Genomic DNA, 144179 nt, shown 5'->3' with positions numbered 1-144179 from the left:
AATAGTGCTAAAGGGACCTGTGTGGTGAGGTTCTCAGAGAAACAGAACCTTTAGGGCATCAAGGGACAGACACATGGAGCTTTATTATGAGGCACCGACTGTGTGCCAGCTCTCCGAAGCTGGAGACCCAGGAGAACCAATGATGTAGTTATCGTCAAAACCCAAAGACCTGAGATCCAGCAGCAGCAGAGGACAGGAGAGGATGGAGGTTGCTGGTCAGGCTCGCCCCTCCTCACTCTTCATTGTGCTCCAGCCCCGGTGTACCCGGTGATGGCCACCCACATTGGCAAGGGTGACCTTTACTTAGTTACCATGTCAAATGCTGGTCTCTTCCAGATACATGCTCACAGACACCAGGAGTGAAGCCGCTCCAGCCCGCAGGGTGTCCCTTGCTCAGTCAAGTGGACACACAACATTGACCATCGCAGGGCCCTCACCGCCCACGCCTGTTCCACATTTCAGCATGAAGGCCAGCGGCTGCAGTCTCAGAGTGGTACATCCTCCAGCCTGACCCCTTGTGAATCTCCCTTCTCACTCCGTGCTGCTGTCCCCTTCCCTATCTGCTGTTCAAAACCAATTTTTATGCTTATTTGTGAAGCGTTTTCCTGCGGACAGGACTGGAGTCTTCCTTTCTGAGCCATATTGACTACAGGCCTCTGCCTTGTGTGGAAAGAGCAGTCCCTGTGTGCCAGCGCCGGTCACGCTGAGCAGAGCAGGCTGGATGGATGCCACCCCAGGACCCAGGCAGGAGCGCCTCGGGCTCCAGGCTGCACACCTTTATACACTCAGCACAGACAGCGCCTCACAAAGGTCTCCAACCCCCATGCAGCCCGCACCACCCATCGCCTGCAGAGGCTGATGGGGGCACGTATGGGAGCTCTGCCTATATTCTTAGAGAAACGTGCCAGGCTGCCAGGGTCCGGAACAAACCGCGCCTGGGCCTGTGGGAATGTGGCACCATCAGTGCGTCTCTCCCCACAGCCACCATTTCATTAGCGGGGATTTCTGTGGAATGGAGCAGCCTCCAGTCCACAGGCAGATACAGACCCTAAAGTACGGTGTCTGCAGAGCAAAAGGCCAGGGGAGTCCACAAAAGCCTTTTCGCCTATCTGCTGGGCCAAGTCAAGCTGCATGAGGCCGAATTATTCTTAATCATAAATGTACACAGATGGTCATGTGCTGCTGGACTTCGAGGGAGTGTTCTGAGAAATGTTCTGTGAGGAGATTTTGTCACTGAGCAAAGGTCATAGAGTGTTCTTATATGAACTAGGGTGGCTCTAACTTCACCAGGGTGGCCACCATCACATCTGTGACCCTTCACGTGTGAACCATCATTGACCCCCACGTCACATGCAGCCGCGACTGCAGACTGGGACCTGCTGTGGAAGTATGCGTGCTAGATCCTTCAGGGCCCAGGAGCATGAGCAGAAGTCACTGGCTCCACCCAGGTTGCCCAGGAACTGGCTGCCATCCCTCAGTGTCCTTGCAAAAATATTTTTAAATAATTTAAATAACCTCTTACTTCTGCATGAATGAATATGAGACTCTTTCAGTCTGCAATGACCTTCTTATGCTTTATTGGCAGCATAAAATTTTATGGGGCCCCCCATAAAAACTACAAGGGGTTTCCAAAAATGCATCACCAGAGTCGATCAAAACAAGAAGCACCATTCCAGAGGCGGGGAGCCTGCATCTGCAGATTTCCAGGAAGCTCTCCTGCAGTGTGGAGCAATGGTGGGGGAATGGGACACATGTCACCTAGACCCACTTAGTTCTGAAAACCTCTGACCTTAATTTAAAAATAGACTTGACAGTTTTGTCAAGGACTAAAACTTTAATAAAATAAATTATGGGAATGAATGTGTCTATGCTTTAATTATTAATTCAACTTTTAGCAAACATGCTTTAAGGACAAGCTCTTGGCCAGACAGTGTGTCAGTCACAGAATATAATGACAGTTTAAAATCTTACCTGCTTCTCCATTGTGAGAGACAAGCATGCACATGAGTAAGGACATTGAAGCATCATGGTATTATAGCAAGTTGTGCAGAGGCACCAACAAGGGGGAGGAGAAATGGTGATTTTTATTTTTCTTCCTTATTATTCAAGGTTCCCTAAACAGCTTTCCCTTAGGGGGAAAAAAATCTTGTGGTGGGAGCTGCTGGGAGTGAGAAGTTGTTGAGGACACTAATGATTAAAGAATTGCAGCAAGTGTAGCCTGGCAATATTTCAGTTAAATACCACTGTGTTTCTTTTCCCCAAGTTTCTGATTACCTTCATCTTCCTGGCTCTCTATGCACAAGTTAAAATAACCCAGCTTCTAAGTGGTTGAACATGTAGTCGTTTTGCTGAGTCCCCCTTTTTGGACAGGCCATATTTAATACTGTCTGAGGATGTGAACAGCCATCTGATTGTGTTCTCTGTGTATGTTTAGGACCCAATCAAAGGAGACTTTTTCTTTAAGCTCACTATGTTTGCACTTTCAATTTAACATTAGTGGGACATCTGCAAGCTAATAGAGGCACTTCTCTATGCATGGAAAACCCAATTAGGACTTGTTCTGAGTCTGATTATCAGTCAAAAACATGCATGCAGAAATATTCATTAGAGAGTTACTGAGAGCTGTGATAAAACAGCAGACGGCTGAATTAGAGTTGCTGTCAGTCCCCTCAACACGCTTTACATTTGCTTGATAAAAGACAAGCAACCAAATACCCACCATGTGATAGTCCCCGCAGGAAGTGCTCCCTTAGCCTGAGCATTGTTCTGCCTCTCTTTAGGGTGCTGTATTTCACCACCCTGCTGCGACCTTGACTTCAGCCCAGGATAGACAGGCCTTGCTGGTGCCTGGCTCCCTCTGGGGCATGCTGCAAGCTTTAATCACTCACACTGGAGACTGCCTATTCCCTGTATGTCACCTGGAGGCAGGTGGGGTTCCCTGTGTGGGGTGTGCTATGGCAAACCTCAGGGTGGGGTCTTACCACCCGCCATATCCGTGGATTAAGCCACTGATCAGGCCACTCCTCATAATCTAATCACTTCACTTCTGAAAATTCTTGCATTGTCTCACACAGGGGCTTTCGTGGGATGCCTCATATCGGAACCACGCAGAGGGCTTTTCTATATTGCCATCATTTACCTTTCTTTGCAGTGGACTGTTTGGCAATAATGAATCGAATTTGGCTAACCAGAAATCTAAAGTGCTCATCCTGAATGGGAGAAGGGCTGTCCCTGCTCCTTCCCACTGCTGTGAAACAGCCTGGCTTTCCTCCTGTCTTTGCTCTAACCAGCCCCCGGGCAGCTGTGCAGGTGACCCACACAGACTCCCCAGCGCCGTCCCGGAGGCTGTGCTCCCTGGCTGTCCCTGTGGTTCAGCTAGCAAGATCAGTCTCCCGAGAAGTTTATTTGAAAAGCATTTGGGCAATTTAGGTCCTAATGGTTTCCGTATGCTTGCTATTTCAAACATGAAAGGTATTACGTTTTAAAAATAAAAGACAGGGAAATATGTTTGCATATTGGTTATTCCATTAAAACAATGGCTGTTTCCTGCATAAACTAAAAAACCAAACCAAAGAACACAATCTTCAATACAGTACAATAGTGTGATTAGCTTTATTTGGGGGAAAAATGAAGAAAATGGAGAATTTTTATTTTCTAAAGGAAGTGGGTCAGTCTCTGACCGTCTCTATCAGCATAATATTTTCCACATGGTAAGCAGAAATGATTTTTTTAGGACTTGGGACTTCAAGATGACTGAATTCAGGTAAGATTGTATTGCTAAGCTTTGGGTGTCTTAGGGGACTTAGGATATTTGATGGTAATTTAGGAGCTACACCATGTTGCTGGGCGCATATTAACCGCAGGACCTTTTCTCTGGACAGTAAGTGAAACCCTGAATTGAACAGGAGGCATTTGAAAGTGAGGCATGTGCTGGTCTGCAGGGCAGTCAGGCTCCTTCTAACCTGAAGGGCCTCCATCTCTGTAGAAAGGCCAGGACTGCAGCCCAGCGCATCAGACAGGGTTAGAGGACGTCTGCGGAAGGAAGCCTCCTCTTCGCCATGGTTCAGGGGTCAAGGTGCGCCTCCGGAAGGACGGTCGGCCTGTCCCAGTGGGCCAGCAAGTGTGTGGCTCACTAAGAAATGAAATGAAAGGTGAAGAGAATGGCATTTCTGCGAAGACAGAAGTCTCTGGCATTGCCTGCCCAACGTTACGCGGTATCTTCAACGACAAGATGAAAACTTGAAAGTGACCTGAAGCAGGATGGGAAACACTGTTTTATTAGGTTCTTGATCAAGAACTTGGGGAGTGCTTTAGACACCTCCTAAATGATTCTGTGCGTTGGGAACGTGTGGCCTCTGCTCCAAAGGGCAGGTGGGTGTTGTACACGAGCCTTCTCCCTGGGTGTGCAGGGGAGACTTGAGAGGCAGGTGAATAAATTGGACACATTTTAAAATATATTAACTCAATTCCATGTTGCTCTTCTTAGCTCACTTCATTTTGTTTTCTTTAAACTGCAGTAAAATGTCAATATTCCACCCCAGTGTTGGATAGGAATTAAGGGAAAAGATGTGAGTTCCTGCTGACCCAGAGCACCAGAAGGAACACTGGTGTTAGCTGGAGACACTCCTGTGCCACCAGGAGCCAGCAGCCTCATCTTTGAGAGAGAGGCAGCCAGCCGCTGGTTGCCAAGGCAGAGGTACTGCTGAACGCTCCCCGGGACCCAGACAGCCTCTTCCAGGAGGAACCGCCAGCCCCACTGTCATGGCACCATGGTCTAGAGGCTGTGGTCTGGCATTTCTAACGGAGGGGCAGCATTTGCTAAAGCTAGCTTTGTTTTGCACTTCACAGAAGTAATTGCGAAGGACTCTCAAGGAGAAAGTGGAATTCAACAGATAACAAAGATGTGACCCTTTCCTTGTGAATATTTCCCCAAAACATCTTACTGTGAAACAGGGACATTTAAAGCAATTTTTTGCAAGATGATAAATTCATTTCAAAGACGGCCTGGACATCAAGGCATTTTGAACCTGGTTGTTATCAGCAGTCTTACTCGCTTTCAAAGAGCGGCTTCCATTGTTGGACTGCAGGAAGTAAATGTCCAAAGTTCTCCGTGAGTTGCAGAGACAACATGTGGGCATTGCTGTGTTGGCACCGCTCCATGCTCTGTTGGCGCGTTTCTCACGCCAAACGCGGCTTTTCCATGCCATCTTACCCAGGGAGAGGGCGGCCTCCGGCTGTATTTCACTTCCTCCAGATTATTTGGCTATGGAAGGTCCATTGCAGTTCCATACGAGTTTGATAACATTTTTTATTTCTTTGACAAATGCCATTGGGATTTTGATAAGGATTGCATGCAATCTGTAGGTCACTTTGGGTGACATGGCCACTTCAACACTGTTAGTTCTTTCAGTTCACAGAGTCAGGGTATCTGTCTATCTATCTATCCATCTATCAGACATTTATTCGTGTCTTCCTCAATTTCTTTCACCCATGTTTTATAGCTTTCAGTGTACAGACCTCCAGTTCCTTGATCATATTCCTGCATGTTTTATTCTTTACAGCCCTCTCCCTCATACGTGGAATTGTTTTCTTGATTTCATTTTCAGACAGAACATTGTTGGTGTAAAGAAAAACAACTAATTGATTTTGAATTCTGCTGATTTACTCATTAGTAAAACTTTTTTTTTTTTTTTGGTGAATTCTTTAGGGTTTTCTACATAAAAGATCAAGACATCTGTAAATGGGATATGAATAAAAATAGATTTAGATGTAGATATGGGATGGATAAATAGGTGGGTAAATAGACAATAGATGGATAGGAGGATGGATAGATAGATAGATATCCAAACTGGCTTTCAAGCTAAGGGAAAGCTCTCATCAAGCAGAGAAGGACCTGGGAAGTTCTGCTTCCTCTGTGCTTGGGTGCAGTGATAGGCACAGGCTGTATGAACCTTCAGTCAGGTACTGTTTGTTATTGCATAGTGTCATTTCTTTATTTTTAAACATTATTTGGTTTCAATCTTCTTATTGGTTCCTCTTGGATCAGAGTCTTGTCTCATTACTTTCAGCCCTTCTTCTTTTAGAATCAGAGCATCCATGACTATAAATTTTCTACGTTCAATTTCTTCAGGTGCATTTTGCAGGTTTAACACATAATATTGTCATTATTATTTTTATTATATAAAAATTTTTACTATTTTTCCTTGAAAATATTTGACTCATGAATTACTTTGAAATGTGTTTTTAGATTTGGTACTGTATATTTTTTAAGTTCATTCTATATTATTGATTTTCAATTTATTTCAGTTAATTTATTCAGTATGTTATTGGTTTGTCTCTGTTCTTCTTGTACCCCAGTATTTTAAGTCAATTGTGTTTTTTAACAACAAAATTAATAACTTCTATTTTAATACTGGAAAGTCAATGTTTGCTTACATTTGCCCTCACATTTGCCAATTTTTTTTTCTCCCACTTAGTTCTGTCTTTGTAGTTTATTCTTTCGGTATCAATTTTTTATTTTTCTTGATATATGTCCTTTTGATGTTGATATGCCAAGAGTTAATTTGTGGTAAATGCTTTCAGGCATTCAAATATCCAGAAAGCCTATTTATTTTGGCATTTATGAATTGCATGTATGAGATGACTTCCTTGTATTCTTTATCGAGTCAGTATGTCTGTCTCTATTGTTAGGTATACACAGGTGTACGTAGGGTGTAGGCATTTATATTTGTTCTTAAATTGCATTATCTGTGTTAAGTCAATACCGTGAATCAAATGCTAATCCAAGAGGCACTTACTGAAGAGATGCTATGGGCTGAACTACTCCCTGTTCTAAAGATTCAAAGAATAAATGTGGTCTCGACCCCTAAGATTTTCACTCTGTCCCCACCAGCCCTGTTTCATGGGCCCAGCTCCTGCCCTCAGCCTCCTTCTCACCCTCATTCACTCTCAGGAACTGAACTTGTCTTGAGTTCTTCAGTTACCTGGGGCACCTTCTCTATATCCTCAATCTCCTGGCTTTGGGATTGGAGCGAGTCTAAGTCCTGGGGGCTGCTCTGGCTCTTCCCAGGGCCTGTGCTCACGAATCCATGCTGAGTGGATCTTGGTCCAACATCTAAAATGAGCAGCTCAATCCATATTTCCCGTCAGGGATTTTGTGGTCAAGATTGCCTCACCAAGGGGCATGTGCAGTGCCACTCAGCCCTCTCCTCTCCGTGGTGTCTGGTCACCACACAGTGCCTAGTTTGTCTTGAGGTCTTTAACCCTGCAATGATAATGGGCTATAACCTAGCATTCACCCTCAAGACCACTCTCTTGCTCCGGCTCGGAACCTGCTCCTTCTTCCCTATGACGGTGCAGGTCCCTCCGAATCCTGGACTAGTCCCCTGATGTCTCCAGTCCATCCAGCCTTGCGTGGCCGTGCCCCTGCCTGGTTTCTGGGCTTTCTCCCCATGTGCGTCTAGACTGGACTCCTCCTTAGGCTGCAGGCACGCCGTGGAAGTCGGCTGAGTGCTGCCCCGGCATTCTTCATGGACACTTCAAATACTGCTCGTCACAAGGGTCACACAATCATCTTCTACACCATGTTTTTCCCCCATACCTTTATCTCGGTGGGTTAATTTTTATCTAGTCACCAACTGAATTCAGAGTCAATGTTGACCCTGCTCCACTTATTTCCCCACATTCCACCAAACTGTGTCACAAGGACTGTGTCGTTCCAATATACACCTTTTTTCAAATTCTTCCCTTTTTCCCACCTAATACTCTATGAATAGTAGCTTCTATGTATTAATGACATAATAGAAGTCAATCACTATGTATTTTCTGTTAATTATAATCTCAGGGATTTGAATGATGAGAAAAATTAGACTCCAAGAAATAAACTAATTTTCCTTGGGGGCATTGATGGATACAGTAAGGGAGCTCCCCATCCTGACTCCACGCTGCTTGTCGACAGAGAGCTGCTGTTGGGTTTCAGCCTGCCACAACCCCTCAGCCCCTGTGGCCCTGTGAGGTTGGTGGAGCCAGCCTTGGTTGAAAGTTCGTCATATTCCAGGATTTTTTCCAGGTGTGAGCATCGGAAACATGATCCAGGCAGAGCTTCTGCCCACAGATGGACAGGGGCTGACCAACAGGCAAAGAGAAAGTCCCAAATGGAAACTGCTCACTAGCAGCATTGTTCTGTCCGCTCTGGCGGCCTGACAGGTGACTTGTGCTGTGGACCCCACACATAGGCGGGAGCTTTGCACAGATCATCCAGAGGGTTCAGGTCGAGAACTTTGCTCACCCCAAACAGATAATAAGTCGTGGTGTTCTCATTGTAGTCAGCAGGGTGATTTATATTTGTTGGTTCAGAACTAGTTAATTCACAATTTTGAAAAAATCTGATAAGTTTCTGAGCTGAAATCAAACCATTAAGGATGAAGAGAAGTATCCCACCACCTCGTGGTCCTCCGAGGAGCCCAGGTCAGTGTGCTCTGAGGGACTCACTGTTCGACACGCTCCCTGTCTCCCAACTCTAGAGATGGATCTGTGGCTGTAGTTTTAAGTGGCAATCAGCAATAACGTATTGCTTGTTCCTTAATGTCGGTATTGGTGATTTAGTGATTAATTATCTGACTGCAGTGTAGTGCTTAAAATAATCCAGACGCACCAAGTAAATTGGTTGATGGGTAGGAGATTCTGTCATGCAAATCCGTGCGGTACAGACCCTCACTGTCACACTGACTGCTGACAACCTAAGTGGGTCACCAGAGTGGCTGGCCCCTGTTAATTTATTTTCTCAGATGAACATACATATTCATGATATCCTGCTGTTTGTCTGTCACCTCAGAGAAGCCTTCCTTATCTTCAGAATAACAATTAACAGAAAATATGCACATTTAGCTAACAAATAGGAGTAGATTTGGAATGTTATGGGTCTGATTTTATTTTTTTCACCCTTTTATTACAGATTGGAAGCAGCAATTATTTGTCCATATGGTGTTCTCTCAAAATGTTATTTTGTGGGCAGTCATGCATGAGGCTTCCAGGACAAAGCTATTGTGAAGAGGAAATACCGGTTCATTCATTTTAAGGTTTTGAGGCTGGCTGAACTGCTAAATGCCTTCTTCTAATAAGTAGTGAATAAATGTATATTTTGCCCGATGAAGAAATGGGCACTGAGCACAAGTCACCATGCAGCGTGTGAGTGTCCACACCTTGTCTTTCAGGTGGTCAGCCCTGACAAGACCATGACACCACCGATGCCCAGCAGGGCGGGGGCAGGGCCTCTGCTCAGCCGGCTGTTGTTGCCGAGGGTACTTTTCTTCTAGGAGCACAATATGTATTACTAGCAAGGAGGTGGCCGATGACATGATCGAGTCCACCTTGCTCAGGTGCACGGCACACCAAGGGTGGTGCGCAGACAGCTGCAGAGGCCAGGAAGTGGAGCGGCTTTACGTAGAATCCGTTATTTTCAAAGACTGCGTTGGTCACACACACACACACACACACACACACACACACTTTTTGCAAGAATGGGGCATTCCCTGAATGTGGACTCTTGTTTCGTGTTAAGATTGTAGCTCTCATTAGCATCTCCTTCTGTGAAGAAAAATGATTTTTTAAATGTCAATTATTTTTTAGCAAAGAAGTAGAGTAAATGATTAAAGCAGGCATATTATCTTGCTTCTAAAAAGACACGGAATATAAAGTGGTGAAAAATACATTACAAGTTTCCCCCCAGCCTTCATGTATCCTTTCTGACATATACAAAGCAAAGGATTAGCTCCATTGGCAATATTTGTGTCAGGGCCACACTGATTAATTTAATATTCTGATTGGATGAGTGGGGGAGCTTTAACGGCTGTTAACTTTTTGGCAAGTAGCTCTGAGAGGGCGATAATGAGATTAACATTCAGAGGACCTGATTTGCTTTTTCGCTGTATTTAATTACTACTTTGACACCAAATAGTACTCACTTTGAGTTTCCTAGACAGGACATTATTAATCCACATTGGTGTCACATGGTGGGGCCTCCCTTGAAAAACCTGTGGAAAGACAGGGTCTTAATAAACTGCCCTCCACCAGATCAAGGACGTCCTTGATGAAGGGCAAGTCATCAGGAAGTGCTTGGCACAGCGTGGAGCCACCTGCAGGCAGGCCTCGTGGTGCGTTAAGTACAGTACTGAATCCCTTCACAATTTCTGGGTTTGCAAAGCATTTTTAAGTCATCACATGGGATGATTATTCCTCAGAGTACTTTGAGCTTTGTCATATTATTCCTGACTCGTAAATGAGGGAGATCAAGGTGGGAGGCAGGGACTGGCTCGTCTCATGATGGTTCCTGAGCCTGAACTCCAGGTGCTCATGATCCCACCACAGAGCACGTTGGGCAACACAGAGTCACAGGCCATTTGATCCTACTGAGTTATTCTTCATCTCTTTAAATTCTTTTGCACTACCTTATTTATGTGGCATTTTTTTTTGTTAGTAAAGTATTCTAATGGCAGTGTGGTTTCCAATGAATAGATCTAAACAAGGAAGATTAAATGTGTATAAAACCTTTATCACCAGTCCAAACACAGCTCTTTCCAAGTTTTCCTTCCAGACATCCATCCATCCATGCATCCATTCATCCATGCATCCATCAGTCCATTCATTCATCCATCCATCCATCTATCCATGCCTCTCTATATCCATCCATCCATCCATCCATCCATCCATCCATGCATGCATATCTCAATCATCCATTCATTCATCCACCTATCCATCCATCTAGCTGCCATCTATTCCATCCATGCATGAATACATCCAACACTATTTACTAATATTATCATGTTAATTATTGAGAGCACAAAATTTAAAATGTATGGCCCCTTTTTAGGAAGCTGACATTTTGAATGTGTAATCTATTGCTAGGTACCGTTTCTTTAAATAAATAACAGTAATAAGTAAAACAAACATTTATAAAAATATTGGAATGCCATTTATTTATTTACTATATATCTTATTTGACAAGGATCATATATTAGTTCTAATCTTTGAGAGGGACATAATTTGATCAGATGAGCAGGTGCTTTAACAAAACTATATAAAACATTGTGTCTATAAGATGACACTGGTTTACTTCACTAGTTGTGTTTGCTTTCCAAGGAATAATAATTTTATATTTTTTCATTGCATGAGCAGAGAGAAAAAAACATTACAAATGATTATGAGACTATTAATAATTGAAAAATTATTTAGATGGTGTTTTCATAAGCATATTTATATTTAAAAGGCATATTCTTTTTTCCCATCTACTACCCCTTTCACATATTAAAGTATTTAATGTTGCTTACAGTAAGTTAATTCTGTCACTGGTGAGTTGCCACGGCAACAACAGCATGACATCTGGCCATATACCTGTTTGGGTGGGATGGTGTAATGGTGCACGTCATGCTCCCCTGTCTGGGTCCTGTTTGTAGTGTTCCCATGGGGCAGGTAGTCTGCCAGCAGCTGCCCAGAGCACCAGCTCTCTTGATGTCTGTGACTGGCTCTTGCCTGGGGAATGTGGTGGTCAGCAAGGCTCATTTGGCTTCAGGTATTATTCCTTTAGATAATTACTAGGTGGGGTCTTCAGATTGGCATTTCAAAGACAAAGCAATTATCAGAGAATAATTAAATCACAGCATGAATGAAGCAAATTCACATTTCACTAAGTAGTTTACTTTAGGCATTTTAAATAATTGCAGATATCTCTGTAGACACAGGTGTCCAAATCACAGATGTCCTTCTTGCTCCTGATCCAGCATAAGGTGGAGCTCTCTCTTCTCCTTCCTGGTGCCACAGAATCAGTGAGGAGTGGGGTAAGGGCACAGCATGCTTTAGGAGGGACAGCTAATGTGTCTGGGTAACCTACTCTGGAGGAGAGCTAGGGGCTCAGGAGAGTGGGCTTCAAGGCTATAAAGGATGTCAGGACCCTAAAAGTTACCACCCAGCCAATGGGAGACAGATTTTGTCCCAAAAAGTCAGAGCTTCCCAAAAGGGACCAGACTGTCTCAGAAGGAAATGATTTCCTGTCACTTTAGATGCTCAGAATAAGCTAGCTCATGGCTGCTACAGGAATATGGGGAGCCTATGAAACGCTATGTATTTGCAAATGTGACTGTGTGTGTACTTGTATGACACAGGTGGACATGTAAATGTACATGTACAGAAAAACAGGGAGGGGGACGGATGGCCTGTTGGGTCCTTGCAACCCCAGGTTGCTGCAAAGATTTTCATAGGCAGAGGTTATTCTCCACTTTCTGCTTGCTGCATTCAATAAAATTCAGTGCATTTATGAACTATGAGTGCAAATGGGATGAAGGAGGCTAGTCGGGAAGTTAGGAGAGGTGGATCTAATCTAAGTGCTTCCACTTACTAGTGGTGTGATTTGGAGCAACTGAAATTTCTCGAGGACATAATTTTCCGCATTTATAAAATGGAATCTTAGGATAACCCTAATCAAATTTATTTCCTTGTTTAAAATGCTATGATTACACAGGCAACTCATAAATGAGTTTACACATTTTATACATGTATTAGTTTTTGCCAATGCAAAAAAAAAGTGAAAAATATCTGCACTTAGAATCATAACGAAGCCTTCAGATCTGAAGTGCTGTCATGTGTGGGCACAGAGCTTTTGTTGTATTTTTTTTTTCAAATTCCTGAGACTAGTCTATTATCTATGTAGCATCTTATACTTATGGGAAGAGCCCTGGGTGAGTCCTCAAGGATGAAATGATGCTTTTGCTTGCTTAAAGGAAAGGTTTTATTATCACCCAATACTGCATATAAACTGTTCATGTTGATGCTTGATTTGTGACATTTATTTGTGGTGCGCTGTCCTGGGCTGCAGATTCCCACTGCTAACAGTTCTCCTGGCCCTGTCTGGTCATTCTACATCTGCCTGCCAAGACTCCTCCCAGTTTCTTCCTGCAATTTGCCTTCAATTGGAGTTCCAAGGCTTTCTGAATATTAAACTGCAGAGAGTTCAAATTTCCTATTAGACAATTGGAACTAATTGTCTGAGACAATTCACATCCATCAGTGCAAGGTTTTATGGCTCCCAGACTCAGTGCAAGATGAATAAATAAAGGCGCATGAGTCGCTCCTCTTATTTTATGACTTAGGATGTGCTGGGGACTCTGATGATAATCTGGGCACTGTTTCTCCTCCAAATAGTGGACATCTGTCAAGTTACACATTCAGCTGGTGTTGTTTTGCAATCTGTCTGCTCACAGCCTCTACAATTGCTAGTCTAAAACTGAGAATTGTGGATTTTGTTGTGTTGTTGTTTTCTTTTGTAAGTAAAGGATTTTGTTGCAGACACGAGAGCAACTTTCACTTCCGGCAGTTCAGGTTAGTGTTGTCCTTCCCTCTAGACTGAGTCTTGCCCTGGTCTCATGCTGCCCATCTGCTTGCCCAGGGAAGCCAGTGTCACACTGGGCATCTCCCTGCCCTGACTTGGGGTGGTGTAGCAAATGCTGAGCAATCCACCAGGTGTCAGGACGTCCAGCAGGGAGCCCTGCCACATGTCCCAGTGGATGGATCACTGAGACCATTCAACAGCTCTTGTTTGATAAACATATTCCAAGCCATTTTAAAATATTTTCAAAAATAAATTTTTCATGCTTTCCAGGAAAGTGCTTTCATAGTTAAATAGTTTGTGTTTGTCTGAATTTTCCCCTGATTTAGGCTTGTTTGTAAAATTCACTCCTACGAAGACACTCTCTCCTTCTCTCTCCATGTTACACACAAGTCTCAGGGACAGACGTTGGGTCCTCTTACTGAAAGCGGTCTGTGGAGGCTGTCTTGTCAATTCACAGTTTCCTTCTGAGAAATTCCTAGAGGGGTGCTACAATGTTAAGGACAAGATCCACTTTGAACTTCCACTTAGTTTTAAGGAAAGAGAGGACATGCCTAGGTTCATCAGAGACAAAAGTGTCCATGTGTCAATTATGTGACAATTTTGTGTCCATCTGCCTTTTATAAAGAGAACTTGGGAAGTTATGGAGCTTAGACTTCAGGGACAAAGGATGGACCATGTGAGGGAGATGAAATCTGGCTGTGAACTCTAATAATTTTTAAATCCATATGGATTCATTGCACATTCAGCCTAGTGACTGGGCACATGGGAATGAACGAGACCCTGACGGCTTTGAGGAACTCGGTAGACAGACTGAGTGGACGCAAGGCACACACAGAAGCAAGCCCACGAGGAGGCAGTCCTCGCCTCCGTGGACGCTCGTGGGGAATGGAATACACGCACAGAGGAGGGAGAACTTCTCACAGTCCGTGTGGGGACCTGACCTTCTCTCCCAAGTGACTGGGAGCTGCCCTGAAGGATATGCTCAAGTAAGTCCAACACACCAGGGCCAGGCCAGCCCAGGCTGCTCCTGGCTGACCTGAGGGGCAGAGTTCAGTTTGCTCTCCTCCTGGGTCCTGGCCGCTCTTCACTGCCACCTTTGCCCACGTCTTCTATGCTCGACCTTGAGGTTGGAAGTGCCCGAGACACCAGAAACAAACCACTCCCTTGCCTGTAGGGCCACCCTGGCCATCCCCCCGACCAGGCTCCCAGCAGGATTAAGTGTTGAGGATGACAGATTGCTCCTGGCCCCCTCTGCAGGAGGATCAGCCCCCAGCCAGCTGGGCCCAGGAAAGCCCCATGGCCTCTCAACTCCCTGGTCTTCAGCCCACCTCTGCCTCCTCGGTCACTCCTTCTTCAAGCCCCAAGGGCGTAAGTTCAAGTCTAGTCACATCACTCTGCTGACCTCAGGTTCAGGGGTTTCCGTCTCCTTAGGAGAGATCCAAAGCCTGACAGTGTCTAGCCTGCCCGGCCTTCCTCCAGGTGCCCTGCAGCTGCCTCTGCACTCTGCCCCCGCCTGTCTGCCCTCAGCCGTCTGCTGCAGGGACCACGGTCCTCCTCGGGCTCCCCACACCTGGCTCTTCCCATCAGCTCAGGGAGTCTTCCCACATGTCAGCCAGCCCTGCCCACCACTTTCCAGGGACACTTGACGAGGCTTCCAACTCCCTTCTGTCTCCACACAGTGACAGTAAGATGGGGTGGAGAGTCAACCAATTGGGAACAAGCTGACATCAAGATGGACGTGAGGGACACAGGTCCCGGTCATCAGCCCTTGACCAGAAGAAAGCGACTCTGTGCCCATTGCCACAGAGGGCCTCTGTGCCACGCTGAGCAAGTGGAGCCCCAGCTCTGCTTTCCCTTCACAGCAAGAATGAGGCGCCTCATGGTCAGAGCCTACAGCCCTCCCAATTCTGAGTCTGTGTCAGGTGGCAAGGCCAGTGTTGGTCCGGAAGGGAGAAAGAGTAGAGTGAGGAAAGAGAAGGCCAACGGGACAGGGAACCGGGCCCCAAGGAGAGAGCTACTAGGCAGGGAGAAGTGTGGGGTGTGCCTGGGCTCTGGCCGCCGCTCGGGTGGCCAGGAGAGCACAGCAGGAGGAAGCAGCCTCGCTGTGGAGCAGGGGAAAGCACCCCAGTCAGACTGGATGTGGTGGGAGACAGGACGCTGACTACGGTGCAGAAGGCCCATCTCTGGAACCCAGCGACCAGTTAGGTATGACATGTAGCCTTTGTGGCTTAGAGCAACCAGTCCTGCAGCCCCGGGACTCTCCATTACCAAACCACCATGATAGTATCCATCCATGGTTTTCAAGAATCAGACCAAGTAAAATAAATAAAAGCTGTTGGAGCACGTTATGCTCCAAAATATTTCTCAAACAAGCAAAGACAGAGTTCAGAACAGTGACCTGGAAGCAGAGCAGGCAGGGACATTTAGGAGGAGCATCACTCGGGAGGAAGAAGCACATGCTTATGCTACACATCAGAAGGAGAGACCGGTGGGATTCAGCAAACCATCAGGGAGTTGATGAGTGGAGAGAAATTTCAAAGTGACTTCCACATCTTAAGTGTGGATAATAGAAAAATTTAGTGTCTTTGAAGCCCCGGATGTCAGGACCTGGAATTGGTACTATGTAAAAGACAAACATGATTTTGAATTAAAATATTAATAATTACATATTCTAGAAAATAAGAATGAAGCCCACATTTTTGGACACTGTCGTACTAGAGGTTTTTCTAGAAACAAGGCTTGAAGAAAAATAAAGTTTACAGGCAGGTGTTTGACTTAGAAAATGGCTCAGGAAGGACTGGTGGATGGAAGGAGGGAAAATACAGGGTGCCTTCCCATTCTCGCACATGGTCCCAAGTTCTGGGGGCTGTTCTGAGAAGGAATGTGAAATAAACCTCAGGATTCTTCAGGGAGAAAGGGGAAGCCCATGCTCAGAGTCCCCTGTCCCCTGGTCAAGGTGGGTGGTGCAAGGCCTGGCCCCTGGGTCAGGACCTGGATGCGTTAATATCAAACAGGCTCTGCAGATTTCCTCTTGAGGCATCTGAAGCCCTGCAGCAAGGGCAGAGGACCAGGATGGGCCTGAGGTTGGCAGAGACCACCCCACAGACATCTGTGCAGATGGGGTTGAGATAGGCCCCCACTGAGCAGGGACCAGGGCACTGAAGGGCACATAGGGAAGGGTGGGGGAGGACAGCAGAAGGTGTGTGGAGTTTGCTGTCCCCATAGCACTTGGGGCTCCACCTACAGAACTTTTTTAGACTCAGTGAAATATCTCAGAAGCATCTAACAAGGACAGGGGAGGAGCACTATCTAAGTGGCTCTTGTTCCTCTGGGCCAAGGGTGACCTCCATTTCTCCCTTTCTGAGTCAGGCAAGGAAAACCCAGGAAGACACCTACCACCATTCACCATGTTCCCCACCTTGGGCATTTTGTGGTTAAGTTCCATGCAAAGATGGCTATAGTCTGCATCAGGCATGTGGTCAAAGACGGATCTAAGAGCAGGGTCAGTCAGGCTGGCCGTGGGGTGCAGGACACATCCAGAACAGGCACACACTCTCTCAAAGTCTCCAGATCCTTTGCACTGTTCCTTGTTTGCCGCAGTCCAGCTGCAGCAAAATAGCTGGTGGGGGGGGGGGGTGACGATCAACTTGTGTACATTGATACAGCAGGACTGGGAGCCGTTTATTGCAGGACAGGAGGGGTATATCTAAGTTACCCACAGCTTATCTAATTAACATAAACTAGATACAGCAGTCAACCAATAAGGAATCTCCACACTTAATGGCTCGCTGGCGCCACCTCACAAACCACTCCCCCTGGCAAAATGCCAGGCGCCATCCTGACTCGTTTACAGACTCTAACACTTGTTCAGAGTTCAGTTTTCCTGCTCATGATGGACACCTAAGATAACATTGGTGCTCAGTAGGTAGGAGTCCAGGTACCTTTGATCCAGGGTGTCCTTGGTGTCACCATGCTGGAGGGCCCCAGGGACCAGACCCGGTGGGTTTGGTCAGCATCCACACCGCGCCCCTGGGTCATGGTCAGGTGAGGAGGTGGGTGAGGAGGGTCTTGAGGAAGCTGTGTGTCCCCTGCCTTTGGTAATTAGTATCACTCTTTTAACCACGTGCCTGAGCTTTCCGCGGCCGGCCCTTCTGCTGTAGGAGCTGGTTGTTGAAACACCGGAGTGGAGGCAGCTGGCAGCGAGCTCTTAAGAAGAGCTCTCAGAGCTGTGACTGAAAATTACTTAAAACCAACTTGCAGGAAAGTAGCTTCACAGCCACACTTGACTTGGCAAGAGGCTGAGGAGGAACTTTATTCCAGATGCCAAGTAACCGGCAAAATCCTTTTTTCCTCGGGAAGAAGAACTTTGTGGGATCCAGCCATTTCCACAACGCATGGCCACTGTCATGGAATCCTGCGACGTTCTGAGGCAGTGCCTAGCCTTCCATGTAGCTTGATGGAGGGCATTCTCTACTTTTTGCAAGTTAGAAATTCATTTAATTCTCAACATGAGGATTTTATGCTGTTTTATTCATGTTTGGAGTTAGTTGATGGTTCTTATTCTCTTGCCTAACAAGACAGAAGGTTTGAGATTCTTTAAAATTTCTTCAAACTCCCTAACATCTTGGTTTGATTTATGATTCTTAATATTCAATTTAAAATTAATTTGAAAATATTTAGCACACATAGCAACAGTATGTATATATATATATATATATATATATATATATATATATATATAAAGATGTAAAACAAACCTATGATCATGAAGCCCTGGCTCACCCACCTGTGGTTTTACATGATACAACATTGCCAGCAGCCCAGAGGCCCCGCTCAGCGCCCTTCCACCCTCCCCTCCACACTGCAGAGAGCCTGCTGAGGGCAATTTTTCCCTTTCCTTAGAGCCAATGGCCTGAGCCACCCTAGATTCCGCTCTTTATTTTTGTGTCTTTCCTTAATGCTATCATCACCTACATCCCAGGTATTCCTGCTAGGTGTGCTAATAGCTACCACCTTGTTGCAGAAACAAGAGGGCCTTGCATGGGGTCGCTTCCTTCTCTATTTTCTCCTTCTAACAGCCGACTTCTTTAGATTCTTCTTTCACTCTTCCTAAGTTCTTATACCTCTACATTCTCAATTCCTACCTCATAAACATTATACCCTACACGGCTTCTGTAATCTCTTTGCCCACCATTAGAGACTGCAGTCCTCTTACAAACCTATTGTTTATATTAAAGATAATAATCAAACACATTTCTGATTATTGAGACTAAATGGCAATTGTCTAAATAGTAGATATTTGGTTTAAGGCTGCATATTGTTTGTAATATTTGCTGTAAATATTGGTCTTCTGCTTAAAGGTTAGGTACTGGAAACCTGCAGGGACAATTTAAGCTTATAGGATCAAACTGTATTCCTTGGATCTGCACTGCTAGAGGAGAAGACACACAGACAGCACGAAGAAACAAGGTGTGTGGCAGGGGAAGTGTCCCAAACAGACCCAAATACTACAGTAATAGCATACATTGGCAGCACTGTAGAAGAAATGTCAAAGGAGGAGCTAAGGATACACATAACTAAAACGACCTGTGAAATAAAGAATGATATAAGAGAGCAAAGACAGACAACAAATGATCACCCCAATAAAGAGAAAAGAGAGCAAATACAGATACCAACAGATTACTTCAAAAAAGAGAGATTCTGAAACAACAGAAAAGAAAAGAAATCCTTGAAATGAAGGAAACAGTAAACCAAATAACCAGACAAATTTTCAGCTAAGTTCTGCAAGAGCTTCAAGGAATAATTAATACCAATATTCTTCAAATTATTCCATGAAATGGAATATGAGGGAACCCTTCTATGAGGGTTCTAACTCATTCTATGAGGCTAGTATCATAGTGATTCCAAAACCAGACAAGATACATCAAGGAAAGAAAACTTCAGTCCAATATGTCTGATGAACATAGATGCAAAAGTTCTTGATTAACTTCTTGCAAATCACATATTAAAAAAGTATTTTCCCCATGACTAAGTGGAGTTCATTCCAGGGATGCAGAGTTGGTTCAACATACCGAAATCAATAAATGTATTTCATCAGATCAATAGACTTAAAGACAAGAATCATAGGATCATCTCAATAGATGCAGAAAAAGTATTTGACAAAATACTGTACCCCTTCATGTTCAAAACACTAGAGAAACTAGGGACAGTAGGAACATACCTCAACATTGTAAAAGTTGTAAAAGTTATCTATGCTAAGAACAAGGTGAACATCTTTCTAAGTGGAGAAAAATTGAAAGTTTTCCCTCTAAGAACTGGAACAAGACACGCATGCCCTCCTTCACCACTTCTATTCAACATAGTCCTTGAAATTCTAGCCAGAGCAATTAGACAGATGAAAGACATTAAAGGGATATGGATAGGAAAAGAAAAACTCAAACTATCACTATCTGTCGATGACATGATTCTATATTTAGAGGATCCAAAAAATTCTACCAGAAAACTTCTAGAATTAATAAATTAATAAAGTAAGATAGCAGGATATAAAATCAATACACATAAATCAAATTTCTATGCATCAGTGAGGAACCCTCTGAAAGAAAATTTAGGAAACTATCCCATTCATAGTAGCCTCAAAAAAAATTCTTAGGAATTAATCTAACAAAAGAGGTGAAAGACCTCTACAGTGAGAACTACAGAACACTAAAGAAAGAAATTGAAGAAGACCTCAAAAGTTGGAAAGAGCTCCAATGCTCCTGGATAGGCAGAATTAATCTAGTCAAAATGGCCATACTACCAAAGGTGTTATACAGATCTAATATAATTCTAATTAAAATCCAAACAACATTCCTCATAGAAATAGAAAAAGCAATCATGAAATTCATTTGGAAAAATGAGAGACCAAAAATAGCCAAAACAACCTTTAGCAAGAAGAGTGAAGCAGAAGGCATCACAATACCAGAGCTTAAACTATACTACAGAGCAAGAGTTACAAAAATGGTGTGGTATTGGCACCAAAATAGACATGTGGACCCATGGTACAGAAGAAAAACTACAGAGACAAACTCACATAAATATAATAATTTCATTCTAGATAAAAGTGCTGAAAACATATAATGGAGAAAATATAGCCTCTTCAACAAATGGTGCTGGAAAAACTGGAAATTCATATGTAACAAAATGAAATTAAACTTCTATCTCTCACCATACAAAAAATTCAACTCAATGTGAATCTAGGACCTAGGAATTAAGCCAGAGACCCTGTGCCTAATAGAAGAGAAATTAGGCCCAAATAATCATGTCAGATTAGATCCTGATTTCTTTAACATGACACCTAAAGTGCAAGAAATAAAATCAAGTATCAATAAATGGGATGGATTCAAGCTAAAAAGCTTCTTTCCAGCAAAGGAAACAATCAATAATGTGAAGAAAGGGTCTACAGAGTGTGAAAAAATCTCACTACTCACACATCAGATACAGCACTAATCTCCAGGATATATAAAAAATACTAAAAAAAGAAAAACTCAACACAAATAAAACAAATACCCCAATCAATAAATGGGCTGAAGAACTGAAGAGACACTTCTCAGAAGATATACAATTGATTAACAAATATACAAAAAATGTTCAACTTCTCTAGTTTTAAGAGAAATGCAAATCAAAACTATTCAAAGATTTTATCTCACTCCAGTCAGTTGGCAGTTATCAAGAATACAGATAACAATAAATGTTGGCAAGGATACAGGGGAAAAGGCACACTCGTATATTGCTAGGGGGACTGCAAATTGGTACAGCCAATATGGAAAGCTGTATGGAGATTCCTCAGAAAACTTGGAATGGATCCACCATTTGACCCAGCTATCTCACTCCTCAGTTTATACCCAAAGGACTTAAAAATCAGCATACTACAGTGATGCAGCCACATCAATGTTCACAGCAGCTCAATTCACAATAAACTGTGGAACCAACCTTGGTGCCCTTCACCAGATGAATGGATAAAGAAACTGTGGGATATATACACAATGGAATATTACTCAGCATTAAAAGACAATAAAATTATGGCATTTGCAGGTAAATGAATGAAGTTGGAGAATATTATGCTAAGTGAAGTAAGCCAATCCCAAAAAAACAAAGGCCAATATTTTCTCTGATAAGTGGATGCTGATCTACAATGGGAGACGCATGGGAAGAATGTCAGAACTTTGAATTGGACAGAGAGGAGGGAGGGCAGGATAGGGGGTAGGAAAGATGGATGCAATGAGATGGGCATCATTACCCTAGATACATGTGTGATTACAACAAATGGTGTGAGTCTATCTTGTACAACCACAGAAATGAAAAGTTGTGCTTCATTTGTGCACTATGAATCAAAATGCATTCTGCTGTCATATATAACTTATTTGAGCAAATAAAAAAAAGAAAATAAGTTTCTTACCCATAAGTATATTATTAGGTTTTATAACCATTTATGATCCATTTGCTACTCTTTTCTCCTCCCAATTATCTGATTTTCACTATGAACAGGTTTAGGACTTACAAATGCTCCATTTGCAGTTTTTGATATGACCAGATAATTTTTTCTTTAGCCTGTTTACGTGATGAACTACATTAATTTATCTTGGGTTTTGAACAAGTTTAGGAAATCTAGAGTAAATTGCACTAAATCATGATATGCAATTCCTTTCACTCATTGTTGCTTTTGATTTGCTAATATAAATTGAGGGTTTTGGTATCTATGTTCATGATATATATTCATTTTACTCTCACTGTCTTATAATATTTTTTGTGTGTGTTTGTGTAATTAGGGAAAGGCTGGTCTCATAGAAAGAGTGGGGAAGTGTTTCCTCTGTGATTATTTCCTGGAAGAGATTGTATAGACTGAGATCATTTCTTTCTCACCAGAAAAATCATCAGGGGCTTGTACTTTCCTTTTAGAAAGGTCATTGATTATTAATTCAATTTCATTAATAAATTTAAGGATCTTCAGATTATCTCTTTCCCCTTGTGTGAGTCTTGTGGCTCCCATCTTTTATTTATGCTATCAATTTGTGCTCCTAAGACTGTTCATGGTATTCCATTATGCCTCCTGCAATGTTCAAGGGATATTTGTGAGATGAACTAATAATGTCCCTTTCATTACTTTTTAAAATTTATTTTTATTAGTCCCTGTACTTACATGTTAACAGTGGGATTAAATGTGACTAAATTTGTGTCTGCAAAATACCTAATTTGGTAAATTTCATCAAACAAATTTTTGTTTCCTACTCCCTGACCCTGATTTCCTTACTCTATCTACTATCTCCTTCAATTCTCATGAAATTTCCTTTTACCCCCCCCCCCACCCCACACAGTGTCCACATATGAGAGAATATAACCAACCATTGACGTTCAGAGTCTGGTTTAACTCACTTAACGTCGTGTTCTTTCTTCAGTTCCACTCATTCTCCTACAAGTGGATAACACTCATGTGATTACCCTTGTAATCCCAATTACTTCAAAGGCTGAGGCAGGAGGATCTCAAGTTCCAGGTCAGCCTTTGTGTCTTAGAGAGACCCTGTCTCAACAAAATAAAAAGGGCTGAAGGGCTGGGGTGTAGCTGTGGTAGAGCATTTCCTAGCACGCACAAGGTTCTGGGTCCAAACCCAGTCCCAAAGAAGGGAGGGAGGGAGGAAAGGAAGATTGTTTCCATTTTAGGTGGTAGCATTTAGGCACTGAGAGTATAATCAACTTGTGCAGGGACTCACAGCTCATTAGCAGTAGAGATGGCTCTAAACTTTAGCTCTCTGCCCAAACTGTGCTCAAAATCATCTGACTCTGGATATTAATTTTGATTTCTCTTTATTATAAAAAGTGAAAATGTGGGAAACAATATACTAAATGCGTAAGTAGAGAATGTCCACTTTTTATGGCTTGGACATTGAATTGAACTACAATATCTAAATCAAAGAAAATAATATTTTAATTGCATTAAAGATAATAATGTTTGAATAGTATGATTGCCCAAAACAGGATTCAGTTTAGTATTTGGCACAGAGATTGAGGTGGCAAGGTTAAAATAGGCAGAAAACTAGCCAGGGTGTCCAATATAATAATATATAATTCCAATATAATAATATATATTTTGACCTTTTGATTAGGATGCCTTCTAAATCTCAATTTACATGCAGTACAGTATCTGAACTTTCCATCTTAGTTTATTGCTTAGGTAGCGAATGACTAGTAAAACACTGTGTCCATAAGGTACTTTTATATGTGGTAGAGGTTGTCCCTACTCCTGACCACCCTGATCATAAAATACAGAGCATATTTTTGTTTTTGTTATAAATTTTCATGAGCAGTTTTGATATTTTTAAGACCCAGCTACCAATAGATCATGATGCAGCATCTTTAACAGATTCAAACTTAGAGATCTCTGTTTTGTTCATGAGACAAGAAACCATTCATCTTATCCCATGTTGTTTTCACATGTCCCAGGAGTTTCTGGTAAGGCACTTAATGAATGTATTTGCAGAAAGCATAAGAAACCTCTCTCCCAGTGACCCCGCACTTGGAGGCAGACCCAACGCGAAGCCCCACTCTTCAGGAACACTGTCCAGATCCCGCGGAGAGGCCTGGGTGAGAAAGTGCTGTTTGGAATCTGGCAGGTCCAAGGAAGCTGGTACCTGATGTCTCGACTTGCTACCTCTGGTTTAGGGAATTCTTAGGAACACTTTCCTGACTCTGGAAACACATCACTTTTAATAGAAATTGTAGCAATTTAGGGACATCCATCCACTTTCCTTAGATACTCTTTCAGTTGGCTAATTCGTCAATTTTGAGGGCAAAATAAGTTGAGCCCAAAGGAGAGCCCGGGCAGTCTGCACTTCCCTGCCGTCTCCACGTGTACTCTGACTCCTGGGACCTTGTCCGCTGTCTGGGCAATGGCTGGATATTCTGCATCTAATTACTGAGAGACCAGGCAGCTCTGTGTGGGCCATGTGCACTTTCCTCTGGCGGAGTTCAAGCACACTTGGGAGACTCCAGCCACCATTCCACTGCTGCTTGAGACATAAGCCAGGGCTCCTTTTGACAGCACTAATTGAAAATTCACTGAAATGACTTCTAGTCTAAAGAGAAAAATTTTTCATTTGTGTTGGAGAATGACTCATAGTGCAGAGAACTGCCTTTTGGAATAAGAGCCACTCGTATTTATAACATCCTTAGGATTTTCAATAGTCGAGTGAACTTTCTAGAATATGAGAATATTTCTTTTAATCTGAGATGAAATATCTCCTCCCTTCCCTGCTTCCCAAGAGATGCTCAGCCTCCCTGGAGAGCGGCATGTTCTGTGCCAGGAGCACTTGTGCTGTTCAAACACTTGTCCAAGAACATTGCCTCCCCAGGGAAAGGGAAGCCTGTCCATCTGAGCATAGTGGTGGACCTGGGCTCAAGTGGAACCCTGGCACTGATTTCCACTTTGCAGATGAGCAAAGGTAACAGGAGATGGTTCTTCCTGGCCAGGGCCCTGAATTGCCAAGCTGGGCTTAAATGAGCCGCTCAATTGTCTTTGTGACACAGCCATTTACTGCCAAGGCAGGGGGGGAGTCAATATTCAAATGAGGCCAGGAATGGGAGGGCTGCCCCTCCCACACGCAGGTGGACACGGCTTGAGCACAGGTCTGGCAGCACTGAGGAGCTGCCTCCCCAGCAACTGCGCTGCACCTGGCGTCCAAATCCAAGGATGGCTTTGGCCCCAAGCACTCTCTCTCTAGTTAGCCCAGCACTGAATGCTTGTGCTGAAATTCATAGACTGTGACATCCAAAGCTTCCGGATGCCGGTATGTGCTCATACACACCTGCACTTGTGTGTGTGGGGGTGCACAACAGGATAGGATGCTGAACACCTGCTCCCGTCGGGCTGAGCTGCTCCCTCCATTTGGTGTTTTGTGATTCTTACGGGAGACATTCAGCCTCAGCTTCTACCAGAAAGTACTATTTCTGCTTTGGTGCCACAATTACTAGCAGCTCCTGAGGCCCAACAGGAACATTGCATTATTCTCCACCCACCCCCTCTATCATTGGACGATGTCAGAAAATAATATTTTGTTGAATGCTGATCTGTGCCCCTGCTAATGAGCTGATCTTCTGTCTCCCTGCTTCATCAGATGCCCTCTTGTGCATCTTCAGTAATTAAAAAATGATAGAGGAGAAATAGGAAAAATGATGCATTGGCCACCCAACGGGGCGGCACGGTGTGCAGACTCTGTCCGTTGAGGACTGTGAGTGGGTTGTGGTGTTGTTCTGGATTTAAGAGGTGGGTGTTGAGAACCAGAAGCTCACCGTCCGTGCACCTCCTTCTGTGATTTAGAAGCTGCGCACCCCAGACTGTTTGACCTGTGATTCTGCTTGGCTTTCCTGGACCCCAGTGAGCTTCGTGACACACACCAGAAGACCCCCCTCAGAATGTTGCACCCAGGGACGTCTGCAGAAGCCTGGAGAAGACCCTCAGAGGGTAACGCCAGGAGCCCGGGGGAGCCAGGACCTCCATCTCTCCTCAGGAAGGGTGGGGCCCCGGCTGCAGCCAGGAGCCTTCCGGTCCCTGAGTTCCCAGGAAAACAGCTTTCGTTCTGGGAGTCCTTCCTGCACCCTCCTGTGCTAGCCCAGCTCCTCTCTATGGACTCATCCAAAAGCACCTGGAGAGTTTTTCCATGCAGGCGCTGCCTTTCCCATACCCACGATGTGGAGGTCACAGATGAAAGTGGGAGCACTGAAATAAATACTACGTGAACCCAGAGATGCAGGAGGTCCCTGGCGTCCACAAACAACCTGGAAGTGCCCGTCAGTCCTGTGATTGGCAGCTTCAGGCCTCATCCTCCTGGATCAGATGGATGGAGTTGGCCCGGGCAAGCTGGCCTCAGGGAGAGGAGAGTGCTGGGTGCTGGGGCGAGGCACTCCTGCTCTGGCCCTGCAGAGGGGGCTGGGTAGAGGAGAGGTTGCTGATTAATCAGAAACAGGGGGAGATGGGAGGTGGGAGGTCTGTGACCGACTGTGCTGGATTCCATAATAAGAATTCCCTTCCTCTTTCAGGGAATGATCTTTTGTTTTGTAGTGGTGTTCACTCTGTGTATGTTTTAATTGCAATTATTTTTGTCAGGCTGGTTAAAATTCACAGCATAACAGTAAGCAGGTTCTTCTAAGGAAGGAAGAAATGAGGAGCGGAGTGGCCTACTGCTGCTGGCTGGACTCTTGAGAACGGCTTCCTGTTTATGGAATGGTCAGAAGATGAAGCTGCTGAAACTGTGCAGAAACCAGGAAAAGCCGTCCATCAACTGGCCTCTCTAATGACTAGGACCTTTCTAACCAGAGAAACAGCCCTGAGGGGCCATGTCCGGATTCAGGTACAAACGAGAGCTTATGCCATACTGGGAGCATCCAGGATCCAGGGAAATTGGGAACTGTGATATTATAAATTGAAATTTGGAATCATTGAGGAAAATGTTGATGCATTTTGTTTGATAAAAACATCGAATACTTGTAAACCAAAAGGGAATGTTTACAGTCCTTCAATCCCTTAAGCCTCCCTTGAGAAGAGGAGAAACATTTCCACATATAAAAATAAACATAGTTCAAGGTTAGTTCTATTCACAATAAAAACACCTTCTTAGGGAGCATGCAAAGCATTTAGAAACATTTAAGATGAGATTTTGTAGTAACTAGTACTAAGGAAGTACTAGTATTCTGGTGATTGTTACAATTTTTCCCATAGAACGTGCACTGGATGTCATTTATGTTTGTGAGACAAGGTTGGGGCAGGCCTAAAGCACAATTTTTTTTTTCTCATGAAAATGTCTTTATTATTTTTTTAAATGGTTTTATTTTTTAAATACATAACAGCGGAATGCACCACAATTCTTATTAGACATATAGAACGATTTTTCACATCTCTGTTTGTATATAAAGTATGATCACACCAACTCATGTCTTCGTACATGCACTTGGATATTGATGTCCATCACATTCCACCGTCCTTGCTAACCCCCTGCCCCTCCCTTCCCCTCCCTCCCTCGGCCCTGTCTAGAGTTCGTCTAATTTGTGTGGTAAACTGAAGACATTCAGGATGCCCCACAACAGCAGGAAGGGGCAACACCAGCCTTCCTAGCTCCCTTTGCCCAAGTTCGACACCGTGTCACTGGGAATGTGCTGCTAGTGTTGAGCGCTGTTAGCTCTGCTCTTCATTTCTTTCCTCCTTAGAAGAACCTGCTTATTGTTAGGATGTGTGCCCGCTTGTGGTTAAGGTCTGTATGGGGGATTATTTTGACATAAACTTAGAAATGCTATTCCTAGTGAGGATTGCACAACTATAAAACAGAAAGGGTAAAGAAATATTTCCACTTTTGTTTATTCTTAGTGTATAGTTTCTTCACAAAACACTAATTTGTTTATGCTTGCCTCAAATGACATGTTTTTAGAATTTTCTAAAAAGCGGATTATTATAACATTCTTTAAAGTCTGAGTTCAATGACTTACATACTTTCTCTGTGAGGAGTGGAGAAATGAATGGCTTGGACCCCCTTTCTGGGGATTCCAATCTTGGCATTAGGAATTTAAGGGGAGCGTCTGCCCTGGGAGGGAAGTGGGGTATCTAGCAGGAGCCGATGATTTACTAAGAATTCCCTTGGCCTCGTGATCCTCCCTCACAGAATAAAGGACAGAGGGAATCCACAATGACCCCCTTTCTCTAACTTTTCAAATTCCCTTCAAATCCATCAAACTTTATCAACGCCAACTCAGAGTAAAAATGTCAACATTTAATGATTTCCTTGAGGGTTCTCTTGACTTTTATTCTAGATGTCATGGTGATTAAAAAAGAACCAAAGAAAAACAGAAGAAAACAAGATTAAAAACAATAAAAAGGAGGAAGAACAGAAGAAGAAGGGCCGTCGTGTGCACTGAAGGGAAGCTTCCTCACCTGACCCTTCATGGACGCCGCCTGGCGACCTTGACTCTGCCTCCCAGCAGGTCACCAGGGCTCTGTCCACTCTTGTCACCTACTGCATAGAGACAAAGGACCCTGGGGCTGCCACCCACTCCCACTCCTCCCCCAGAGTGAGAGACGTAGGGGCAGGGAGTCAGGAGAAAAGGAAGTCAAGAGCAGGCTGGTGATGGCCCCGCAGGCCACCAGGGAAGAAGGCTGAGAGCCCCACAGAGCCTGGGCCGGGACAGCTTGTCCCCTGACATGGGAAGAGGGTCCTACAGGGTGCACATGGAATGAGGGTTAGATTTCTCCACCCTGAAAAGGTAAACCATTTGATCAGGAATCTCATTGGCTGCAGTATACTGATGCTGTTTCAACATGTCTGTGGCCACCTTTCCGGCGCTCCTTAGCCCCTTATGCCCCAAGGGACAGACGGAGGGCACAGATTGTTTTCTTGCTTGAGACCTACTACTTTTTATGTCAAAGTTGTCACTCTGAAAGGAAGTTCACAGATCACTATACAAACTATAAGTTTGAAGTGACAGATAACTACTGGAACGGTATAGTATTTGCCGCAGTCTGGGCACAATCAGGAGCCACTTGTCAAAAGAAACTAACTTTATTTTTAGAACCACACACGCCAAACAAAACAGCCTCTCAGGAAAAACCCTCAGAGCCTCAACTGCCACCACCGGCTTTCCACAAACCTCTCTCTCCCACCCAAGCTTCTCTCCACCTCCCACAATCCTCCTGCTCTTGAGGCCGATTGGCTGGGTCACGTGGGCGGAGCCAAAAAAGTCCCCCAATGAGCAGCTCCGTGGTCTGAAAGGGCAGGGAAACAGCCCAATGAGCATCACCGCAGAGGAGCCAATCAGCTAGATGTTGCTGGGGCCGCTGTGAGCCAATCATCAGCCGGCAGCTGGAAGTTTGCTGGCAGCTGGAAGTTTGCTGGGGCCCCTTCGGCTGTGGCTCTCAACAGTATTGGTATCCCTTAACTCACTCTGTTCATCTGCTCCTTAGAACCCTCTTGCCTGACATCAGTGATATAAATACAAGATAAGTAAAAAGTCTGGAGAAACTAATTAAAGATGAATCTCGGGAGCTCTATTGTATTTCAACAAGACTTTCCCCTCAAATTCCTTAAAAACAATGTTTAAAATGCCATGATTTCCATAATGGATTCTGAAAAATAAGAGTGAAATTTTATTCTAAAAGAATAATAGTTATAATCAATCTAATCTGAAACTATTGATAATTAATTTCAATATGGCTTTGTGAAAATTCGTGATACATTAATTTTCATGAAAATTAAAGGACAAATGGAATAAAATGTATTTCAAACACGTAAGTAGTTTTTTCCCTGACTTTTCTTCAAAAAATGTTTCAGCTACTTTTATTACAATAGCACCAACTAGAGACATTCAACACGATACAATTTTTCAGTTGCTCTCTATAAAACATCAACAACAAACTCTGAAGGTCAGTTGTCTACCATTGTGACAACATACCTGAGATAATCAACTTATAAAGAGAAAAGGTTTATTTTGGCTCATGGTTTCAGAGTTTTCAGCCCATGATTGTGTGACCTTGTGTCTGGGGCCAGTGGCGGCACCGTGTGTCCTGACAGAAGTACCTGGTGGGGAGGCCTGAGCACTTCATTGAGTCTGGAAGGCAGAAACAGACAGGAAGAGGTTGGAAAAATAATGTCCTCTTTGAGGGCTAATCCCCAATGCCTACCTTCCTCTGCGGGGCCCCATCTCTTATAGTTCCACTGTCTCCCCATAGTGAGACAGACTAGGGACCAAGCCTTCAATCCACCAGCCTTTGGGGACATTCTAGGTCCAAATTACAGCAAATCATACAAATATAGTTCTCCTTCAACCTGAAAAATCACACAATATAGATTCTCTGTCATTAATAATCCATTAATGTCTATTTCTCTTAAGCAAAATAAATGTTTCTTTAATTTTCTTATGATTTGTACCTTATCTCATTAAAATATACAGATTATTTCTGACTTAAAATAATTTTGTTTATGATTTTTCAACTGTGAAATAGTGAGATGCATTCTACGGAAACAGTACTTCAAATTGTGAATATCGATCTCTTCCCAAGCTAGTGAGATGTGGTACAATCCCTGTGCAGGACGCGGGGCAGTGAGCCACAGCACCTGTTGGCCCTGGGATCCTGAGCCACAGTGTTCTAGCTTCTGAGTTGTGGGATTCTAGGTCATGGAGAGTGAATGTGGTTTCTTCCCACTGAATGTTAAACTTACTACAGCAATTGTTAGGGCGTAACCCCGTTATAAACGGATATTTTATTCCCATTGTTGTGTTACCATTTGAGAATTGATACCTTCACTATGCCGTGTCAATTCAAAAGAACCAACTGATTTTGGCCTCATAAAAATGACCAACCACCTGGGTCAAGCAAGGTGGATGCTCTTCTTCCCTGTATAGAAAGCCTCAGGTCCACCCTGAGCTTTGGAGGATCCCTCGTGAGCAGAATCCTGCCCCTCTTGTTCTTCTAGGTGTCCTGGGGCAGGAAGTGTCCCCCACTCTCCCCAGTCAGGACCAGGGATGCGGTGTCCCCCACTCTCCCCAGTCAGGACCAGGGATGCGGTGTCCCCCACTCTCCCCAGTCAGGACCAGGGATGCGGTGTCCCCCACTCTCCCCAGTCAGGACCAGGGATGCGGTGTCCCCCACTCTCCCCAGTCAGGACCAGGGATGCGGTGTCCCCCACTCTCCCCAGTCAGGACCAGGGATGCGGTGTCCCCCACTCTCCCCAGTCAGGACCAGGGATGCGGTGTCCCCCACTCTCCTCAGTCAGGACCAGGGATGTGATGTCCCCCACTCTCCCCAGTCAGGACCAGGGATGTGATGTCTCCCATCTCTGACTGGAGGAAAGATCTTCCCCTGATGTGAATTTGCCTTCCTTCTATTTTTTGTCTTCAGGTTTGTGTCTGATCTTTTCCAATAGACTTATACACACAGTCCATGCCAGTCTGTCCTTCAAGATCCCACTCCAAGGGCAGATTACATGGAGACTGGGAAACTGGTTCAGAATCCTAACAAGGGGCTGAGCAGGGGCAGTGGAAGAAACCAGAAGCCAAAGTGTGCAGAAGGGACCCCACTCTATGGAAGTCTGGTCAGCAGTCTCTCAACAGGATCTGCAAGTTCTAAACTCAAACTTGTGGATAATTTTCATCATACAGCTTCCTTCCAGCTTCCAAAGTACATTTACTATTTAAAAACAAAACAAATAAAACAGCAACAGCAATAAAGATCTTTGATTATTAAATAAATTAAATGGCTTAAGCTCATGAATGCAGAGTATGATTTAAAATACATTCATTACCTTTGCAAGTTTCCATAGAAGTAGCTTTTTGCTTTTAAGTAACATTTGAACAACTAGAGAAAGCATTTGTGTTTCATTTTCCATTTACTTGGTACCTCAGGTTAAGCAAATAGTTGATGAGGTGAAGTGTGTCTTTATGGAAAAAGTGCAGCTAATAAATAACCAGAATTAAAATATTATCATTTGTAATTTATAAATTAATGGGTCTTGGAAATGGTTATCAAATGGCTGAAGAGATTAAAAAAGACCAGTAGACTTGTAATGTTCTTTGATGTTAATTTTTGAAGATGTTACTTTTAAAAAAACATTTTATTTCTATTTTATTGCTGGTTTACAGCAATGATTTTCTGTGTTTTAAAATTATAAGCTACATTGATATTAAATCCACGTATAGTATTCGTTTTTACTTATTTCTTTTAGTTTTCTAAAAACAAAACATTGCCTTCTGTAACAATATTAATTCTAGTTTTTCTGTTATGAAAAAGCATCAATGAAGATATTCATAATGATGTGTATAGCCAAATCAGGAAAAATACAAGAAAATCATATTTATTATATCACAGATTGCTGAGAACAAAAAAATTATCACCAAACTTAAATGTAGCCATAGTGGGAAGACACATCCCCTCCAGGGCAGTTTCAGGTGATCGACAGCAGATTTATTTTAAGAAAGTATATGGGACAGAGGATCATGGAAAGGTGTCTTTCAGAAGGGTGGGCTCTTTGATAGCATGTTCAGGATAAGTGACACCGTGTTATGGAGACTGGTGAGAAAAACCCATGGTATGGAAATATTTCCTCTTCCCTGGTTACAGAAATGTTAGGACATTGTGTGAGAGCCAGGGAGCTGCTCCCAGGAGCAGTAATGGACGGAACAGAACTTCTTCTAAGGTGTGATTTGTGCTACTGCTGTTAGAAACCCACCTCATGCTTAGACTTTCTCTGCCACCTACCATAGTGGCCTGCAGATACATTAGCATAAAATCATTCCATAAACTTTGGGCTTGGGTTTTAGAAAATAATAGGATGGCATTGAGTTGGACAGGAAGTGAGAATAAGTGGGCCATTTTATATACTTATTAATCCATTGACTAAGTGGTGTTGACTACAAGCCTATGCACTTGATACACTCTAAAGTAATAGTTTAAATGCTCCATTTTGTTGACAGATGTTCTTTAAATTATTTTTTTCTTTTTTGTTTTATTTTTCATATATTTTCCCTTTGCACATATATTTTTTGACATTTGCATTAATATTCCAGGATCTGCTGCAACTACTGGATGTACCTGTCCTGTGGGACGCATGCTAACGACTCCATGTCAGGGTGATGTCTTTGGGTAGCATGTAGGTTCTGGGGAAGGCAGTCACACATTTGAATTGCTTTTATTTATTTACTTTAAATTAAGTTTTTTTTTTTTTACTGATAAATGTAAATCCCCAAATTCAGCATATTAATTGGGTTCCATATGATGTTTTAATACATGTATACATCAAATAATCAGTTTAAAATACATCTATCTCCTGAACATTTTCACTTTCATGGTAAAAACATACCACAACCTTTCTTGTAGCTTTCTGGGATAACCCAGCTCAGGCTGGCTCTGTAGACTCCCTACTGGGCAATAGCACATTAGAAGGTCTTACTCCTATCCAACTGCAAGTTAGTATCAGTTGATGCATTTCTAACCCTCTTTTTATGTAAGTATACTTAGCAGAGAATCATTCCATGAACTTTAGGTATTGACCTTCTTTTAAGAGCAAATAGTGCATGAGGTTCATTATAATTTAGTTTGTTTAATTGGATTTTTAGATGTACCTAGGATATTAAGTTGACATTTTGACGAAGGATGTTTTCATTCATTCTAATAACTTATTAAATTGGAATGAAGATTGTATATATTGAAAGTTAATATGTTAACTAGTGAGAGAATGCTTCACCCTTCTCTTCATACCTGGTGCAGTACACAGCAGTAGGGAGGGTCAAATCTGTGCTCTGTGCTGGGAAGCCCACCCTTTACTCCCGCAGGCACACAGGGAAGAAGCCTGTGACCCTAGAGCCCAGCCAGCAGTCACCTCTGTCCCTCGCACACAGTCCTGGGATGCCACTTAGCCTTTCTAGGCCTGTTCCAAAACTGCATTAGGGCCTGTGGAGCTGAGTTTTCTCTGAGGCTTCTCCACACTTAGAGAGTCTTGCTCTGTGATTAGTGATGATTATAGAAAATGAAACATCATGGACTTGGCTCCTGGGCTTCCCCTGAACTGCTCTGGGAGCCCAGCGTGAAGTGGTGATGGGACAACTGTGCTGCAGCTGAGCTGCTTCCAGGAGGAGGAGAGGCGTGCAGTGGGCCAGCCCTGGGGGAGAGGCGTGCAGTGGGCCAGCCCTAGGGGAGAGGCGTGCAGTGGGTCAGCCCTGGGGGAGAGGCGTGCAGTGGGCCAGCCCTGGGGGAGAGGCGTGCAGTGGGTCAGCCCTGGGGGAGAGGCGTGCAGTGGGTCAGCCCTGGTACAGCAGACTCTGTCCTGGGGGGAGGACTGCAGGGGTCCTGCCTCAGATGTGCCCTGGGGGGAAGTGTGCAATGACCCCGCCCTGGGGGACAGGCCTGCAGCAGGCTCCGCCCTGGGGGCTGGTGGTTCTGGGGCATGGCAGCACACTGTTTCTGGAACCCTGCTCCTCCAGAGTATTTAGCCATTCACTCCTCAGGATTCAGGACCATTGGAAGAAGGGCTGGACACCAAGGGTCAGGGCTGACTGGACAGGGAGTCCTCAACACTGCTTTACACTGAACCTGCCAGTATTCTTACCACTCTTTCACACTGTGTCCTTGCCAAAGGCTGACTTTTGTTTATCATAAAACATCTACTCCATTTTCTCTCTTCTTTTGTTTTTTTTTTTTAATAAAAAGTTGTTGATGCACAATCTAGTTGACCATCTTCTCCATGACAGTGCCAGGATTGGTTACTCCCTTTCTTTTCCTTTCTGTTCTTTCAAAATCACTTTGTTCTAGTGATTTTTCTCTGAAACAAAACAACAACAACAACAAAATCCCAGAAGCTTTAGAGAGAGTTTCTCTAGAAATACAGCCCTCCGTGACCTGGGAGCTAGAGAAAGCAGCCCTCCCTCCCCATGAGCACATCACCTGGGCACCGCTGTGACTCCTGCTGTCCACGTCAGCAGGTATGGAGAAAACGGCTTTGTTTCTGGATTGGGGAACAAATTAACTCTTCCAAGAAGGAGCAACAGAAGTCTTTCCTCCACCTGCTTCTCTAGAACTTTCTGAACAGCCATCACTTGCTGGCCTCAGAGAGGCAGGACCCCAGACAGGCAGCAGGGTAGGTCATGTGTTGAGGCCCCAGCAGAGTCTACCCCAGGCTCTCTGTTCACTCAGGAGGCCTCGCTGCAGCCTCCAGAGCCAGACGGGGAGCATGCCCAGGGTGCAGCGCATGGATCGTGGTCCATCCTTTGGCTCTGAATTAATGGAAGTTAAAATCATGCCATCAACTTCTGCAGATGTGGAAGTCTTTGCCCCAGAACCCTGAGTCTTCTCTCCTTGACTCTGAATTCCATTTTATTTTCTTCTGTACCTATAAAGCTTCCCTTCCTGCAGATATAATGTTTTGAAAACTGCAAGAATCCAAAGAAAAGCAAATTATTAAGGTATGGATTAAATGTCTTTGGCCTTTCTATCATCCCAGCAGAGCATCTCCTTAAGTATAATTTGCAAAATGCAGAAGTGTGTTTTAGAAAAGAGTTTAGGAGGCTAAATGCTCATCTGTGGTGAAATGTGTCACTCCACAGCCCTCAGAGAGTACGTCCCCGCTGCACAGGGAGGGTACTGCATGTCAGAACCTGAGAAGGTGAGGCCAGACGGTGCGTCTCAGGGTCCACCGTTACCAGTGCCAACATGGTGGTCCTCAGCACTGCTGAGACGTCAGGAGCATCCTGACGTGAGTGTGCATAGGTACTCATGAAATCAGTTCCTTTTCTCTACCATTTTCACTTAGAAGTGATAAATATCTCACGGTACAGAACACCTCAGAGATTTGCCCAGTTTGGGTATGGGCCAGAGCTGCTTCCATGGGTGGTGTCCCCTCCCCTAGGAGGTGGGAGGGCCAAGGCACACCTGCTGTGCTCTTGCGGCGTTCCCAGAGGTAGCTTGGTCCAGAGGAAATAGTGCTGTCCCATGTACTAACCACTGTTTCCGGGTTAACACCTGCAAAGTCCAGGGAAGTAGCGTTTGTTCTGACTGGGAACCATCCACAGTGGTGTCCTGGCCACTCTGGGTTGGCTCCTGGCTCATCTCCTACCCTGCATCCTTTATCCTCCTGTATCTTGAAGACCAGGCTCTACCTGATCATCTTCCTGGTTTAGACCCTGGTTGCTCCTGACACCAAGGCTTCCCAATGTAGATTCTCATCCACACTGTGAAATGGCTATTTGGTCTCTTCCTAACCTAGGCCATTTTCTTTTGTAATTACCAAATTACTGGTGTGTGTGTGTGGGGGGGGGAGTTATACCAGCTATGCATGCTAACACGATGAAGTAGGGTGCTAGTTTTCTAGACATGTTTGCATTTAAACAGGAAACACTGGAATATCGAGAATGCATTGAGCTTTGAATGGAATTTGGATTTTTGGGTAGAATACCACCTTGGTATTATTTGACCTGACAGATGTGGTCTATTTCTATAGGATTTTGCTGTCAGACAGACCTTTGTTGTTATCTGTTCACTGTTTTGCAAACTGTAAAGCCCTGCATGAGTATGCTGAGATTTAATTTTATACATGAGTCACTCTTTTGAGACATTTCATGGATTTATGTCACTCAAGCCACATGGAACAATGGTAGTGTGATCCTTAGTGTCAGAAGCCAAGCTTCCTGATCCTCAGATGTGGCCTCTCAGCCCTTAAGGCAGAGCAGGAAGTGCTGGGAATGATCGGGCCAGGAAGTGCCCTCCTGAACCCAGCAGTGGCCTGCAGTATGTGGGGTTTCTGTCCACAGCAAGTCACCTTGGCCAAGGTGTGTGACAGAACATTGCTGTGGCTTCCCAAGCTGCCTGCTTGAATTTCCCCCAGTGCTTATGCATGTCTCAGGCTGTTCAGTGCAGGCTGTCCCAAGGCCTTGGGTATTGTCTTTTAAGTTAGGAAACAACTTATTTTAAGATGTGTTCTCAGACACAGAAATAGTAAAAATTTGGTCAGATATTTTTGTTGTTGTTGTTGTTTTGTTTTCTGTTTTTTGTCTTGTGCTCATGAAATGTCTCAGAATGGGAAGTGCCGCAGTCTGGCTGGGCACAATCAGGAGCCACTTGTCAAAAGAAACTAACTTTATTTTTAGAACCACACATGCCAAACAAAACAGCCTCTCAGGAAAAACCCTCAGAGCCTCAACTGCCACCACCGGCTTTCCACAAGCTTCTCTCTCCCCCACCCTCAATCCTCCTGCTCTTGAGGCCGATTGGCTGGGTCACGTGGGCGGAGACAAAAAAGTCCCCCAATGAGCAGCTCCGTGGTCTGAAAGGGCAGGGAAACAGCCCAATGAGCATCACCGCAGAGGAGCCAATCAGCTAGATGTTGCTGGGGCCGCTGTGAGCCAATCATCAGCTGGCAGCTGGAAGTTTGCTGGCAGCTGGAAGTTTGCTGGGGCCCCTTCGGCTGTGGCTCTCAAAAAATGTATGTAAAAATGTATGTAAAAAATGTATGTAAAAATTCTGGGAAACTGACAGAGCAGGCATCCTGGGCATTCTGGGTTCTGGGGCTCAGGTGGCAGCACCCAGAATGTTAGTCTCCCCCAATGTTCCTTTCTTTGCTCCTTCAGATTCCATAGAGTCCTCAAGCACTGTTAGTTCCTACAGAGGACAAGAAGCTTTAGGATCAGTATGCTGGTGACACTGCTCAGCTCTGATTTTCTCTAGGCTACCTTAAAACTATTTTAAAAAGCCAGATTTCTGCTTCCATTAATGCCTCTACTATCTCTGATTTAGATTTTCTGAAACTTAGTTTATTCCCATATTGAACCTGAGAAACAGGACATGATTTTTCCCACCTTCACAGGTAACGCAGGCTGTGTCCTCTGGAGCTGACCTCACACCCAAGTTGGCATTTAGACTCCTGTTTGGAGAGAATCATTGGGGTTGGGCAGAGAGAGAAGCTGAACTTCCATGCCAGCAGACAGTGGCTTGTCTGACCCCTCAGGGAGGTCTTTGCAGTGGAAATTACATGTCCCAGTTGTCCCTACAGTGTTTGGGTCTTTATGCACCCTTGCAACCAACCACCAGATGCAGGTGGCCCTGAGGACACCATGCCCTTGGGAGAGCCAGCTCTGGGCAGCAGGCAAGCCCTGCAGGCTAGATGGCTGGGAAGAAAGAGTGCACCTTTTTCTGGGGCTGGGAAGGCCTCTCTGGGTCAGCACAAGAGGAATGAGGTCATGCTGTGGAAGGGCCCGCTCTTGGACTGTGAGACAATTCTCTCAGTAAAACATTTGTGTTTTCCTGACATTGTGTTAAAGCACACCTGACTGAGAAGTTATGCACAGTGGAGCATGAGGAGCTCCGAGCACTTAGACTGCTCTGCAGGAACGATGATGGTAGATTCACGTCATTATGTGTTTGGCAAAACCCATAGAATGTACAGAACTAAAAGTGAACCCCAGCGAAAATTGTGGGCTTTTATTAACAAAAAAAAAATATCAAAAATGTTGATACTGTCTCTTCAATGATAACCAATGTGCCTCTGGCTCAGGCATAGACAGTGGGGGAGGCTCTGCACATGCTTGTGGGGAGAGCACAGGGTAGCTCGGTTCTTTTTGGTCGATTTTACTATGAACTATCATTAAAAACAATAATAAAATACTTTAATAAAAATAACAATAAAACAATTTTGCTCTAAAAATTGTCAGTAAAAATAATACTAAAAAAAGGACAAATGTCTCTCGATCCCACAGACTGCACACACTCCTGCAATGTTAGATTTTAGTTGAGGAGGTGAGACACACAGTTCTATGACTCTAGGGACACACATTATTTATTCTGTACATAATTTCTTTTGAGATTCCGTGCACAAGGAACTGTATAAAACTAAAACATGATCAAAGAAATGCAGCTAACCTGTGCATGACCTCTGTGCAAATTAGAAAAGGCTGCTGTGGGGCGAGATGGCGCCGAGGGCCCTTCCTGAGAGCTAAAGCTCCTTGGTGAGTGCAGGCTGGGTGAGGGGCAGGCCAGTCTGCAGGTAGCTGCACCCCGCACAGCCAGTGGTTTGGGTCCAACTTGCATTCATGAAAGACTGCGACCCGGCACAAGGAATCACCCAGGGACAGAGCATCTGTGACTCAACCTTCTCTGCCTCAGTCATCCTCCCACTCTCGGGTCACATGGTCCTGGAAGTTACCAGCAGATGGGCCATTTCTTTATGTTCACTTGAAGAATTCACACTCTCACCTCGGACCCTGCTCTCCCAGTGGGGTTATGCGAACCGCTAATGGATCCCCGTCCATCCACCATCCCCTTACCTCTGGACTTCCCTCCTGCCCAATTGCAAGTCCATGGGTTGGATCTGAGCCCCTCCCTTGAATACGTTCACATGCCATGTAGAACCTGACCCTCTGTTTTCTGTAGGCCACAGGTGGACACTGCTGGAGAAAACTCTGACAGCCATTTTGATCGTTTTTGCTTAAAATTAATAATTGCAAACTTCAAATAAGTATTTGCTTTGTGCTATATATACCAACAACAATAGAGAAAAGATAGAAAGGGAGGGAGGGAGGAAAGGACTGAGAGAGATAAAGAGGAAACAAAAGAGGAGCACAGAAGAGAAGAGGAAAGAGGAGGAGGAGGAGAAGAGGAGAGAGGAGGAGGAGGAGCAGGAGCATGAGGAGGACACGGGGTGCTCTGCCGTCCCCCATTCCTGTAGGTCCTGCTCTCTACTAACTAGACCCCAGGGCCCTGGGTTGTTCCCATAGAATAAGGAGTAGATATGCACCAGGAGGAGTTCCAGGAGTGCTGGGCTGGAAGAGATCATAGATCCGGACTGACTGGACTGGGCGTCAAGCTGAGTGGCCGCGGGACCTGCCCCAAGCCCCGTGGTTATCTCCAGATGACTTCCTGGACCACCATCGGCGTTGCGCTTGCCTGCCTGGCCTTTCTCTGCCTTCTTGGTTTCTCTCGTTTCCACATGGGACCCCCGTGTCTTTTCCTGTCACCTGTCAGAGCCCCCGGGTGGGTTAACTAGTCATAAAACTGAGACTCAGGCCAAGGATTACGAGTTCAGAAAGCGTTGGTTGACCGTGTGGTTTACGGTATTTTTCTGTGTTTGGAAAATTAGTGGATTTCTAACCTACCTAAGAAGAGAGGGGCAGTGTGTCCTGGTAGTCCCTGCAGGAAGGGTCTCCACCATCGGGGAATTTACTGTGGACATTGGGAAGGGCTCGCTCAGGTGCGGTGGGTCTAGTTGGAGTAGTGGAGAGCGTTCCTCCATAACGTTGCCTACAAGGAGCGCAGGGTGCACGCTGCAGATGTGGAAATCACACTGATGTATGATGGTTTCACCAAGAGAACGGCCAGAAAAAGTCCCTTTGTGTGGTAATTAATTTAACAATCTGTGTGATACTTCGTTACAGGTACGTTTTGTTAAGTTAAACAGCAGAAGTTGCTAAGACTGCTGAACAGACTCCTCCTCACAACTGAAGGAAACGGTGCTGGTAAAAGCAGCGGGACATGTCACCACGCCTCGCTAAATAGGACAAACGAGAACATCTCTTAACAATAAAAAAGAAGATAAAGCAAAATTAAGATGGAAAAACAATCTCAAATGTTAAAAAAGAAATTTAAGGAATTTATTACTGGAAAGTTAGGTCAATCAACACTTTGAGCATCACTTGGGATTATAATAATTTTCCTTAGTCTTTTAAAGGATCCCCAATTTTCTATAGTCTGATTGTTACATCTTTCATAATCTGTTCTTCTGAGATTTAATAAGGTTGTTAAGATACACTTGCAGCATTGCAGCTCGAACCTGCAAGGACAGCTCAGGAGTTATTTCCTAGGGGACAGCTCCTGAGCTGACTTTGGGGGAGGGTTATCTTCCTAACTGGAAGGCACTTCTTTTGCTTTTGAAGGAGCTCACGTCTTTATGTCGGTTATTAAGGGTGCACCAATTTCTGAAAATAGCAGAAGTCGCGAAGACTGCTGAACAGAGTCCTGCTCACAGTGAAGGAAATGGTGCTGAAAAGCAGCGGGACATGGTCACTACACATAGTAAATAGTAAGACTGCTCAGGAACACGTGGAAAGCGGCAGGGTGGCCGTCAGCCACTTGTATACAACACTTTCATACAAAGAGTGCCTCCCTGAGGCCAGGGTGGGTTTTTCTGAGGTGGTGATTTTGAAGGGGAAAGACCTAGGTAAACACACACACTCCATGTGCCTGAAAGGTGTCTCTGCAAGGAGGACTGAAAGAAAGAAGTGGCCCAGGAATCACCCTGACCCTGGCCGAGAGGACGCGTGGAAAAGGATGTGTCAGGAAAAAGCATACGTGTACGTGTGTGTGTGCGTGTGTGTAAGTGCATGGAGAGAGACAGAGACAGAGAGAAAGGAAGGAAATGATGAATACATAGGAGAAAGTAGCAAAAATTGGTGGACGTACATAAAGTTTAGTGGTTCCTTGTTCTAGTCTTGACATTTTTCTGTAATCTCTAAATTATATCCCAATAAATGATTAAAACTCCCAGTGAGGAAGGAAGCAGTCTGAGTGTGGGTGAGTGTTTGTGTGCCTGTTCACGCACCAGCCATGTGTGTGAAGCCTGATAACACAAGTTGTACCTGCTTATACATAAACTTTGGAAACTGCCAAAATCTATAACATCAATATTTTAAAGCTAGCAAGCCACTGTCAGTGTTTTGAATACTTTATTCTAGAATTTTCATAATGTACACATTGTTTCATAATTTAGATCATATTTTGTTATAATTCTGTGACCATCATTTTCTTTGACCAACTTCCTTTTCTCAGTATTGTTTTAATTTCCACAAGGCTGCACAGCACCGCGTGTCGGGGCTGACCCTCTCAGCAGGAGCCTTGCTGCGGGTGCTTTGGGAGGCAGGGATGGGGCAGCTAGCCACGGCCTCCAGGCAGCTAGCTCACACGACAGCAGCACTTCTGTGGCCACAGTTACTGTGTCCACTCAGCAGCTCTGCAGCTGTTTGGACAAACACTAGACAACGTGGCAGTGAAGGAATTTTCTAGATGTAGTTGACATTAAGAGTCAGTGGACCTGTTATAATGTGGGTGGTCTCACCCCAGGAGTTGAAGGCTTTAAAGTAGAAGACTGAGATCCCCCAAAGAACAAGGGCACCTGTCCCTGGGCTCCGGCCTCCTGGCCTGCCCTGTGATGTCTGGGCTTTCCTGGACCTGGAGGCTCACAGGCATGTGAGCCAGTTGCTCACTGAGGACAGCCTCTGTGTGTGTGTGTGTGTGTGTGTGTGCGCACAGAGACAAGGACGGAGAGAGAGAAATACCTGTCCTGTGTCTATGGAGAAGACTAACACAGCTATGCACCTGGCCATGTTTGCCTCGCTTTGCCTCAGTTTTCTTTTCTATGAATAGAGAACAACAGTTCTTACCTCAGAGGATGGGGGAGAAGAGAATACGTCGTACCTTTAATGTCTGGAAAATGTCCACTGACCACAGGTGGCGGCGCCTGCTGTTGTCATTACAGATGTTTTGGTTCTTTATTTCCAGTCTAGTGATCGACCTACGGCCTGAGGAGATGGTTGTTGGGCATCCGTTTCCATATGTATCTTTGCATCATCTGTTTCCTCCCTCCCTCCTCCTTCTTTCCTTCCTTTCTCCCCCCACCCCTTCCATCTCTCTCCCATGCTGGGGCTTGACCCGAGGGCCTGGCGTATGTATGCTAAACACACTCCACCAGTGAGCCCCTCCTCCAGCCTTGGAGGATCTCTTTGGTAGACTCCAGTGCCTATCCGTGGAAGCTTCCAGACCCCATAGAGCCTGGCCTGTAGCTGGGCCCCACGCCGTCCTCCTGCTGACAGTGCCTGCCCTGGGTGGGTTTCCTTGAAGTTCTCTAGTCCTGTCTCTCCTCTGGGAGGCACTAGACAGGTAGCTCTATGTGGGTTACGTTAATGGGCTTGTCTTCTAAGATCCCTCAAAATAACTAGATCATATGTGGAACCCACCATTTCCTCTTTCTGGGACTTTATTTTTCATAATTATTTTGAGCATTCATTTTGGGTTGCATTACCTGGGTTGGAAATGCAAAGACAACTCAAGTCATCACAGAGGGGTTGGGATGTGAGGAAGCCAGCAGGCCACCTGTGGCCTTGGGGGAGGTGCCTTGAGGGTCTGTGTGGCCTTCAGGTCCAGCCTTTGATTCTGTGGCTGGTGCCGCCCAGGTTGTCATGAACAAGCAGGTGATGAGGGGTTCCTATGTTGTGCTGCCCTGCTCTCTCAGCGTGGCATGGAGTATCGCCCATCTGCTGCCCCTCTTCTACTCAGGGCTTCTTGACCCCATCCCCTGGGTGTCTCAGGCAGAAGCCAGATGTCTCCTGGGACCTTCCCTCTGTCTAGGAGACTCAGAGTCAAGGCTGGTGGAGGGACAGTCCTGTGTACACTGCAGCCTGCTGGGCTTGGCTGTCAGACCCAGGAGTCTCAGGGCCAGGTAGCTAAGGTCTGGACTCAGGCTCTTCTGAGGCAGGAGGCAGCTGGCAGCTTCCAGAGGATCTGCCTAGAGATGGCACTGGAGTCTGGGGTCACAGCCTACAACGTCCCTGCACTGGGGAGACGGCGATGTGTAATTTTATGAAACGTGACTTGTATTATATCTTGGGGCCTCACTTCCTACATTATAGACATGATTGTGAATTTTAGGATGTCAGTGAGACAATGCCCAATAAAAATAAGTTGTATTCCATGTTAAATTTTCAGAATTTTATGCATTTTTAAGGTGGAGTTCACATAAATGTTGCTGCATTTCCTTTTTAATGCTTCCTCCTAAAAGTAATGTAGGTCTCATTAACCTGTAGAGCATGTTATTCCAGCATCTTTCCTTTGAGAAGAAAAGATTACCATATGGTTTAAAAACTCCTCTTATAACAAATTTGTTCCATCTTTTGTCTCAGTGTGTCAAGTTATTCTGAAGAGCAACTTCAGCAGAAGATTAGGGGGCTCAGGAAAACACAGTGGGCCCTCCCTGGGCAGGTGGCATGGCCCTCTGCCTTGACTGTGGGGGCTGGGCAGCATCCAGACGGTGTTTTCCCTCTTCGGTGGCCCTGTGGCTCATCCTCACGGCCCCACCACACACATCCCATCAGCATCACCAGAAGGAGACCCTCTAAACCCCCATGTGACCCAGCAGGGCTGTCCTGCCCGTCCCCCTATCTGCCAGTTCCCAGGAGCCAGGCTCACCTTGCTTTCTACCCACAAGCCCAGAGCACCTTCACTTCCTGGGGAGCACCCTGGTCCTCCTCAGGCAGGACTTCCTGTCAGTGGGTCCCCTCTGGAGGACCATCTCCCTCCTATGTGAGTCCTGTGCAGCCTTCACTGTGGGCCTGTTCCCTCCCCAGGTGAGCTGTCTCCTTGCAGCCCTTCCGTCTGCATCTCAGTGTTGTAATCTATGAAAACAGAGCTTAGGGTTTGTAATGGGATCGTCTCAGGACTCAGCTGAGGGCCGCCTGGGCCTCCCTTCACTTAGAGACATGCTAAGGCTTGGATAAGTGACCCTCAGAGCCTGAGTGCACAAGGCTTGGCCTCCAGCCTGTGGCACTGCTGTGAGAAGTTGGAACTCAGGAGGAGGTGCCTGGGGGAGGAGGGTAGCCCCTGAAGGTGTGTCCTTCAAGGGGACACTGGGACCCTGTCCCTCCTCTTCTCTCCTCCACTTTCTGGCCACCATGCGGTCAGCAGCTCTGCTCTAGCATATGCTCCCTGCCATGATGTTCTGCCCCCCACGGGCCCAGCTGCTACTGTACCAGGTGAGCATGCACAGAAACTTCTGAAATCCTGAGCCAAAATAAACCTTTCCTGCTTTTAAGCTGATTATTTTGAGTATTTTCTTTTTTTTAAAACATCAGAAATGCATTAGTTGCTCAAAACATTACATTGATCTTGACATATCACATATATTTTGAGTATTTTCTTACAGTGAGAGAAAACTGACAAACACAAAACTTGGTTCTTTTCACCAGTGAAAGTGGAAATTCCTTTGGTGAATGAATTTTTGCAAAGGACACTTTAAGTGAGAAGTGCCATGGGAAAATCCAGCAATTAGTTGGTCAAGTCTTTGTCAACACTTGGTATTGTTAGTCCTCCAGATTCAGCCTGTATGGATTCCTAATATCTTCCTCTACTCTGCGACTGTCTCGTCCCTCTCTGCATGACGAGTTTTGTTAAAAGTTGTCAACCTGCCGCTTGGGCACCCTCAGTCTTTTCCTTTATGAGTCTTCCTTCTGTATCCTGTTTGAGCAATCCTCCCCACAGGTTATTAAATGCTTTTTTACATTATTTTTTTGGAAGCTGAATTGTTTTATTTTTTTTTATTTAGATCAACTATTTCACTGAAATACATTTATTTAGACTGTAAAATTCAAAATGATGATTTTTTTTTTTTTCCGGAGCCAAGAACTGAACTATTTTGTGCTAGGCAAGCGCCCTGCACTGAGCTAAATCCCCACCCCCAAAGTGACTTTGTTTACTCTGGAATATGCAGGTAAACACAGCACCATTCATTCCCATCAGACCCTTCCCCTATGCTCAGAGACATGTGGGGAGGGTGGCCAGACACCTGTGGACCTCTCTATAGCTGTGCCCTCCATTTCTGTGTCATTAGATCTCATAGATTTGGTTGGTTTATTTACAATTGTCTTTTGTGTGTGTGTGTGTGTGTGGTCAACTTTTTATTTTAGAACAGTATTAGATTTATAGAAAAATTGGAAGGCAATACAAAGCTTCCCCTTTAACCTGCTCCAGTCTGATAATGCTGGATAACACGTGTCCAGTATTATCAGCTTCGTGCAGTGGCCGGGCGCTTTAGAAACAGAGGGGGAACCTGCAGACACACTAAAGACCAAACTAGACCAGGCTCCCCTAGCTGCCTCTCAAGGGCACCTCCCCAGCACTAAGGTCCCATCCAGCATGCACTACACAGAGTGATCACGTATGTCTACCTTCTCCTCAGTCGATGAACTTTCAAAACTTCCATCGTTTTTGATGATTTTGATAGTTGTTAGAGTCTGTAAACAAGTCAGGATGGCGCCTGGCAAATGTTAGAGTCTGTAAACAAGTCAGGATGGCGCCTGGCATTTTGCCAGGGGCAGTGGTTTATGAGGTGGCGCCAGTGAGCCATTAAGTGTGGAGATTCCTTATTGGTTGACTGCTGTATCTATTTTATGTTAATTAGATAAGCTGTGTGGAATGTATAAATACCCCTCCTGTCCTACAATAAACGGCTCCCACTCCTGCTGTATCAATCTACACAAGTTGTTCGTCACCCCCCGGTTATTTTGCTGCAGCCGGACTGCGGCAGATAGTTTTGAAGAATATTAGGTAGTTTGTAAAATTGGCTTCTTGGGATTTGTCTTGTATCTCCCTATGCTTGGCCCAGGATACGGGAAAGACCCCAGAATTGACCAGATGATAGCAAGAGTTCTGAGGTCGCAGAGCTTTCCTGGGGACCGTCCTGGAGCTACTGGCTGAGGTAGCATTGCTCAGGTTCCTCCCCTCCTTTCCCTACTGTGGTCTTTATCTGCCCTTTAACATGCACCAGATGCCTGGCACCAGCCTTCCTCCTTTCTGATACCGGCCATTGGTCTTTTCTCTTACTTCTTTTCTTGGCAGACCTAGCTAGCAGTTTATCCATACACTGAATTAAAAACAATCAGCTTTGGGATACGTTGATTCTTTTTCTCTTGCATAAAATTTATTGATTTCTGATGATCGTTTCATATCATTTTTTTCCTCTGAATACTTGTGTTGCTTTTTTTATTTTTTGAAAATAGTTTCTTAAATAATTGATTTTAGATTTTCCATTTATAATTATGTGTAGACTGTTATTGTGTTTTGAGCACTACTTCCTTTCCATCCCTAAATTTTTGAGGTTGTATTTTAAAATTTAAACTCTTCCAAAATTCACTTTGTAACTTCCTTGACCCATGTGCTGTTTGATTGACACACATTTGGGAATATTCTGGCTATTTTTCCATTATTGATTTCTGGTTTAATTCCAGTTGGGCCTTAGACCACACTTGGTGTGAGTTCTCTTTTTAAAGTTGTTAAGGTATGTTATGTGGCCAACCTTTGGCCTGATTCCATATGAACTTGAGAATATCCTGCTGCTATTGGATACAGATCCATAAATACCAATCAGGTCATGTTTTCTGTTAGTGCTGTTCACTTCAAATACAGACTTAGTTACTCTTCTCCTACCTGAGGTATTAATTACTAACTGAAGGTGTTAATGTTCACATCTGTTTGTTGAAATCCTATCCATTTTGCCACGTAGATTTTGCCACACAAAATCAGCCCTTTTCTGTGAGCTCACACCTCCCTTCCACATGATGCCCCTTGTTCTGAGCTGTGTCATCTGAGACAGGTGCACTACACAGCTCTCTTCTGACTGGTGTGACTGCGCTGTGTGCTGTGACTGTTTTCTGTCCCTCTAACCTTTCTGAGCACATGTATTTAAAATGCTTTTCTTATAAAGAACATAAAGCTGTGTTCTGAGGCTGTTTTTTCCCCCCTCATTTTTTTTTACCCATCTGAAGTTCTCTGCTATTTGTGGTGGATCTGGACCATTCATAGTGAAGGCGATCAGTTAGATGAGTAGCTATCATGTGGTGTCTGTTTTCTCTTTGTTCTTTGCTTCTTCTCCACTCCACATTTTCAGCCTTCTTTAGCTTTATTTGAGCACTTTATATCATCCTACTTTATCTTCCTCTTAACATATCAATTATACCACTTTTAACATCCTCCATGGTTTTCCTGGAATTTGCAACACGTATTTTTCACTAATCTGGGTCCCCTTTCTACCTACCTTCATATGTCATGTGTTTATAACAGTGTGCCTGCCTCTACCCTCCCGTGACTTGTAACATTGTAGCTTTTCATTTTTCTTATTCAGATACTATAGTTACCCAATACACTATTATTATGATTTTAAGTTATCTTTTAGATGAAAATAAAGGCATTGTTTTCCTCTGGTTTCCTACAGTGTTTCTCATTTTTTCCTTTGAAAGTGTGATGGTAGGTTAGCCTTAGAGAAGAACTTCAGAACTTAACTCAGTTCTGCAGAAGTCTGAGGCCCTGGAAGCGTGGTCTCCTGTGGTCTCCCCAACAGTCCAGTCTTAAATGGGGACAGCAGGCCACGTGTGGCTTAGGAGGAAAAGGTGCAGCAAGCTCCCAGTCGCAGACACCTGGCACATGCCCAGGGAGATGTCTGTGCAGTGAGCAGTGGGGTGCAGGTGGGGGCTGCGCAGCCCTCCTTCCCTCAGTGCGTGGACAAGTGTGGGGTTTTCTGAATTTCTAGTTTCATGCCCATAAGGAGGCCACAATTCAGGAAAGAAATAATGGTGATCTTGGATTAGGGATGGGAGTGAAATTCAGAAAACTGTGAGAGAAGAGAAAGGAGCATCCCACAGACCCTTGTGCAATCTGCAGAGATAGGAAGGAGTCGTGAGTCACCAGGACAACACTCTGTGACACAGCACTAGCAGGAGGATGAGGCACATTTCCCCAGGAGGGAGTTTTTAACAGTGCCCAAGTGAAGACAAGAGAGGTCAAGGCCACTGGAGGACAGCAGGACTGTTGAGAGCCACAGCCAGGTCAAGACGGTGCCTGGCATTTTGCCAGAAGGAGCAGTTCTTGCTGCATCAGGTGCCCGCTATTTTTGAGCTCTTGCAGAGTTCCTAGAGAGTTCACGTGGGTTGAGTTCCGGTTGAGTGCTGGAGAGGTTCCCGAAGTTACGGTGGAGCTCTCGGGAGTTCCTGGAGAGTTCCTGTGGGCGGCATGAGGCGTGAGTTCAAAAAATAAAGTTCCTTCCTGCTTGAATCTTCAAGTGGCTGGTGATTTGTGCCCAGCCAGACTGCGGCACAGGACCTGTCCAGTCTGCCCTTGTGTTGGAGCAAAGCCAGCAGCCCTCAAATCTGGTGCCAGGAGCCAAAGTGTCGGTGACAGGAGCCCATAGGGTGAGTGGCAGGAGCCCATGGTGTAGGTGGCAGGAGCCCATGGTATGGGTGGCAGGAGCCCATGGGGTGGGTGGCAGGAGTCCATGGTGTAGGTGACAGGAACCCATGGGGTGGGTGACAGGAGTCCATGGTGTGGGTGGCAGGAGCCCTTGTATGTGGGTGGTCTCCACAGCCAGACAATAACCCGAGAAAGGGTCCCGGTGGGGTGTATCCAGCGGAGTAAAAGCCACGTAATGTTAGTAGTGGACAGAGCTTGGGCACATTGAAGACCACTTTTGAAAATATCCTCATGCACACGCTCAGCAGGGCTGAAGGCGGTGGACTAAGCACTCAGAGTCCGCGTGGCTGCTTCTCCATTTAACCCTTTCAGGTTGCACAAGTTAGACTCAGTCAACTGTTTTTTGTTGGTTTGTTTTTACAGCGCTCTTACATAGAATTGTGGTTACTTAGAATTGTAGTTAAGAATTAAAATAATTTTAAGATTCATAGGTCAAAATGAAAGACATTGTGGTGTTATACTGTTAACGATTATCCTTCCATAGAGTGCATTTTAAATTTTCTCTCTGTGGTTTAACCAGATTCTTACAGCTACTTGCTGTGCAGGGTAGTTGAACCTGTCAGCGCTCCGGCGAGCTTGCCCTGAGGTCTCGCAGTGGCTCGTCCCGCCCATGGCCTGCCCTTCCCGTTTCCAACATCCCACCACTTAACTAACATTAGAAGCATCTGATCTGCTGGAGTTGGATATGCCACAGAGGGTTACAGTTAATCCCGAGTCCCCTGTCATGTTTATTCCTCTGTGCTAATGTTGAAGGTGTTTTCATTAGGCATGTGTGAAAGTACAGCTTATAGCTTCATGAGGAAAGCAGAGAAAACCTTAATGAACTCTCAGAATCTGGCACGGGTGAAGATTCCCTAAGAGTAAAATTGCATGAAGTCTCTCCTTGTGTTCTTTAGCCAATAAGCAAAGGGACCCCTTTGTGCGAGTGAACTCCAGGACCACCCTTGAGCCCCAACACATTGTGCTTCTGTGGTGTGTGTGTGTGGCTCTTCTCACTGTTTGGGAAAATGGAAATTAATTATTTTGGCCTATTGTGCTTGGGGATTGTGAGCAAGTGAAAATATTTTTGAGATGACAGTCTCTGTTTTCAACTGACAAAATGCTTTGCAAGTGTGTGCAGTTGAGCTGTGAAGAATGACGTTCTTAGTCAAAGACCAAGTATCTCATTTCACACAGCTATTTGACAGTCTTGATTTAAGATTTTTCTAAGAGTCCACAGAAGTGCATTTTAGAGTTGAAACAAACATCTGAGATTGAGCAATCTAACACTCTGCTTTCTCAACATCTTTCCTGTAACACTTGCCCTCCCTGTATCTGGAAGAGGAGACTGCTTCCTGCTCTGATCTGCCCCAGCACGCTGTTGCTCCTGTCCAAGGCGTCACGACCACCACTCTGTGTCCTCCCTGTGTGCAGCTGGCTGGGTGGCTGCTCGTACCTGGCAGGGAACAGGCCCACCTCACTAAACACAGACCACAGCAGCAAGACAGTCATGCTGATATGGCAGGTAAAATTCACATGGGTAACAAGGTCTCACGCAGATCTCAGAGTTATGGGAAGAAGTGGCCCAAGAATCTACATTGCTTGACTTCCATCCTGCAATGAATATTTTCTCTAATATACCTCGCTTCCTCTTTAAAGTCATAAAAAGGAATTATGGATTTTTGACTAAGAATTCTTTGGTTTTTAAATGCTTAATGATGGAAACAGCAACCTCTGCTTTTCTCATGTTACAAAGTTGAAATATCTTGTTCTCAGTGACATGTGCAATCACATTTTCTTATTTGAGTTATGTCAACAGATGTCATATTTTTTAAAAAAAATTCTACCATGATGTGTACCTGTGAATATCTGGAAAAGGTTCAGATATATCTCCATGTTCTTCCTGAATGCAGGGAAAGCAGATGGAGGCATGATTAGGTTCAGATGTGTCTGGAAGATGAAAGGCAGGAGTGGACTTGGTTTGAATCTGCCTCCCTGCTTCTCTGCCTTCTTAAATCATCTGATTGCCAACACACCTAGTGCTGCAGGCATCCAGGAGCCAGTGTTGTAAACTGGGTACGGATCTTAAATAAGCCTCCCTGTCTCTGGAAACCCAACGCAGGAGTGCCGGAAGTGGCTGAGAAGGAAGCAAAAGCAAGATGGTAAGACTCTCCTTCTCCCGGGACGGCAATCTTGCTTATTCAGCAAGTTCTAATGCCAGGGTTTGGGAACAGGGAAACAGTTTCAGGTCAACCTGGCAGATTAGGAGGAATTTGCCAAAATTGCCTCGGGAGTTGGCCGACCAGGAAAGTGAAGGCAAGGAGCAGATCCCGGGGCCCGGAGGCCTTGTGAGGGTCCTTCTCTGTGGTCTAGCCTGAGTTCAGGAGTGACTTCCCTCCCTATGCCAGGGAGGGCCACGTTAATCCTTTTGCTGAATTCCAAAGACTCACATGGCAATGTGGTCCCAGTGCATCTCAGTGGCTTAAGTTGCCACTGCCTTATTCCTGCCATGGGTCAAAGTGAACTTTGGACCAAACATGAGCAATAGGTCTCACTGTACCCACCTCACTTTCCCCACAAGAGGTAAGACCTGGTTTGGGGAGAGGAAGGTCATGACACATGTAAAACTAGAATATTCTTAAATAGTTCTAAGCATCCATTTGAATGAATGCTCAATTAGGAAACAACATTAGAGAAAAGCATATACTTAAAAAATGTCAAAGCATTGCATACACAAGCATTAGTGGGAAGGTTGTGATATTATGCAAGACCTGAGACTCATTAAGGTATCTTAGCCAATTACTTCTTCTAATGAAATTCCAAGTCATATTATTATTTTGTGTGTAGTATTGGGCCTCACACCCAAATTATATTGTTTTAAAAAATTGATTAAAATTGTAATTTCATAAAATTCTATAAATATACTATTGTATTTACAGCATGCAGGGCCAGGCACATAGCTTCCACCAGTTTCTAGCTACCTGTGAAGGAACTGCAGACATGCACCAAGGAAGGACACCCACGAAGCAGCAGTGGGCAGCTGTGTCAAGTGAAGCTCAGGGCAGGGTTCAGGCCAGGTTAGGAAACATACTGGTGGAGATATTAGGGACAGAGATAGTAATAGCAATGGAATTAACAAATGAACTAGTGTTAAATGAGAAATTAATGAGGCACAGGGATTTATTTCACAAGTTTACATAATTAAATTACAGACAGATTTTTTACAAGAAAAAAAAAAGAAATCTAATTACAAAAAAGCAAAACAAAAGTTAGCTTGTCCTCTTTTTCTTTTGAATAACAGTGTGAAGCCCTGAAACGGCAGCAAGGTGAATTTGGGGCACAGCAGATGGAATCCCCTGGTACTTAAACACATGACAGTAGTCATCGATGGGTACAGCAGTCTCATTGTTTAGAAATTATATATACATTCCAATTATTCCATAGATCCCTTTCGGAACCATGATACATTATGTGAACAGTTAGTATTTGCATAAGTATAAGCTCCACTGTCAGCTCCTCAGTCCAAAGAGCATTTACCAAATTCAGCTCATGCACAGACAGAAAAGTGGGTGGTTGTGTTGCTTCCTTGTCTCCCAATGTTGAACCCATGTGACATTCTGCAAAAATGGATCATCAAATGAGGCAACTGGCCAACAAAGATGAGAGTTCAGCAACAAATGGAAGGCACTTAACTAAGGTTTGATGTTTATGTCCCCCTGTGGCTGATAATGTGAAGCCTCTCTGCTATGTATGTACTTTAATCCTTACACCTTCTTTAATTAAATGACTTTTAGAATTTCTCCACTTCTTGGCAACTCAGATAGACATTCTCAGATAGAAATCATAACATTTTTAAAAAGATAAATTAGACTTTACCAAAAGGTTAGACAGAAGTGTGAGCAGAAACTTAGGAATTCAATTTTTAAAATACCACTGTTAAGAAATCAAAAAGACAAGCTACACATTGGGAGAATATATTTGCAAATCACTGATCTAATAGAAAATTTTATCCTGTATTTTCCCTATATTAATTGAATTAAAAGTTACAGAGAAATTTGGGTAAAATTGACACTTAACTGTTTGGAACTTTCATTCATGAACATGGTATCTCTTTCCACATATTTAGAGCTTCTTTGATCCCTTCAAGCTGCTGTTAGCATATATATATCCTCACATTTAATTAAATTTGTGCCTAAGTGTTTAATTGTTTAAAGACTCCATACATGAAACCATTGCTTCAAAATTTTGGTTTCTATGTTTTTCCTTCAAAAAAGTATCACTCCAAGTGTTGGGGAGTAAGGAGTCCACTGGAGACCAGTCCCCCACCCTGCCTCAGGAGTCTTCCCCAAAGCAGCAAGTTGGAGCTCAATACCATGCTTGGTGATGGCCGAAATTCCTTACCCTGTTGCGAATCACGAGAACAGTTGCAGGGGCCCTGTAAGCAGACAATATTTTGAAGAATACATCTTTAGTATCAGATATTTCTACTTTAGTTGCATTTAATGTTCATAATTATCATATAAAATATATTCATTTTTCAACTTTGAAAAATTTGTGGCACAGGGAGTTAAAACATTTCCAATTCCCATCCATAAGGGAAGTCTTGGAGGACCACAGTGGGAGATGACCCTGGAGAGAACACAAACTAGGATTGGCATTGCTTTCCTTTTTTTTTGGTGAAAGGAGAGCATCCGGTTGTAATTCTTCATTATGGGAAATGTTGAATATTAGAAAAGCTTTATATAAAAAATACTGTCTCTACAGTTGAAATCAACAAATGAATGAAAATGAAATCAAACCTATATGTACATTTATTGAGCAGTCAAGAGCAATTTGTGTTGATAAGATTCACGGAGCTCCTTAACCCTTGGAGACTGTTAATTTCTAGGAAAAGACGACAGAAGTGTGAACAGAAATGATGTTGTCTTGCTAACCTGATTCCACCTTCTAATTGAAGAGTGCTGGAATGATAAAGCAAAATGACTGACTTGAGATACGAAATTCTTGGGGTGACCTTTAAAACTAAAATCTCTTAGCAAGAAAGCATGTTGAGGATTAAGTAAAAGCAAGATTTTACATTAAACAAAATATTTCTAAAATCACTTACCATAAATCCTTTTGGTTATTGGTCAATTGTTTGACTCTGAAGTCAGCAAGAGTCATCCATTGTGATCTTAAAAATAAATCTCTACACTTGACCCTATGGATTCACCTACATCTTTCAGTGGAATTTAAGGAATGCATGCTGGTCTTTAGCCTATAGGATTCACCATTCTTTTCACAAACATTACACTTGATTGTGTGTCACATGTGGTGTCTAGAGTATGAGGTAAGAAATAGATTACAGGGGGTACATATCCTGAAGAATGCCTATATTTTAATATAATAAACAATCCAGATTCTTCATTACCTAAAACTTGGGTGATGGATCCCAGCTACAATTTATCATTCAGTAAGATATGAAGACTATGCCAAAATACCACCAGCAAATATCCAGAAGGGTCTGTTGATTAATTTTAAATATGCATATATAAATATCTACAAGAATAATACATTTTATCAGGGACTTTCTAAGTGCAAAATAGTTTAGTTTTTGTGTGACGTGTGAAACTGTACTCCAGACAGAGGGGGAGTACGAAGAATTGTGCAGACGCTTGACCTGCAGACTGGGGGTGAGCATGCCTTGCTAAATGATGTGCACTCCATGCTCCAGGCAAGTGATCAGCGCATGTGTTTCTCACACCAGCAGCAGCCCTGGACATCTGATCTCAGATGCTTGGGCTCCCCAGGCCTACTGAAGCAGAGACTCAGGAGTCAGGCCACTCCTCCTTTATTTTATTCATTTATTTCTATGTGATGCTGAGGATCAAACCAGTTCCTCACACATGCTAGGCAAGCACTCTACCACTGAGCCACACCCCAGCCCAGCCACTCATCCTTGTAACAAGCTCTCTGTGTAATTCCGATTTATGTTCAGGGTGAGAATCCCTTCAAAAAAGGGTTTTTCCCATAATTTATTTTTATTTATTCTTTTTAGTTATATGTACAGTAGAATGCATTTTGACATATCACTCACACCCAGAGTATAACTTCCCATTCTGTGGAGTTGCACTGGTGCTGTATTCACATATGAACAGAGGAAAATTATGTACAGTTCATTCTACTGTCTTTCCCAATCCCAGGCCCCCTTTCCCCTACTCCCAGGTGGACGATGTGACAGAATCTAACTCAGTGATTCAGTGCACAGGGCCGGGGTCTCAGTGGCGGTGGCAATGGTTAGAGACTTACCAGTTAACATATGCTGCAATGCCCTCTGCCACCGAGGAGTTCCACCAAAATACAAAATAAATTAATACAACAAACCCCCAAGACGTTCTTCTAGGTGTCTGGCACAATATCTGACACGGTTGGTGCTTCATTCATGTTTGTGAAGTGAACACTGAGTAACATACATGATAGAAGAACATGCATTAACCAAGGCAGAAACCAGAAAGGACTTTGAAAGATAGAATATTGGCATAATTCCAAATAGAGTTTCATTCCAGAATGGGTGGACTCACAGCGCAATACACGACTGTGTCCTACTGTCCTGGTGTCTGGCTTTGCATTTGACCCATCATCGGGACAAGATGGTGGTGGCCATTCCTGGAACTAGTCCTCAAAGCAGGGCCAAGCCCAGAGGAGGCAACTTCTTCCCAACACTTCCTTCAGTCCCGGAACCACTGCTTCCCCTCTTCTTTCGGAAAACCCTCTTTGCTGTCATCAGAACTGTGTCATGATCTCATGTCCCTAGCAACCAAAGGCGAGAGAGGGATCAGCACCATCTGAAGCTAATCAGGATCCACCCTGGGGGCTGGATCTGCCCCAGCCTCCCAGGAAGTACCTTGCCTCAGTAGACAGATGTTTGGGAATGGAGACTCACGGGCCACTGGACAGGAAACCAAGGGCATCAGAAACCCAGGGCATCTAGACAGGAATCCATAGCAGCTATGCCTGTTTAGGGAGTCCTTTGAGGATGATGCATGTGGATTCCATGTTCTTATAAGGAAGCTCTATGCAAACCTTGGTTGTTAATAACCAATCTTTTGGCGTACCTACCTTATCCCTTATACGATATTAAATGCTCTTAATGTCAATGGTACAAAAGGTAGTGTATCATAGAGAAGGAGTCCTGGCATACTGTCGGCCTAGACAGGAAGCTAGAGATGAGCAGGAGTGGGAGAGGGAAAAGACGAGAGTGGAGAAGCTATAAGAGCCCTTAACTCAGGACCCAGCACCACCATCTTCTTCCACATTCCAACAGAGGCCCGACACTCCTATAGTGGGGTGTTAAGACTGGGGCAAAAGGAAAGTCAGCGTGGGTAAGGAATACTTGGGCCAGGAAGATGGGGGCTGATTCAAAAGGAAAGACAATGCTGATATCCTGAGGACAGTTTCCCTCCTCCTCACCTGTTGCCAAGGTTACCTGCCTCCAGGGAATTGTTCCTCCCACAAGGAGTTGTTAAAGAGGTACCACCTGGATGGCTCCCTTCCTGCCTGTACCCCCATACCCCAGGAGGGCTCCTTTCCTGCTCTGGTTACTCCACCTTTTGGTTATATAGGCAAGATAAGAGGGGAGGGGGCCACTCCCTCAGGTACCTGCTTTGGACCCACTCCTGTGTGGGGGAGTCTCTCTCTCTCTCTCTCTCTCTCTCTCTCTCTCTCTCTCTCTCTCCCTCCCTCCCTCCCTCTCCCTCTCCCTTTCCCCTCTCTCTTTCTCTCTTTCTCTCTCCCCCTCCCTCCCTCCCTTCCTCCCTCTCTCACACTCTCCTTCCCTCCCTCTCACACTCTCCCTCCCTCTCTCTTCCCACCCCCCATCCTTTAAGTAAAACTTCCTGCACTTGCTATGTGTTTCTTGGGTGCTCAATCTTCAACTCTGGGGGAAGGGGACTCGGACAAGATTTTCAACACCCACATCATTTCTGGTCTCAGATTCACAGGCAGACATCATTTTCCCAAGGTCATGCACGGGACCTTGAGCGTCTCCAAAGGTTGGTTAAATATTACATGCCCTTCACTAACCATACACAGGAGAGCCACCCAAGTAGGCAGGTACAGGCCCTGGGCTTCACAGGGCACAGGTGTGACCTCCCCCATGGCAGCAGCTACACGGAGGCATGGCCAAGGTCCAAGCAGCTGCAGGCACCCACCCTAGGAAGCGCAAAGCTCCGTCCTTCCAGCGCGAGCTCTGGTTCCCAGCTGAATGCACACTCCTCTTTGCAAGGAGTGTTGTCTCCTTTACTCTGGCCTTCAGATAAATGTCCCCAAACACTACCTGACTCTGCCTCAGTGCTACTCTGAGTTTGTGCCTTGTGACCACCTGATCTCAGAAAATCATACCCAAGGAAGAAGGACGACAATGCTCCACATCATGTCCCACGCTCCAGTGACAGGGTGTCTTCTGACTTCTGTCACTTAGGAAAACCGAGTTTCTTCTGACTGATGATAGATCAGCCCTACTCCTTCTTGGTCATTGTGTAAATAAAATTCCCTGATACACAGGAAACTTCACTGCCAGAATGCAGTCTACCAGGGCCATGAGCAGGTGGAGCAGGAGGCTCTGACCCCTGGCCCACCCAGACCCGTCAGATGCAGCCACACACACTCTTGTTTAGTTCTTACCTGTGCCCCCCCTCCCCTGAGGCACAGTTATTGTCCCACTTCACAATTAGAATCTTCACAAAAAAAATCTGTGACTCAGAGCCTCTGAAAACATTGACCTCTGGTCACACAGCTTAGGAGTGGGGACAGGGATTGTACTCATGGCCTCTGCACCCCAAGCAACTGCTCTCTCCTGGACTGCTGTTGACCAGGTAGACCCATGGGGGTAACCTGGCCAAGCCCTGCGGAGAGGCAGAGAAGGGGTGTCCGGGTCAGATGCAGGTCACTCTCCATTTATAGCCACCATGTCCAGGCCACTCGAGAGCCAACTCTCTAAACCTATCGTCAATAACCTACAAATGCTTCTAAGAGAGAAGTAGGTGGAGCTTTCTAAATTGGCTTTTAAATGGGCTCTCAAATGCAGGCTTTTTTTTTTTTCAGTTGAAATGAATGAGTTGGTCTCCTAGGCTCAGATGTGGGGAAATATGGGATTGTAGACTATTTTTTTTTTGTACTGGGATTGAACTCAGGGGCACTGGACCACTGAGCCACATCCCTGCCTTATTTTGGATTTTATTTACAGACAGGGTCTCACTGAGTTTCTTAGCTCCTCACCTTTGCTGAGGCTATCTTTGAACTCATGATCCTCCTGCTTCACCCTCCAGAGCTGCTGGGATTACAGGATACACCACTGGCCCGGCTGGGATTGTAGAATCTTGCTGGAATTTGTGGAGTTAGTGACGGCTGCAGGTCTTGCCTGGACTGTGGAGCCTGTCCAGTGGGGCATCTGTGGATAAAGAAAGGGAGACAAGCTGTTTTGTAAATAAAATTCTTTGTCTTATCCTCACAGGCCTGTGAGTGGGGAAGAGTATGAGATCTTACTTTAAAAAGGCTCTGGGTCACTACGGGCGGCAGGAGGGTGGCTCCACCACGCACCTATTCAAAGACTCCCCGCAGGAGGACCTCAGCCTCCAGCCACTGCCTGCTTGGGCTTTGTGTGTGCTCTGAAGCTCAGGCCTCGGCTGCCCTGGGGAAGTGGAGAAGATTGGGTTGTGTGGGTGGATGGAGCCCCAGTCCCTGACTTCCAGCAGGAAGATCTCTGCCTGAACTCATTTGTCAAAACACCACTTTTTCCACTCTTTTAGCTTAAATATAAAGTCATATTAATGTTCTCCAGAGAAATAGAACCAAGGTTGTTAGAAACTGTCTCCAGTGACCTTGGAAGTTGGTAAGTCTGAGATCTTCAAGGGTAGGCAACCAGGCTGAGACCCAGGGAAGGGCGGGTATTTCAGTTGGAATCCAAGGCCGACTGGCTGAGAGTTTCTCCTCCTGTGGGAGATGGCCCTTAATTCTAACCAGGCCTTCGACTGGTTGAACGAGGTCCATTTACATTATGGGAAGCCAGTTGATTTAAATGTACTGATTTAAATATTAGTCTCATTAAAAAGCACCATTAAGAAACATATAGAACAATATTTGAGCAAATATCTGGGTCCCATGACCTAAGTTTCTTCTTATCAATGATAAATTAGTCCTAAATCCTCCTCAGGTCAGCAGACCCATTAAGTCAACCATCACATGTGGTTTAATCTGCATTTAAGTGACAATTTCCATCATCCTTCAAGTCACAGGATCCATTGAACACAGCAGACCTCTTGGTCCATCTCCTTCCCATCACAAAGGCCGGTGAAAATTCTTTCCTTGAGCCACACTGAGCCTAGCACAGCTTCAGAGGGCCGTGTGCATAGAGTCCCATATTATGTGGAATGTGAGTCAAATTCAGAAAAAGCCAGGTGGTTCTCAGGGAAAATAGTTTTGATTTTAATACATCTGCTCGTTGAAGTGTTTTCATCTTGGTAAAAATATAAATTCATTCACCACCTAATTTTTAAAAATTATTTTTAGGCAAGCAAAGAGGCTGTACAACATAAAATATTAACTTCAAATTGGGTATAAAAATGCAGAAAATATAAGGGTGCAAATGCCACTAAAGCAATGTTTGAAGTCCCAAGACCATCAACCCCCATGGCTGCCGGGCTGCGAGGCCTTGGGAGCAGAGCTGCTATTTCAACACGGCTGTTTTAAAGAAGTCCTGTCGTTGCTGCAGCTGACTCTATGTGGGAACCTGATGGAGCTGATACAAGAGCATTGGTGAGACGTGTCTGGAGCTGTCGGGTGTCTCCAGTTGCTGTGAATGTCCCCTGGCTTCACCTTCCACTTTGCTTCACGGGGAGACTTTCTTATTGTTAGGATGTTCCAGGAAATGAAGAGGTGACTGAACTCATGGCCTTGGAGGACAAAAGGAATGGCAAGCCAACGTCCCCTGCGACAGGTCTACTCACCTGGAAAGCCGTCTCTGCCTTTCATTTTAACTGTTTCGAGCCACGACAGAGCAGTGCTCTTTTGAGAAGTCCCTGGCCGACAACTCGTAACCTCACCGCTCACTGTACCCATCACCACGTGGCCGTCTGCCTGCAGCACAGGCTGCTGCCCATTGCTGTGGCCAGGGGTGCAGGATGAGTGGCTCTCCGTGTCTATGGCCTTCTATGCTGGGAGATGGAGTGAGATTCATGGCATCCGCTACTACATATCTGTGTATCCAGGACGATAGACAAACAGGAGCCGTGAAAAGAGGCTTCCAGCTTCCTGATGGGAGGGCGGGGCCCACGTGTGGCAGGAACAGTACTCCTGATGAAAATTATAGTCCCTGGAAATGTACCAAGCCAGTCCAATGTTTTAGGTGTGCCATTGTTGACGTGCGTATCACTTTCACTGTCTCATGGCCTGGGAGCTCCAGCCACTTGCAGCAAATCCCCATGTGATTTCAGGACACATCTTAACTCCTCACCTGCAGCACCGCAGCACTTCAGTACTCCACTGCTCGGCTTCTCTACATACACAGCCATCCTTGCCGTCCACGGGAGGTGGTCCCTAGGTCACCTCAATACGCCAAACTCCGCAGGTGCTCAAACCCCAGGTGCAGAAGTATTTGGGTGTAACCTAGGCACTTTCCCTCACACCCGACTCGTCTCCAGGTAGTTAGAACACCTGGAGCAACGTACTTAGCTGCACCAGGTGTCCTATTGAGGAGGAAGAGCGAGGAAGGCCTGTGAGTGCTCAGTACTGGCACTCTGTGCAGCTGGTGAGGCCTGCAGGAGCAGAAGTGCAGTACCAGCCTTCCACGCTGGCTCAGGTGCCTCCTCCAGCGCCTCTCCCTCCAGAGCCTTTCCTGGCCCCACCCTTACTTTCTTCTTCTTTTCTCTTCCTTTCTTGTCTTCCCTCCCTCCCTCCCTCCCTCTCTTTCTTTCTTTTCTACTTGTCTGTGGTGCTGGGATTGAACCCAAGGGCTCGAGTGTGCTAGGCAAGGCTTGGCCACTGGGCTACACCCCAACCCCAGGTGAATCGCCTTCTCCCTTCTGTCCCACTGACCTGACGTTGCTGTGGTCACTGAACTACAGACACCTCACAGGAAGTGTCATGGTGGTGGGAGAGGGATCAGTCTTCCTCGTGCCATCTGGCTATCAGCCTGTGCATGCACGGTGCCCTGTGAGCTTCAGTCAACTCCACGACCAGAGGGACCCGCTCTTCCTATGGGCTTCTGCGTGTTCAGGTGCAGGTACGTCTGAGGGCACATCAAGAAATTAAGGCACACAAATGGCACCCATCTTAAAACCTATCGGGGAAGACTTGGAGGAGTGGCTTCGTTGTGTGAAGGACACAGGAGGAGAGGAAGAAGGGCAGTAGCAGATGTGACTGAGAACAGAAAGGCTGGTGGAGGGTCCATGGAGTCCACTGCTAGAAGCTGGAGGTGCCCGTCCCCTCATGTGGACCAGGGTTTCAGAGGGACTGCCATTAGTTGCTAGACACGTGAACAGTGGCCCAGGTTTTAAGTTCTTGTTCTGGTTTAGACGTGAGGTGAGCCCTAAGCTCCTGTTGATTCAGGGGTTTTTAGAGGTGAAGTGAGTGGATTGTGGGCTGCAGCCTGTCCAGTTCATCGCAGCTTGATGCTAACTGCAGGCAGGTGGGGTGTGGCTGGGGGAGGGGCCCCTGGGGTGTGCTCTGGAAGGGGGCACCTGCCCTGCTGCCCCTGCCCTCCCCTCCCTCCCTCCTCTTCCCCTCTCCCTTCCCTCCTCTCTCCCCCTGGGCTTCCTTGCTCCCATAAACTCAGCAGCCCTCCTCCCCCACACCTTTCTATCTCTGCCCAGAGCAATGGAATCGGCTGACCATGGAGTGAACCTCTGAAACCATGAGCTCAAAATAGACTTTTCCTCCTCCGAGTTGTTCTGGTCAGTGACGAAAAGCTGACAGTTCTGTTCCAAGCTTTTCTTGCATGGAAAGAGATGCCAGCTTCATTCTGACTCAGAACTAAATAGACAAAGGATTGCAGAAATCTAGCTGGGGTTAAAATCAAGTTGTCTTTTTCCCTTTTTATACAACCTCATTTACAGGGTTTTTGTTTTGAATTATTTTGAAATGCTGAAAGAGAAAAAAGTGAGGCAGACTCCCAGACAAGTCTTTCTACATTAGTCATGGTGATTTCTGAACCTGAGGTCAAATACTGGTGGTTCCCTAGGGCAGAGGTCAGGCAGGACAGTGAGGAGAGGGCTCCTGTGGACTTTCTCTTCCCCAAGAATTACATTCCAGAAAACTAGCTATGAAAAAAGGAAAGGCTCCCTCCCCAGTGTTGGGGAGTTTGTTTCCTGCTCATAGCATAAATCTATTGCACAGGCATTAGAGATTTTAGTGTTTGTTTTTATCTCAATATTTTATTGAAGGTTTTCAAAGGGAAATAAAGAGGAAAGATTATAATGAACTCAAAGTTATAGACTACTTAGATTCAATTTTGTTAACATTTTGCCATATTTGTTTTCTTTGGATCTGTGTACATAACATTTTTTCTACTCAGTTTACTGAGCAAATTATATACATGATGATCATCCATGCCCCAAACAAGAGGGTCTTCTGCAGTAAACATGTACCATCCTTCAGCTCTGGAATGCTAACAGCAATTCTATTATAACATGGCAGCCAGACCAAATTCAGATTTACCAACTATCTAACTACGTTAAAGCATCTGCATAGAATCAAGGCTCCTAGGTTGGGCAAGAGCATTGCATAGGTCTTAGAGGTGAGCTGTGTCTCTCCAAACTGGGCGTTAGAGTCCTGCTCCCATCAAATGTGCCAATGTTTGCATTATATGGAAATAGAGTCGTCATAGATATAATGCCTAACATAAGTTCATGCAAAGCAGGTGGGGGCCCACCTGATACGAATGGTGTCCCTATGATAAATGTCCTTGTAAAGACAGCAGTGAAAGACGGCTAGGGGACCCCAATCCTGCAGGAGACAGGACACGTTGCCATTCTGGTATTGGTGGAAGCCTGGCCTGTTCACACCTTGCTTCCTGACACATTCCAAGCCACATAGATTGGCGTGCCCTGTCAGGAGCCTGACAGGCAATGCTATGTGTTGGAAATCATGTCCCATTATGTATCCTGCCGCGTTTCACCTCCTGGTAAACATCACATTGCTCCAGTGGAATGGTGTGTGTGTATGTGTATGTGTGTGTGTGTGTGTTCCTCCCAGTTCTAGGAATTTGCACATTCCAGGCAATCGCTCTACCACTGAGCTACATCTCCAGATATTTCTCTTTTGAGACATGGCCTTGGTACATGGCCCAGGCTGGCCTTGAACTGGCCATTCCTGCTTCGCCTCTTGAGGACTGGGTCTACACACGTGGGCCACCATGCTAAACTGTTGGTGCTGTCTTTGTTTGCTTTCCCCTCTAGTAAATTAGTGACCACTGGAAATGTGGACTACCCTGCCAGGTCAACTTCGAGGAACATGTCAGTGCCCATTCATGATAGGTAATCCTCCACTTGGCCAGTTCGCCTCTGTGGGTTTGAAACGTGGCATTTTCTAACTCTTTCTGCATGTATTGACTAGTTCTTCTCTGAAAAGGGAAATTTTTCCTGTTAATACAGGAATTAAATACTATGGTTCTACCTGAAGCCCAGGAAACACAGTCTCTTGTCGCCAATAATGATGCCATAGGCGGGCTCTCTCCTCACCCTCCCGCGCTCGTCTCTCCCCCAGGAGCACAGGGCTTTCAGGGCCCACTGGGCTTCAGTAAAACACAGGGCACATTCCTTTCGATGAGGTCATCATCCCATCTGTGGTCACGGGTGGCCTGCTCAATCCAGCTTCCCTGTCCTTGGCACACGTCCTCCTTGGCCTTGGGGACCTTCTTTCCTGCTTTAGCTCTTTGAGGCTAACTTGTCCTTTTCTCCAAGAGTTTCTTGTGTCTTTATTAGAAAATGGTGTTTAGAGACAAATGTAGACACAACTGGCTGTCACAGCATCTGGGGTTCTTTTTTGTTTCCTCCTCCACTTCTTCCACCTTTAAGGAGACAGGACAAGGAAAGTTTCATTTTATAAAAGACCTTGAGCTCACTTAGACATTTCACAACTGCCAGAGTTTGGATCTTACATATCCCCCGGAGGCGCACAGGTCAGTTTCAGTCACTGGCTTGGTGCTATTGGGAGGTGGTGGGACCATTTAGAGGGAGGATCTAGTGTGGGGTGTAGGCCACCAGGAGTCATGGGTGTGGACCTAGGGCCACGGGCATCTTCCTGCTTTGCTTTTCCATCTGGCCATCAAGTGAGCTGCTTGGCTCCCCCAGGTCCACCTGCCTGATGTTCTGCCTCACCCCAGGCCCAGAAGCAAGAGTGCAGGGACCGGGTCTGCAGCCTCCCAGACCTCTCCTCGTCCTGTTTGACCACCGCAGCCACATGCTACAGTGAGGGAAAGCTGACATCTTTGACTTTGTACCTGCATTTGTTTTCCTCTCTGACATTGGAACCTCAATTACTGATCACTTTAACATACATGCCTACTTGTTGTATGAGATAGCTTGCCTTTGTCTTAGCTTATTTTTGTATCTTTTCCCAGGGGCATATTAATGCTTTCATCACAAGAATTCTGCAGTTTTTTTTTCTGTTTTTTTTTTTTTGTATTTTTATTATTGTTTTATTGCTATTCTAAATTATCTTTTTATTCCGTTTATTTTATGTGCTGTGATAAGGTGGGTGCATACGAGCTGATGACTGCTCTATCTCTAGTTACATTGTTTTATCTTTAGTTCGTAACTGAAACTTTTAGCATTAGGAAACACTTTTTCCTTATCCTGATTTAGTTTTTGTGCTATAGAGAGCCCATGGGTGGGGCAGGGGCTTGCCCTTGTGCCTCCCCTTCCTCTCTTTCTTGCCCACCAGATCCTTCTCCTATTGGAGGACTCTGTCCACTTGCATCATCTGTAATTAGTGAGTAGATCTTTGTTTTTCATGTCCTTAGGTTTGCTTTTGCCCTGATTCTCCTCTGGTTTCTGTCTTACCTTCTTTGGGTCCCTATGATAGATGTCCACCCTGATGTGGTTTCCATTGTTGGTTTCTGTGGTCTCTGCCAAAATTCTATCATTTTTTTTGCCTATTAAACTAATTTGAAAATTCCTACTTAACTCATATTCATATGAGTCTAAATTAAATCAATAGTTTGATGTTTTCATTACATATTATAAGGACCTTTTAACCATGGAATTATACTACAAAATTCACTTGAAAAAGCCTCAACTTTACTGCATTAACATTTAAAAAGTAACTCCAAGTTTCTTCCAATTGATTATATTTTTCCTGATTAGAGGGAAAATAGATTAGCATATACATCTCCTAATTTGCAAAGTTAATTATTTTTAAGTAATCCTACTTTACAGTCATCAATTCAGATCTTCCTGACTGATGTGAAAATGCCCCTATTACAACAGAAAGCTTTTGTCTTTGAGACCACAGTTTTATGGTTCTCAGAACGCATTTTCAAGTGTTCTGATGTTGACCTTGTTTGTTAGAGCACAGAAGAGGCTGCAGTTAAATCAAGTAGAGCTGAAATCTTCATCATTTTTAAACTAATAGGCATCTAGGTTCAAGACCTCAGCATTGGGGAGGTACTAGCTCCACGGTTCCTCGGTCAGATGCATTTGCAGGAGCCCAGCACATTTAAATTTCCTTTTTCTGTCATAAACTGTGTAGTAAATAATTCATCCCAGTGTGCCCCCGCGGTGATGCAGTGACAGCTCAGAGGCCATGCCCCAGTTCCAATGCTCCCAGCACACAGTGCAAGAGGCAGAGCATTCCCACCCTCGGGCAGAACGTGCTGCAGACCTGCTGCTGCCTGCGCCCCGTTATCCTGCTGAGGATGTCTAATGCAGCATCGAAGATGCAGTGAACATGGTCGCTTTCTACAGAAGGAAACACGGTCTTTCTGTCTTGTTGGTGAAGTAGGAGAGGGAGGAGCAATGATATTTGAATGTAATAAACTGTGCAAAGAAAATGAGTTCGTTCCCCGAGGTGCATTCCGTGAATCTGATAGTAAACTTTCATTTGAAAAAAGTATATTACCTTTTATACCATGTGTCAGAAGCTCAAGTGGGAGTTGTGAGACATTTTTTATAGGGTTTTCGCTTTGACATCTATTGGTTTCAGCTTAGAGGACTAGTTTATCAGTGACACATGATGGCAAATTAATATGTATAGATAAAGCTTTCCATAAATATTCATTACATCTCATTACTGCAAATTAATGGGATACTTTAAAATTCAGTCTAGTCACATTCCTTGCTGGTGATCTTGTTTTAATGTATGATGCTCGGAGATAAATCACAGCTGTGACCATGATCCAGCTCCTCCTGAGAAACTTAAATAGCCTGCTTTCCTGACTGTCAGAGTAAGGACTGAATACTCTCACACCTGATTTTAGAAATAATGAGAAATTCTAACAACTTTATACTTCTAAATTGCTTTAATAATAACTTAGCCATTCCCACATTTGTTGTATAGCAATAAACTTTATGTATCAGACTTCTTATAAAGAATTTCAACAGCCTGGAAGATCTCTCTGTTTAGAAGTGTGTGTCATAATAAATCAACATTTAAACTAATCATGACTCTTTTTCTCTGCACAAATATAGCTTCTATACGTGCACTGAGAACCTGAGAAAATGTTTAAGATTTTTCAAAGAAATAAATGCACATCATCTAGGAAAAAGCCTATAACACCAGTGAGAACTGCTTTTGTCCCCTTGGTGAGGGCTGTGACTCTGAACAGCTCTGCAGCCGAAGCTGTGTGTCCCCACGTGGCTCAGGCTGTCCTCTGCGGAAGGCTGCCCCTGGCCTGCACAAACTCTGAGGGCCTTCTCATGTACCCTGCTCTCACGCTCTCTTCAGAGATGCGCCTGTCTGAAAACCTTCACTGTATTAGTCAGCTGGTTAGCTGCTGTGACTCAAGGATCTGACCAGAACAAGGGTAAGGAGGACAGGATTATTTGAGGGCTCATGGTTTCAGAGGTCTTAGTCCTTAGAAGGCTGGCTCCATTCCTCACCAGATGAGGCTGAAGATCATGGTAGGAGAGATGGCAGAGGGAAGCATCTCCCATGATGATCAGGAGGCAGAGAGGGACTCCACTCTCCAGGTACAAATACACACCCCAAAGCCACGCCCAGTGCCCCTCCTCCAGCCACACCCACCTGCCTCCTGTTACCACTCAGTGAATGCCATCAGGGGATTAAGTCACTGATTGGGTCAAGGCTCCCACAACCAGTCAGTTCTCCTCTGAACCTTCTTGCACTTCTCCTTCGTGAGCTTTTGGGGGACACCTCACCTCTAAACCACAGCGTTCACTTCTGCTGTTTCTTCATTTATTTCAAAGGGGCTACAGAACCTTTGCTTTTCTGAAATTACTGCCAAAGCTGCTTCTTTGCTAGGTTCTCCTTAAACATGCAGTGACAGTTGTTCTCTCAGTGTAGATCCCTGAAAATAGGGCCACCATCCTATGTGCAGCGAAGCGGCATTCAGCCCTCAGCCACACTGTGAAAAGCTCATTCACGGGACTGAATCGGTCATTCAAGACATCCCACTCAAACCCAGTGTGACCAGCGGCAAATGCTCTAAAACTGCACAGATCCTCATGACCTTCTGGGGACGATGTCCTCGGCTAGAAGTTGAAGGTGTCTTACTAGATAATATCTCAACTAATTTCTAGCTACAATCCTATAATCCTCCGTAAGATCTTCTAGGAACTCTACTTCTCGTACATTTTATTGACTCACTGACCGGATGGATGCCTCTTGGAGCAGAATCATGTCACTCCTTACTTTCAGGCACCTGTCCCCCCCAGCTGTCTTCTCTGTGAGCAGAGGGGAGACAGGGCAGCTTGAAACCTTCTGTTTCTACAGAGGAGCTGGACAGCTCTTCCATGTCGAGTCTTTTTATGAATGAACATGTTTTATCATTCGATTTGTATGTGCCTTTTTAATGCTTTTTCGTATAATGGAAACGTGAAACATTGCTTTCTGCCCTCCCTTGTTGTGGGTCAGAATTCACATATCAGGGAGAACATTTGACCTTTAGTTTCTTGGGACCGACTTGTTTCACTTAGCATATTCTCCAGTTCCATTCATTTACCAGTAGTTGGCATGATTTAGTTCTTCTTTATGTCTGAATGATATTTCATTGTGTATATATCGCACGTTTTTTTATCCATTCATCTGTTGTAGGACAACCAGTTTGGTTCATACCTTAGCTATTGTGAATCTGAACATCTATGTGGCCACATTGCTGTAGTCTGCTAACTTCAAGTTCTTTGGATATAAACTAAGGAGTGGGAAAACTGTGTCAAATGATGGTTCGTTGGGCTGGAGTAGTGGATCAGTGGTAGAGCACTTGCCTGGCATGTGTGATGCCAGGGTTCGATCCTTAGCACCACATATAAGTAAATAAATAAAGTAAAAAAAATCTATTGACAACTAAGAAATATTTTTTTAAAAAAAATGATGGTTCCATTCCATCATTTGGATGGAATCTCTGCTTTCCATAATGGTTGCGCCAATTTGCAGTCCCACCAGTAATGTATTAAGTGAACATTTCCCCACATCCTTGTCAATATTTATTGTTTATTCTTGATCATTGCCATTATGACTGGAGTGAGAGGGAGTCTTGGTGTAGTTTTAATTTGCTTTTCTCTATTTGCTAGAGATGTTGAAATTTTTTTAATATATTTTTTACCATTTGTATTTCTTCTTATGTGAAGTGTCTGTTCAGTTCCTTTGCCCATTAATTGATTTGGTGATGAGTTGTTTGAGACCTTTATATATCCTGGATAATGCTCTATAATAAAAATAATGCTCTAGCTGAGGTGCAGGTGGTAAAGATTTTCCCCCATTCTGTAGACTTTCTGTTTGGCATGATGAATTTTGCAACTATTCCTTCATTTTGTTGGTCTGTTGCTGTTTTACATATTTTGAAGGAACGTTTTTGAAGGAAAAAAAAAACATTTAAATGGTTCTTCAAAATATTGAGATAGTTTACCTATCACAAACTTTGCATATTTAGAATTTGACTTTAGCATACAGATTTATGTAACTTTCACTTAATAGAATTTAAACATTATTTCAGAAACCCTAATACTTTTAGCAGTCACTTCCCACTTCCACTCTAATACTCCAAAGTAAAAAGATAATCTACAGCTTGACCCTAGAGGTGTGCCTATTCTGGATCCTTTAAATGAATGGAATCGTGTGAATCATGCGTTTTGAGTCTGTCTTCCTGCAATTAGCACTTGAGGTTAGTCCGTGTTGTAGGATCTATTTGCACCTCATTCCTGTTATCAGATAATTTAATTGCACAGATGTATTATTTCGTACTCATTTTATTAACTGGTAGATATTTAGGTTGTGTCACTTTGGGCTTAATGCATGAAAATGCTATGACCACCTGACCTGCTTCCATGGGGACAGAGTTTACACTTCTGTTGATCTAGCAGTCACATGGCAACTCTGTTTCCATTCTGAGAGTCACCACACTCATTTCCAAATTGTCTGTCCCTTCAGCAGGTGTGAGGATCCTAGTTTCTCTACATTCTCAGCAACAGGCCTGTTTTATTATAGAATTTCCAGATTATGTGAAGTAGACTGTAGATTTGATTTTCATTGTCTTCATGATTAATTATATTGACATCTTCTCTAATGTGTATCAGCCATTCGTGTCTTTGAAGAGCTATTAAAATACTTTGCCCATTTTGAAGGGGACTACCTTTATTATTAAGTTGCATGTGTTTTTTTCTGGCTTCTGGGTATAATTCCATTATTATATATATGACTTGCAAATATTTTCTCCCATTCTTTGATGTGTCTTTAATTTCTTGATAGTATCAATTGATCACAAATTTCTTTTAACTCTTATGAAGTCCAGTTTATTTATATTCCCTTTTGTTGTTCATACCTTGGTGTCAAATTTTATAATCAATTGCAAAATCTGAAGTCATGAATACTTGTTCCTACATTTTCTAATAGTTTTAGAAGTATTAAATTATTAAAAGTAGTTAATAGCATAAATACTAATAAGATTTTTCTGTATATTGTTCTCTACATGCTAATTGGATAAATTTGTTAATCATATTATTTAATTTTTCCCATTATTAATATTATTTTAAATTTTGCTGTACAAGGGACTGAGCCCAGAGGAGCTTTACCACAGGGCTACACCCCAGTCTTTTAAACTTTTAAAAGTTTTCTAAATTTCCCAGGCTGGCCTTGAGCTGTCAGTCTTCCTGTCTCTGCCTCCAAGTTTCCGGAAATAATGGTAGGTACCACTGCAAACTGATAAATTTTCCAGATTATTAAAGATTATTCTAAGTCTTTACTAAATTTGTGGGTTTGTCTACATGAATTATAATTATTTATATCATTGCTTTACATGTTTTGCAACTATATTATTAGTTACCTATAAATTTATTTTTATTATATATTCCTTGTGGATTACTCTTTCATGATTTCAAACTGCTTCTTGTCTTGAAGTCTCTTTGTCTCTTACTTCAGCTGTAAATCTTTCTTTTGGTTTGTAACTGCAAGGTGTTGCCTTTCCACCTTCTTATCTTCAATAATTATCTGCCATTGTCCGTTGTGTATTAAAAAATAGTGAAGAGTTTTATTCAAGTCTACCAATCCCTGCCTTTTGAAGTTATTTAGTACATTTACATTTAATATAATTGTGACCCCCATTTTTGTCATGCTTTTTTAAGCTTCCATTAGAGAACAGGTATCTTGTGCAGAAAGACTTCCTGACCCACTGACTGTAGCATGGGTTTGTTGGTAAAGGCAGGTCTCACTTCCCATTTTCATCTTGCATTCAGCTCTGAAGACTGTCTCCACCAGGTTCTGAATTCCAGGTCACCAGCGACTTTCCCCAGAACTTTGTAGTTCCTCCCATTCTCATTAAGTTCCCCTCCGCCTGTGGGGTTGCACCACTGTTCCTAGGGCTGCTACATCAGAGGAACAGGCATGTATTTCATTCCCCTTTCACCAACTTTTAAAATTTACTCATTTTCATAGTTTGCAGCAGTTTTTCAGAATCTGCCAAATTTTGGAAATATCTATCTGTCCATATACACACATATAATTTATGTATATATATAATTTACGTATAATTTATCTCTTTGAGTGTTTTAATCAGGACTATTTTTAAATTCCTGGTAATTCTTTGACATTTATGGAGTGTCTCTTCTCCTGTCTCTTAGGCATTCACATTAGTTTTGATAGAGTCCCCATTAGAGATGGCAGAGGCCTGGACATCATTTTTAGAAAATGTTTTCTTTAGTAAGTGCAGATGATCTTAATTCAGTCAGAATTAAGCTCTTTGGAGGTGATGTTTTGTTTTCTGTAATATATTTCCCTCTTACTCTTCGTGCTGTTTTTTATTAACCATACTTCCTACCTACCTTCAGTAGTAGAGACTGTCCTCTTAACATTCCATAGGAAAAAATGTCTTGGAAAAGGCATAAACAGAGTTTGCATCAAATAAAAATGATAACTTGGTCTATGCAAAAATTTAAAATGCACGTCAAATGCAGAAGTCTTTGATTTTATAAAACAGTAAGTGTGGCTGTATATGTGGAAAATAATTCTTCTTTAATTATTCCATGAGAGAATTTTCTTTCTCCTGAGCCTCTTTCTAGGTCCACTGAATCCCTCCTCTCTTGTTTACAGCAAACCTATGCTGTTCGTTATCATCAGTCACTCTGCTTTCCATCATCTTCATTGTCTCATTCCTAGGCTTTTCCCAGGTCCTGAAGAAGGATGTCCCTCTTAGGAGCCCTTCTTTGATTTCCCAATATTCTCTTTTATAACCATATGTCTACAGGAATATTCTGTAAAAAGAAAATTGTACATATTCTTACAGCCCTTTTATTCCCATATGCCTTTGCAGGGGTCTAAATGTTCGTTTCCTTCTCAAGTTCATATGTGGACACCTGATCCCTAACGTCATGGCACTGAGAGGGAGAGCCTGGGAGGTGCATAGGTCATGAGGGCGACAGTTATGGATGGGGTTAGTGCCCCTAACAAGGAGGCCTCATGGAGCTTGCTTGCTTCTTTCCCAGGGACATAGTGAGGAGACAGCATCCCTGAGCTAAAGAGGCCACCCACCTGCTGGCCCACGAGCACACCCCTTGCCCAGGGCAGTGGAGACACAGGGCTCTCTGAACCTGCCTTCAACGCACACACCACACTCGGCTTCAGACCATGGACCCACAGTGAGACTGTGCTGTGCTGCCCACCTGGAGCAGAACCAGCATTGCTGACGGTTTTACTCAGCTTTTTTTGCTGCTGCAACCAATATACCTCAAGAACAGTTAGAGGAGAAAAAGTATATTGTTGCTCATGATTTCAGAGGTCTCAGTGGACAGCAGCCTTAATTCCTCCTGGTCATGGTGAGGCAGAACGTGGTGGAGGAAGGGTGTAGTGGAGGAAAGCAGGTCAGGACCTAGCCACCAAGAAGCAAAGAGAGAGCTTCATTCAACCAGGAGGAAATAAAATTCCCAAAGGCACGCCCCCAGGCACCCACCTCCTCCAGCCACACCCCACCTGCCTACAGTTGCCACCCTGTTTGTCCCTCTCAGGGGATTGAAGCACTGATTGGGTTAAGGTTCTCCTAATCCAATCATTCCACCTCTGAACCTCCTGCATTGCCTGGCCCATGAGTTTTGGGAGGACGAAGGGCATCTAAACCCTGACACTGACCAAGCTGACACACAAGGCCATCTGCTGGAGAAGACATTCCCTGCCTGACACCCCATAAAAGCAGCGAGATCCACCAGGTGAGTGAAACTCAGAGTCACTAGAGATGAGGAGACACGAGGTGACATGGTGCTTCCAGAGGACCCAGTAACTAGCAATGGGCCACACAGAACAGAACACTGATGAAAGCCGCCAAGAAGTCAGGAGAGTGGCCACAAGGGACAGAAAAAGTCAAGAGAACCCAGAGGGAGAGTCCACTGAAATCAGGTTGAAAGTCATGATGTGAATGGGAATCCAGCAAAGAGATGGAGAGCTTATAAAATAAGCAAACAGAAGCCTTGGAGATGAAGAACTCAAATTTAAAAAAGCTCAGCAGGAAGCCTCAAAAACAGGTTGATCAATGAGAAGGCAAGCCAGACAGGTATCTTGAATTCCCCAGACAGAAGAGAAAAGAAAAGAAAAGAAGAAGAAAGGCTTGGGAACCTTTGGGACACTATTAAACCATCAAACAACCACAGTTCTGAATTAGCTGAAAGGGAAGGGAAGGAAAGTAAAAAGGCATAAGAAACATAGTAAACAAAATCGTAGCTACAAAGTAGCCTCATCTTGGGGAAGATGGACATCCAGGTACAGGGGGCTCGTGGGACTCCAAGTAGACATGGCCAGGACGACAGGGAAGCACGCTACACATGACACAGTTTCAAAAACGCAAAGGAGAAAGGCCAAGGCACAGGTCAGACGCTCAGACAGAGCAGCAGGCTTCTCAGAAGAACCCTCCCAGCCAGAGAGGGATGGAAAGCTGTGTGTCCAACTGAGAGTCTGTGGAGAAAAGAAAATCCAGTATTAGTGGAGGGAAAGAAACACATGTCAGAACAGGCATAGAAAGCAGAGACTAGAACACGACACATCAAATAAATGAAAAGTGGCTTCTTCTGGAGATGATCCAAAAGTCTCAGAGCCTTGACCTAGACAGGCCAAGAAAAAAGACCCAAACAGCTAAAGTTGGAGATGGAAGGAAACACCACAACCAGCCCCCAGACGCACGGAGGGCCGTTAGGGACTGTTTAGAACCAGCAAGCTGGAGGATGTGGGAAGACCTGGGAGAGATGGACACGTGGGACCTCCAAAGGCTGACCCTGAGGACACACCAGCCGAGCAGAGGAGAGCGAGCAGGGAGCCGCGTCCCACAGACACCAGTCTCTTCCCTCATGTCTTCACGACCGTCTGCACCAGGCGATACGGTCACTTTTAATGATGACAAAGACACAAGGAAACGGAATGGTTTTCAAAATCAGTGTCAAACTGATTCAAATATGAAATTTACAATTGCCTTTTAAAACAACCAATTGTACACAATAATTTAGAAAAAATATTTTTTTTTCCCTTTTAAAAATTTTACAAACTCAGTAGCCAGGATCAGTCTTTGAACATTTTCAGAATTCAATGCATTTATGTGTTATAAAGCAGAGGATGGGAATACTCATCAAGATAGCCCCAAATAATTTTCCCTGAATTGAAATAAGTTTCCAGAATAACAGAAAAATTCTCCCAGATCAGGAAATTTATATAAATAATATCATGGAAATGATAAAACTTGTATCTATATACAATTTTGTGGTGAGCACTGCTTCTATATTATTTAGGAAGAGAGAATAGAGGAAAGTCTAAATGATGTCTGTTCTGATCTGAATTGTGTCCCCCACGTTTACATTCCTAAGTCCCAATGTTCACTTAGTAGTCCTATTTGGAGATAAGGTGTTTAAGGAAGCTACTCAGTGACAAGGAGGCTGTTAGGGGAAGCCCTCATCCAGGACAACTGACGTCCTCCTAGGTAGAGGCAGAGACACCAGGAAACGCAGCTCAGAGCAAAGGCCGTGTGAGGACACAGCAATGGGACAGGCTCCAGCCAAAGAGAGGAGCTCGGGAGACCACCCCCATCTCGGACTTCCAGCTTCCAGGGTGGTGGGAGCATAGACTCTGGGTGTTAAAGCCACCCACCTGCCGCAGTCTGGCTGGGCACAATCAGGAGCCACTTGTCAAAAGAAACTAACTTTATTTTTAGAACCACACACACCAAACAAAACAGCTCCTCAGGAAAAACCCTCAGAGCCTCAACTGCCACCACCGGCTTCCCACAAGCCTCTCCACCTCCCACAATCCTCCTGCTCTTGAGGTCGATTGGCTGGGTCATGTGGGCGGAGCCAAAAAAGTCCCCCAATGAGCAGCTCCGTGGTCTGAAAGGGCAGGGAAACAGCCCAATGAGCATCACCGCAGAAGAGCCAATCAGCTAGATGTTGCTGGGGCCGCTGTGAGCCAATCATTAGCTGGCAGCTGGAAGTTTGCTGGGGCCCCTTCGGCTGTGGCTCTCAACACCCACCTTTTGTGGTACTTCCTTAGGAGGGGGTTGGGTTGGAGGTAATTGGGTTTCCAAGAGGTCATGAAGGGGGAGCCTCCTGATGGGATTAGTGGCTTGAAAACAAAACAGACTCCAGAAAGCTTGCTTCCTCTCTGTCCCCACCACCTGAGGGCAGAGAGAGGAGGCGGCCATCTGCAAGCCGTGAACCAGATCAGGGCTGCGCTTTTGTCTTGGGCGTCTCAGCTCAGAACTGCTATTCAGCCGTCCAGCTATATATTTGTTCTGGCAGCCTCAGCTGACCACGGAGCCAGAGTGTCAGCACTCACAGGAGGCTGACCGGTGTGGTAGGTTGGTGTTAATGTCACACGAAGCCTATCAAACCCAGCATCCTTTACCGAGAGATTTAAGAGTAAGTGCAGTGTTTGTTTGAAATCATCCTTGTGTGCCTGCTCTGTAGGGATGTGGCAGTGAACTCAACAGCCACTGTCACCTTTCTCAAGGAACCCATGTACTTTAATGTAGCATTTCCCTGTGTAAATGGCTAATCACTTCTATTTTCAAAATCGTTGCCCTCCTCCGTCAGCTCCTGAGGAGAACCATCCCTGGCACATGGTTTCCACGGTACAGCAGCCTTCGGGGCCCGGCTGGCTTGAGGAGAAGGTGGGCAGTGCACTCCTCCATTCTTTCCTCCATCCGGTGGGCCATCCAGATTTCGGGACACACCAAGTCCTGTGGGAACATCAATGATACTAAGATGATCCATCGCAGGGCTATTAGCCTGCATGAGAGACTTGGCTAGAACCATCACATGGCTTGTGCCTGTTAAGTCCCCAATAATGCAGAGGTTTGCACTTTTACAATCTCTACATGACATACAGTAATATTTAAAGCTTAGAGAAGGCACATGGGAGCCCAGCCTATGTAGGTGGTGAATAGAGGGTCCAGGATTCAACCCAGAGCAACCAAACTGAGCTTGTGGCTTTAGTAAAGGACACTGTGGTGCCCCTCAATTTAGAAACAATGGTTCATGAGCAATGGCAGACTGAAGCCCCGCAGTGAATTAGGGCTTCAAACAGCAAGTAGTCATTCTATTTGCAATATTTCTAAAGCCATCTAAATGCAACCAATATTCACTTCACTTAATGCTTTTGTTTTCATCGTGATGATTACAAATGTATGAGGTGTACGTTTATTTTCCTCTATGTTAGAGGAGAACAGGAAGTCCAGGTGCCATCTTGGCTCACCCACCCTTCTGTCCCCAGAACACATCAATTTCTTCAAACACAGTTCTTCTATCTTCATGGCTTTAAATAAAATCCTTTGGGAATTCAATATTATAGGAGGATGTTGTGATATCCATATTTGATCAACAGAGCTCATAGATAAATAGTCCTAACAATAATGCTGATAGGCAAAATACTCTTTCTTAGTTCAGTGCCATTAGTTTTCAAAGTCCAGATGACTTGCATGAAATTATAAACCCCTAGTGATGTGGGAGTTCTCTCAGAATACTCTGTTCAATCAATACTTTTTAAAATAAGTCCATTTTGAAAGCTTTCTGATGCTGTTTGACTCTGTAAAAGATCCTAATAGAGTTGAACCTGGTGACACACGTCTATAGACCCAGGGACTGGGGAAGCTGATGCAGGAGGATTGCAAGTTCAAGGCCAGCCACAGTAATTTAGCAAGGACCTAATCAACCTAGCAATGCTCAGTCTCAAAATTAAAAATAAAAAAATAACAAGGTCTGGGGATGTAGCTTGGTGGTAAAGCACCCTGAGTTCAATCCCCAGCACCAAAACCCCAAACAAAAAAATCCTAATAAGTCTAAGGTAATTATAAATCCTAATAGAGTCTAAGGTAATTTTGTGTGAGCACACACGGAAGGCCTTAAATTACATTGGCATTTTGGTATTCTCCATCAAGACTTGGAGTGAAGTTGTAGACAAGACATTGTTTGAAGTCAGAAAATTTGAGTTCTGGAAAAACTGCTATAACCAGCTCTGTTAGATTAGGCCTTACCTAGTTACACATGCAAGTCCAGATAGTGCCGAACCAGGAGATAGGGTGTCTACAGTCAGCGTCTGGGTCAATTCTGGGCACAGGGAATGGGGCCCCTGAAGTCACTCTGCTGCTTTCCGTCTGCCCACAGCCATGGTTGTCAGCTATAGACCTCCTGCCTCAGGGCTGCGGAGGATTCACCCAACCCCTGTTCATTTATTTTTCTATATTAATATTAGATTGGTACAATTTGGATTTTGGAGTAGAATTTATGTGTTAAGTTATTTTTATTAAAATGAATTCACAGCTGCTCCAATTAAAGATCAATATCAGAATCTATTCTTGGCGGCTGTCCCTTGGGCGCCCAGGTACTTGCACTGCCTGCTTGCTTTCTGCAGACGGAGAGATCTTTCCCTGCACTTTACTTGTGATATGTTGTCCTCTGCTCATCCTAGGAAATAATAACAGAAATTTTTGTTCAAGTTTCAAACAATGCATGATTGTCTAGGGACCAGAATGAGGGAATATTTGCTGAGCTTTCTTGTTTGGATGCTAAGAACATTTTATCAGAGTACTGGTGAAAATTGTCCCAGCTGGGTGGCTGTGGACCATGTTGATTACCTCAGGCTACATACGTGCACTCACAAGTAGCTTTTCAAGTTAACCCCAGTTGAAATCTTGGCTAAATAAAGACTGTGACTGGTCTAGACACTAAATAATATGCAAAGTCTAAAATAGTAGAAACTATTTCTGCTAAAGCAAAGTTTTAGATAGTAGAACTACTTGGCATAAAATACCTCTCATTTTTTAAGTCGTTGTGGTATATGTCCTTCCTCCTTGTGATTATAAATGTGATGAGTGTTGGAGTAGGTTCTGCTCGTTAGGAGCGTTCAGGATGGGCCTCTCTCACAGCACCCATGAAGTCTGTTGTGCTCTTTCACTGGGGTAAGCAACACTGAAAGATGGAAATGACCCTCAAGGAGAATAAACATCGGGCTCCACATGTCATGAAGTCCTACAAAATTGCCACTTAATGCTTAAATGTAATTTAATCACAGACAATACATTTTCCTCAAAATACAATGAATTTTTAAATTACAGGAGCAAAGGTTTCATAAAATGTGTGGTGGGCTTTGAAAGCTCTTTTCAGCACTTGCTAAACAGTTAACATGCACAAATGCAGTGACAGTGAATTATAGCTGTATTTTGGCACATCTGGCTAGTGAGGGGAGGGGACATGGAGAGGAAGGAATAGGAGACCTGACAGGGGCTGTGGGAGAGAAGGGGTGAAGGTCACTCAGGCCTCAGGAAGAGCATGGAGTTTTATTTATGTCTCTAAAAATGGGTAGAAATGCTTCTGGCCACCATTCACTGAGGACGATGACCCTCCCTGTCACCTTTTTCATGACCACTTCTTCACCAGGCTACTTTGTTCCCCAAACTTCCTGAGGCCTCCTGGTCAAGTGTAGGCTGGCTGGTGGAATAATAGCAACATCTTGTCCTCAGGCCAGCATCTTCTGAAATGGCAGTTCACTATACCCCAAGGCTGCAGAGGCTCAGAGAAATGGAATGAATCAAGGAAAAATCCGCCTGCTTGCTTTCTGTAGGTTTAGAGGTTTGGGACTAAAGGAAATGTAAGTAGTCACACAACCAAAGCAAGAACTTCCTTTGGCAGCTCAGAGATGAGTGTTGTAGCAACACCTGTTTTTACCAAAACATGTGAGTCCCAGTGATTTCATTGATCAGGGACCTGTTTTCTGTCTGTTCTGTGTGCTGCTGCTGGGGTTGGTAAATTGCAGAAGTCTCAGCACTTGCTGTAAAACTTGCACGTTTGTCCAACCCAAAGCATGGCCAGTGTTTCCAACACACCTCCTTTAACAGACTCTCATGTACACACAGTTCATGAAGTGGTCTTTCCACCACAGTATCCAGTTCATCTTTCATTTTGCCAATATTTAAAGTGTGTAGGTCTATTTGAGCCCCCAGAGATGCTAGGACAATGCCCAAGTCATGGACTTGCAATTCAGAGGCAGCTAGGTTTGCAACCTGGCTCAACCGAGTCCTGTGTGTTGAGTTTCTGCATCCCTTTAGTCACGTGTATTTGCGTCTATGATATATTTTGTTTGGCATTTTCATCACTAGATAATAGTAGAACTTTGCATAGTTTTCATTTGGATCGAATGAGGAGACAGTAAAGAAAACCCTTCTCGCCAGAAAAATTTGCATTTTGGTAATTTTACCTGAGTCTTCCTCTCCTCGTCATCCTTTAGGATATCGGGGAGCCTCTTCCACCCTCGAAAGAGGCAAGGACAGGGACCTCCGTGTTCTGCACTTTTAACTTCAAGGCTAAAGATAGAAGGGTTCTGCTGCTCTAGTCCTGGTGGGAACATGCTGGAAGACCACAGCGAGGCTGTGTTGGGCATGTGGGTCTAAAGATGTTGCAGCCTCATGGTGCAGTTAGCCCTGGGATCGGAGCCTGAGGTTCTTCCCAGAGTGGGGGACAGGAGGAGGAAGCTGGTAGATTCAAACCTCTGTCACCTGCTCTTCTAATGAGACCCCCTCACCAGGCCCTTCCTATTCCTAGTAGCTCTTGCTTCCCTGACATAAAGTGCTTGGTGACACAGATGGAGAGACGGGCATATCCTAGCAATAGCACCCACTGTCAGAAGTGCGTCCATGCAAGAATGAAGCGAAAATTTGATTTTTTAAAAAATTTTGCTCAGCTACTTCCATTATTCCCCTCATTCTAGATTCTTTAAACTGAGGATAACTGTATTTCAGCTACCTCACATGATTATCATAAAGAGAGAAAAACAAATGCACTTGATTTTTTTTTTTACCGTTAATTAGTACTTTCTAATAAATCATCCCCATATTTAGTGGCTTTAAACAGAAATTTCTATTTTTTTCAAACATTTCTACAGAGTAAGAATCTGAGTTGGTATGTCTGGGCAGTTGTGGCTTTGGATTTCTCACGAGGACACAGACTGGGGGTGTGAAGTGGGGCCTCTGCAGTGTCCTCTCTTCCACTGCCAGGGCTTGGACTGCAGAGTGCTGCTATTCCATCTGTCTTCCAAGGCTTGCTCTGGTTGCTGTTTGTTCCCCCAAACTGACATCCAGACCTAATTGCTGCTGTGACAGTGTCAGGAAGTGGGACCTTTGATAGGTGACTGGGCCAAGGCCGCACCCTCAGGAGTGGGACTGGGTCTGGTACACAGGCGGTGTCCTGCTTCCTTCTGCCTTCTGCCAGGCAATAATGTAGCACAATGTCCTTCTGTGGACACCAGCATCGACCTTGGACTTCCCGTCCCCAGAACTGCAAGTGGATCAGTTCCAGCCGTGAAGTTCCTGGGTCTTGGTGTTCTAAGATGGTGCATTAAAAGGTGCTGAGTTACTGCAGTCATGAAGGGAAAGGTCACCCTGGGACTAGATCAGAAAGTCTCCAACTGGACTTCCACTGGGACCATGAACTTGGCCGGTGTTTTTAACGTCTCTCAACCAATGTTTCCTCCTCTGTAAAGTGGAAATCCTGATATTTCCCTCTGAATGAGCAAATTCAGTGACCTAGCACTTTATAAAACAGAATGGTGTCCACACATTGAATGGGAAGGACATTCCATACATACTTGTTCAACAGCAGCATTGTCTTTAAATGGGCATGGCAGGTGCGTGCTGTGTGAGCGGCTATTTCAAGCCGGAGAGGCTGGGGGCCTGAGTGTCCCAGCAGGAAGACGGGGGTCGTCCTGGTGTCTTGTTCCTACTTCTTTCAGGGGTGCTGTGCGGGCTCTCAGCAGCCTCTTCAGGAGTCCACTGCTCATCTCTGCAGTTGCTTTGCACACTCTGTCTCCCCACTGCCCAGGGGATGCGGCCGGTCCATAGGACTTCCTGAACTGAACCTGGTACCCTGAGAGCTCCGCATCACTTCTTAACTTCTGCCCTATGTTCTTAAATCTGCCTTTTACGTTATGAACCAAGCAATGCCCTCCTCAGTTTCCCACAGGCCTCCCCTAAACTCTTCTGATGAGCCATTCACTACTTAGACCCCTTAATCGCTTCCTTGCTTTGCAAGTTTTGCCACCGATATTCACTCTATTCACCTGAAATTAACTGATGCTTTTGTTCATAGTGACAACGATGGCATATTTTATATTTTTTGTGTTTTTATTTTTAGGCAAATATAGACAGAATATTTTCCTTTTGAGGGAAAATAGTTCTATTTTAGCAGATAACCCTCTTCTAACATGATGACGTTAATTCTTCATTCTTTCTATAATTTTATTATTCCCATAAAGAAGAAAAATATAATTATGAAATACTTAACTTATGTAATTGTATCAGTAGGCACTACTAGATAGAATATCTCTTAAGAAAAATAAAAATGCTATTTTTGATATAATGAGGGAAATTTTTCCCAAGTCAAATTATCTTCATGGGATAATGAAATAAAATATTGCTCCATTAATCATATAAGAACATAATAGAAGAAAGGTAGTGGGTGTGTTTTACTTTTATTTTTCATTTTCCTGATATATACTAGAATATTTGATTGCACAAAGTGCCAATTTTTAAAGTATAATAGCACTATTAGCTAAATACATTCTTAAAAGCCCCAAAATATATCTTTAAGTGATTTTTGGGTCTCACGGATTAACTATGTGAGAATTATATCACATGCAGGGACCTCATTAAGGGGGATTTATTGTTTATTTTCTGCCTCTAAGCACATTGTGAATAATGTTCAGTAAACAATGTTCCTTGATTTTAAGGAAGTCAGATCTTCCAAACTTAGTGAGTATTTTCTACAAATCCATGATCCAGTATGTCTTCAGGTCCTTCCTGTGCCTGACACCCACTATTAAGTACTGGGCTTTTTAATGCCCATCTTCAGTATGCAACAGCTCCTTTTACAGAGGAATGGTTCCAGTGACAGGGAGGAGAAGGTCTCTTATCAGTGTGGAGCAAAGACACAAGGGAGATGAATAGGGGGTGAGTTTAAGCATTTTAAAATATTGTTCAATAATGTAAAATTTTATTTTCAATAGTTTAAAGCTGTTTTTATCTAAGCTTCAGGAACATATTAAAAGAAGTCACATTTCAATAAAAGATATGGTAATTCCTAATACATAATGGAAAATGTATTTCTTTAATGTGACATTTTGACATAAAGGGAACTTGCATAAATATAAAGTGAAGTCATCCAACAAATGTTAATTGTGTATTCTACTTTACTCTCTCTGAGCACTCTTGATATATATGATCAATTGCAGGTTATATCAGCTGCGCTTGAGGATTTGCATCTAGCTGACACCTTCATGTTTTATTCATTTGCTCGAAATTGAATTATTTTTCCTAAAATTCTTTTGCTTCTCTGAATGTGTTTTCCTTATGTTCTGGAGAACAGTAGATACAATCCAGCGTCTATGAACTAACAATAATTGCCTAAACAGCATCACGGACAGTGCCTTACATGCAGTAAATGGTAAGCAAATTCTTTTAAACTGGGTGAATGAAATGCTCTAACCTGAACAGAGAGTGCCGCAGAGTCCATGTTGGTGTCAATTTCTCCACCCGTCCTGCTGCTCTGTTCTCGGCCACACTGTGAAGCACTTTGTGGCTCCGAGGTCCAGGGGTACTGCTCTCGCTCTGCACCAGCACCCTGAGTGCCTGGGGTGCTGCTGGCGGGAGGCGGGTCCACAGCTCCTTCACCAGGTGCGCGTGCATCTCCAGGAACTGGGAGGCAACTGGAGGGAACTGCGTGGAACAGCATCTCCTCAGTGGATTTGCAGAAATCGGAGCAACCTGCTGATGGCGGCTCTAATGAGGGCTTTCTCTGTCACTTCAGATCCACAATGACCTCATCTAGGGTGGGAGAGAAGGTCCATTCTCCTTCTGTATAATCTTTTCCTTTTGGACTTGTACATGCTGTCAGAGTCAGTGGGGTTCCAGCCCACCCCCCCCCCGCAACTTCTCCTCCTGAAATAGGAAATCTAATAACACCTCCTCCCTGCCCTCCTGTCTCTCTCCTTATATTTATCAGAGTGTTTTCTTGATTGCAAGGTGGAGGCACACGCACATACACACCCACCCACCCTCAGAAACTTGGGGACATGTGTGCCAGTGGGCTGCCGGAGTGTCATGCCAGTGGAGAACTCGTGTGACTTCAGCTTGGCTGACTGAGACAATGATGCCTTAGTAGAGATGGGACGTCAACGTGCAGGTCGAGCATGCGTCCTCCCTGTGTTCTTGGGTTCTGGTTGAAATCTAGACTCTGGGGTGCTGCTGCTTTCCTGAGGTCCAGTTGCTGGCTCTCCTGTTGTGCTGTGGGAAGTGAACACAAAGCCCTGCCCACCCGGTGCCTGGGGTTTCCTTTAGGAAGGCAGGTGAGCTCCCAGGGAAAGCCAGAGTCCTCTCCTTGGGACATGGTGTCCTAGCCCTGGGTTCTGTGAAGGTCGGAAGTGCAGAGTGCGTGCTGCAGCCACCTCCCAACAGCAGAGAGAGCCTCTGGCAGAGCCATGGCCTCCTGAGGACGGGGGCTCACTGGTCACTTCAGGTGTTTAATCTGGGAGTGGACATTAGTTCCTGTGACCTGTTAGGACAAAAATGAATGAGAAATCAGAAGAAAGAGGTCCTGTTGATGGGCTGGTTTCTTATGCTCTGCGTCGGATTTGTAGACCATCGATTTGTTGACCTCCTGCTTCGGTTTCGGCTGCAGTGGGAGCCCCCACAGCCCACACCATGGAGAGTATATTCCAGATTTATTAAAGGGAAAAATATGGAAATTTGCTTTCCTAGTTTTTAAAAAATAATCTTTAATTGACAAATAAAATTGTGTCAGCCTGAGGTATGCAGCCTGATGTTCCAAGACCTGCACAGCTTGGGGCATGGGTAGATGGATCTAATTAGTATGAGCTGGACCTCACGTGCACTACGTCCCAGACACATTTTGTAATTGTTCTAAAGACACTTAAAATACATTCCCTTAGCAACTTTCAAGTATGAGCTGCCTGGTTATTAACCACTGTCCTCACCGGGTCCAACAGCAGACCTTTCCTGCTGGTCTTGCTAACAGCTTTTTGCCATTTGACCAACATCTGCCCTGTCCAGCTGCTCTTTGCTCCCCAGCCTCAGCTGGTGACACCCACCATCCTACTCTCTGCCTGAGTTGGAGTCTTTCAGACTCTGCCCAGGAAGGAGATCACGTGGCTTTGGGGTTGGGAGCCTGGCTTATTTCACTTAACGTCCTCCAGGTTCATATACGATGTTGCTAATGAACCACAACCGTTAGGACGCTATTGTCAAGAAAGACAGAAGATGACACCTGCCCATGAGGGTGTGGGGAAAGGGGACCTTGTACACTGTGGGTGAGAATATGAATGACATCACCACCATGGAACAGGGCGTGGACACTCCGAAAAAAAAAAAAATGCATGACTGCCAGATGATGGAGCAACCCCACGACCGAGCAGTCATGCAAAGGAAATGGGGTGAGCATGCCAAAGAGACATCCGCACCCCCACGTTTATTCCAGCACAGTTCACAGTGGTCAAGATAGGGCATCGAGCTTGAAGTCCATCAGTGGGGGTGGGTGTAGACACAGCTGGACACTAATCACCTTTCAAAGGAAGGAGCTCCTGTCCCTGGGCTGGTTTCTGAGGCTCTGCCTCCTCTGCTGGCACCAAGGAGCCCTGCAGACTCCACAGAACGAAGGCAGGTGTGGAAGGTCCCCTTCCTCACCTGTGGACTTAGATCCACCCACTGCCCCACAGCAGCGTCCTGTCTCATTGCAGAAGAAACAACTTGAGGGCTAGGAGCAGGAGGGATTCCCCAGCAAGGGATTCCCTTGGCCCCATAGCCGAGAGGTAGGTGGCCTTAGAATTATTGAAGACTCGGGATGATACACCTTGAGGAGCACTTTCAAGTCGGACATTGCTTTGGGGGAAACAGTCAACAGCCTTACACTTTCCACGTAGCCCACTATGATCGGCATGACAAAATGTCCAGCCAAACAGCCATGGACAAGACTTTCCTATGTTCCTTATTTCAGAGACCACGGGCACTAGCTTAACTGGTGCTGATAATTGTTCAGAAATGTGCACTGTGTGACTGCCACAGGGTACTCATCACGAGCACTTAAGACTTGGAGCCTTAAGCCTCCACAATGGGCCTCCACAGCCACCCCTCACTGACATACTGAACACTGAGCCTATCTGGCTGAATGACCTGCTTCAAAGAAGCCTACCTATTTGACAGGCAAGAGGACTTAGATTGAAACACACAAGATCTGACCACCTGCCCAAGCTACCCATCCTGAAATTGAACTTCAATAGTTCAGTACACATTTTTCCAGTGCAGTATAACCCACTGACACAGTCATAGAATATCAAACATGACTCAGTGTCTAAAACCAAACACTGGAGCGTGTATGGAACTCATGCAGTCCGAGGAAGCTATTTGGCACAGAAGAAGGTCCACTGAGCTGGTTCTATAAGCCTGGGGTTGGGGAGCATTGGCCAGCTCTAATGCCACAGGCAACTGGCACTGTGGGTATCTCACGGCAAAGTGGAAAGTAAAATGACACAGACCGTTTCTGCAGAGGAGGAAAATGGCCAAGAGGCAGGAAGGCAAGCAGCACCCCGTGGCTGAGCTGCACAGGAGCCCCTGACCAGGACGGACAGTTCCAGTGGAGCCACCCTCTGGAGGCAGCTGTGTCCCACCGAACTCTGGGGACAGGGATGTTTCAGCTGTGCCCCAGTGGGAGGGGCCTTCCCAAGAGTCACACTGCAGCCACAAGAACTCCAAACTCAGGGAGTCTCACAGGCTGTTTTTTTTTCTTTTTTTCTTTTTCCCCTGCTAGTTAAAGATTGAATTCCCATAATTTAACTGCAGAGTAAGCACCATTTGGTAAAGAAAGGAGTTAATTTGGCGAGAATATTAGGTTCATTGAAAAACTAAGCTTTTCTATTACATGTAGGGGGAAATTACGTGGAATCAGAGCGGTCCATACATGGGCACCGTCGCGGAGATACTGGCTGATATGGTCTGGTCACACCAGCCCTGCTAGCCTTGTGTGGAGGGTCCCAGGTGTCACCTCCTGGTTCCAGTGCACTTCCTCAGGCACGAGCTGGAGAACTGAAGGGCAGCAGTCCACACAGATAGGACGACTTTTGGAATTAATGAGTTTAATAATGTCTTGTTCCCTCTGTATATTGATTTTAAAGAGGGATCTGTGAGGTTTAAACCTATTAATAAGTTATGTTCCTCGGTCAACAATGTACAAATGAGGTTTCTTAATATGCATTTAGGTTACGCTGGCAGGATGTTTCCAAATTTAAGTTTATATGTGCGTGTAGCTATACTTACCCCATAAATGCCGAGGTAAGATCACTGCCAAACAACTGTTTTGGTGTATTTTTATCTTCACTATTTATAGTTGTGATACTTCTAAATAAAATATAGGTAAAATAGTGATGTGACAGAGAGTTTCCATCTTGATTTAAGGAGAAAGCTGATGGCATTTATAAAGAAATGTTCCATTACTAGAGCTCTGAAAACAGATTCTGTAGTCCATTACGTTTCTTCTATCTTTTTTTGGATAATGAACATTCTAGAATGTTCTGGAAGAACTTTAGTCACATCTTCCCCTGCCATGACTTGGTAGACACAATGGGAATTAATAAACACTCAACAATTTTTCATATGCTAAACATGTTCCAAACTGAACATTTTATCTCAGAAAACAATAGTATTCCACTTGAGAAGCTCAAAACTTGTTTCTATGATGCAAGTAGAGTCAGCACTTACAAAACAAGGCCAAAGGCCACGTCTGATGTGTAGGATATGCTAAGCAATGTCACGCAATCTACAGACCCCTGTGGCTCAAAGTCAAGATAATGTGTTTCAGGAGGAAGTCCTCTGTGCCCCCTGGAGACCCATCAGCTTAGCCCCCACAGGCATCAACTGAGGGACAACAGAGTCTGGGGAGCACCCTCCATGCTCTGGGCTCCCATCGTGGCTCTTCTGTTGGACCGCTAGGTCCTTGGAGTTACTAATGGAGCCTGACACTCTACGGCACTGGTCAGTGTAATCTGAATTGTCAGCCAACTCATGTGCTCACTCAGTGTGTGACTTTGCAGGTGACTGCTTGGCTTATGGAGGTGTTGTTAGCATTAAGTTAATGTTGCATTCTGGAGAAGACCCTACCTGGCCATGGGAGCGTATTATTTCTCTATGTTGTGGGGCTAATACTTTGACAGAGATTTTTCAAGTGTGTGCGTGAGGGATGATGGCCTGGAGTCCCACAGTCTCATGGTGTCATTCATGGTAGCATCGGTGCAATGATGGCACCATTAAGTCTTCTTCCCTGTGGTCTATGCAAGAGAACACGTGGGTTCAGATAACACCTCCTTAAATGTGGGTTAGAACTCACTGTTGAAGACAGTTGGGCCTGAAGTTTTCTTTATGGGGAGTATTTAACAAATTCATTTTTTTTCAATAGACAATGAAACACTGTTTTTATGTGTTTCCTGTTATTTCTGGTAATAGCTGACTTTCAAAAATTTTGACACAATGTCTTTAATTTTTCTGTGAGGTCCTTTTAACACTTGTAGTGTACATTGCAATAACCCCTCTTTTGTACTGATAACTTGTGTTTTTTCTTATTATTTCCTTCTCTTTCTCTCTTCCTTCCTTCCTTCTTCCCTCCCTCACTCCCTCTCTCTTTCTTTCTTTATCTAAAAAGATCTCTTTAAAATTTTTTGATGTGAGCTCCGTCTGTTGATGAGCCGATGACAACAAATGATCTCAACTTTTTCTCTTAAAAAGAATTATCTTTGATTTTTGAAAGATATTATCACAAACTAGAACTCTCAGACCTCTTGACTGGTCCCACAGGCACCGTGGACCACGCACTTTCCCCAGACCCCCTTCTCTCCTTTCCCAGGCTGCCCCACCTCAGCTTGAATGTGCTCGGGATCCCAGGCTCTTTCTTCCGTGGTGTCTCTTCTGCGGTCAATCTCATCCGGTATATTTTTCATTTCAATCTTTACATTTTCTAACTCTCTATGTGCCGTTAACTTTTATTGTTCCATATACTCCCTCAACATGTTCATTTTCTGAAAGCCCTCTAACTCTTCTGAGTAGCTACTTTAAAGTCATTAAACTCATAATTCCATTATCTTCTTCACTTCTACATTTAGTTCATGGATGGATTTTTCTCTGGGTCACTTTTTTTCCCCTCTTTTGTGTGTTTTTTGGTTTTTTAATTGTCTTCTTGAAACACTGAACATAGCGAGGTTGGTGTGTTGGAATTTCATTGTCTTACTTTAAATGCTGTGAAGTTGTTGGAAGTTAACATCTCCAAGTCTTGTGTTAAGATCTGTGAGGGAGGCTGTGAGGGAGGCTTTTCCCCAGGTTGGTTCCCTGTGAATTGTAAGGTGTGAATCTTCTGGGCCCTCAAGTGACCCTGGCTTTCCACCTTCCCCAGCTCTGACCGTGAGGAACTGTGCCATGCTCTCCCCGCTGCACCTTCCAGTTGTTCTTTGCCCAGCTTCGTAGGGTTTTATACCCCATGTCAGGTTTATATTCAGGCCAAGACTCAGCGAGAACCTGTGAGAGTTCATGGAGCTCTTTCTCTGCGTTGGACCCTTTTCTCTGACATTTTATCATGTAAATTGCAATTTCCTCCGTTTCACTGATGCTGTAACTTTGCGTCTTAAGCTGAGTTTGATGGTGACCTCTGTGAGTGTTCTTAATTCCTGAAGTGATGTACAGGAGGCGCCTCAGGCAAAAGTCTTGGGGGAGTTTTGTCATTGTGTGTCTTTGTCATTAATTTCCCTCATCTCAAGATTTACAGTCTAGCACCACATGTGGTCCGAGATCCAAGCCTTTCCTCTGTAGATGTTGCCCAGTTCTCCTGCTGTTTCTGTGGAATTAGAATCCCCTTATCAGTTACACATTTTCATCAGTGGAATAGTTTCTCATGTTTTATCTGAGTAATACCATGCAATTAATATTTTGAGCATGATTAAACTATTACATAAGATTGCAAATATTGCATCATTTTCATTTTTTTAAACTGAATGAAATTTTGGAAAGCTAAAACTCGAGAATTTTCATTATAACTAGGAACTCTTCTGTTTTGTCCTTTCCAAAGAAACTTGTTTCCTTTATACAGTGACAATTAATGAAATGGGAATCCAGGTATTTGTTTTCACCTCTTCTTGCTGTTCACATTGCATGACACACAGATGATTTTTGACACGTCTTTTCTAAGATTATGGTACCTCCAGGATAGACCTCAGGATAGAGAGAGTGCCTATACGTGTGATGTCCACATAGAGGCAAATGTGTGCATGCTCTGTGTGTGTGTGTGTGTGTGTGTGTGTGTGTGTGAGAGAGAGAGAGAGAGAGAGAGAGAGAGAGAGAGAGAACCTGTGTGTGAGAGAATGCAGTTTTTAGTAAATTGTACATTATTCTCTGGTGTCATTCAAATTCTAAGCTGAAGTTTGGCTTGGCATATGTTTAGTACAGCAAAACTACAGGATATTGAAAAGGCAAATGAATTTGAGTGAGATTCCTGATGTATTCTCCTATTAATTGTAAGTTTTTAAGGACATTATGTGCCAGTGCTTTAGATTATTTTTGGACAGAATTGGAGGTGATTTAACTAACTCAGAAGCAATGGTTACAATTGACACAAGATATGTAAATTACCCAGCACCATGCCAGGTACTGAGTTATATTTCAATTGGGGTAGATATTTTTCTTCATCATTAACAAACTCCTGAATTGGTTCTCAGCATAATCTGAATGCCAACCATTCAACTAATAATCAACACAGAGCACAGAGGCACTGCCCCCCCCTGTGGAGTGGACAGGCACTCACTGCACCTGACCCTTCCTGTTCAGAGGCTTCACCTGCTCACCTCTCTCTTGTTTCAGTCTCTTTAGTGTTTCCCCAAAGATGGTTCTGTAATCACCATATTAGCTTATTACTGAAGAGTCTGCTCATATATTACTATTCCTTAGAGATATGTGCCTCTGTATGGCTCGCTGACGCTACCCCTCAACCACTCCTTCTGGCAAAATGCCAGGCACCATCTTTACTTGGTTGTGGCTCTCAACATGCCTCTGTATCAGAAACATGTGAATGCTAAAATTATCCTACAAAATCAAAAGTGTGGACCTCCATTGGCAGGGCACAATGTATTCCAACACTCACCCAAAACAGTGGAGCCTACGTCCACTAACAGGAAGCCCAAAGGCTGCTCTGTTGTTCTCCACAATTCAAATACTCAGCTAGAATTATAGTCTAGTACCACATGTGGTCCAAGACCAGTGGTACAGAATAGAAGACATAGAGACAAACCTGCATAAATACAGTTATTTCATGTTAGACAAAAGTGCTATAAACATGCATTTGAGAAAAGATAATGTCTTCAACAAATGGTGCTGGGAAAAATCCATATGTAGCAAAATTAAATTAATCCTCTATCTCTCACCATGCACAAAACTCAAAATGGGTCAAGAACCTAGGTATTCACCAGAGACCCTGCGCCTAGTAGAAGAAAAAGTAGGTCCAAGTCTCCATCATGTTGGTTTAGGAAGTGAATTACTCAGCAAGACTCCTAAAGTGCAAGAAGTACAGCTTTTCACAGCACAGGAAACAATCAAGAATATAAAGAGAGAGCCTATAAAATTGGAGAAAATTTTTACTACCTGCACCTCAGATAGAGCATTAGTTTCTCAGATATACAAAGAACTCAAAAAACTTAACACCCCAAAACAAACACCCCAAAACAAATAACCCAATAAATACACGGCAAACAAACTGAAGAGACATTTTACCGAAAAGGAAATATGATCAGTCAACAAACATATGAAGAAATGTTCAATATCTCTAGCAATTAGAGCAATTAGAGAAATGAAAATTAAAACTACATTGAGATTTTATCTCACTTCAGTCAGAATAGCAATTATCAAGAATGCATGTAACAATAAATATTGATGAAGATATGGGAAGAAGGTACCTCATACATTGCAAATTTGTGCAACCACTATGGAAAGCAGTGAGGATATTCCTCAGAACACCTGGAATAGAACCACCATTTGACCCCATTATCCCATTGCTCAGTACATATCCAAAGTATTTAAAATCATCATATTATAGTGATGTGGCCACATCAGTATTTATAGCAGCTAAATTCACAATAGTTATTAAGCTTTGGAACCAACCGAGGTGTCCTTCAACAGATGAGTGTATAAATAAAATGTGGTATATATACACAATGGACTATTACTCAGCTTTAATGAATAATGAAACTATGGCATTTGCCAGTAAATGGATGGAACTGGTGATTATCATGCTAAGTGAAACAAGCCAGTCCCACAAAACCAAAGGTCAGATCTTCTCTCTGGTATGTGGATGCTAACACACAATGGGGGAGGAAGAGAAGAATAAAAGTTCATTAAATTAGACAAAGGGAATGATGGGAAGGGAGGGGTAAGTGGGGATAAAACTAGGAAAGACAGTAGAATAAACTGGACATTAATTTTCTATGTTCATATATGAATACCCAACCAGTGTAACTCCACATCATGTACAACCACAAAAATGGGAATTTATATTCCATGTATATATGTCAAAATACATTCTCCTGCATGTATAACTAAAAAGAACAAACAAAAAATAAAATATAAAATAAGAAAACAAATATTCTTTTGATAAATAAAACATATTGCAACACAATACTTACTTCTGACAAACAAATCACTTAAGACAGATCAAGAATAGACAAAGGGATAAGTAAAATACTGATGATATTTTGGTTGAAAAAAATAGGTTAAATATTATTGTAACTGTATATTCTGTTATACTTTTTCATAGAAGTTAGTCTTTTAATACTTAAAGTCCAAAATTAGTGGATCTTTCAGATAATAGAAGACATAGATTTTAAGACAGTTACATAAGAGAATTTGAATACTTACAGTTACTATCAGAAAACCCTATATTCCACTGTTGGAAATACTCTATCTCCTTTTTCTGTATTTTCAAATGATTACTTTCATGGGCCGGTTTCTTTTCCCTTGTGATTTTTATAAGCAATTAGACTTTCTAAAGAGTAGGATGAATGTAAAACAGTCTACTTCTAGGTCACAGATGTGTGTCAAAAGGAAATTAAATCTCATCTTTCCAAGCACCAAATATCAGTAGGTAAAGGAAGAAACACCAAGGAAATGAACTTCACTCAGGGCACAATTTTAATGGAAATGTATTCTGGATCTTGTTCAAGTCCTTGGCATTTTAGAACATATTTTGCTGAACTGCATACTCAGTGTCTCGTCCTGCGTTTTGGCTTCCGGGTACAATTTAAAATGGAAAAACTAATTTGCAATCCTTAACTCTTTGGTCCTTGATTACTGGAAACACTCCCCCCTTTCATACACAATATCGCTTTCATATTTGGTAAGAACAGAGATTTCATGTCTCCTTTTTATCATCAGTTCTATAATTTTTTAAAATGTCATAAGTTAAAATTTTTACTTTTTAATTTTATTTTCATTTTTTTGGATAAACCTCTGATGTTAGACTGTACAATGAAAGGTATTTAATATATATTTTTAAAGCATTTTTTTACATTTTAAAATATTTCAAATGTAACAGCATTACAAATGTATATAATTTGCACATCCTTTTATGTACATTACTTCTAATATGCACTTATAAGTACATACATGTAAGGATTTCACAGCCCTAATGAAATTGTTTATCTGGCAAACTTTTCTGCACATTATTGGAATTCTCGTAAACCATATTAATGTATTTTTTAGAAATCACTGTAGCACAGTATTTTAGAATGTTCTGTTGCCACTGTATACTCATTTGAACTTTCATTTTTTTTCTGTGCCTTAAGGAGGGAATAGCCTGAGCTGTGTGGGAAGAAGTGAATCCATTCACTTCTTCCCACATAGCTCAGGTTATATGGTTATATCCTTATAACCCCGCATTCTGGCCAAAAAAATGTGGATTTAGTGCAGGCTGTTAGTTCATGGCTATGTTACTTTTTTGTCTTTTAAGATCTCTCTGGGACCAGCTCTGTGTGACTGAGAATGATACGTCATGCATTCCTACCCAGGTGCTCCTAGCCCAAGACCTTAGCTAGCTTCTGGATGTCTGGCTGTAAGTCAGGAGTGACTTGAACCCTGCCTTGACTTAGAATGCACAATCAGAGCCGGACCACCAGCCGGAAGCAGTGTGTGAAATACTGTGGATCTATATCGTGGAGGTGGGGGTTCAGGAACAGAGAGCCTGATGTGGACGATCAGAGATAAAGCTAGGGAAGAGGTGGCAGAGGGAAGAAGGGACTCATGTCAGTTCTCCAGGTGGGTGGCCACTGTGATCTGAGCCAGCACTTATCAATGGGGTGCGAATGAACAACTGGGAGCCAGGGGATTTAAATGCCACTTGATAACTAAATTCAGAAAGCATTTGTGAAGAAGGAGTGAAGAGTGACCTCTGGCGCCCTAGGGACAACCGTTGATTGGATAGAGGTGTTTTTTGCTGGCTTGAGGATGCAGCAAGAAATGTGGATATGCTTTGTTGAATCACAAGTCTAATTTTTAAACCTCACAAATTTTATGTATCTGTGGGGCCGTGTAGTGGATATGCACAACCACAAAAATGGGAAGTTTCTTAAAAATGGACAAAAGGCAGGGATTACCAGACTATCTAAAGATAAAGTGTTTACAAAGAAACTCTGTAGCTTTAGACAGGTTTGAGGTGGAATGTAACCCAGAAAAATTCCAGGGCTCAAGAAGACAATAGATAAATAGAAATTAACCATTCTGAAGGAATAGAAGTAGTAAAGTGAAATAAAGAGGAATCAGCAGAAACCCTGGGATAGATGTGCAATAGTCGTTCCAGAGGAGAAGAGGGAGAGAAAATGACACAGTAAAGGCTGCACACCACCGGCTGAAATGTCCCCAATTTGATACTACCTCCCATTTTAAAAAACAATACAGACAACAAACATTAAGCAGAAACAATCCCAAGAGATTTATCTAAATTCAACTTAGTCAAAGTTGGTGGCCAAGGATGCAGAGGAAATCCTGAAAGCAACAAAAGAAAAATTAGTTATCACATGTAGAGAAACAACCATGTGATTAATGACTGACATAATCAGAAACCAGGTAGGCCACAGAAAGACACAGTCAGTGACAAACCAGATATTCCATGCCCAAGAAAATTGTCCCTCCAAAAAGACGACAGAAAGCATTCCTAGACAAATGATGACTGAGCTACTTCAATGCTAGTACTTCTACCTTACAAAAAATAGCCAAGGAAGGTCTTCAGACAAACAAGATGGCTCCAGACAACGAAGAACCAAATACCCAGAAGGAGACAAGAAAATAGGAAAGACTGTGGGATACCATCATATCCTCTCTCTCTCTCTCCTACCTGCCCCTCCTGTCTGTCTGTCTGTCTCTCTCTCTCTCTCTCACACACACACACACACAAACATATTTACATTTATGAGTCTTTAACTTTTATAAAATATAAAGTTCATTTGTATCTTTACATTTTCCACAATTTACATTTCCCAGATTTAATATTACATAAAGTAATGAATAAAATATTATATTGCTGGATTTTTAACTTTTATAAATTGAAGATAGTAGATTTGACAATTATAGCACAAAACAAGGGGAGAAAAAAAAGATACCCTCTAACAACTTTGCTGTATCTTATCAGAGCTCATTGTAGATGAGGCTGAGTTGTATTATGTTATGTTTAAGTAAATATATTTATACCTTGCTGAGAGCCACAGCTGAGTTGGAATGGCCCCTGGCATTTTGCCAATAGTATTGATTGACAGGCGAGGCATTACTATCCGCCTCGGCCGCTACTTTGCAGTTCTCACGCTACTTTGGAGTTCTCCTGGGGATTCCCAGGGATTCCCAAAGAGTTCCCATTGGTTGGGGAAGTGCAGGAGAAGGGATTTCCAGAGGATATTTGCAGTTGCTGTTTCCTGGAGGAGCCGCGTGTCGGTCGGAAGATTTCCCAGGAGCGTGTGTGAAGTGTGCTGGTAGAGTTCAGAAATAAAGTTTGTTCCTGCTTCAGTGGCTCGTGAATTGTGCCCAGCCAGACTGCGGCATTTGGTGGCCTGTGTGGGGAATGCCTGAAGCTCGGGGGTAAGTGAAATTGCTCGCCCCTAAGGGAAGGTGAGAGAATGGGTGACCATTTCAAAAAACAATGTGTTCTTGTTTTGATTTGTTTTGTTTGTTTCAAGCTGCGTATCCCTAGAACTTTCTCAGGCAAACTGGGAAAAATGGTTGGCTCAAGGTTTGAAGTTGTTCGCCCCTGAGGAAGAGATAGAAATAGACCACAAATGCACATGTCAAGAAAACAGGAAAATTGATACAATGATTTTTTGTTCCTTTTTTGTTTCATTCTGTTTCGGTTTTGTTTTGTTTTATCTTATTGGGTTGCGTTATCTTTATACTAGATTAGAAATTAGTAAAAAACAAACCGAAAGAGTGTTAAGTAAATTGTTAGAGGTTCAGAACATGGAGAAAGACATTTTAGATCAAGTAAAAGAGAAGGTCTCTCGAGCTAGTCAGATAGAGGAAGAAAATTTAATGGAAGAAAGCTTACAGGAGAAAGAGCTATTAGGGAAAAAGCTACAACAGGAGGCTGCTACTAACTCCATTCTATCACCAGAGGGCGTAATTCAACCAACAGCTCCACCTATAGAGACAGCTGAGTGGCCCTCAACCCCCGTAGGTGATAGATGGGATCCTGAGATAGGACCTCAAAGATTAGCATGCCCTGTACTTGAGCAGGCAGGAGGGCAGCGAATTCACCGTGCTTTAGATTTCAAAACAGTGAAGCAGTTAAAGGAGGCTGTAACAACCTATGGTCCTCAAGCACCCTTCACTGTAAGCATGGTCGAATCCATTACCAACTTGGACATGACGCCAGCAGATTGGGCTAGCATGTGTAAATCTGTGCTAAATGGAGGACAATATTTGTTATGGAAGGTTGACAATGAGGAATTTTGCATGGAGACGGCTAGGTGAAATGCAGCAGCCGGTTACCCTCAAAGAAATCTAGATATGATGTTAGGAAAAGGACCTTATGAGGGTCAACGGCAACAAATTGAATATGATCCTGCTATATATGCACAAATTGCTGGAGACGCAGTTAGGGCATGGAAGACTTTACAAGGACATGGAGATTTACAAGGTCAATTATCTAAGGTAATACAGGGAGCTAATGAACCTTACACTGAATTTGTAGATGGGCTTATTCAAACAGCTACCAGAGTTTTGGGGGATACAGAACAAGCAATGACATTAATTAAACAACTGGCTTATGACCAAGCAAATCGTTGGTGAGGAGAGGTCATTAGATCATGGAAATATGGAGATTTAAACACATATATTAAATTATTTAGAGACATTAATGAACAAGGGCAAGTCTTGGCAGCAGTACAACAGGCTTTAGATGCCAGGCCAAAAACATGCTACAATTGTGAACAAACAGGACATTTTAAAAGGAGTTGCCCCATAGGAGGAGGATTAAACAAAGCTAGATATCTAAGGAGTAGAATACCAGGTATTTGCCCACAATGCCGTAGAGGGAGGCATTGGGCTACTGAATGCCATTCTCAAACCACCATAGAGGGTACTCCGTTATCAAAAACAGACAAGGACCAGGTGTTTACCCACGATATCATGGAGATATCATGGAGATATTGCCTGAAGCAAGAAAGGCATTAAAAGTTATTGAAACATATATGGAAAATATGCATTTGGATAGAATTGATATAAGTTTGCCTTTATTATTTATTGTACTACCAACAAAAAATATTCCTACAGGAGTATTTTGGCAAGAAGGTCCTTTATTGTGGATACATTTATCTTATTCTCCTAACACTATTCTTACTAGGTATCCTGAGGCTGTAGGACAATTAATACTCAAATGAATAAAAGCAGCAAAGGGAGTGTTTGGAATTTCTCCCAATAAAGTTATTACTCATATACTATGGATCAAATTGATGAGTTAGCTAATGAGTTAAATACTTGGGCAATAATCATGTGTAAATCTAATGTTTCACTTGATAATCACTTACCATCTAATCCTTTGTTGTCTTTTTGGTCTTCGCATCCTGTAGTTTTTCCAAAAATGACAAGAAAAACACCTATCATGAATGCTCCATATGTATTCACTGATGGGTCAAATAATGGTACAGCAGCAGTAGTTACCCCTGATCAAACTTTTACATTTTTAGTACCCAAACAATCAGCTCAAAAGGTAGAGCTTAATGCAGTTTTACAAGCTTTTGTGATGTTTAAAGATTCTGTATTTAATTTATTTTCTGATAGTCGTATATAGTTAATGCTATAGTATCCCTTGAAGATGCTGGTAGGATTTCCCCTTCCTCTACTGTTTTCTCTTTGTTTTCCACTATACAAAGTCTAATCTGGGACAGAAAAGATCCATTCTTTATAGGACATATCAGGGCACATACAGGATTGCCTGGAGCCCTTAGTTTGGGCAACAATTTAGCAGATAAAACTACACATGACATACATATTTTCTCTACACTAGAAGAAGCTACAAATTTTCATAAAAGGTTCTATGTCAATGCTAATACTTTACAAAAGCATTTTAAAATAACTAAGGAACAAGCTAGACAAATAATAAAACAATGTCAAAATTGTGTGACCTTTTTACCACAAGTTTATCTTGGAGTCAATCCTAGAGGATTGATACCTAACCATATTTGGCAGATGGACGTCACACACTTGCCAGAATTTGGAAAATTAAAATATTTGCATGTTACAGTTGATACTTCTTCTGGATTTTTGATGGGCTCCCTTCATGCCGGAGAAAAAACTAAAGATATTATAGCTCATTGCTTACAAAATTTTGCCACTGTGGGCATTCCAAAACAGTTAAAAACAGATAATGGTCCTGGCTATACCTCTATCTCTTTTAAACAATTTTGCTCATCATTTGGCATTACTCATATAACAGGAATCCCATACAATCCACAGGGACAAGGCATAGTTGAAAGAGCTCATCAAACTATTAAAATGTACTTATTAAAGCAAAAAGAGGGAAGTGGGAAGTGGTATATATCCCCCAAAGATAAACTTAAAATAACCCTTTTTACTCTAAACTTTTTAAATTTGGATTCATCAGGGCTTAGTGCTGCAGAAAGGCATATGTGCCCAAAAAATGTACATAAGCCTAAGGTACTTTGGAAGGATATTCTAACAGGACAATGGAAAGGTGCTGACCCAGTGATTGTCTGGAGTCGGGGTTCTGTTTGTGTGTTTCCACAGGGAGAACAGCAGCCAATTGGGATTCCAGAGAGACTAACCAAAGCAATTTCTACAGACCAAAAAGAAGATGATTTGACTGAAATCCATAGCAGCTGGTATCCAGAACTCCAGCTTGGCTATTCTTACATCTGCGACAGTGATTAACCAGGATGCTTTTTTCAATATCTATTTTATTACTGCCTTTTCCCACATCATAAAGTTCTATTTTATTTTTTGAGCTCATACAGACCTAGGTTAATGTTTTTCTGATCAGTTTTATTTTTTGACTGTGGAGTTTTAAACATTGCTACAAGGCCTTTACTATTGTCTTATGTGTTGTACGTTTGTGTGCACACTTGTGTTTGGTGTTATATGTCTGTGAGTGCGTATGTCCATATATCGTATATGAGGAGCACTCATGAAAAAATGGATCCGAATGTTTTTTATTCACATGATTTAAATGGTTTAATTTAAATTGGGTAAACAGCTGTTGAGGATTGTTTTAATATGTGGGGAAAAAAAGGTGGTTAACAGATCTGTTTGTTTACTTTCACCTTTTCTTTTCATTATATTTAATAATTCGGTTCAGGATAATGTAAATTGTTCAGAAAATTGTTTTCTTAGTACCTGTTGGAATGTTACATAATTTTTTTTTAGCATCATTGCCAGAATTCCTATCTTCATCCCAGTGCTGGTGAAGACAAAGATAAAACCAAACTACAGCTTCTTCGATAGTTATCACAACAAACTGTATAAACTGATGCATCAATGAATAATAACTCAACAAGTGATGCTCAATCAAGAAGTCGATTTACTTTGGGAGGAAATGGACATATTGATGGATTCCTCTGCTTTGAATTGCTTGCAGACCTTGCCTGGACTATGTATCACTTGTATACATTGTGAACTATCTGTTGGTGCAGGGAATTGTGGTAGTGCTGGAGTATCTTTGCTGGTGGTGTCACCAGTGGTACAATTTTTCAAGGGAGCCCTCAATTGGCTTAGTGTCGTGGCATTTCTGTATCCTCCTCCCTTCTACTAGTGATGGTCTAAAATTTGGGGGCCAACAGAGGTGAGTCAAAGAACCTCACCCTCCCACTGGTGCAAAGGCCTATCCACAAGTATGGCTGTATACTGGACCGGTAGTCAGTGACGGGTATGATCCAATTGCAGTGGTACCAACCTAAGACAGGAGGCTGATGCCTAGAGGTCAGCTCATCCAATGACGGGTAAGGACCATATGTTGTATTGGACAACCTATCAGGCACGGTCCCTAAGCCACATTGCTTCTTTAATTAAACAGAAGGGGGGAGATGCTGAGAGCCACAGCTGAGTCGGAATGGCCCCTGGCATTTTGCCAACAGTATTGATTGACAGGCGAGGCATTACTATCTGCCTTGGTCGCTACTTTGCAGTTCTCACGCTACTTTGGAGTTCTTGTGGGGATTCCCGGGGATTCCGGAGAGTTCTCATTGGTTGGGGAAGTGCAGGAGAAGGGATTTCCAGAGGATATTTGCGGTTGCTGTTTCGTGGAGGAGCCGCGAGTCGGTCAGCAGATTTCCCAGGAGCGTGTGTGAAGTGTGCTGGTGGAGTTCAGAAATAAAGTTTGTTCCTGCTTCAGTGGTTCGTGATTTGTGCCCAGCCAGACTGCAGCAATACCTATGACAAGTACTAAATCTAACAAAATATATAGATTTAAAAGAGTCATTGAAAATGTTTACTATTTTTTTTACTTATCACAAAAGTAAGGTATTAAAAGAAGAACAGAGAAATATAAAGACGCAAGATAAATAGAAAATGAACAGCAGACTTAAATCATGCTATATGAATATGCAAATCATATTAACTATAAATTAACTAAACATCTAACAAAAAGGCAGGGATTATCAGATTATATAAATAAAAGTATTTATAAAAGAAACACTGAAGCTTTAAAGAGAGTTTTGAGTAATGGTTTCTAAAATTAATCAATAAAAATAATAGGTGTATGGAATGACCATGCTGACATCAGAGAAAAAAAAATAAGACTACAAATATTACTATAGAACAAGAGAGAGAATCTTGAATGAATAAATGCCATTACATCAAAAATATAAAATTCTTAAACATGTACAAATATTCAGGAACAGAGCACCAAATTACACAGAGCAAAATCTAACAGGAAAGGAAAGAGAAAGACAATAAAAGTTGGGGATGCTAATTCTAAACTTTGAATAATTGATAGAGCAAGTAGTCAGTTACTTGGAAAAGACATAGAGACCTTGGATACCACTTTCAACTAACTTGGCCTAATTGATGTTTATAACAAGTCCAACCCCAAAATGCATAATACAAGTTCTTTTGAAGTATGTATTAAATATTCCCTAGGATAGACTATGTGCTGAACCATAAAAGAAACTGTAATAAATTTAAATTTACAGTTTGTTCCTTTGTCACAAGGAAATTAATTTTAAATGAAAGGCAATCTCAAAATCCCCCAATTTTGTCCAAATTAATCATTACAATTCAAAATAACCCATTTATCAAAAAATAAAAAAGGAAATTTAAGAATGATTTTAACTGAATGGATACAGTAACACATCAAAATTCTTGAAATGAGGGTAAAGTTGTGTTAAGAAAAAAATTGCATCCTTAATATTTATAGCAATAAAGGAGAAAGACTGCAAACCTGGACTGAGAGAGACTTCTCCCAGGAAAGTAGAAAGAGAAGGAGAGGAGGAGGGAGAAGGGTAAAGAGAAGGAGAGCAGGAGGGGAGTGGGGGAGTGAAACTGAGAGGGGAAGGGAAGGGAAGAGACGGTGAAGACAGAGTTAAGTCAATAAAATAGAAAAGAGAAATTTTAAACCCAAAAGTTGCTTCTTGGGAATGATCAACAGAGTTGACTAACTAAGAACAAGCCTTACAGATGACTGGGATCTGGGATTATTATGGGAAAATAAAAAACATTATGAAATAGATTCCAACAAGATACAAATCAATGAAAGTGTCTCCAGGAGAATATGACTTTAGAAGAGAACTTCAGAAATGACAATAATTAAAATAGTAATTAAAAGTCTTTTCTGAAAAGAAAAGCTTAAATCCAGTGGCTTCACTGGAAAATTCTACCATGTTTAGAGAATAAATAAAGCCATTTCTTCCCAATTCAGAGAATATACAAGAAGGAAACTCTGCCCAGCTCATTCTGAGAGGCCAGCGGCTCCAGAGTGGCCTTCCTCAGGAGCACACGTGTCCTGGTCCCCGAGGAGATACTAGCCCAGGGCACCCAGAAGTCCTGGAAACCAAGGACAGACCATGAGCAGTGAACAGTGGCAGTTATCTGGGAACCAGCAGCTGAACTGTCCAGTCTGTGGATACAGTGCAGCAGGTTAGCAGAAACTGGTTTGTGGGGGGACAACTAGAAGCAATGAAGATTTCCAGGGGATTGTAAAAAGGTGTGGTCACTTCAGAAAGTTTCTTAAGTCAAGCAAATGTAACACAGTCCTGCTGATCCGTTTTAGGGGTCCAATGAGGGGGAATTCTGTCCACAAGAACTGGGACAGAGGTACACCTAGCAGCACTGTTCATCTAGGTGAAACATGGCAGCCACCCAATGTCATCAGCCAGCCCCAGGCGGCCTGGGTGCAGTGTGGCCACGGACACTGTTCAACATGGAAAGGGAGGGGCAGCCATGTGCACGGTGCAGCCAAGGGCCCAGGAGAGGAGCTGGAGCCAAAGAGCACGGTGGAGTGTGCGCGCTGTGGCTTTTGGTTTTGCCTCTGAATGTCTCTGACCTGCAGTGTCCCATGCTTTCTCCTGGACGTCCGGTTGGTAGCTGAACTCTGACGAGTGGCCTGCTCCTTCCTGCCGACTGTGCACTCAGACACCCCTGGTTGCCGGGGGCTTGGGCTCTTCCACCCTGCTCTGCCCTCCGACCCCTGTGTACACATCCTGGTGTGTGTCCTTAGCCTTTCTGATGTTGGTTTCTCAGCTGGCCGCGGGTCATGCTGATACCCAAGTCTTGATTAGAATTCTCAGTGGGAATCACAGGCTAATCAACTGGCACAGTGACCCACCCCTTGTGAGACTAGAGCAGCTGACATTTAAGAGAAATTTGTGTGTGTGATATTTTATTAAAATTGTTTCTTTACCAATAAATATGGCAAAGTACATCCTATAATTATCATAAGGTTATTTTCAAACCAGACTAAGTCATTAATAATATGGAAGTATACTTAATGTATGGTCCAATAAAATATGCAACCAAGGTTTATGTGTGATATCTACTTGCCAGAGAACACGTTACAACACAATATGACTGCAGCCAGATGCAACGTGACAGCAACCTAATTCATTCATGAGGTTTTATTTATAAAATAGAAGTTTGATCAAATTGGTTTTTGTGTTTATCAAGTGAATTGAATTTGAGCAGCATTAATTTGTATTAATTTCTAAATTCAACTTACATTAGATTGCATATATTTCATTAAATACTTTTCAATGTATAAAATAATATTCTCTTGATACTAAAAATATAATAAATATATAAAATATCTAAAAATTATATAAGAGAGTCAGCATTGAAGGATGAAAACTCAACATTAACTCTTAGTGTCATCTAAGTGCAAAGCTCTAAAGTCCCTGTAGGTCTCTTCTGATGCTGTCTGCTCTGAAAAATCAAAACCTGAATAGCTAGTTTTCTGTTTATTCTCAGTGTGATATCTCACATTCAAAATATAAATTTTAAGAGCATCTCCAAGGGATTTTTTTTCATGTAAGCCAAAGCAAACAAGAGAAAGTAACTTTTTCCTCTGCAGAGAAATGCCTGCCTTTTCCAGACGGAGGTGGGTGCGTTCCCCACATGGGCTGTGTGTCCTCTGCAGGGAAGATGCAGAGATGGGAAGGATGGAGCAGGAACTGACAGATCAGCAATACCGCCTGGGAACCGCATTGTGTGGTGTGTGCAGAGCTTGTGCCAGGAGCTGGCGGTGGATCCAGGCCACCGTGGGGAGGCCGAGACAGACTGACCAGGGAGTCTCCTGCCAAGATCCAACTCCTCACCTTTCTGGAAATGGAAGCAGCTCCCACAACAGATGATAACAAAGGTCAGTAATGAGTCAAGCACCAGAATATGAGTGGAGCTTAATAGGTTTTACAAATATGGGCAGCAGTCATTAGGGAAGTAGGTAGGTCACTGTCAACACCTGATATACCATGGGTGAAGAGCAAAGTGTGAACTGGAGCATGTAGTCTGTTCCTAATGTGTCATTTTATAATATGTAAAAATTAAATTAAAGGACAACTTACCAAGAAATACATATCAGTATGACACCTAAATATTTGAAGTTGGATCTGCATTTGCAAAGCACACATTACGGCAGTCAGACGGGCCAGGAGGCCGATGGTTTGTGAAATGCCACTTCTGCAGGAATGTGCATCAGTCTATTTTCTGTTACTGTAATGCCATCCCTGTGGCAGGCTGTTTACAAAAGCCAGAAGGTTTTCAGCTCACAGTTCTGAAGGCTCACAACTTGGCTGCGAGGAGCAGCTCATGACACAACAGCATCAGGAAGCAGGGACAGGTGCAGGGAAGAGAGTCCTTGTGATAAAACAGGGAGCCTCAGAGAACTCAGGGCGGGGCTCACTCTAGAGCAGCTTGATGGGGGAGAGCTCAAGTGCCCTGGGGGCTGCCAGTGGCCCAGGTCCTCCCGTAGGCCTCCCCTCTTCAGGCCCCACACAGCTGAGGACTAGTCTCCTACACAGGAAGCTTCGGGAGAAACCCCCATCAAAACCCTAACAGACCCCAACTGGGGCTGTGCTCCAGGGCCCAGGGAGCATTTCTCACCCCTCGACTCTTCAGGGTGGACATTTCATCCCACTTTACAGACAGAAAGTGTGCGCTCAGTCTGAAATGTTGGCCAAACACAGGCTCCAGGCCTGAGATGGAAGCCAGCTGTTGCACATGGTGAATTCCTGCCAAGGAGAACAGCCTGGGAGGGCGCCGAGGGGCAGTCCACAGCTCCACCAGGTGAAGAAGGCCAGCACCCACCGAGTCCTGCATCCTAGATGGCCAGGCGAGCATGGTGCTACCTCTGAGGGCCGCCTTCCAAACACTCACACCCCTATCTAAACATGACCACATCTTCAGAAGAGAGCAAGCTGTGGGCTCCATAGAATACCCCACCCGTTCTTCTCAAACTGCCAGGTCTTCTAAAACAGGAGCGGCCCCGCGGAGCCTGAGGAGGGTGACAGCCAGCTGCTGGGCCCCACAGGGCACCTGGAGCCCAGGAGAACACTGGGTGAAAACCAATTACCTGTGTGTTTGGCTGGCGATCAGTCTTGATGTTGGCTTATTAATTAACAAGTGCACGGTGCTAATGTAAGATATTGCTAATAAGGAAAACTGGGAATGAGGCAGACGGGAACTCCCTGTACTTGCACTATGTTTCTGTACATCTAAAACTATTTTAAATGTCTTGAAAAAGCCGGCCAAGAGCGGCAGCAGTGTCTGACATCACCAGCTGGGTGCGACTGTGGCTGAAGACTCTGTATTCTCATAGGAAAAGAAGAGAAAACTGATGGTTAATTTGCTTGAGGTGGGACTTGGGTCCCAGTGCAGGGCCAGGCCTGCTGACAGAGGTGACAGGCGTCGTGTGGTGCAGCATGTCCTGCAGCCCAAGAGGCTTTCTTCAAAGACTGGGTACTGTGCCTGCAAGTCCCCCTGGGCCTGTGGAGGGCCTAGTCCTAGCCTGCTGGGAGCCATTAGCCAAGTAGGTATGACAATTTCCTTGCCAGCGTACCCCATGTTGCTGACATGTTGCAGTGACATTGAATGTAAGTGACCTTGCTCAAGGACCAAGGCAGATTAGGGTGTTCCCGGTTTTAAGATAATCTTGTTTAGGGCGTTCCCAGTTTAGGTTCCAGGTTTAAGGTTTAAGATTATTCCTGCTGGGAATAGGGCGTATCCTGCTGCCTGAGTTCCCCTTGAGTTCTCACGGGATTCAGACAGTATATTTTGGAGATAGAAGCCCAGTGGAGGTGGATTTGGGCAGAGAACGTGGATTTGGGAAGAGAACGTGGATTTCCCCAGAACGTGATTGTAGACGGCTGGTGTGAGTTCGGGAATAAAGAGTTGCTGTTTGAATCTACAAGCTGTGTGGTGGCTCGTGATTGTGTGCCCAGCCAGACTGCGGCATTTGTGCCCAGCCAGACTGTGGCATTTGGTGGCCCGTACGGGGAACTTCTGAAGCTTGGAGGTAAGTGAAATTGCTCGCCCTGAGGAAGAGCGAAAGAATGGGTGACCAACTCAAAAAACAATGTGTTATTGTTTTGATTTATCTTGTTTTTGTTTCAAGCTGCCTATCCCTAGAAATTTCTCAGGCAAACTGGAAAAAATGGTTGACTAAAGGTTTGAAGTTTGTCGGCCCTGAGGAAGAGAAAATTGATACAACGATTTTTTATTCCATTTTTGTTTCATTCAGTTTCGGTTTTGTTTTGTGCTATCTTATTGGGTTGCGTTATCTTTATAGTAGATTAGAAATTAGTAAAAAACAAACCGAAAAGATGTTAAGTAAATTGTTAGAGGTTCAGACCATAGAGAAAGACATTTTAGATCAAGCAAAAGAGAAGGTCTCTCGAGCTAGTCAGACAGAGGAAGAAAATTTAAAGGAAAAGGGGTTGTTAGGAAAAAGGCCACAACAGGAGGCTGTTACTAACTCCATTTTATCACAAGAGGGCGTAATTCAACCAACAGCCCCACCGATGGAGACAGCTGAGTGGCCCTCAAACCCTGTAGTTGATAAATGGGATCCTGAGACAGGACCTCAAAGATTAGCATGCCCTGTACTTGAACAGGCAGGAGGGCAGCGAATTCACCGTGCTTTAGATTTTAAAACAGTGAAGCAGTTAAAGGAGGCTGTAACAACCTATGGTCCCCAAGCTCCCTTCACGGTAAGCATGGTTGAGTCCATTACTAACTTGGACATGACGCCAGCAGATTGGGCTAGCATGTGTAAATCTGTACTAAATGGAGGACAATATTTGTTATGGAAGGTTGCCAATGAGGAATTTTGCACGGAGACAGCTAGGCGAAATGCAACAGCCGGTTATCCTCAAAGAAATCTAGATATGTTGTTAGGAAAAGGACCTTATGAGGGTCAACGGCAACAAATTGAATATGATCCTGCTATATATGCACAAATTGCTGCAGACGCAGTTAGGGCATGGAAGACTTTACAAGGACATGGAGATTTATAAGGTCAGCTATCTAAGGTAATACAGAGAGCTAATGAACCTTACGCTGACTTTGTAGATAGGCTAATTCAAACGGCTGGAGGTGAGGAGAAGACGAGGACTGGGGATGACCAGCATGGGTTCAGCTGAGTGGCTAACCTCTTGTCCAGGGAGAAGACACGGGAGGCACGCAGCCAAGCTGGGAGGAGCTCAGCACCCAGAGGTCGCTCTTTTCCTCTTCCCCCAACCCTGGGGCAGCCTGCGGAACTGGACTGTGTTTTCCTAACACCAGCACCTGCTCCTGGATGCTCTCCTATTCCGCCATGCACCCAAACCCATCCCACCAAGAGCCTCATCCTGGCACCATTAGCACAAAGTGAATCTGCTCTCAAGGAGACTGAAGTGATACGGCCTTCCATTTAGAACAATGTGAGGTACAAATGTGGAGAATATTGTTTTGAGAAAGCGAGGGTGCCTGGCGCAGGCGAGGAGGCTCGAGCCGGAAGCCCGGTTTTCAGGTAAGTGGATGGAACAGTGGTCTTGTTATGCAATCCTCTTCCTGTACTGCTTTTCTTTCTGCCTGGAATAGGATGTCTATTACATATAAGAAAACTGAACTGTCTACATTCTGCCAGAGCTATTTGCCACGAAGAAAATAGTGCTCATTTTTATATAAATATTGGACTTCATTTTAATGCTCTCTAAATTTCAGTCTGTAGCAAAATTGCACACCAAGATTTTTTTGTGTGTATGCAGAAGACCTATCATACTTACAGAAACACAAGACAAAGAATATTGATTCTTCAATAATTCAGATTCTTGAGCTAATTTAGAATAAAAATTTGGAACAATAATAAGGAAGGGAAACCTCATGGATTTTGTTTAATGTCATTACTGAAGAATAATTTACATGAATGTTCTTTGATATGTTATGATACAAAGAATCTGGCCTTTGTATAAGTTATAATATAGACATTTAAAAAAATTGTATAGATTTTTTTAAAGTTGTAGATGGACACAATAACTTTATTTATTCATTTTATGTGGTGCTGACAATTGAACCCAGGGCCTCATAGGTGCCAGGCAGGCACTCCATCACTGAGCCACAACCCCAGTCCCTATAATACAGACATTTCTAAGAACATGACTTGCACAATTTCTTTGCTGAAGACCCTATACCAGATTCCCTGACCTATATTGGTGAAGGTCAGAGGTCGGTGCTGAAATTATTATTACATGTGAGAAACAAACAAGCCAGGTGCTCCTTTTCCTGTCCGTTGATGGTAGGATGGGGTTTGAGTGTGCCCCACAAAGGCTCACTGGTCTCCAGTGGGTGGCATTTGAAGGTGGTGGACCTTTAAGAGTGGGGCCTAAGGAAAGGGGATTAGGGATGGCTGGGTTAATGGGGGTCTCCTGAGGCCTAGTTTTCAGCAGAGTGGGTTGTTACTGAAGGGAGCCCAGCATGGACTTTCTCTGGCATCCTCTCTTGCCCTGTGGTTTCTCCCTCTCCCATGCATTTCCATCATAATGGCATCCGCCATGTGGCCGTGCAGCCAGGAGGTCCTGGCCGGTGCCAGGAGGATGCCGGTGTCACCCTCAGGAGTCCTCAGAGCTTGGCGCTGCATGAACTCCTTATCTTTACTCAGGACCCAGCATTTTCCAACAGAGAGTGACTCCGACACCCACCCACTCCACTCACACTGTGCAGAAGGGGAGCATCCTCGATGCCCATGAGGCTTCCGGTGTGGAGGCCTCAAGGTCCTGTTCAGCGGAAGGGCTCATCATGGGAGATTTAGGCTGCCGTTATTTGACTGATTTCTTCTAACATATGCCCAAGTAGTTCTTTCCACAGTAGTGATGATATTATGACACCTCACTGTTTCTAGATGTTTTCTATGCTGACACAAAGGTATGGCTGCAGAGATGGATACAGGTGTGTTTCAGTTCCCCAAGGTTTACATAAGCAATTGACCTGAGCTGGGGGCTTAAAACAGCAGAAATGTCTTCTCCCACAGTTCTGGAGGCCTGAGTCCTGAGGATGAGTCCTTAGCCAAGTCAGCTTGCTCCGGAGCCCTGGGGGACGATCCTTCCTGTTTCTTCCGGCTTCTAGCACTTAGGTGCTTCCTGCTCATGCCTGCGTCTCTGAAACTTCCCCTCCATCTTCAGGTGGCCTTCTTCCTTCTGCATTTCTATGTCTCAAATTCCCCTATCCTATTTCTCAGAAGGACATGGCTCATTAAATTCAGGATTATCTCATCACAGGATCCTGAAATTAATATCTGCAAAGTCCCTTTTTTTCCAAATCAGGTCACATTCCCAGGTTCTGGAGTTTGAAACGAGGACATATTTTTAAAAAATTATTTTTTTCAGTTTTAGGTGGACACAGTATCTTTATTTTATTTGTATGTGGTGCTGAGGATCAAACCCGGTGCCTCACACGTGCTAGGTGAGCACTCTACCACTGGGCCCCAGCCCCAGCCCGGAGGACACCCTTCTGAGGGGATTGTAATCCAGTGCACAGTATTGCCATCCCATGTGCTTCCTGACATACGTACACCAGTACTTACACATCTGGAGCTTCAGTCCGATTCATAGTAAGGAATAAATGGCGTCCTCACGTTGGGGTGTTCTGGGAGGAATCCATGAGGACACTGTTTACAAAGGTCTAGGTAGGACATAAGGAAGCTTGGAGAGCTTAGGGAAACCTGGAGACAAAGGGCTGAGTTGAAGGCACGGTTGGCGGGAGCCAGCAGGGAAAGTGGTTGGAAGAACAGGACCCTGAGAGGAGTCTTTCCTGGCTGGGCAGAATGTCCTGTGGTCCAGCAGTTCCATCTTTCAGGAGAGACCAGCATGTGGACCCATCCTGGAGCAGAGTAAGCCCAGGGCATTGTGCACACACACTCTCTAGATGTAAGCTACAAAGGTGGCCAGGGTCATCGTATCTCTTAACTGGCCCTGGAAAAGGAGGTCAGAGAGGATGGGTGTGCAGGGTTTTATTAATGAAACTTCCTAGAGCCTGGTCACATTGCAAAGACATTTAAATATATTTCATTTAAATATATTGGTAAAACGTTTCTAAATTGCTCAGAATATTACATGTATTTTACCCCCTCCTGGACTTTGGAATACAGATTTCAAGCTTACTCTTTGTCGAAAATTAGCTATGAAGACATCATGCTTAGTAAACCACTGTGGAAGACAAAACCATTACCTTCTCTACGCTGCAGAACAGGAATTAACTACACTTCACAAAAATGTCATGTTTTCATGAATATGTTGCTTAAGAACAGCAGTAGACATACCTGGCCAGATCCCTTTCTGGCTTCTTTTGAGTTTTTTGTGGTAGAAGCCAATGATTTATTGCGCCTTACATGTTTGGTGAAATAACTGTATATTATAGTTTGTCTATTCTGTCACCAAACATAATACATGTTAAACAGTTGTAGTTCAGTAGTAGTACCAAAACAGCCCTTTCCCATGTCACAAAGTATTCTTTTCCTGTATAGAAACACACTAATATTTTGCATCAAGGCACTAAATTATTTATTTGTTTATTTAATTTGTACTTTGCATCTTCCATGAACAAAGAAATGTAGTTTCACTGACTTATATTGCCCATCCATGTTCTGAGATTTAGAGCATAATAAAATATACTTGGCACTAAAATCTTACTAATCTAATGGATTTCCCTTTGTATAACATAATACTTACCACAATTTCTAAGTAACTAAAAGACATATGTGCTTTTGGCTGGATAATGTACACTGGTAAGTATTCTATAAAAGGCAAGTTGTTGGTGGTGGAGATATAGATGGACTTATGCTATGTTGTGCATCTTCAAAATGTTGTTAGGAGGTTTCTTTTCCTGGAATCTGAAAAAAGTTTTGGAGGCAGGCCATGAACTCCAGCAGTCACCCTCACTCTGGCCTGTGGAGAGCGGTGACAGTGACTGGGAGACCAGTGTCTGAGATTGGGGTATCTGATGACTTCAGGGCTGTGGCATGCTTGGTGACTGGAAAAGTTTCTATGCAAAGGTGTAGGATGCCTGGTTGTTATGGCAATGCTCTCCATGGGGAGACTCTGTTGGGTGAGAGCCGCACAATACTCCTAACATTGCACATTGCAACTGTAGAACGTAACTGAGGAAATAGCTGCATACTGTTGCTAACTCTGTAACTTTCATGAATACAAAGAATACTGCTTGCATAGTCTTTAATCTGATCAATAAGACATACATATATATATATATACTATATATATATAAAGATTGGTGGTATAATTCTTTAGACCTGCTTCTCCATCAGAGAGCAGCGTTCCACCTGATCCTAGCTTTATCTTCAAGATCTGTGTGTGTGACTTTTTATTTTTTCTAATCTCCCATTGCCCCTTGTCGGAACCTGCTAGTTTGGCCATTCTGATCACGGCACTGGCCTCTGGTCGAACCTAGTACACCTCCCACATTACATGTTTATCAGATTAATGTATTAGCCATTTTGACTGAGGCCCCAAGATAGAAACTCCTAGGATGAATTGTGACATAGACCATCCAGAGAATGCTCAGAGGTGTAAAGAAGAGCTGAGCACAGAGTACCCCAAATGACCCATAGAGCTGAAACCAGTTCCAGAGAGGAGTTTTTGAAGACTCTTTGACAAGGGTTGCTGATATATTTTAAGTCTTACCTCCAAGGAAGGGTAAGAAGTATTTCAGTCTCCTCTTCTATGTAATGAAATGGGCTTCAACAGATCCTCTAGAGAGCTGAAATGTGTCTTCTTAAGGTGTGGGAAACATGACTTGGAACCTTCAGGTGACAGGCTGGGTTGGCATGCTTCTGTGGACTGTGTGCAGCTGAACTCAGAATGGATGGATGCCAGACCCCACAGGTCCTCCATCTCAGTCTCTACAGGCTGATAAAAACAAACAAACAAACAAAAAACCCACAGACCAGGTAGCTTATAAACAGCAGAACTATTTCTCACAGTTTGGGAGGCTGGGAAGTCCAAGATGATCAAGATCAATGCACCTATTTTGTATCTGGTGAGGTTTTTCTGATTCATAGATGGCACCTTCTTGCTGTGTCCTTAAGTGGGGAAGGGACAACGCAGCCCTCAGGGACTCTTTTTCAAGGGGCACCTTACACATGGGAGGACTCCAGCTCATGGCGGGAGCACCTCCCCAGGAGCAGCACCTCCTGAAGCTGCTTTCACCTTGGGACTAGGGCTGCCACCTGGGGATTTCAGGGTGCCACAAACTTCAGAACAGTGTTTTTGCCTTAGGACAGGCCATAGAGGAATTCTTCATGTTTTTAGCACAAAGGTTTCTGCTAAGTGGGATTGCTGGTTCTCGGCGACATCTGTACTAACAGTCATCACGGAAGCAGGCTGGGTCTAATTCTGAGAACCTGAACAACCTGAGTGGGACTGGGCTGGATGTGGGTGGGCAGCTCCCCGCCTCCCTGGGGACCTAGCGTCAGCACCATGGCTGGGCCTTGGGCACACTAAGTCAGAACAAGGACAGACCTTGGTCCAGCTCCACATTAGCTATTCCACATTACTTTGGGAAACGTTTTTGGTTAAATAAATTTTAAATATCATCAAAATATATAGTGAAAAATCACTTCTTGGAACACATACTCATGGCGCTTTATTTAACATCACCTTGAAGTCTTTAAAACACATTTACTAGAAGTTAAACTGTTTTGCATGGGAAATCTTTCTGATGCCGGAATTTGTTTATTCAGACTAGTACTTAAATTCAGGGATCCAAACTCAGAGGACATAAGGAAGTATTGGGAAGGGGAGCGGATACCTGGCTCCGGTCTCTGGTCCTCTCAGCTTTCTCCCCATGGCTCCCTGGTTCTCTGATGGCCCCACTCCAGCTCTGGAACCATTGCCAGGGCTGAGGAAGCTCAAGACCTGGCACCTCTCTGCTGAGGTTCACAACCTCCCGCAGACCAAGCCTCCAGGCCAGCCTGCTGGTGAGCTGACAGCAGGGTAGAGCTCAGGGCCGCATTGCTGCCCTTCTGGGTTGCTGCCCTCTCAGGAGGTGCCACCTCATGTCCTTGCGTCATACTGATGAACAAGTCTCAACCTTTTGCTTGTAACCAGGGCCTTGTAAAACCCAGGCTCACTGGACAGCAGGTATTATGAATTATTAGTAGCAAGGACAGAGTGGGACAGATCAGGAATTTAAATAGATTGGTCAAAGCAGGAGAAGATGCAGTTGGCTTTTTACTTCCCAGAACGATGGCCTATTCACCTCGGCCCTGAACTTGTAGATCCTCTGGACTGTCCTGTGTTAAGCACAGAGATGCACATCCTGGGATGGGAAACCAGGCTGATGTCATAAAATCACAGGTGGAAAGCATCCCAGTTTAAATCCCGACCACATCATCTGTCCTCAAGCACCTGGGGGCACCTTGCTCAGTACCAATCAGCACTCCACATGAGGCCAGCTCCTCCCTGTCGCCTCTCCTCAGGGTGAGCAGAAGCCTGCCTGTCACACGGGTCTGGCTGGGGCCTGTGTCAAGGGCCATCTGTGGTTTTGCGTGGCCTTTCAGAGAACTGAAGGAGAGATCAGCACCTCAGGACAGAAAACGCATTTGGTGCTTTTGAAGTACCATTGGTCCATTGAGAGTCTTACTGCCTAGTTGATTAGATAGGAAATGACACTTTGGGCTAGAAATCCATGAACATTTCAAAAAGTTGAGAAACTTTCTGAGCTCCATGAACCAGGTCTCATTTAGAATAATTCATATGTTACTGAACTTGTAAATTATTCATCTTTTGATTAATATGCTAATTAAGGATTTGCTGTTAAAAAGGTATAAATATCTTTCATTGCCTAAAGTAATTAGAATAAGTAATTACTTAAACATTATGATTCTGATGTTAAATACTCACCATGAGAAAAAAGGAAAGAGAAGATAAAAATATGCTCCATGTAATTTCAACTGTTGAAACAAATGACAATATTTTATGCTGTTTATATAAATATATACATATGCTCTGGAAGACTTTAATATTTGTTTCCTTTTGGACAAGTCATTCATTTTTCGTTTCACTGACAACCTAGAAATGTGATTTTGTTCTCCTGAAGCCTTTCTTTGAAAAGGAAATTATAAACTTATTTATCATGTAATGGTTTGTATTTTATTTTAACATTTATTCAACAATTAATTTCTAAATTGCTCTTTTACTAAATGTGACACAAAATGTTGAGGATGCTAAGCTTAGGGAGTTTTTGGAGTGACTCACACCATTTTCAAATGGTTTTTGCGACATTACTATGATCAGTAGAACGCAGAATCCTGTCCATCTCTTTAGGCAGTAATGCTCAAGCATTAAATCATGTTGACTTGTTTGCCAAAAAATATGTTTGGTTCATACTATGTAGTAGGTGTGTGATTAATTTTAAGGTAAATATACATTCTTATTATGAGCTAATATTTTTAATTCAATTTAAATGCATAAGGCTTGACATTTCCAAATATGCACTTTGATGAATGTATAAAAATTCAAAATGCATATCTCCCTTTGCAAATGTTTTATGCATTTAAGTCACTTAATACTTAGTCTTTGTTTCACTTGAATTCTACAGAAAAACATAATTTCAAGGTTTCAGACCTATTCACCAATGCATCTTTGTTTGCATATTTATTTTTAAGTTAATACACAAGGGCAAAACATTTATTTAGAATGGTGTATATAAATAAACATTGTGGCTATAAAGATACCGTTAAGAGTCTTACTGGGCATTTGGTCTTGAGGGTATCATTTTCTTCAGTGTGATTGTAGCTGAACTCATGAAGGTACAGAGAGATGCGATCTTCAAGCTCCCACTGATGAGACTGATAAGAACTGTGAGTCTTTAATCCAGGGCTTGTAGGTGACCGTTTCCCACCCACTCATGCATTTCTCCAGCATAATGAACACGATAGTCAGGCCCTCTGCAGTGGATACTACAAGAAATGAACTGTGGAGACAAGGTATCCACCCTAGTTTCATGGAACCTCCTCTCTGGGTACAAGTGTCATATTTGTAACTTGTTTGTGGATGAAAATATCATCGATGATGGCAAATCAAATATTAATGTATTGTTTTAAAATTTTAGACAAAAATCATAAGAATTGCAAATTTATTATTTTTCTTCTGAGCAAAGTAAGTCACCTTATGCATCTTGAAAAGAGGTGCACATGAATTTAAAATCAAACCACTAAAGTGCAGTTTAAATGCTATCTCCTTCCATTAAGCTGCTCCTGATCCTGCCAGCCACAACCTCCACTTCTAATGCCTCCTGGTCTTCTGCATCTCTTACATGTGTTGTCTGTTCCATTGTCTGCGGTGACACCTGGTACGTGATCATTGCCAATCACAGGCAATCCTTTATACCCTCCTGTAACCTGGAGGCTGCTGCACACCAGAAATATGCTACTGCTCATCTTTTGCATCATGTTAGCACCGAACTGAGAATGATATACAATGAAGGTTCTTATCAAATGCAAACAAAAGAGGGAATGGTCTAAATCTTCCTGGTCTAAATCTTCCAGTGTGTCTATGACAGAGGAGATAGCCAGGCTTGACAAGTGATGGGGCATCATGCGACCAAAACAAGGAAAGGGGTGGAATTACAGTCTCAGTGCTGAGCAGCTCCCTGAGCCGGGATTCCTGATTCTCATCCGGGAACACTGGGCAGCACTGGCCAGTGTTGCTGTTCTTTGTCATGCATCTTTTCACTTCCTGATAGAAGCATCTCCAAATTTAGATAGGAGAGATGTAGGAGCTTGGGTAAGTCAAAATAGAGAAATCTGTGTACCTTGCATACTCCTTCTCTGCATAGCTCTGGAATGTCACATGTACAGCTGTAGGAACCCACACTGCCAGATTGCATCTCTGAGCTGTCGTCTCTGGTCTTGTGATGCTGGTTAAGCTACTTCTCCTCTCTATGCCTCGGTTTCCTCCTCCACAAAATAGAGCCAGAAGTGTCAGGTGCCAGGCACAGTTAGCCCTGTTCCCTCCATGAGATGAGGAACATGAAGAGTCTGATTCAGCCTCTACCCATAACCGCCAGTTTTCATCCAGACTTCAAATCTCCCAGGTTCTCACTGAATCAAACATGAATGACCTTTGAACTCTCCAGTAATTATAATTGAGCAAGAATCAAATAATCTATTACCAATATTATTTTATTAAAATAACCATTTTTAAATGTCATTGACAAGTTAGTCTAAGAAAACAACTCCAGAGCTCTGAGAAGAGCTTCCAAGAGTGTGGCCAGTGTTTTCACAAGGGAAGAAATTGGTAAGAGCACTGCAGAGGAGAGCCCCCCAGACAGTGTTGGAGGAAGGTAAACAGAGAAGCAGACGGATGAGAAACTTGAAAATTTGTGTTCCTGAGATTTTCTCTCTGCTATAACGTTGTTAGCAAGATAGGGTGAAACCCTTCTGGATTTCTTTTTTTTATATATATTTATTTTTTAGTTGTAGTTGGAAACAATAACTTTATTTTATGTATTTATTTTATGTGGTGCGGAGGATCAAATCCAGGGCCTCGCATGTGCTAGGCGAGTGCTCTGCTGATGAGCCACAATCCCAGCCCCCACCCTTGTGGATTTCTATAAATTCTAAAAGCAAAGCCGGCCAAGCTTCGTGAGGTGAAAGCCAGACACCAATGGGGAAACTCCAGAGGAAGTCTTTGGACCTCAGGGTGCACAGCCACGCACACTCACAGTGTGCCCACCAAGCCAGATGGCAGCAGTGCTCACCCACGAGGAAGTACTTACGATATCTGTGTCTCCACAGTTCCTCTGCTGTCCTGTGCTCACCTCCTTCAGCCAAGAGCAGGTAAGACAGGAGATGATGAATGTTCCCTCCAAATGCTTGTGCTCTACAAGTGCACACAGTGGTTGTAAAAGAAAACATGGAAAAATTTGCTGGGGAAATTTGGTCTCCCTGGTCCATTTTCACCAAGGGGGAAAGAATCAGGATTCTTTACCCAGTATGTCCCCACCTTGGCTCTCAGAGTGTGGTCTCTGGACTGTAAGTATAGCACTGCCTGGTATCTGTGAAAGATAGAAATCTTGGGCTTGCCTGAGACTGGTCAGAACATCTTGGGCTGTGTTTGGGCAAGCCCTCTGGTGATTTGGTTTGCTTTCAAGTTTGAGAATCAAGAGTCAAACACCTGATATGGCACCGTATGGTTACCCCAATCACCTCCATGCCACACAGCTGTGGGACTGGGGGTACCAGCAGCCAGAGGCGGAGCCCAGGCTGTTCCTGTGGGCACTTCTCTTACCACTTGTCTTTCAGGGTTGGGTTTGAACACGTCCTGCTGGACGGGTCCACAGAGGTGCAGATAGAGACATTAGACACAGAGAAACACAGACTGTCAGGGAGAGAAGACTGTCAGCTCTGTGGAGAAGAGCACTGCACCCTCTGCCACCGTGGAAGTGGCTGGGCCTGGGGGGGACCTGACTTGCACGCTCTCTCGTTCTCCCTCGGTCCTCCACTGCCCCTCCATCGTCCAAGCTGATGTCTGCCCTGTGTAGATACGACACAGATTAAAGACACTCTTGGGCTCTAACTTGTAACTAACTCCCCCAACCCATGTGCTTTGGTGACGAGAAGACTAAAGTTCAGAAAGGCCCCTTGTACTCAGCCGGGTTTTATTAAGCTCCAGAGCACCACAGAGAATAGAGGGAAATTCTCGTTTTTGTTCAGTGCATGCTGGAAAACAATGCCCTCCATCCGGGGACCCTCCACGAAGAGTAGCTGTTACATGCTCATCCTGAATGTAGGCTCTCGGCCACAGCAGCTGGCCAGGCCAGAGCTAACCAAGGGGGAATCCAATTCTGTCCTCAGGCTAATTTTTAAAATGCCTGATATGCTTTGTATGTTTTTAAATGAATGAGCCCTTGAAGTGTTTTACTAAAAATAAATAAATAATAACTATTTACAACCTTTTGAAGGATGATTTGTTAAAAAATATCAGTCAATCTACATTATAAAAATTAGCTTTTTATTAAAAACATTTTATATTGATGCTTTCTCAAAAAATAACAAAGGAATATTTTTCTACACTGAACTTCTAAGTAGACTAGAAAAGCTTGTTTATTCTTTTATCTGCAGGGATTTCGATGTGAACTCAATCTTTTAATTAGATAATCGAATTAATGAATACAGAAATATTCACAATTCAAAGGCATCTTTGAGTCTCAATGTCCACGCATTCCTCTACAAAAAGTTTCTCATTGCACAACCATCTGTAATCCGAGTAAAAAAACAAAAAATTACCGAGTGTCTACTCTGTACTCAACACAGACTTCTAAACAAATGAATGTTAATATAAGGTGACAAATGCAGCCCAGTGTTTATGGGCACTGAAATAATGCAGGTGGTGTGATCCTTTTTTTCCAGAGGGTCCAGACATTCTTGCACCTGAAGATGTAACTGAAGCTGAGTTTTGAAAGGTGAAAGTGGTGGTGAAGAACCCGAGGTGGGGCCTTCAGAGAACTTGGAAGGACAGCCCTGCAGGGAGGTGTGCGAGGGCAAGCACCAGCCTTCAGCCTGCTCTGCCTGAGCCCGAGCAATGGTGGTCAGCTCCCGCAGTCAGGCTGCTCACACTTTGAGGGAGGGTGCCCTAGCTCCAACATCCTCTTCTGAATGTCTCCTTGGATACGGGGTGTAGCTGTCCTCCAGGAAATCAGCTCCTGCAGGAACTCATCCAGTACCTTTAAGCTCACCGAGTTACCTTATTTTCCACAACAGACTCGATAGCTTCCCTTCCAGCCCTGTTCTGTGTTCTCCATAACTTCACTGAGCACATTGGTGCTGGGAACACCTTCTGCTATTCTAGTTATTAGTGAAGAATTTAGATTCTTACAGGCATACCCCAAACTGCAAGGTTTTATCTCCACATCATTGTTGAATTATTGGAGACTGTAGTTGACCTGGCTGGCAAAGGACGACGACGTAAGCCCAGCAGAGACACAAAACAGCAAGCCCTGTAATGTAGAAAAACATTCTTTGAGGTCATTGGGCAGGTACTGGGCTCTCCAGTGCTACTTGCTATGCTTCCTAAGATCCCTGGCAGTAAAACGTCCCTGCAGAAATATACAGACTCTTGATAAATGTGCACTCATACTAGGAAACGGAGAAACACCATTTATTTGATTTTCTCTCTAGAGGTTCTTTGATAAAAGTTGATTTGCAAAGGCTTTGTTATATTTAGAATTTTGATACATTTTATGGTGTATATTAAAAAGAATATGTAGCACACAGTACTGCACACAGTACTTTTCTCAGGAAGGAATTAGGTACAGGCAGCCACTGGGCTAGGATGCACCATAGGTTGGTTAACTTACAGACTAAAGGACACCCTACCCTCCCACCGTAAGGATGACTTGTAGCAGATGACTAGACCTCACATTGATTAAGGGCTTCTTTTGCCTGAGGCAATATACAAAGTAGATACTTTCTATCTCGTATGTGAAACATGCTTTGAGGTAAATATCACTTTCTGTTTTAATGGGGAGCTTAGGGAACATGGGAGCTGGGCAGCTTTTAGAAATACTGATTCATTAGTGAAGGGCATGATGCAAACTCACCTGCTTGCAAACCAGGATGCTTTCCTCTTCTGTCCATAAGCACATTCAGGAATGTTCTCCATCTCTCTCACCGCATAGGCTGTGCTTTATCACACTCACCACTTGTGGGACCTCTGTCACCTGAAGACTCTCAGCTCAGTTCCCTCAGGATAGAAAGGGGAATGATTCTTGTGCACAGGGTCCTTCTGGAGGTTACATGTACTCACGCCTGCAGAGCCCTTGCTGCAGGCACATCTAATTTCTTCCCCCTTCTGTGCCCTCCTGTTGTGGAAGCTGCTGGAAGGGACTGTGTGCATTTGCTGTGTTTGCTGCTGCTGTGACTACGGAACACCATGACTTTCCTGACTGGCTGCAGGGAGATCCAGAAGGAACAGTCTTTGTCTTCAAGGTGGCCATAATCTCGGTGCACAAAACAACTCCACAGCAGAAATGTGAAATGAGGCCGAGAGGGTCACAGAGGAAGCTCAACTCATTATTCCCAGGAGTCCTGGAGAGAGCATGGGCCCGAGGCCCACCTGCCCTCTTCCTTTTATAACCTGTGCTATTGCTTATTTAGCACGCAGTCCCAATAGATATTGGGAAGACGGAGTCGTCAGGGGTGCTACTACCTATTTAAAGACTCCTCAAAATCTAGTTTGTAAAAAACATATTTTGGGTTTACTGGTTTATAGAGTTTATGAAAATAAAGAATTGTTTCTGTAGTATTAAATAAGCAAAAAGCAGTGTTTATATTGCCCTTCTGTGTTGACTATGTTAATTTATAATGTGCCTATTTGGGGACAACCTGGTTGGTAGGACTTTTAAATAATGAGCCTGGGCTGCCAGAATTGTTGACATTGAATAAATAAAATAAGGCCTTTCTCAAATATCTCTTTGAGTGATCCTCCCCATGGTTCCAACCACACACTGCTCCAGTGGTCGTTTCTATGTGTCACCAAAGCCGGAGCCTTCCTTCTCCACACCGGGGGCCTTGCTGGGTAAAGGGCCTCTACCACTGAGCGTCCACAGTTGCTGCACACCCTGTGGCAGCCCTCCTGCAGCGCCGTGCACATTGTGCCTTCCAGCTGATAATCACCCTGCTCCGAGCTGGAGAGCAGCAGCTCCGCTATCTATCCTGGAGAGAAATTGCAGGGTAAGAGATAACAGAGTTGATTTTGCTAGAGCAAAAGCTCTCAGAAGTAAACATTCCAAAGCATTGTATGCATGTGTCTATTTTTCTTTAACCTCAGATTGCAGCAGGCAAACATCTCCTGGAGGGTCTTGATAGCACAAATCTGGTGTGCAGAGTGGAAAGGGTCCTTCATGTTACCATGGGGACACCTCAGTGTGAAAAAAATGCAAACTTTCCCTCCCCCAGCTCTTAAGATAAGTGCGAATCCTGAAGACTTCCTTGGCCATTTATTTTAATTTTTTTAAAGGTACAGCTTGCCTCATTTCCTTTTGTTACTGTTTTATGAAAGGCAGTAACTGTCTGGGGCAGGAGACACTGGTGGGACTTGTCACTGGCTTTGGGTGGTTGTGACCAGGTTCCAGGCCTTCCTTGTGCCCAAGGCAGCCCCTAAGCCAGAGGCCAGTGGTCCAGGATGTTGCTACCCAGTCCAGGGGCCCTGGGAGAGGACCGATCCTGTGCCTGACTCTTCTTTACGGGGGGAAAGTGTAACTGTCTTGCAACTGAGAAACATCTGCAGAGTTACACCCAGAGGTGGACAGGCTCCAGCAAAGGAGGAAACTGTGTCCAGCAGCAGAGAAGACTGTCCACGCCCTGTGGGATCCAGACATCCTCCGTTCTTCTGAGGAAAGTCAATAACTTTCCCAGGAAAAAGTCCACTTCACTTCAAAATTAATCTTTATGTATAAATGTGTATAATAACATGAATCTGAATTTATAAATGAAGAATGCAGGAGATCATGCTCAAAACCTCTCATTCAAAAACCGTGGAGGAGAAAGCCACCTGCTTAGCAGGCGGATGGTGGCTGGGACCCGTGGCTCTGAGCTGCTGAAGGGAAGGTTCATAAATGCACCTGTTCCAACCCAGTGACAAATCTCTGGCCCTTGGAAGGAGAGCTGTGCAGGCCTCTGAGTGCAAACCAGCCAACACCCTATTTGCTTCTTGGAAACCCCTGTGGCTGGGATTCCAGAGCTGCTCAACTGGGACCCCAGACTGGAAGGCAGAGTGCACAGCGGAGTGCCCTGTCACACAGGCTTTAAGGCCCTGGGCCGCACCTGTGCACCCGGTCTCTCGAGAGCCCAAAGGCCCAGGCAGGAAGGCCTACAGGCCTGGAGCTAGGAAACACTCACGGGCTCTGGAGCCACAGCTGCAGAGCTCTCTACCTGTGAGGTCGCGGCACCTCTGGGCTAAGGACTCTGTCCTGGGGCAAGCGACTCTGCAGGGGCTGAGGGAGCAAGACGCGGAGCAGCCAACCCAAACAGGAGCCCATCACAAGAGAACTAGCAGTGCCAGTGTGTGGCTGGAGACACCAGGAGTGGGAGGGAGCCCTGGGTGCACAGGCACGGGCACCTGGGGCTCCGGATGGAAATCAGCCCTGGGAAGGCGGAGCACTGAGGTGTCTTCCTGACACCCCTCCAGAGCCCCAGGGGTGGTTTCCTTTGATCTCATGGATGTCTCTTTTTTCCAGGTCTTTTTTATTTTATTTTACTTAAAAATCAATCAAACAAACAACAACAACAAAAATATTCACCACCTTCTGCAGCAGTCTGGCTGGGCACAAATAACCGGGAGGCCACGAGCCACTTGTTAGATTCAAGCAGGAACAAACTTTATTTCCGAACCCACGGGGAACGCCCCCTACGCGAACTCCCCAGGAACTCCGCGAGAACTGAACTCAATGGGAACTCTGCGAACCCACGCGAACTCTCTAGGAACTCTGCGAGAACTCAACCGTCCTAATGACTTGCTGGCGCCACCTCTCAACCACTCCCCCTGGCAAAACGCCAGGTGCCATCCCGACTGAGGCTCTCAACAACCTTCCCCTGAAGTGTGGAAGTCCTCTGAGCCCCGGGGCTCCTTGGCCCATCTTTCCACATACAGTACTGCCCTATGAACATCAGCCAGCTGCAAGGCCTTAGCGATGACAGGTCTCTGCCTGTAGAGTTGTCAACCATGCCTAGATTCATTGCCATTCTTCGGACTACAGATGATTGACAGGTAGGTGGATAGTCACATACTGCATTCTTAATGTGTAGCATTTGACACTGTTACAATTGATATTGTTACATCATTTCATTGATTTTAACCCTGCATCAATTAGGAGGCATATTTTAAAATCACTATTATTTTCCATGAAGTGTAATTTGTTTAACACTAAAATTTATGCACCTTCCTTGACGGAGGAATTTGCTGAATTTTTTTTTCCTTTACTTTTTAGAGGTCTCTCTTGCTCAAATTATTTAGACATTTTTAAAGAACTAAATCAGAATCCATCTTTTGAAGCCTGCATTTGGTCCACTATTTTTAGTATGAAGAATTGAATTTACACCTGCCACCGTAATTCATACAAACCTGGCACACCTGTCCTGTGTTTCTTTTTTTGCGTTTTTCTTGCCTTTCTTGGATTGACAATTTTATCACCTTTTTCCTTATTTGAATTTGAGAGCAAGACCCTCTGTGTCTGTTCTTCAGGGCGGGGGCTGTACATACACTTCTTGGTCTGTCAGAGTCTAAAACTGGTGAATAAGTTCATCTTCCTTCCAGAGACAGAAAGACTTGGGATATTTGAGTGTCTCCTGCCCCTCCCCTGGTTTTATGTAGCATTTGGGTATTTTATCTGCATTACGTTGAACCTGTTAACGTGCTTCTGCTCCGTTACGCTGGCCCCCATGTCTGCCATTCTCTGGGCCCTTTTCCTTTCTCAGACTTTCTCCTGGGATTACATTCATCCACTCGAAATACAGCATGTAACATTCCTCACACAGAAGATGAGCTGGTGGAAAATTCTCCCAATTTTTTGTCTGTCTGGAAAGGTATGTAATTTTTGTCCTAGGGTTAAAATAGGTCATTGAATTGGAGGTTTAGAGGTGTTTTCCCAAGGTCCACTGATGTCCCCCTGCAGTCTGGCTTCTGCCACTGATTTTTGTTTTGTTTTGTAATTGTCAATGTGACTGTGGCTGTTTCTATAGATAGATTTGACTTTCATGTCTCACTCTTCCCTGATTCCTTCTTTCTTTTGAGTTTCTGTATTTCTATGGAAAACGTGTAGGTATGACATTCCACTTCCATTTTGGTCCCATTCTGGTGCTGTGGCTGGAGGGGGTTTGTTCCTGACCTTCCTTCTCAGGGAGGGTTTGGCCTTCCAATATTCCAAAATCTGAAAGTGTCCAAATCTGACCCTTCTGGTCCCCAGCATTGCTAATACATGACCTGCAATACTTACCAAAGAGCTTTCTCAAATTCCCTTCTAGTGGGGATTTATCTCTACACTGTCTATAGTGTTCCACTGTTTATGACTTTGAGATACAGAATTCTTAGTTTTGGGACTTTATATTTTCTTAGCTTTGGTACTGGGACTGAACCCAACCAAAGCTAAGAAAATATAAATAAAAAATATAAAATGATATTCTACCATGGAGCCGTAGACCCAGCCCTTTTTATGTTTAAATTTTTTCATTTAGAGAGAGGGTCTCCCTAAATGGCTGAGGCTGGTCTTGAACTTGCACTCCTACAGCCTCAGCCCCCTGGAGCTTGGGATTTCAGGCCTGTGCCACAGCACCCCACAAGTGCTACATATTTGACATCACAAGGTTGTGTAGCCCGACCATCAAGGTTCAGGTCTACCCATCCACAGAGGGCAGACCCCTTCCTCGATTAACTAATCCCCATGCCCATCATCAGCTCCTGCTGTTGCCAATGAGACAGATTGGAATTTTATTAAACCCACAATAATTTAGGAAAAAAAATGTCTGAAAAATAGTTGAAGCCTCCACTTCTTGAATTCAAGCATTTGTTTTTTTTTCCTGGAGCTTCAGTGCTCATTACCATTCAGGACTTCTGTGTTTTCTGTTAGGGTAAAATTTGGTAATTATGGATTTATTGCTCTTTTGGATGATATCATGGTTTTGAAAAACATTTTCTTTTTGACATTTTTTGTAAACTTGACTTTCTATTTTTAAGTTAACCTTGTATCCAACATTTTGCTGAAATCTGTTATGGGTTAGGATTTTTAACACTAAGAGATCTCTAGGTAAATGATCACATAACTACAAATAATGACAAGTGTGGCTCTTCTTAAATCTTTACACTTCTTTTTTCCTTGTTTAATACTCTTGGTAAAGGCCATTGTAGGCAGAAGTAGAACCTGTATTTCAGTAGGTGCTGCTATGTGAACACTTGTTCAGTTAAAGGAAAAATTCCTATTTTGAATTTTCTGCATATTTTTTTAAATAAAATTAAATTCCGTGAAATGATTTTTCTTCTTATGTTTGGATGATTGCATTATTTTTCCAATTGCTCCATTCATTAACATTTATCATAATTGCCCAATGTTTATTCCCAGATGAGATTTATCTCCTTATCTGCATGTTTTCTAGTTGATCTTACCTCCTCTCAGCTTCCTTGTTTTGGGACACCAGGCACATGAAGTCGATGATCACCGACTTCAGGGAATAATAGTCACCGTGGTACAGTTGCTTGCTCACTTGGTCATCCATTTATTTGCTATTTTTCCCTGTTAGTCCTGCACCATGTGCCTGTTCTTTTCTCCACCAGCTCGTCCATTGCAGTGCTCTGAGTGTGTTATGAGCTGACTGGGTGCACGCCATCTCCTGGTTATGTACATGTGTCCCCTGAATCGAGGTCACCACCACCACGTGCACTGCCCTCAGGTGTTCCTGTGCGTGCACTAACATTTATGTGTTGACATTCCACACACATACTGCTTAGGAGCACCTTCCATGAGCCCAGGATTGCCCGTGCCATGGCAGTCTGCCCATCAGCATGGATGCCCACCTCTCCTAGGTGGTGCCCAGAGGCAAAGCCATTGACTTTCCTCATCCTCTGACCACCCAGTATACAGACCAGACAACAAGAGCAGACCTGAGCACCCCCACCTGCACCCGCGCGCCTTCATGCTACAGTTTGCAGCCCAGAGCTGGAGGTTCTGTGTCCATGAAGGCTGTCAGACCCTCCTTCTGCTCCCGGGGTGACACAGCTGTTGCTGGTTCCTGTAGGAGGGACCAGGAGCTCTCTCCAGGCCACCAGAAGCCGACCTCCAGCATAGTCCACGCTGTGGTCTTTCCAGGAAAGCCTTCTGTGGGCCCAGGGACCTAGAGTACTTTTTCATCACCTGCAGGGAAAGAGCTACGGTTCCTGGGAAAACCCAGACGCTGGCGTTTTTCTTCTGCATGCTACCTGGACCCTGGGCCCAGCCACACTCCAGAGCTGCACGTGTGTCCAGCTGCTCCGTGCTCCCGGCTGCCACTCTGCTGCCAGCTCTGCTTGGGCAACCTTCCCCGCTCTTATTTTTGTGCTATGCAAATTGTCCCATTTTAAAGAAATCTACTCAGAAACCTGATCTTCTGTACAAATTGACCTACTCTCATTTCTTCCCAAACTAGACTTAGCCTTTCCTTCATTGGAGTCCCTGTGTTCAGATATCCCATTTCCTCTGAAGTCGGGCATTTGAACCTGTGCTCTTGCTGAACTTCTCTGCTACTACATGTTTGCAGAGATCACCTTCTGCCGAAATGCTGCCTAATCGGAGCCTCCTCCTAAACAGTGCTGTGAGGTGGCAGCAGCTCCCATGTACTTGGGCCACACCTACTGTTCCCACAGGGCACGGCCCCTGTGTGCACCTGCCCTGGTCTTGAGGAACAGCTGGTGAATGGAAGAGAGCTCTACCATGTGGCCGTGGTTTCTCTTGCCTTAAGCAGGTCTCTAGATCAGAATGAATGCTTTGTTATGCTACAACCAAAATGACAAATGTCTTACAAAGGCCCTACTATAAAAGGAATATACTCATTTTAAGTTTCATAAACGTAGAAAAGTAAAGCAAGACAACAGTGGTCACCCATGGGTCGCCACTCACACCATTTCTCTAGCATTTTGCTGCCATTGATCTTGTTCTTTTTACAGCTCACATGTTATAACTCTACCTAAAGAATGTCCTACAGTTTTCCACACATTCTCCATGTAAATATACCCTGCAACCATAACTCTTTATAAATAATTTAAAACACACCTTACTCCTTTGAATATAAACATCAAGATATATTTAATTATCTTCATGCATTTATGACCACAGGTCATTTCCAATATTCATTACTGTATAAAAAGGTGAAATATGCATTTTGCATGCCATTTTATATATTTATATTTGTTCTTTAGAATAATAGCTTATAACTAAAACTATCAAAAGGGGACACATATTCTTTTAGGTTTATTTATCTATTGCTATTTTTAAAAATAATATTTAAAATGAGGACATCTCAATGCTGTGGCTGAATGTCTGTGACCCCTCTAGATTCCCATGTTGGATCCTAACCCACACAGGATAGCATGAAGAGATGGAGCCTTTGGTTGGTGATGAGGTCGTAAGAGCAAAGCCCTCATGAAACAGGTGCTAGGGTGCTCAGTCAAGGCCTCCCTCTCCTGAGGACCCAACAGGCAAGCAGTGTCCGTGGACGTGGAAGCAGCATCCAACCACCTCAGAGCTCTCCATGCTTTCCTCCTAGACCTCTCCCTCCAGAGCCCTTTCCAACACATTCCAACGTCTATCTGTAAGCCACCCAGCTGTGGTATCCTGCAACAGCAACCCAAGACACTCAAAAAGCTACAGGCTGCAATATAAAAGACACTTCATTTTGAGTTTATTATGTATTTATTTGAGTGTATAATTAATAGTTATTCACATGAAAGAAAAGGTCAGAGGAGATGTCTATCTTCGCCTGCCTCCTGATCTTCAGAACAGTAAGACTTAAGGCAGTTGATACCCCAAGTTTTTCCATAGATGTCAATATAGTTAAATATTTGTTCTGCATCTTTACCTGTCTTAATGTTTCCTAACCAATGTTAGTTTTAATTATTCAAGTTCTTTTGACACTACAGAGCTAGATGAATTAAAAATTCATTATATGAATCTAATGTAGATAGTTCATAATTTTATAAATAAGTAGACACATAGCCAATGTTGCTTTGTTTCTACAAAAGTGATTTTTGTTTTTATTGTGCTGGGGATTAAACCCAGGAATTTGTGCATGTGAGGCAAGCACTCTACCAACTGAGCTATATCCCAGCCCATGATTTTGTTTTTAAAGGAGAATTTAAATTTGGGGGACATGACCTGCATGGGAAGAGTGACCGATTCTTTGAGATACATTCTTATATGCAGAGATCACAGATGAGTGGGCATTGGCTAATGGCTTCTATCATTACCAAGGCCATTTATGTCATAAACAAGCACAATTAGCTAGGGATAGCCATTGCTTTCCTAGTAGTTCTGAAGACTCATCTATTCTATTGTTTTTTTTTAACATTAGCTAAATATATTTGCAAGCGACTTGACTCTGAATCACCAGTAACTGGATGTCCCAAGGCAAAATGGACTGACTTGTAATCAATAGGAAATAAAGAATAAAAGCTATGGAAGTCATAAAAGGCCACATTTCTATAAATTATGTCACAGAAAAAGTCAAAGTGCATGTTAGCCCAAGTTTGGATATTGCACAGCAAATGCTTGCTCTAAATAGCAAACTGTGATTTAACCCTCACTGGATTTGCATGTTTTATGGTGGCTTTGCCTGTAGAGGGTAATCTATGGGGAGTGTTAGCATTCTCATTTATCAGATAAAAAGTAAAATAAAAGAGGTAAATAGAAAATCTAAAGTAATGTCAAAAAGTATTTTTTAATATTTAAATGTCACTTTAAGAGGGTTACAAAAAGCCCCACGTTGAAGTCATGACATAAGTGCCCTCTCTGAGCACTCTGCACGCCATACGGTGTTTCTAGAGTATGCTTTTTATGTTCCCTTATTTTTCAACATCAGTTTTCAAAAGTATGAATATCATTCATATGTTTAAAACAAACTGAAAACACTCTCTCCAGTGCTGTAAAATGTAATTAGTTCGGAAGCTGAAAGTTGCACACATTTTTTTTAAGCATGAGATTATGGATTTTTACTTTTACTAAAGAATATGTGTGCATTAGTCAAGGAGGAAGCTCCTTTTTCACAGCCATTAATTGGCTGTTTTTATGCTGTCAGCCAGTTCACTGTTTTCCCCTGCTGTTGTAAACATCAAGGTCATTTTGAGGTTCTGCCAAAATGAAGATCATTATCTTCAGAGCAGTATTAAAACAGAGTGGCTGAGCCCTGGGGCTGTCAAGAGCTCTGAGAAACAGCCACTCCATGAATGCTGCTCCTCTCTCTGAAGGCAGACGGCTGCTTAAGAAGCACCCCAAGTAGTCAGGTGCACTGACAGTAGCTAGTACTGAAGTGTGTCCTCTTGCATGCAAATGTGTGCACATGCTGCTTTCTCAAGCCCACAGGAGAAGAACAATGGCGGAGCCATGTGTCATTGGGTCCTCCAAGGAACACTTACCAGGACATCAACCTCCAGCAGAACGGAGTCAGCAGCTCCCCTAACCTGGTCCCCAGGAAAACTGACAAAACTATCTTTTATGAAACCCACCATCCAAGGCCTTGGAAATGTCTTAAGGGCAGAGGGCAAATGATGAAATATCTGTTCAAGAAAATCCACGAAAACTTGATAAGGCAGCAAGAGCGTGCAGCACTCCATCCAAGGCTTCCCCTCCCGCCCGTGCCAGCAGAACATGGCAGGATCACTCAGGCCTGTTGTGGACAAGAACACAGGGCTTGGGGTAGGGCGTGCATCCTTGAGGAGTAGGATGTGACAGCCTGTCAATAGGGTCCCAGCTACCTTGTGCTTGGCTGAGTATTGAGCAGGTGCAGTTGAGTGACAGGGACTTTCTTCTCTCCCTCAGCCCCCACTCTCATTCAATAGTGCTCTATCTCAGTAGATACCGAAGTCCCCTGAAACCTTTCTTTCTCTACGAATGGATAGTCCATGCCAGGAAAGGCAAGCTAAAAGGACTCGTATACTGCCCCTGACTCTTTAGCAGATTCTCAGCTCTTGAAGCATGCATAGTAAAGACAGAAATTTGCATTGACCCTGAAGTTATCTTCAGAGCCCCAACTCAGAATTTAACTTAGGAGGAAGGGGAAGCTGGTCACAGAGCAGGTAGCCCATGAGTGCTTCCCAAAAGGAGTGACTATTTTTGCACATAGCATGGAGGAGCTCAACCTAAGGGTGGTCTTAAGAACAGGAGAGGTTCTGGTGATGATCAGTCATAAGGGAATTTGTGAATTTGATGAATTTGATGAAGTGAGAGCCAAGACTACAGGCAACTTAGTTTTGAGAGTATAGGAGAATACGACAGCAGTTGGCCCCTCCTGGCCTCAGAACACAGATCAAACACTGACTTCCCAAGGAATCCATTAAAGGAGACGTAATTGGATGAGATTAATTTGAAGAGAAATGTATGTTCTAGGATAATATAGAAAACAGTAGGGCAACTTCTTGGTGGAGTTTAACGGCTGAGCTCATCTAAACAAAATGGAATGCAATTAAAAACAAATAGCAAGAAACGTGAGAAAGTAGTACATATCTGAAAAATGTAAAACATGCTACAACGTAACTGAGGGAGTGAAAGAAGAACTCAGAAGGGAAATAAGAACCCACTTGGAAGTGAAGCTAAAGCATGGCGCCAACTGTGGGCACAGCTGATGAGGAACTCAGGAAGATGCTCTGCTGCGGGTGTCTGGTAGGCAGGAGGACAGCTCTGAAATCAGCAGCCTCAACTCCACATTAGAACCCCAGACAGAGCAGAGCAGGCTAAAGTTAAAGTAAATAGAAAGAAGAGATAATAAGAAACAGAGATGAAAGTAATGGGATAGAAAGCACAGCGATACTAGAGAAAAGCAAGGAGACCAATCCAGCTCTTAGAAAAGATCAACAATATTGAGAAACATGTAGCTACAATGGCCAAGAAAACACACACCCTCGAGCTATTAGAATGAGTAGGGCGAGGAAGGTCACTACTGACTCTACAGAAAGAAAAGGGAACATAAATAAATATGAAAAATTGTAAGCTTCTGCATTGGGTAACAGATGAAATCAAAACTGATAGGAAAAAGATTAAGAAGAAATAAACAAAGTGAATTCACCTGTGTCAGGTTAGATCAATAATCAAAGCAAAACCAAACAAAAAGTAGACACAGAGAAAAGTTCAGGACCAGAACTTGCCGAACTGTATCCTACACTTACAGGAGAAGTAATGCAAGATTTTCACGCTTCTAAAAGATGGAGAAAGAGCAAACATTCATCTTATGAAACCAAAATTGCCATCATATCCAAACCATACAAAGATATCACAGAAAAAATCATGGACCAATATTTCTTAGGAGAAGATAAAAGAAGTCCTTGACAAAGAAGTACTGAACTCAATCCAACAACATGCACAAATGTATACACTTTACATTTTTGGTCAAGTGGAATTTATCTCAGCAATGCAAAGTTTACTCTCAATTTTAATTTCTGTTAATTAATCTTAATCAACAGATCACAGCACTTCAAAAGAACAAAAATTGCATGAACATTTATCAGACACAGCAAAAGTTCTTGACAAAAATCTAACATACTTTCATGAAAATAAAAATCACTCAATAAACTAGGAAAGTGCCTTAGTCAAGGTTCTCCAGGGAGACCCAATAGAATATACATAGAAATAAATACAGTGTGAGACTTACTAGGGCAAATGGCTCTCACAGTTTGGGAGGCTGAAAAGGTCCTCTACAGGCTGTCAGAAAGCTGGAGACCCAGGAAAATTGGTAACATGTCTCATCCAATTCTCCAAAATTCAGAAGCCAATGTGAATCCCCAGTTCCAGGCTGAAAGGGTAAGAACCCAGGGACCATTACCCATGCCCTGGAGTGCAAGGGCCAGAGAATGTAGATTCCCTGTGGTTAAGGGCAGGAGAAGAACCCAGCTCAAAACATTATAAAAGGAAAAAAAAAGAAAGAGAGAGGGAGAGGGAGAGAGGGAGAGGGAGAGATGGAGAGGAAAAGGGAGAGAAGAAGAAAGAAGAGGAATTTTTCTTTTCTTTGCCTGTTTGTTCTATCCCAATTCCCAGTCAGCTGAGTGGTGCTCACTCATACTGGGGGCCGTACATCTTCCCTGCAGGGCTCACTGAATCAGATGCTAATCTCCGCCTTAAACCCCCTCACAGACATACCTGCAAATAGTGCTCTTCCCACTATCTGTTTATTCCTTAATCCAATCAAGGTGACACCTAAAATTAGCCACAACAGAAGGGAATTTCCCATAAAGTTCAGAGCTAATGTCATACTTAATGATTAAAGATGGGTGATTTCCACCTAAGATCTAGGATAGGAAAAGAATATACACTCCTGGTATTTCTGTTCAATATGCAACTGGATATTCTAGCCAAGACAATTAATCAAGGTAAAGAAATAAAAGATATTTAGATGGGAAAGAAAGACAAAAAACTATTTGTTTGCAGAGTTTGTTTATAGAAAATCTTACGGAGGCCACCAAAAAGCTATAAGTAATTAATGAGTTCAAAAAGGATGCTGGATACAAGCTCAGTATACAGATAGAATGTATTTTTGTAAAATTGCAATAAGAGATTTAGAATCAAAGTTAAGAAAGCAACTTCACTTGTAATAGGCTCAAAAGGAATAAAATACTTAGAAGTAACTTAACAAAAGAAATGAAAAATATATACTCTTAAAACTATGAAATGTGATTGAAGGTATGATGGTGATCGTCCCAGAAGACAATATTGACTGCCAGAATCCCAAAAGTCAAAATCTCAGAAGAGCAAATCTCTAAAGTCCAAAAAGACTAAAATTTCAAAAAATCACCTTCCTGAAAGATTAAAATCCCAAATGTAGAAATCCCCCTAAACTGTAATTCCCATTGAAAAATATAAAACTCACATAGAGGGGTAGAAAATCAAATTCTAGGCAAAGGGATTGGTGTGTTTCTGGTTGTATATGGACAATTTGTCAGATATTTCCATCATATACCTCTTCTGCTCCTTTTCCAAGGGCCATGCTTGCTCAAAACAAAGCAAAATGAAACAAAGAAGGAAAAAAAAAATCCTTCATCAGAAAATAAAAGGAACTGGGCAAGCTCAAGACCTTCTGAACCTGACCTGTGTGTGGAAATTCCCCCAGGGCTACCCAGCACATTAAAAGGTGCACTACTGTTGGCTGTCAAAGGAGGTGGACTTCCTATGTTAACCACTGAGTCTAAATTAACACAAAACAAAACAAAAACGATTGCATCCTTCACTTTGGCTTGTGGACAATACTTTTAAACTGTCCCCACTCTTTATTGTTATTGTTTTTGTTTGTTAGTTTGTCTGAAGTCAAATACATACAATCCATGTACCTGATGGATCTGAAGATTCTCAAACATGTGAAAAATTCTAGAATTCCTTTCGTTATTAATGACTGGGAAACAGTAACAAAGTTCCTGAGTTGTATTTGAGAATTTGGTGGCTTTGCAGAAGAAACTGGTCCAACTGGTTTCCCAAACTGTAAGGACAGGTTGAATTTTAGTGCAACCAAGGCTTCTCAAATATACTAATAATTCGTTTTTTTATTTAGCCCAAAGCACAGCAAAGAATTCAGATGGGTGATAAGGCAAAATGAAAAAACTTCAGCTTAAAAATGAGTCATTTTTAAGTCATTGCACCAGCTTTCCTTCTGAAGCTGATGGAATCCCCAGGAGTGCTTCATGAACTCAAGCCACATTTGCCTGCAGAGGCGGTGAAGTTTCTGACTGGCTGGAAACAGTTCTGTGCTGGAGAAGACGCCGTGCACCATGGCTGCTATTCAGGAAGCAGCATTGCTCCCGTAGAACTCGTGGTCAACAGATGAAGTGTGCCTTGAACAAACTTTCTTGTATGCAAAACACAACTGAAGCCTGTAGTGGAAGATGGGGTATCACACAGGGAACACTCCTGCTGGTGAGCTTCCCGTCACGGAGGAGTTATCAACAGAGAAGCACCGAGCAGGAAGCACATGGGAAGCAGTCTCTAAGGAGAACAGGCCCTGATAGAAATGGTGGTATACATCTTCCAAACAGGGTGACGGTAGAGAACATGGCTACCACATGTGGGGCAGCATCCTGCAGCTGTCCACAATCCCTCCCTGTGAAGTACTTTTTTATATGTTGAATTTTCTTTTTCCCTTTTGTTGTTGTTGTATTTTCCCTCACTATTTTAAGCAATAGTATTTTATATCTATTGTTATAATCTGTAAGGAGTAATGACATAGAGGGGAGACACAGAGACAAGGTGCAGAGGCAGGGAGGTGGCCGAGTGGCTCAGAGGCCAAGCTGCCGTGCTTTATTTGTATAACAGTTTACATTCGAGCATTGGTACCAGAACTACAGTATTGTTTAGAGTATCAGTAAGGTTGCTTACTCTGCATTACATTGCATAGTTACAATATGTAAAGTAAGGAGCTTTGTGCAGCTCTCAAGAAAGTGCATTTTTGAAGTTACTGTTAGGCAGGCAGATCCAGGAGCACTAGAGCTTGGTGAAACATCGCAGTTATCAAGCAAGCAAGTTCCCAGGAGCTATATGCCTGCAATCAAGGTTGAGGCTTGATGAGGCTCTAACACAGAGGCTTCTCGGGGCATTGCCATACCAGCTAGACACTGCACACATATTAGCTGTATTACTGCATCTGAAGAGAGATTGCAGGGCATGCTAAGGGTGGGAAACAGGATGCCCGCCACCCTCGGAGTTTGCTCACCAGGGCAATCTTCCCTGTACATTTCCACGGTCAGAATGCCTTCAATAATCTGGATGCTTGTTTTCATCTGTGCACTATTTTTTAAATCAGGAAGTATAAATTGTGCAAAGTCTTTTAGAGAGTTATTTTTTTTTCTTTTTGGCAAATTTAACTCCACAAAAGTACATTATCAAAATGTGCTTTGTTTGTAAGCAGTGCGTATGTCCTTGTGTGTAAAGATGTTGAAACTTCCTCAGTAAGTAAAAAGGTGTCCTTGTTGTACATCCACATTCTGGAAGGTGGATTTCTGGGGATCTCGGCTCTTCTAGTGACTGCCCCTGGGGTGGTGACCCATTGCGGTTTCCGACGCCTCTTGCCTCCTCTCAGGTGGTCCCTTGAAGCACTTTAGACCATCAGCTGTAAAGCCGGGTGCACAGGGTGACCATCCAAGGTGGTACACCCTCACCGTTTCCCTTCCCACCCAGCTCTTCAGGAACCTGGTTAGGCCAGGGCAGGGCCACTGGCCATGCTTGCAAAAAGCACAGATGTCAGTCGTGACAGTTTTATTGTGAGTTCTGCCATGTTTTCACATGTGTCCAAATAAACTTCCTTTTCACATGTAAATAAATGACTTTTAAAGAAACTTTTTTTCTCTCTCACAAAGGTACTTTGGGAGTTTTGATCTTTTAGGATTTCAACATTCGGGATCGTGAGGTTGAGGATTATGTCTCTGGACATTTGGTCCAAACTCAGTTTAAATAAATTAAAAACAAATTATAAAACTGGGAAATCTTTCTGTGCTTGTGGGTCACAGGCATCATTCCCATTGCCACAACGGCAACCCCACCCAGACCAGCCTACTGCATTCTCAGGAGGCCCCAGCGGGGCTCTTCAGAGAAGCCCACGAGAGGATCCTAAAGTTGCAGCTCAGGGGACCCAGTGGTCAAACCGTCTCTAAAAAGAAAAACAAATGTGCATTTTGTGATTACAAAATTGCAACAAACTGGCAAGGGTAGGGTATAAAGGGCATTGTGTAAAATAGTGGAGTACAACTGAGGGTCTAGAAGTTAATCCACACACCAGAGGTCTTGACTGCCAAAGCCACCCCAGGGAGAAGGCACAGTCTTTTTAGAAAACAGCCCTGGCATGACTGGGTACCATGTGAGAGTGGCTGAAAGTGGATTCTTATCTAACACCACACACAAAAATTGTCCCCAAATTTATCAAAGACCCAAATACAATAGCAAAATAAGTAAAATTCCTAGAAGAAAACATCCAGGTTAGTCACCATGCCATTACTTGAACAAGGGAGTCCTTGATACATTACCAAAATAAATAAATAAATAAATTTAACTTCATCAAAATTTAAAATTTGGCATTTCAAAGACATTATTAAGAAAGTAAAAAGACAGACTGAAAAAATGAAAGAGAATATTTTCAAACCATCTACTTACAAAAGACTTGTATTCAGAAAGTATGAGGAATTCTTACAACACAATAAAAAAAGACATAACCCATTTAAAAAACGAACAAAGGACTAAATAGACATTTCCCTTGTACAGCATACAAATTGCCAATGGGAAATGCACAATAAAACCACAGGAAAGCCAGTTCATGTCCTCGGCATCCAGGACCAAAGTCACACAACGACGAGTATCGGGGAGGACACAGGAGGCCGTGCCTCTGGGGCTTTTCTGGCTCGAATGGGAAAGGGGCAGCCACTTTGGAAAGGAACTCGACACTTCTCCAGTGATCAGCAGAGAATCCCCACGAGACCCAGCCCTTCCACTCCTGGCACGTGCCCATGTGGGGTGAAACTCAGGCCACCCCAAAGCCTTCACTCCAATGTACCCACACTGTTCCCAACAGCCACGAGGGAGAAGCAACCCAAATGTGTGTACTGAGAGAAGGGCAGTGACCCACAACGCAGCCACAGGACGGAGTGAGGCGTGGACACACACCGTGGCACAGGTGGACTGTGACAGGATTATATGAAGTGACACAAACCTGCCACAGGACACCCTCCCTCTATGTGAAATGTCACCAATAAGCCAGTCAGTAGAGACAGAAATGGATCCAGGATTGCTTAGGGCCAGGAGTGGAGAGAGAGGCGAGCAGAGAAGAGTGGAGGTAAAATACAGAGTTTCCTTTTAAGTTGATAAAAATGTTTGAAATTGATGGTGGTCATGTTGCAGCAAACTGGCATGTTAGCTGAAGCTGCCATCACTGGAGAGGACATAGTGGTGCACCTGAGGGCAGCCACCAAGGAAGGCACCTGTGCATCCACGCATGAGGTTCCCACCACCACACATGCACAGAGAAGTGTCTCATCACCTTGCAAAAGACAAGGGTTAGGGAGAAGTCAAGACTCTTGCATTACTGAATTTTAAAAAGCCGCACTCAAGGTTAAGGATTCATACTTAACTTTCAGCATCCCATGTGCTAAGGTTGAGAAAATGTGAATCGAGATTTCAGACTGTTACATGAAGCCAACACATAGTGGAGTTCATGGCAGAATGACAGAACTATAATTGATTCCAGAAAGTTCTGGCAGAGAAGCAAATAATCGTGTCCAGGGTAAGTCAGAAATCCCAGGAGCTCCATATCAGATGACACCCCATCATGGTGATTAGGGGCAAGATTTCTGGAGTCTGTCACCCAGGTTTGGGGCCAGTTTTCTCATTAACTAGTTCTGAGTTTCTGAGCCAGTAACACCTTCTGCTAGTCTGAAGCCTCACCTATAAAATAAGGATAATGCCTCTTTAAGTGGGTTATTGGGCAAATTAAATTAGATTCTATATAGAAAGCAGGTATTAGTCATGGTCCAGTCAGGAAACTAAAACCAAATCAGTTATTTTAGTAAAAATGATGCAATATAATAGAAAGGCTATAATTTCAATAGAGAGAAACTAAGCAGGTTTTTTTTTCCCCCTAAAGAATTACGTAGCTAATTTAAAAGATCACAGCAACATGGGAAGGCAGCAACAGAAAGAAATAGTTTTCCCTGCCTCCCCAGAACTGGCAGGAATAGAAAGAGACTCCAAGAAGTGGGACCCAGAGGCTGAGGGAGGAGCCCACGGAGCTGGCCCAGACCTGAGGGGAGGCTCCCCTGGGGATCTGTGTGAAGCCCAAGCGCCTGGCCCCCTGCTCACACATGGCACTCAGCCGCAGCTACAGACAGGGGCAGCAGAAGACAGCCCCTGGACACTCACTGGAACAGGAACCAAACAGGAGAAAGGCAGGAAAGGTAAGCACTTACCTGATTGAGCCTGCCTCACTTTTGGACCAACGTTTGGCAAAACCAAACTGAGAGCCTGTTGGCAGTGAGAAAAATAATTGGCAGAATCCCAAGACAGCATCTGAAAGCAAATTGACAAAAATAGGTTGAGAGTGGGGAGAACACCTAAACCAGGAACACAGGCAGTGTGTTAGCTCGTTTTCTGTTGCCGTCACAGAATACACGAGGTTGGGTACTTTATAAAGAAAAAGATGTTTGCCTCATGCTCCTGGTGGCGGGAGGGTCCGGACAGCATGACATTGGCCCCTGACTGTAGAACAATGTGTTGGAAAAGGGAAAGAGAATCAGCAGAGTGCAGAAGGGCCAAGGGCATGGGTGGCTCATTTACAGCCACTTTCATGGGAGTTCCCTCAGGGAGAACAGCATCACTCACCCCTTCCAAGGGCTGCATCTCCCATGGCCTACTCACCCTGCTTAGTCCCACCTCCTAAAGCCACCACCTCAACAGCATCAGACTGAGGACTGAGCCTTCAGCAAATGGACCCAGGCTGGCACACTTTGCTCACAGTTCTGGGGAAAGGCAGGGTGGGCAGGAGGTCCTACTTATCACAGAAATAATTTGGTGCCTATGGCCATCCAGGAGTGCTAGGCTTTGGGAAACAGGAGACACAGGGAGGCACAGTCTCACCCCCCAGAGGCCTCCACATGAGCAGTGGAGCTGGCTCAAAGAGCAGGCCGTGAATCCAGAGGGCCTGGGCTCCAGGCCCAGCTCTGGCATGGATCGTTGTCTCCCTGGGCAAGACCTTGCACCTCAGTTTCCCTGTGTTGGAGTTGGGAGAGGAACACAGATGTGTGGGCTGTGTGTCAGTTAATGTCTGTCAGTGGATATACTAAACAAATAAACAGGAAGCATCATTTTAGTTCAGTGCAAAAATTTACATAAAAACACATCAGAGAGAACAGTTCTACAAGGATCAGGAGCGGGTAAGCACCACGGGGCTGAGCCAGGCTTCCTTGGGAGGCCCGTGCCAGGGTGCTTGGACCCCTCAATGTCTTCCCACCTTAAGGCCCACGTTGGTCTGGTCTGCAGCGGGAAGCCCAGCCCTATTGGTAGGCATCGTCTTTGTCAGGGAGACACCGTCTTCATATCTCTGCTCCAATGGTGGCAGCTCCTGATTTTTTCTGTGATTAACTTAAATTTGCTTTGAAACATCAGTGCTCTTTGGACATCCATCAGGTCACAGATGCAAGGAGTTTTGCAAAAGATTAAGTTATTCATCCCAGACCTTTGTGATCAGCAGCATGTGTGTGTGGGGGGGTCTTTTCTATGATCTCTGTCACACAAAGCTTGAACGTGGCCATTTCCTTCAGCAAAGCGCGTGCTCTGACCCAGGGGAAGGACAGTCATTTCCTGGTGTAACATGGCATCAGCCATCAGACACTCATGCCCAGAGATGCATCGGTTCACCTCAGGGCCCTTGCTGGAGTGCATACACAGCCGGTTCTGGGACCCTTTCCCATCACAGGTAATTACAGGTGAGCCAAGAGACAGAGTCCCGACCCACTGTCATCTGTTGGGAAAGTGCCATTTTCCTAATCCTAATAAAATCCTCAGAACATGTATGAGAAAAGTCACTCCTGTCAATCAGCCGGCTCACGGGTGAAGATGCCCTTTCCACACGAGCACACGTGAAAAGCGGTCAGCGTCCACCGACACGGACCTCCAGATGATGACCTGGCAAGTGCTGATTACCATAGATCTTGTAATGACCTAACATCAAAGAGTTTGGGCTGTGGGTAAAATAAGCTCATTTACATTTTTATTTTTTCTTCCTTTTCTCCCTGTCTGCTGCACAGGGGTTCGGAATTCCTAAAGGCGAACACTGAGTCATTAGATCTGGAATGCAGTCATCAAGAGCAGGTTCCCCTGAGATGCCAGGCCTGGCACTTACCTCCAGGAGAGACTGCGTTCACACAGACCTTGGTTCAGTCCCACACTCCAATTTAAATGCTGATGATTTTTTTTTTTTTTTTTTTGCTTTTGAAGGAAACTCTCCAGAAAGCTCTCCGTTTTCCAATAGGACTCTGTTATCTTTACTAAAATCTACTGCTAGTCAACCATCAAGTTTTCCTTTTTCTAGTGCTAAAGTTACGAGTCCTACTCTCACAGGGAAAGTCATGCAAGGATGAGATTTTATGTCGTTTCATCTGCCAGTGGCTGGACACTCACTGGACCTTTCCTGTGCTTTAGGGTTCCTTGCTGGGATTAACCAGGTAGGGCTCTTCCTCAGCGTAACCTGAGTGTCCAGCCAGCCTCCGTCCCTTGGTGATCCAGATGACCAGGCTCTGTGCCTAGAGCAGGAGTTGCCCTTCGGATCTGGCTTCCATACTTGAGGGCTCGGCAGTACCCCTTTGCTGGATGACGATATCAGTCCTTCGCCCCCGATGCCACCCCAGTTCTGCCTGCTTGTTCACAGGTGCCTCCCTAAAGTGCAGAACAGTGCCTGGCAGGCAGGAGGTGACCCAGAGCACGTTTGTTAAATAAATGCTGTTGACGCAGCCGTTATAGCTAGTTGTCAAGTACCGTGTACCTGAAACTTGCTGAGACAGTGCGTCTTACGTGTTCTCAGTACACGCGTGAGGCCACGGGTGTGCTGATTAGTTTGATCCTGAGAACAAACACAGAGAATCCTTACATCAAAATACCACACCACACACCTTAAATATATGCAGTTTTTAATTGGTCAACTATCCTTCAATAAAGCTCCAAAGAAACACTAACCTGATTGATGCTATTGGGCCTCCTGGAGCCAAATCTTAGTGGACAGTTCCAGTGGGAATGCCCCCTGGGCCGCCCTGCTGCTGTGTCCTCAGACACATGCCTTGATTTCTTTCCCCACACTAGGTCTAAAGTGCACTCAATCCCTTAGTGTGTGCGTGTGTGTGTGATTTAGGAAACACTAAGCACCAGTTAGTACTCTAATGACAAACTCTCCCTGTCAAGCTTCCCCACTGTCTTCCCTCCACAGTATCATTCCCCTTTCTGTGTCACCAAAGTGCACAGTTGGTTCCACTGGTAGATTCGTAACATCACATTTGTGTACTAACGACAGCACACGGATCATGTTTATCCTTGCAGACCGGCTATTCAAAGGACCTGTGTAAGTTTTATCAGGAACTCCCAGATTTCCAAGCCTAGCCGCTGCACAATGCCCACGCTGGCCTGGCCCTCGCTGGCTCACAGCTGCACACCTGTGGGTGATGCTCCCCACTCACCTTGGACCCTGAACTGTAGCCACCGCACGGCTGACTCCTGGCTGAGCTCAGGCCTCTCCAGATGCCCTGCTGCTCCCCACTGCCTGCCCCTGTGCCCCGGCTGGCCGGCTGCAGTACGTACCCATGTGGAGTCTCCCCTCGTGGGCTCCTCCAGGTCTGCACAGCTTCCTGAATCCCTTGTTCTTGAGAAGAGTGTGCTGAGGCCTGCAGGGATGCGGAGGCCGTCAGGTGAGCAGGAAGGTCCTGGGTCTGCAGATCACCCAGGGGAAATGCAGCTGGAAGCTGAGCTGGTCTCCTCTCACCTCCAGATCCGGATTCAGTTTGTTTTCCAGATCCCCGACTTGGTTTTGGAATGTATCCCAGGGACCCAGTGTCTCCTGCATGGCCCAGCTCTGAGGCCTCCAGACAAGTCTGGGCTTGGCAGCTTCTGGGTGTGTGGCCTTCCATTTTCAGACACTGACACTAGAAATACTTTTACTGTTCAACTTGTCTTCTAAATGCAGACATCTGAATTGAGTTTTCCCAAGTAATTTGAAAATGACCATTTTGGTGAGTTTGTGGCTGTTAACAACCACAGCTCCCTAGTGTTGCTTCCGATCAGTGGTGTGCAATTTGGGGCAAGTTAGGTAAGCTGGCTTAGCATCAGATTCTTTAAAATGGGTGTGATAAAAATAGGTGACACATGTATTAGACATTCTTCATGTATTATTTTTTAAACCCCATAACTTTAGGAAGCAAATTATGTTATTGTTTTCATTTAAGAATCGAAAAAGAGAGCCCGGAATTTAAAAGGGTCAAGGGCCACATATCTAAAGTATGCTGAATTAAGGAATCAGATTCATGAGCAATTTTCTGAAACTACTGTGTTGAATTTTACTCAAATAACACTGATTGTGCCATTCAGTATATTTCCACCTATCTAAATGAGATGGTGTTGGTTGAAATTCAGCCTGTGAAATTGTTCACCATGGCAAATTAGCATTCACACATTTCTGCCTTAAAGAGCCGGGGAGCTTGGGCTGAAGACATGCATCCCCTCCTAATGCACCCATGCAAAACTATCAGCCTAGAAGGCGTCCCCACTGGGAAGGACGTTTGGAACTTGAACTTCCATCTAAAGGTGGAAAAGCATAGAATAATCTCATCACGACAGCCCCCACTGGAACAAGGCACTTCTCGAGCCCTTACATAGTAAATACCCTGTTTGGAGCAAATCAATGCTTGTGATGAGCCTTTGAAACAAAGATTAGTTACTCAAACTGTGGGTGAAGAGACAGAGGGATGAGGGTTGAAGCAACTTCGCTGAGACTCTAAATGGCAGAGTGGGCCCTGTACCCCAACCGCCTAGCTCCAAGCCTGGGTCTTGCCGTCTTCACGCCAGCTTCTCTCCCAGGCACAGGGACCACTGCCAACACAAGCACAGGCTGCGGGCCTCTGCGCAGAGCTCCAGGGAGAGCGCCTCATACCCACTCAGCAACAGGCGGTAGTGGCCGGTGGCCTCATCCTTGTGCCACTCACTGGCCAGACCCGTCCAGGTGGCCTTGCCACACCCACAGAAACAGCACGGGGCTCCTTCACTGCATTTCATTCCAGCTGTTCATTCTCCTGCTCCTTCTTTACTTGTGTGTCACTGACCACGGACGTTTTGGTAGGGCAGCACCCCCACTAGCCCTGTGTAATTTTTGATTGACTCTTGGTGTCCTGGATTTACTGCTTCTGGATTCCCAGAGGAAAAATGTCCTGTCTGACTGGGTTCCTGAGCTTGAGTTTTATGCAGGTGAGCATTGTCACCAGGCAGAACAACATGGCACGCAACCCCAGGAATAGCCATACAGGATGGCTCTGCCCACAGCCTGGCCACGTGAAGAACAGCCTAGAGGCCTGGGAATCAGTGTGGACACTCACAGCTGGCTCTGTGCAAGGACTGTCCACGGCCAACCCACGAAAGAGGCAGAACTAGGGAAGAAGAAGAGAGAGTGTAGTGGAGACCGAGTTGTGTTTTGATTGACCTCCCTCTCTCTCTTTTGGAAAAAGGACAAGGGATTAATTTTTCAACCATGGTCAGTCTCTTCTAAAATTGGATTTATTTTGCTTTCCGTTTTGCAAAGACTTTGCTTTTATGGGCACCTCTAAAAAGGCTCCTGCTGGGTGCAAATTAGATTGTTGATCTGATTGTGAAGCTGCCGCTCCATCTTGGACACCAATACCCCTTCACTTCTGAGCAAGGTTCGGCACAGGAGAGGGAATCCATGCAAAATGTCAGTCTCTGGAGAGGCTAAGCTGGCACCATGCTCGGCATCAGTAGAGGTTTCATCTCCATGTCCCTGCTGCCTTGATCCTGGTTCCATTTTTTGAGCAGGTGACATGCAGCAAAAGCATGGGCCTATCTCAGAGACGCAGCAGGTGGTCCCAGGCCCTGTGTGGGGACAGGCTTTCAGAGCAGTGAGAACAACAGGATTTCTGCTTTTGAAAATCGTGCTTAGAGAATGCAAAATCAAATGTATTATTAAATTTTCTTCTTCTGTTTTAGTAGAAGGAATTTTTAGTTAACTGGACAGACATAATTTTGCATGATAACATGACTTAAACTACTTGCTAATTTAACTAAAGAGAATACCACACCAGACATATAATTTTAGAAAATATATAATCCCTCATCTAAAAGGTATACAGGTATTAGAAAATAACAGTATAAAGTTCATCCTTCTATTAAATTTTTAGAAATTTAAAAATTTCTCCCTCTCTATCATATCATTTTAGTGAATATGTTGTTATTGATTACTTTATATTCGATTTGATTTGACTTAATTTTTGTATGTTGCAAACCATTAAGTATAAACCTCTTTCCTCACTAAAATATACCTGTTTTATATACTGACACAGTTTGGTCTTTAATCATTCACTGATGAAAAAGAGATGTGTAACTATTTTACAAAATATTTTTAAGTCGTAAGGTTGATATTTAGAACTTTTACTAGATTTTTATAACTCTGAATCTCATTTTTCATTGATTAAAAGAATAAACTAAGTCTTCAAAAATTCTGAATTATCGCTCAGTTTGTAAAACCTTGTGATTAATCTTGAGTCACATGAGATAAATTATTTGTACAAGATTAGGTAGAAACATTATTAGATAAATGTCACTGAATCTGCCTTCCATTTTATAATTTTAAAATTGCTCAAATAATTAAAATAGTTTTTGTTATCAATTGTTTAAGTTTGTCCTTAAAAAGTAATGCTCACATTTCCTGGGAAGAACCTGACAGTGTCATCTTCTGGCATCTACGGCATGATGGCCAGGGTGGGGCCTGTTCTGGGCATCACTGGCGGACTCCCAGTGAGACTCAGGATGAGGAGGGGTAGTGAGCAGGTCCCCGGGACGGCAGTGGTGGCCCCAGTCAGCCCGGGTGCTCCAGAGCACAGTGGGTCCAACTAGCTGCTGACTATGACTGAGTCCAGGGACCCATGTGGGCCTCACTGGCTGGGCCTGGCATCTGGGGTCCCTGGCCTTTGGGGGAAGGTGGTCTCATGGTCTCTTTCCTGGCTTCTCCTGCTGTCTCAGGCTACAGCATTCCCAGAAGCATGAAGAGCCTGTCCCTGGAATCAATGGCCACCTGTTCTCAAGAATGCACAGAAAGCCCCTTTCTCATTCCCATCCTAAGGGTCAGCACTGAGAGGGGCACAGATAATGAGTGTGACCTT

This window comes from Marmota monax, unplaced genomic scaffold, assembly GCF_021218885.2.
Source record: "Marmota monax isolate L192 unplaced genomic scaffold, Marmota_monax_Labrador192_F-V1.1 WCK01_AAM20220418_F8-fsc00010, whole genome shotgun sequence".
Classification (NCBI taxonomy): domain Eukaryota; kingdom Metazoa; phylum Chordata; class Mammalia; order Rodentia; family Sciuridae; genus Marmota; species Marmota monax.
The sequence above is the reverse complement of the archived record's forward strand: the minus strand, read 5'-3'. Positions refer to the sequence as shown.